The following is a 144,179-nucleotide window of genomic DNA, read 5'->3' as shown; positions in this document are numbered from 1 at the left end:
GCTTGCTCTCCGAATTCTTCTCCACTTTTTTAGAGGATGATCTCTGTCTCAGCGTCGGAGAACTCATGATTGCAGAGAAAAGTTTTTCTACCTTTCTCACTCTCGCTTGCGATCACCTTTGGACCGCTGGACAAACGATCGACGTCAACAATACAACGCTGCAAAATTAGTCAAGGGTGGGTGGCGTGGGGGTGATCAAGTGAAACGACTACTTTTTTGTCGCTCATAAGGGATACATTCGTTTGGATTATTACAGGTAGGTCGCTAAAGTGCTTCTCTAGACTTGACAGCAATAAAGGAAACAATCTAGGACTATATTGGAGAGCTGTGGAGCAGAGGTAAAGTGGCGTTTCGGCCCGGAGGGGGGCACATGCAAAGTGTGTCAATCGAACCTCCGGCACGTGGGTAAAGTCAACCTCGTCCTCTCGTCCCCAGGGTCTTTTCGCTTTCTAATATGGCGGCGGCGGCAAGAGGAAAATCTGACGAGCATTATACCAAACAACGGCTGCTATTTGCAACCGATTTGAAGGTAAGTGTAGAAACAAAGTTAACTTAATCATGTGTCATGTTTTTTGTTGTTGTTGTTGTTGTTGTTGTTGTTGTTGTTGTTGCTTTTTTTTTTTCGCTTCCCCGAGCTGTTTAAAGGGTTATGTAATTTTGCGAGATAATTATTTGAACCGGGCGGCTAGAAGTACTTTTTTTTTTAAATGAGGAGAACAGCCAGTCTGCAGAGTATAGCAAGCGCACACACGAGCCTTGTGTTGTTTAAACGCTTGATGCGCACACCGAAATCAATGGTAGTATTTCACTTGACGGCATTGCCGGTGCTTGACAAGATATTTGCACCTTACATGCATGGAAATAAGCCATGCTAACTTCTCAGTTCTCCCATATCTTTTCCGCAACCCCATACATATATTAAGTCATTTGCCTTCTCATCACTATGGCGAGGTATATGTAACTTTAATGCTTTCTTGTTACTGAACCGAACGCTAAAGCATGACCATACTGTGCATGGGGGCTAGGAGGCAATTGTTCCTTAGGAAGATTTGACATTTAGTTCGTCTGAAATATCTGGAATAATTAGGTGTCTAAGACTATCCTTCTAATACTGCTACACATTTATTACAATTATTTTATGGAGCACAATGAAGTAATGCTGCCTGAAAAACTGCCTCTTGATGCATTGTCACAAATCGATTACGGACACACTAGACATTGTGAAGATTGCTTGTGCCAACAAACAACACAGAGGGCATTTTAGAAAATTTGAGTAGGGGTATGCGTATGGCTGAGTGGAAGATGAGACCCCCCCTCCCCCTCACGCCACGTTTCAAAACGCTCGGCCGCCTCTGGCTCACCAGTAATTCTTCTATAAAGTAAGAAAAAAAAAAATTGGTTCTCAGATTTCAATAACAACAAGGACCACACAAACAGAGGGTGGTCTGCCTGTGCACTGACATTAATTTGCTTTTTTATTTCTTGCTTACCATAAATGTATATTCATATACTATACATATAGCCTCACACGGTTTGTTAACTTTATATATTACATTATTATGTTAATTTCTGTGTAAGTTTCGATACTGCGCAGCTATGTCTACACCAGTTGAATGATTTTATCCCTATTCCAACCTCTCAACCCCCCTCTTGCCTCTTTAATTGGGTTTACAGTCATCCCCTATCACCCTCAAAGGGTGGGGAAATGAAGCCTCTACATTTTTTAAGAATGCAATAATGGAAGTACTTGTTTGAAGACAAACATATTCATCATATTTGTAAGCGACCTTTTTGTAAAAAGTATATGTTGGAAAAAGATGTGTTGCAATGTTGATTATGTGTATGCATCCGGTGTTAATCAAGCATAGACATGTAAATACTTTTTCATTTAGTTACTTGGTAGTCGAATATACTTTGCAAATCATAATTTGAACTTTGAAGCATGGTTGAGCCAAAGTTCAGAAAGGCTCAAAGAAGTGCTGCAAATATCTGCAGAAGTCATAATATATTATCTGAGTTAAGGGGGCAGTCTGGGTGTTATTGTTATTGTTTTTTAGTTTTTTTGTTTTTTTTTTTTTTGAGGAGGGGGGGAGGAAATGTTGATTTGGGAAGGAAATAAATGAGGGTAGAAAAGTTATATACATTTACCAGCTAATCCACTAAGGAGCTCAGGGACTTAGAGGCACCTTGTTGTAGTGGTGGACTATCCGGTATTTGTCTACTAATTATTCACTTCATATTTTAATTTTTAAATCCAACATTGTCCAATTTTCCAAATTTTTAAACAACCCGCCCCGCCTTATTGTTATACATATAACTACATTCGAAAAATCACTCAAAGATTCTCCAAAGTTCATTGAACTAACTACTCGAAAACAGTTGAGTCTTTTTTCGATTGAATGAAATGTTGTCAAGATACTTAAGAAAAAGGGCGGAAATAAACGAAAAACAGTGCTTTTAATCAGACACCCCCCCCCCCCCCCCTCTCTCCCGCCCCATCAAGTTCAAACTACCCGCACGCATGATCTAAGTCAAAGCCCAATGTTAAGCCCGCGAAAGGCTTAAAAATCGAAGGAAAAGCACATAAGTAAGTCCTGCGCAAGAGAAAACTCGTTTCTCCGAACCTGCCCCGGGCCTTTTTACGGTCAAGTGGCCCAAAAGTCATGAGAGATGAGAGATGAGAGATGAGAGATGAGAGATGAACTGATGCAGCTGTGTACTAGAACTGGTTGGCATTCGAGTTGGCATTGATTAAGTTTTTTTCTTTATCCTTTTCAGTCTCCATCTCACTAATTCTGCCGTTTTTCTCAAGTGTCCGTTTAAGAGCGGAATCTTTCTGTCCCCACTTTTTTTTCCATTTATCTAAGGTTCTTCCAACATCAGTGCTTCTTCGTACATTTCTTCCAGAAATTTTTCATTGCTCTTTTTCTGTTTTACAAAGCATTGGTAGTAAATTATGTGTCCACTCAGGTGCATCACAAGTAGAATGATGGCATGAAGAGCAAACGCGATCCCAACAAACTCTACATTAGAAGGAACATTCTTCCATGGATTCGGCCCAAAAAGGACAAATCCGATTTGGAAAAACCAACTGCCTTGTAAGCTTAACAAATAAGCTTTTAAGAAACCGGTAATTTGGAAGAATTGATCAGAAATAGCCGCCAAGAAAAATACAGCACCTGACACGAAAATAAGAATGTAGAGTATTGTGTGCAGGCGAACATTGAGCTCGTCTCGTCCGTGCAGATGGAAGAAAAACAAAAGTCCTTCCATCCAAAAGGCCATCGAGAAGACCAGGTAGTCAAACTTTGGTGGAAGAGGCAGTAATTTGTACACCATTACAAGGTCAACGACGCCAGTCAGACCAAAGAAGGAGTACATAGCGGTGTGCGCATAATTATCCACATGACTGGGTACAAATTCTCCCTTCTCGTCAAATAAGGCTGTTGCTTTGGAAGCTGGAAGCTCGGCTATTACACCAAGGATGGCGAAAACTACTTTTATTACAGGCTCCACGGGGAATTTTGAAAGTTTCCCATGCCCGAGACATGGATACCATAACGGATGGATCAGTTTTGACTGACGTTTCCCAGGTTCAGGTTTTGCTCGAGCAGCGATGCCATTTTCTAAGCGGTCCTGCAAGACTTCACCGATAAACCACCACACGGATAAAATTATGAACATTGATCCGGGAACGACATGACCTTCTAAGGATCCCATTGTCGTTGGAACAAAGTTTTTCCCACAACACTTGCCACGTTGACACACTGCGCTGTCGTGTGTTTACATGTATTTTAATAAGAGGTGTAAACGTGCAATTTGTCATGTTCGCTCTGCGGAGTGTATGTTATCCAAAATGAGGTAGGGGTGGGGTCGCTTTGTTGAATTCTGGTGTATTCGATGATGAATATAAAAATAATAGCACAGCGGTTGTTTCAATTCGCGAATTGCAAAAAGGAAAAAAAAAAAAAAGGACAAAAATGCGTTAGACTTTAAAATTCCCTTTTATATGTTGTGATTTACTTTTATCCTTGGTTTAAATTTGATTTCCCTTTGTTTTTAACTCATTATAATACATTAACATACCCTGAAACAAAGGTAAATAAAGTTTAAGCCAAGGATAAAATTGAAGTACAACATGTACATGAATATTGAAGTTTCGTGTCTTTTTTTCTGGCGACGGTACTCGATCCCTCTGATAGTCCTTTATTGGCGATAAGAACTGCCAACAGTATATCTCATACTAACATCTAATCTTTGCCAGAAGCGCGTCCTGTCTTTGTGGAAAGTTTCCCATGGCTACACATCAAGCTTAAATAAATGAGACGTCCGGCTAAGCAATGGGATTGGATCATTAAACGCAGCATTATATTTGTATAAAAAACGCAACCCGTTGAAGAAAAAATGAAAGAAAAGAATTCGAAAAGCCTACAGAAAAAGAAAAAAAAACACTGTCGGTGAGCTCAGCACAGCTAATATCATTCGCCATTTTGAATGCTACTTTGTATTGAAACAGTGCAGGTGGGAATGAAGCGTTCACAGTAAATAAATATTGACTTGAATTTATAAGTAAAGAAAGCAGAGATAGCACGATGCTCTAGTGATATATTAAAACTGCCGGAAAATATTTTTTGAATTTATTCTGAGGCCTTGTCTAAGAGATATCCTAGCTTAGGAGTATTGAGTTAAAATATTGTGTTTAACCGTCTAGAACAGTGTTAATTACGTGTAAATGTATATGGCATGACTTATTCATTATCTATGCAGTTTATATTGCCAGTTCGTGGTGATTATCGAGTCCTAGGTTAGACTCAAGGTTAGACTGCAAAACAACAGCTCTTTTTTCGAAGGTTAAGCTAACGGGAGTAGTCAAACAAAAGTAGTGGAGCGAGGGAGTAAAAAGAAAGTGCGAGACTAGGGAGAGGAGACGCGAAGGTCTTGCGCATAGAGTCCACCATTCAACGTTACGAAAAGACTGCATTGAAAATCTTGAAAAGACTGTTTCCTTAACGAAAAACAAAGCATAATTATATGGCCGCTCTCGATGACCCAGCAAAGTCCCTTATCCTCCATCCGTCTTTTCTTGATGTTAGTGATCTTATGTAACAGGATGGCAGAAAGAAGAGCGTTAATTTGTGCAACAAACCTATCAGGGCTATTACTTGCGAGTTTTGTCATGATCTTCACTTAGCAATACTGTGTTCTGTTTTAAGTTTATTATTTTGCCTTAAATTATACAAAAAAGAAATGTCTGAATGTTAACAGCTCATAACGAGGAAGTCCAAGGGAAACCACCGGGCTTGTAAGGAATAGGCTCCCTCGATTAATTATTACAAAGAAGTATAAACAGCCGTAAATAACCTAATAAACGCCCACTTGGAAATAAACGCCTCTTATCTAATAAACGTCCCCTCTACGCTGTTAAAATTTTAATAGACGCCCCTCTCTAATAAACGCCCCCTGTCTAATGGCCGCCCGCTATAAGGAGTAGTCCAAAATACTAGAAATTAGCAAACAGGAGCGAAATCATTCTATTCATTCAGTTTCTTGTCCTATTTCATCTTGTTGGATGTCAAGTTTAAAGTAAGGAGAGACTAACGATGGCAACACGATAACAATCAGCGAGGATTGTGACATCAGTGTTGGGATTTCAAAGAGCGATATGGATCTCTGGACGGCCTAGACGTATCAATTGATGGAGTAGATATTCCGCTATTTTTAAACTCTCTTGGTATTTTCAACGAAAGCATATTAGTTTTGTTAAGATTATAGCAGTAATGAGAATAAACGCCTCTCTCTTTTAAACGCCTCCTATCTATTAAACACCCCTGCTTGGACCCCTAAAATTAAATAGATCCCCCAGGCGTTCATTAGCCGGGTCATTCACGGTATGCATGAAGAGTTACAGTAAATATTATAATAAAATTATTAGATAAATGTATTAATCAGAGTTAGGTTAAAAAAAAGGAAAGCGAAAGGGAAAAAATGAAAATGAAAAGTAAAGGTAAAGAAAAAAAATAAACGAATATTTTATGATAAGGGGAATACTTTCATTACAGTAAAAGGAAGCGACACTTGTCGCATTCTCAATTTCAAAACAAAGAGGGTAAACGAATTTAGGCCCTCGGAAACTAATAGAGAACTTTCTTAAAAAAGTCTTTTGCAAAAAGGTCTATTTAAAAGAACGTAAAGTTTGGCGGAAAATTTTCTCCAACAAAATTACTATCACGTCTGTCACACCAGGTTTGCCGTCTTTTTCCCTTTGCCGTCCTTTATTAGTTCCCCGAATGTTGTTTCTTTTCCACATACATGATGTAAATGCAATTTTCACTTACCAAGAAAACAAGAGCAAGATTTACCAGTCCCCTAAATCGATCTAAGGTTTCAGATGGGCTTATAATAGAATCTTGAGCTTTGTGTACCCTGTAATCGCGAAAAAACAAGGAAACAAACAAAAACAAAACAAAATCAGTGAATTTTTCATCAACATCTACGCAGGCCTCCAGTTGTAGATAGATCACCAGGTACAATTTTTTCTTTGCCTGATATACTTACGTATCATTTATACCCAGTTTTTCTCGTTCAAAACGGGGTAATTCCCTCAATGGAGGAATCGTGAGCATGACACAAATAATTTACATATCTCCTCGCGAAAGATCAAGACAAAAATTTCACCGAATTTAATGGTTATAAATTGTGATGTCACAAAACGTTCATTAAGCACGCGCGCGGCGAGTTCGTGCATCTTTTTTTTTTATATTCGACCAGAAGCCGTAATCAGCTCCTGATTCGACAAACTTTTTCTCGTTGGGGAGGAGAGGTTGAAATGTGAAGATTTTGTCGTTTCAGTTTTTAGTTTTTATATTGTCCAAAGACTTGAGTTATAAATGCGGGCCGCAAAAATAATTCAATATTGTAGTAGGTAATTGACAATAGAAAAACACAGAAATCATCGTGTGTGGTTTCTGGGCTCTTACGGACCTTACAAGTTTAATGACGTGATACTAGTGCGTTTGGCAGGTTGCTTGGACGGCTGGCCGGTGAAAAACGTCCAGGGGTTTCTCATAGTGACTTAGTGGCGTCAATGTAATAGAGTACTGAAGTGTGACGTCATAAAAAAACTAAAAATTAAAATTATGAGATTTGTCAAGATATCCTGAAAGACCAACGTCCAAGACGCCTACTTGCCAAAAATTAGCATTTCGGGGCAAATTGTCTCTAAGATATTAACCCCGTTATCCTCTGAAGACTCCATACAAATCCTTCTAAATTTGACTTGGTCCTTGACTTGGGTCTAAACGTGTAGACCCAAGTTAAATTTAGAAGGATTTGTACCAGTTCTTGGACTATAAAGTGCCAACCTCTTTTAAGCCACGTGCAAACGGACGCAACAACTCCCAACATTGTTGCCCAAAGTTTGACCGGTTTCAACTTTGCGCAGCAACTCCCAAGAACACGGAACAACATGTAAGAGGGTGTGCAAATGGACGCAACATGTAACATCCAACAATGTTGCGTCCGTTTGCACGGAACTTAGCTTTAACATGTGTTTTGGCGGATTTTTTATTAGCTGATGCAGGGGCGGATCTAGGGGGAGGGTGCAGGGGGTGCGCACCCCTCCCTGAGATGACCTGCGGTTTTCTAATACAACTAGTATTCTGCAAAAAAAAAAAAACTATGTGGTTTATTGGTTTTGAAGTAGAGCAAGAGACGAGTGCACCCCCTCCTAAAAAAAATCCTGGATCCGCCCCTGAGATGAAAAACTGGTGTTTTTTTTTTTAGCGCTGTAACTGCTGCATCAAGAGTGGTAAATCGTGCAATAAAATGGCCACGATAACTTTAAGTTAAAATCGCACTCAGAAATGGCCGTTTCACCATGATTTAATGATCATGGAAAACGTTATATAAAAACAAAACAAAACGCAAGAGAGGGGTGGTAGGAAACGAAAAAATCACCCTGAAACTACTTACTCTCTTTTTGCAATTACTTACATGTTGAAGAATAAATTTATATCTTCTCTGTTGTTGTTCAAAGCCAACTTTGTTTATCAGTGAGCTCAAGTCATTCAGTTAGCAAGTTCCATGTTTCTTCCCGGTCGTTGACGACCTCATTCCCAGGCCCCTCTCCATGGACGAGTAGGAGGGAACTCTGGGAACAAGGTTGGGTCTTCAGGGTCCAAAACCTCAACGCGCCTACCGAAGCTCACAGCTGTATTTCTCTCCTCCGCAGGGGCCTCTTTGTGTCGCAAGGAGACGGGGGTCCCCTGCGCACTTACGCGCGTTTGCTGTATTTCGATTATTGCTATGTTTTTTTTAGGGGGGGGGTACCCAGTGGGCGCCTCTGCGGAGGAGAGAGATGTCTTTCTCCCCTCGATTTCTCTTCTCGGCAGCGTAGAAGTCTCTTTGTTCCACTAGGAGCTGGGGAGAGGAGGAAAGCCAGCCCTCAGGGGACGACGGGAAGGGGGAAAAGACGATCATTTCGCTTTTCCCACCTTCCCTCCCCGCGCGCTAACTATTTTTCTTTATTGTTTTTTAGAGTACCAGTGGGAACCTTGTCTCTGCTAAAAAGAGCGCATAGGGGATTCATCGTTAGCCTCCCACGCGGACACGTAAGAAAGGAACGTGTGACAAAGCCTTAGGAACCTCTGCGTTGGTGGCTTATTCTTCGTGTTTTCAAAGGGGCAATTTCACGAAAATTCTCTAAGTTTTCGCGTACACTGTGCTAGGTGTATTGGACACAGCTCTCCACTTAGAACCACGGCAGGTAACGCGACTACCTCGCGTCAGTTTTCTTTTTGTTTCTTTGTTTCTTTTTCTCTCTTTTTGTCTTTTTAAAGTTATTTGCTTTTAAAGATGGAAAATGCTATATTTTCCAAAACTATCGCCATGTATATTGACATTTCCATGAAAGTAATTTTAAAACAAAACAAAATGGTTTGCTTTCATTTTTAGAAGTGTGTTAAAATTTGACTTTTTCCGCTTATACTGAACGAAAAGCTTTCAACAAAATAAACTAATCAAAAGTAAAGCAACTCCATTATCACTGCTGAAATCAAACATCTAAGGACGTTAGCACTTGGAAAGTAAACGACTTAGAGTAAACAAACAAACACAGTCAACACACAGAAAATTTCCGCCTTGAGCCTGCGGTAAGGGATGCGCAGAACGTTTTTCCGCCCTGGAGCGTGAAGTAAACCTCGTCGTCTCGTCCCCAGGGTCTTCTCGCTTTCTAATATGGCGGCGGCGGCAAGAGGAAAATTCTGATGGACATTATACGAAAAATAGGCCGCTATTTAAAGGGTTATGTAATTTTGCGAGATAATTATTTGAACCGGGCGGCTAGACATACTTTTTTTTAATGAGGAGAACAGCCAGTCTGCAGAGTATGGCAAGCGCACACACGAGCCTTGTGTTGTTTAAACGCTTGATGCGCACACCGAAATCGTTGGTAGTATTTCACTTGGCGGCATTGCCGGTGCTTGACAAGATATTTGCACCTTACATGTATGGAAATAAGCCATGCTAACTTCTCAGTTCTCCTACATCTTTTCCACAACCCCATACAAATATTAAGTCATTTACCTTCTCATCACTATAGTGAGGCATATGTAACTTTTACGCTTTCTTTTTACTGAGGCGAACGCTAAAGCATGACCATACTGTGCACGGTAGCCTGCGGGGGACGTCTGTACACAGGCTATGCACGGGGGCTAGGGGGCAATTGTTCCTAAGGAAGATTTGACAATAGTTCTATCTGGAAAATTAATGTGTCTAAGACTATCCTTCTAACACTGCTACACGTTTAAACTATTTTATGGAGCTTAATGAAGTAATGCTGCCTGAAGAACTGCCTCTTGATGCATTGTCACAAATTGATTACGGACACACTAGACATTGTGAAGATTGCCTGTGCCAACAAACAACACAGAGTGCATTTTAGAAAATTTGAGTAGGGGTATGATGCGTATGGCTGAGTGGAAGGTAACCCCCACCCCTCACGTACGTTTCAAAACGCTCGGCCGCCTCTGGCTCACCAGTAATTCTTCTATAAAGTAAAAAAAAATTGCTTCTCAGATTTCAATAACAACAAGGACCACACAAACAAAGGGTGGTCTGCCTGTGCACTGACATTAATTTGCAGTTTTATTTCTTGCTTACCATAAATGTATATTCATATACTATACATATACCTTCACATGGTTTGTTAACTTTACATATTACATTATTATGTTAATTTCTGTGTAAGTTTCGATACTGCTCATCTATGTCTACACCAGTTGAATGATTTTATCCCCTATTCCAACCTCTCAACCCCCCTCTTGCCTCTTTTAATTTAGTTTACAGTCATCCCCTACCACCCCCAAAGGGCGGGGAAATGTAGCCTCTGCATTTTTAAGAATGCAACTATGGAAGTACTTGTTTGAAGACAAACATATTCTCGACAGCATATTTGTAAGCCACCTTTTTGTGAAAAGTATATGTTGGAAAAAGATGTGTTGCAATGCTGATTATGTGTATGCATCCGGTGTTAATCAAGCATAGACATATAAACACTTTTTCACTTAGTTACTGGTCATAATATATTATCTGAGTTAAGGGGGCAGCTGTTTTTTTTTGTTTTTGTTTTTGTTTTCTTGTTTTTTTTTAGGGGGGGGGGGAGGAAATGTTGATTTGGGAAGGAAATAAATGAGGGTAGAAAAGGTATATACATTTACCAGCTAATCCACTAAGGGGCTTAGGGACTTAGAGGCACCTTGTAATGTTGTGGTGGTGGACTATCAAGTATTTGTCTACTAATTATTCACTTCATATTACAATTTTTAAATCCAACATTTTCCAATTTTCCAAATTTTTAAACAACCCCCCCCCCCCTCTTATTTTTATACATGAACTACATTCGAAAAATCATGCAAAGATTCTCCAAACTTCATTGAACTAACGACTCCAAAACAATTGAGTCTTTCTTCAATTGAATGAAATGTTGTTACGGTATTTAAGAGAAGAGCGGAAATAAACGAAAAACATCAGACATCCCCCTCCCCCGCCCTATCAAGTTCGAACTACCCGCCCGCATGATCTAGGTTGCGAGTAATGTTTCGTAGTTTTTTTAAAAGTCAAAGCCCAATATTAGGCCCGCGAAAGGCTTAGAAATCGAAGGACGAGCACATAAGTAAGTCCTGCGCAAGAGAAAACTCGTTTCTCCGAACGTGCCCCGGGTCTTTTTACGGTCAAGTCGCCCGAAAGTCATATTTCCCAAAGTTACATCGCCCGAAACCAGACTTATGTCACCTGAGATTTTAAGGTAAGTAGCCCAAAATGCTGAGAGTTATGTCGCCCCAAAATTTAGCATGTTCAACAACATCCCAACATCTTTAGCGCGCTTGTTTCGTTTCATCAACGAGATACACCACATACACTCCTCGCTTAAATTTCGGGCGATCGGGCGACATAACTCAGCAGTTTGGGTGACTTAACTAAAACTTCCGGGCGACTTGACCGGTTACCCCCCGGGACATAAGTTCGCGTCTCGCCGTCCAAGAGCTTCTTGTGACGCCACTAACTCTGAAGAAAAAGAGTCTCAGCTGTTAAAGACACCAATTGGCATACAGTCAATCCCCGTTAATACGGACTCTGAGGGGGCCATAGAAAGTGTCCGTTTTAACAGGTTGTCCTTTTGCGGGTTGAATTTAGAGAAAATATAAGGGCTCTCTTTCCCCAAGGACAAAGCAAACTGTCCGTAATAATGGGGTGTCTGTAAAGCGGGCTTTGACTGTAATTAGCCAGAGCAGAACTGATACAGCTCTGTACTACAACTGGTTGGCATTCGAGTTGGCACTGATTAAGTTTTTTTTTTGTTTGTTTGTTTGTTTTTGTTTTTTATCCTCGTCAGTCTCCATCTACATACATACATACATACATACATAACCTTTATTAAAGTGTCTAATCGTTCTAGTGCCTATTGGCACTAATTGGGGACACCTTTAAAACTAAATTACATCATTAAAAGAAACTAATGTACTACTACATGAGAAATTTCTGCAATTTGTTTGGCTTAGAGCAGTGGTATTTCAGCTTAATTTGAAATACCTACATGTGACAAACCTTTTGCGGGTAGTAGTATAAACAAATAATAGCATGATTTGTACGTGATATTTTGCATAAATACCACTCGTGATCTTTCAAAATCGTCTCAAATTTCACTCACCTAACGGCTCGTGAAATTACGTATAACAATTTCGAAATATCACTCGTGGTATTTATGCCAAATATCACTACAAATCATGCTATCACCTATACAAATACTATAAAACATATAAAAAAGCAGGAAATTAACACTATTCAAGCTAAGTACTCTTTTGCACTTATAACTAAGTTCTAAATTTACTCTTTAACACTTTGAAGCTAAGTTCTAATTTGTATAGGTGATAGCATGATTTGTAGTGATATTTGGCATAAATACCACAAGTGATATTTCAAAATCGTTATCCTTAATTTCACGAGCCGTTAGGCGAGTGAAATTTGAGACAATTTTGAAATATCGCAAGTGGTATTTATGCCAAATATCACATACAAATCATGCTATTATTTGTTTATACTACTACCCACAAAAGGTTTGTAATTTTCACATGTAGGTATTTCAAATTAAGCTGAAATACCACTGCTCTAAGCCAATCAAATTGAAGAAATTTCTCATGTAGTAGTATAAACAATATAAAAACTAAATGCATATATGAGCTCGGACGCTAAAATGAATGAGTAAATATGCGTACGCCCTGTTAATCTAAGCATAAGCGGCATTCACTCCCACATCCTTCAAGGAATGATGTTACATCGTTCTTACGTACCATTGCCCTGAAAGTTACCAAAGTTCCAATATTTCTCTCCTCCTTGCTTAATTTTGACCACAATTGTGGTCCGAGAAATCTGAGAGAATGTTTTCCATAATTAACAGCTTTAAACCGAGGTAAGACAAAATCTGCATTTCTTAGGTTATATCTCTTACTATTAGTATTCTCTGGTTGATATTAAAAATATCCGCAATTTGGTTTATTCATCTCACTGATTCTGCCGTTTTTCTCAAGTGTCCGTTTAAGAGCGGAATCTTTCTGTCCCCACTTTTTTTTCCATTTATCTAAGGTTCTTCCAACATCAGTGCTTCTTCGTACATTTCTTCCAGAAGTATTTCATTGCTCTTTTTCTGTTTTACAAAGCATTGGTAGCAAATTATGTGTCCACTCAGGTGCATCACAAGTAGAATTATGGCATGAAGAGCAAATGCGATCCCAACAAACTCTACATTAGAAGGAACATTCTTCCATGGATTCGGCCCAAAAAGGACAAATCCAATTTGGAAAAACCAACTGCCTTGTAAGCTTAACAAATAAGCTTTTAAGAAACCGGTAATTTGGAAAAATTGATCAGAAATAGCCGCCAAGAAAAATACAGCACCTGACACGAAAATAAGAATGTAGAGTATTGTGTGCAGGCGAACATTGAGCGCGTCTCGTCCGTGTAGATGGAAGAAAAACAAAAGTCCTTCCATCCAAAAGGCCATCGAGAAGACCAGGTAGTCAAACTTTGGTGGAAGAGGCAGTAATTTGTACACCATTACAAGGTCAACGACGCCTGTCAGGCCAAAGAAGGAGTACATAGCGGTGTGTGCATAATTATCCACATGATTGGGTACAAATTCTCCCTTCTCGTCGAATAAGGCTGTTGGTTTGGGGAGTAGAAGCTCGGCTATTACACCAAAGATGGCGAGAACAACTTTTATTACAGGCTCCACGGGAAATTTTGAAAGTTTCCTATGCCCGGGACATGAATACCATAACGGATGGATCAATTTTGACTGACGTTTCCCAGGTTCAGTTTTTGCTCGAGCAGCGATGCCATTTCCTAAGCGGTCCTGCAAGACTTCACCGATAAACCACCACACGGATAAAATTATGAACATTGATCCGGGAAGAAGATGACCTTCTAAGGATCCCATTGTCGTTTAAACAAAGTTTTTCCTACAACACTTGCTACGTTGACACAATGCCCTGCCGTGTGTTAACACGTATTTTAATAAGAGGTGTAAACATGCAATTTGTCGTGTTCGCCCTGCGGGCTGTATGTTATTCAAAATGAGGTAGGCGTGGGGTCGCCGACACACACGAGAGGTTTTGCTCTCGGAGCATGCTCCAGGATCATTTCGCACGTGTCAGTACACACGAGGGAGCGTTATTTGCCCCGGGAGCTTGCTCCCAAGTATTTAACCGGTTAAATATCGTGGAGCATTTTGCGGGGTGGAAATTCTGCTCCCGAGGATGAAGTATACCCATGAAATCGTTGGTACACACGGAGGAGCTTTGCTCCCGGAGCGTTTCCCTGGAGCATGCTCCGGGAGCAAAACCCCTCGTGTGTGTCGGCCTTAAATATAATAGCACAGCGGTTGTTTCTATTCGCGAATTGCAAAAAAAAAAAAAAAAGGAAAAAATTGCGTTAGACTCTAAAATTCCATTTCATATGTTGTGGTTTAATTTTATCCTTGGTCTAAATTTTATTTCTTTTTGTTTTTAAATTATTATAATACATTACAAACCCTGAAACAAAGGTAAATAAAGTTTGAGCCAAGGATAAAATTGAATTACAACATGTACATGAATATTGTGTCTTTTTTTTCTGGCGACGGTACCGGATCCCTCTGATAGTCCTTTATGGGTGATAAAAACTGTCTCCAGTATATCTCATACTAACATCTAATCTTTGTCAGAAGAGCGTCCTGTCTTTGTGGAAACTTTCCCATGGCTACTCATCAAGCTTAAATAAATGAGAAGTCGCTGAGCAATGGGATTGGATCATTAAACGCAGCATTATATTTGCATTAAAAAACGCAACCCGCTGAAGAAAAAAAAAAAGAAAAGAAAAGCCTACAGAAAAACAAAAAAACACTGTCCGTGAGCTCAGCACAGCTAATATCATTCTCCATTTTGAATGCTACTTTGTATTGAAACAGTGCAGCTGGGAATAAAGCGTTCACGGTAAATAAATATTGACTTGAATTTATAAGTAAAGAAAGCAGAGATAGCACGATGCTCTAGTGATATATTACATAAAGCTGCCGGAAAATATTTTTTGAATTTATTCTGAGGCCTTGTCTAAGAGATATGCTAGCTTAGGAGTATTGTGTTAAAATACTGTGTTTAACCGTCCAGTACAGTGTTAATTACGTGTAAATGTATATGGCATGACTTATTCATTATCTATGCAGTTTATATTGCCAGTTCGTGGTGATTATCGAGTCTAATAGGTTAGACTGCAAAACAACCGCTCTTTCTTCGAAGGTTAAGCTAACGGAAGCAGTCAAACAAAAGTCGTGGAGCGAGTGAGTAAAAAGAAAGGGCGAGACTGGGGAGAGGAGACGCGAAGTTCTGCGCATAGAGTCCACCATTCAACGATACGAAAAGACTGCATTGAAAATCTTGAAAAGACTGTTTCCTTAACGAAAAACAAAGGATAGTTATATGGCCGCTTTCGATGCCCCAGCATAGTCCCTTATCCTTCATCCTTCTTTTCTTGATATTAGTGAACTTGTACAACAGGATGGCAGAAAGAAGAAGGTTAATTTGTGCAACAAACCTATCAGGGCTATTACTTGCGAGTTTTGTCGTGATCTTCACTCAGTAATACTGTTTTCTGTTTAAAGTTTATTGTTTTGCCTTAAATTATACAAAAAAGAAATGTCTGAATGTTAACAACTAATGGCGAGGAAGCCCAAGGGAAACCACCGGGCTTGTAAGGAATAGGCTCCCTCGATTATTTATTAAAAAGAAATATAAGTAACTGTAAATAACCTAATAAACGCCCACTCGCAAATAAACGCCTCTTATCTAATAAACGCCCCCCTCTACGCTGTTAAAATTTTAATAGACGCTTCTCTCTAATACACGCCCCCTGTCTAATAGACGACCCCTATAAGAAGTAGTCCAAAATACTAGGAATTAGCAAACAGGAGCGAAATCATTCTATTCATTCAGTTTCTTTCTCGATTAACAAGGCTTGTCGTATTTCATCGTGTTGGATGTCAAGTTTAAAGTAAGGATAGACTAACGATGGCAACACAATAGCAGTCAGCTGGATTCTCACAGCTCGAGGATTCTCACATCAATGTTGGGATTTCAAAGGGCGATATGGATCGCTAGACGGCCTAGACGTATCAGTTGATGGAGTGGATATTCCGCTATTTTTTAACTCTTTTGGTATTTTCACTGAAAGCATGTTAGTTTTATTGAGATTGTTGCAGTAATGAGAATAAACGCCTCTTATCTATTAAACGCCCATATATATACTTGGACCCCCAAAATTAAATAGACCCCCAGGCGTTTATTAGCCGGGTCATTCACGGTATGCATGAAGAGTTACAGTAAATATTATAATAAAATTATTAGATAAATGTATTAATCATAGTTAGGTTAAAAAAAGCAAAGCGAAAGGGAAAAAAAATGAAAATGAAAAGTAGAGGTAAAGGAAAAAAAATAAACGAATATTTTATGATAAGGGGAATACTTTCATTACAGTAAAAGGAAGCGATACTTGTCGCATTCTCAATTTTAAACAAAGAGAGTAAACGAATTTAGGCCCTTGGAAACTAATAGAGAACTTTCTTACAAAGTTTGCAAAAAGGTCCATTTAAAATAAGGTAAAGTTTGGCGGAAAATTTTTTTCAAACAAAGGTATTATCACGTTTGTCACACAAGGTTTGCCGTCTTTTTCCCTTCGCCGTCCTTTATTTATTTCCCGAATGTTGTTTCCTTTCCACACACATGATGCAATTTTCACTTCCCAAAAGAAACAAGAGCAAGATTCACCATTCCCCTAAATCGATCTAAGCTTTTAGATGGGTTTATAAGAGAATCTTGAGCTTTGTGTACCCTGTAATCGCGAAAAAACAAGCAAACAATTGAAAACAAAAAAAAATGTAGATAGATAGATCACCAGATACAAATTTTTTTTTTGCATGAAATACTTACGGATCATTTATACCCGGTGTTTCTCGTTCGATGCGGGGTAAATCCCGCAATGGAGGAATCGTGAGTATGACACAAATAATTGGCATATCTCTTCGCCAAATATCAATACAAAAATTTCACCGAATCTTATGGTTATAAATTGTGATGTCACAAAACGTTCATTAAGCACGCGGGCGCAGCGAGTTCCTGCATCCTTTTTTTAATATTCGACCAGAAGCGGTAATCAGCTCCTGATTCGACAAACTTTTTCTCGCAGGGGAAGAGAGGTTGAAATGTGAAGATTTTGTCCTTTCAGTTTTTAGTTTTTATATTGTCGAAAGACTTGAGTCATAAATGCGGGCCGCAAAAATTATTTCATATTGTAGTAGGTAATTGACAATAGAAAAATCATCGTGTGTGGTTTCTGGGCTGTTACGGACCTTACAAGTTTAATCACATGATACTAGTGCGTTTGGCAGGTTTCTTGGACAGCTGGCCAATGAAAGACGTCCAAGGGTTTCTCATAGTGACTTAGTGGCGTCAATGTAATAGAGTACTAAAGTGTGACGTCATAAAAAAATGTAAAATTATGAGATTTGTCAAGATATCCTGAAAGACCAACGTCCAAGACGCCTACTTGCCAAAAATTAGCATTTCGGGCAAATTGTCTCTGAGATATTAGCCCCGTTATCTTCTGATGAGTCCATACAAATCCTTCTAAATTTGGCTTGGTCCTTGACGTGGGTCTAAACGTTTCGACCCAAATCAAATTTAGAAGGATTTGTACCAGTTCTTGGACCATAAAGTGCCAACCTTTCTTAAGCAACGTGCAAACAGACCCAACAACTCCCAACATTGTTGCCCAAAGTTTGACCGCTTTCAAACTTTGCGCAGCATCTCCCAAGAACACGCAACAACATGCAAGAGGGTGTACAAATGGACGCAACATGTAACATCCAACAATGTTTTCTCCGTTTGCACGGAGTTTAGCTTTAACAAGTTCTTCGGCGGATTTTTTAACTGAGCTGATGAAAAGCTGTTTTTATTTTTTATTTTATTTTTTGTTTAATCGCTGATAAAAAAAACTGAAACCGCTGTAACTGCTGCATCAAGAGTGGTAAATCGTGGAATAAAATGGCCACGATAACTTTAAGTTAAAATCGCACTCAGAAATGGCCGTTTCACCATGATTTAATGATCATGGAAAACGTTATATAAAAACAAAACAAAACGCAAGAGAGGGGTGGTAGGAAACGAAAAAATCACCCTGAAACTACTTACTCTCTTTTTGCAATTACTTACATGTTGAAGAATAAATTTATATCTTCTCTGTTGTTGTTCAAAGCCAACTTTGTTTATCAGTGAGCTCAAGTCGTTCAGTTAGCAAGTTCCATGTTTCTTCCCGGTCGTTGACGACCTCATTCCCAGGCCCCTCTCCATGGACGAGTAGGAGGGAACTCTGGGAACAAGGTTGGGTCTTCAGGGTCCAAAACCTCAACGCGCCTACCGAAGCTCACAGCTGTATTTCTCTCCTCCTCCGCCTCTGGCTCACCAGTAATTCTTCTATAAAGTAAGAAAAAAAAAAATTGGTTCTCAGATTTCAATAACAACAAGGACCACACAAACAAAGGGTGGTCTGCCTGTGCACTGACATTAATTTGCTTTTTTTATCTTGCTTACCATAAATGTATATTCATATACTATACATATACCTTCACATGGTTTGTTAACTTTACATATTACATTATTATGTTAATTTCTGTGTAAGTTTCGATACTGCTCATCTATGTCTACACCAGTTGAATGATTTTATCCCCTATTCCAACCTCTCAACCCCCCTCTTGCCTCTTTTAATTCAGTTTACAGTCATCCCCTACCACCCCCAAAGGGCGGGGAAATGTAGCCTCTGCATTTTTAAGAATTTTTAGGGGGGGGGGAAGGAAATGTTGATTTGGGAAGGAAATAAATGAGGGTAGAAAAGGTATATACATTTACCAGCTAATCCACGAAGGGGCTTAGGGACTTAGAGGCACCTTGTTCAGGGGCGGATCAAGGATTTTTATTAGGAGGGGGTGCACTCGTCTCTTGCTCTACTTCAACACCAATAAACCACATAGTTTTTTTTTTTTGCAGAATGCCAGTTGTATTAGAAAACCGCAGGTCATCTCGGGGGGGGGGGGGTGCGCACCCCCTGCACCCTCCCCCTAGATCCGCCCCTGTTGTTGTGGTGGTGGACTATCAAGTATTTGTCTACTAATTATTCACTTCATATTACAATTTTTAAATCCAACATTTTCCAATTTTCCAAATTTTTAACCACCCCCCCCCCCTCTTATTTTTATACATGAACTACATTCGAATAATCATGCAAAGATTCTCCAAACTTCATTGAACTAACGACTCCAAAACAATTGAGTCTTTCTTCAATTGAAGGAAATGTTGTTACGGTATTTAAGAGAAGAGCGGAAATAAACGAAAAACATCAGACATCCCCCTCCCCCGCCCTATCAAGTTCAAACTACCCGCCCGCATGATCTAGGTTGCGAGTAATGTTTCGTAGTTTTTTTAAAAGTCAAAGCCCAATATTAAGCTCGCGAAAGGCTTAGAAATCGAAGGACGAGCACATAAGTAAGTCCTGCGCAAGAGAAAACTCGTTTCTCCGAACGTGCCCCGGGTCTTTTTACGGTCAAGTCGCCCGAAAGTCATATTTCCCGAAGTTACATCGCCCGAAACCAGACTTATGTCGCCTGAGATTTTAAGGTAAGTAGCCCAAAATGCTGAGAGTTATGTCGCCCCAAAATTTAGCATGTTCAACAACATCCCAACATCTTTAGCGCGCTTGTTTCGTTTCATCAACGAGATACACCACATACACTCCTCGCTTAAATTTCGGGCGATCGGGCGACATAACTCAGCAGTTTGGGTGAGGGTTAGGGTTTCGCGTCTCGCCGTCCAAGAGCTTCTTGTGACGCCACTAACTCTGAAGAAAAAGAGTCTCAGCTGTTAAAGACACCAATTGGCATACAGTCAGTCCCCGTTAATACGGACTCCGAGGGGGCCATAGAAAGTGTCCGTTTTAACGGGGTGTCCTTTTGCGGGTTGAATTTAGAGAAAATATAAGGGCTCTCTTTCTCCAAGGACAAAGCAAACTGTCCGTAATAATGGGGTGTCTGTAAAGCGGGCTTTGACTGTAATTAGCCAAAGCAGAACTGATACAGCTCTGTACTACAACTGGTTGGCATTCGAGTTGGCACTGATCAAGTTTTTGTTTGTTTGTCTGTTTGTTTGTTTTTTTTGTTTTTGTTTTTTATCCTCGTCAGTCTCCATCTACATACATACATACATAACCTTTATTAAAGTGTCTAATCGTTCTAGTGCCTATTGGCACTAATTGGGGACACCTTTAAAACTAAATTACATCATTACAAGAAACTAATGTACTACTACATGAGAAATTTCTGCAATTTGTTTGGCTTAGAGCAGTGGTATTTCAGCTTAATTTGAAATACCTACATGTGACAAACCTTTTGCGGGTAGTAGTATAAACAAATAATAGCATGATTTGTACGTGATATTTTGCATAAATACCACTCGTGATCTTTCAAAATCGTCTCAAATTTCACTCACCTAAAGGCTCGTGAAATTACGTATAACAATTTCGAAATATCACTCGTGGTATTTATGCCAAATATCACTACAAATCATGCTATCACCTATACAAATACTATAAAACATATAAAAAAGCAGGAAATTAACACTATTCAAGCTAAGTACTCTTTAACACTCTGAAGCTAAGTTCTAATTTACAATATAAAAACTAAATGCATATATGAGCTCGGACGCTAAAATGAATGAGTAAATATGCCTACGCCCTGTTAATCTAAGCATAAGCGGCATTCACTCCCACATCCTTCAAGGAATAATGTTACATCATTCTTACGTATCATTGCCCTAAAAGTTGCCAAAGTTCCAATATTTCTCTCCTCCTTGCTTAATTTTGACCACAATTGTGGTCCGAGAAATCTGAGAGAATGTCTTCCATAATTAACAGCTTTAAACCGAGGTAAGACAAAATCTGCGTTTCTTAGGTTATATCTCTTACTATTAGTATTCTCGTTGATATTAAAAATATCCGCAATTTGGTTCATTCATCTCACTGATTCTGCCGTTTTTCTCAAGTGTCCGTTTAAGAGCGGAATCTTTCTGTCCCCACTTTTTTTTTTTCCATTTATCTAAGGTTCTTCCAACATCAGTGCTTCTTCGTACATTTCTTCCAGAAGTATTTCATTGCTCTTTTTCTGTTTTACAAAGCATTGGTAGCAAATTATGTGTCCACTCAGGTGCATCACAAGTAGAATTATGGCATGAAGAGCAAACGCGATCCCAACAAACTCTACATTAGAAGGAAAATTCTTCCATGGATTCGGCCCAAAAAGGACAAATCCAATTTGGAAAAACCAACTGCCTTGTAAGCTTAACAAATAAGCTTTTAAGAAACCGGTAATTTGGAAGAATTGATCAGAAATAGCCGCCAAGAAAAATACAGCACCTGACACGAAAATAAGAATGTAGAGTATTGTGTGCAGGCGAACATTGAGCTCGTCTCGTCCGTGCAGATGGAAGAAAAACAAAAGTCCTTCCATCCAAAAGGCCATCGAGAAGACCAGGTAGTCAAACTTTGGTGGAAGAGGCAGTAATTTGTACACCATTACAAGGTCAACGACGCCAGTCAGACCAAAGAAGGAGTACATAGCGGTGTGCGCATAATTATCCACATGACTGGGTACAAATTCTCCCTTCTCGTCAAATAAGGTTGTTGCTTTGGAGGCTGGAAGCTCGGCTATTACACCAAGGATGGCGAGAACAACTTTTATTACAGGCTCCACGGGAAATTTTGAAAGTTTCCTATGCCCGGGACATGAATACCATAACGGATGGATCAATTTTGACTGACGTTTCCCAGGTTCAGTTTTTGCTCGAGCAGCGATGCCATTTCCTAAGCGGTCCTGCAAGACTTCACCGATAAACCACCACACGGATAAAATTATGAACATTGATCCGGGAACAAGATGACCTTGTAAGGATCCCATTGTCGTTTAAACAAAGTTTTTCCTACAACACTTGCCACGTTGACCTTAATGGAGGTGACTGGTTATGAAGCCCGGCAAACATCAAAGGAGCAAACAAAGATGCCAAGATTTATGTTAGAAGGTCCACGACCCTGCACAATCTTTTGTTTTGCGTTCATACGTTATGCATGAATTACGTAACCAGCACGTTTCTATTGGTTAGTTCCTCAGTACGGAGTAAACAACTATTATGTTTTGTGCAGGGTCAAGGCCAATAAAGAGAACAAAAACATACAACAAAGAACTTTGTCGGGTTTCATAACCATTCCCTCTATTAACTATGCGTTGACACAATGCCCTGCCGTGTGTTAACACGTATTTTAATAAGAGGTGTAAACATGCAATATTGTCATGTTCGCCCTGCGGGCTGTATGTTATTCAAAATGAGGTAGGCGTGGGGTCGCCGACACACACGAGGGGTTTTGCTCCCGGAGCATGCTCCAGGATCATTTCGCACGTGTCAGTACACACGAGGGAGCGTTATTTGCCCCGGGAGCTTGCTCCCAAGTATTTAACCGGTTAAATATCGTGGAGCATTTTGCGGGGTGGAAATTCTGCTCCCGAGGATGAAGTATACCCATGAAATCGTTGGTACACACGGAGGAGCTTTACTCCCGGAGCGTGCCCCTGGAGCATGCTCCGGGAGCAAAACCCCTCGTGTGTGTCGGCCTTAAATATAATAGCACAGCGGTTGTTTCAATTCGCGAATTGCAAAAAAAAAAAAAAAAAGGAAAAAATTGCGTTAGACTCTAAAATTCCATTTCATATGTTGTGGTTTAATTTTATCCTTGGTCTAAATTTTATTTCTTTTTGTTTTTAAATTATTATAATACATTACAAACCCTGAAACAAAGGTAAATAAAGTTTGAGCCAAGGATAAAATTGAATTACAACATGTACATGAATATTGTGTCTTTTTTTCTGGCGACGGTACCGGATCCCTCTGATAGTCCTTTATGGGTGATAAAAACTGCCTCCAGTATATCTCATACTAACATCTAATCTTTGTCAGAAGAGCGTCCTGTCTTTGTGGAAACTTTCCCATGGCTACTCATCAAGCTTAAATAAATGAGAAGTCGCTGAGCAATGGGATTGGATCATTAAACGCAGCATTATATTTGCATTAAAAAACGCAACCCGCTGAAGAAAAAAAAAAAGAAAAGAAAAGCCTACAGAAAAACAAAAAAACACTGTCCGTGAGCTCAGCACAGCTAATATCATTCTCCATTTTGAATGCTACTTTGTATTGAAACAGTGCAGCTGGGAATAAAGCGTTCACGGTAAATAAATATTGACTTGAATTTATAAGTAAAGAAAGCAGAGATAGCACGATGCTCTAGTGATATATTACATAAAGCTGCCGGAAAATATTTTTTGAATTTATTCTGAGGCCTTGTCTAAGAGATATCCTAGCTTAGGAGTATTGTGTTAAAATATTGTGTTTAACCGTCCAGCACAGTGTTAATTACGTGTAAATGTATATGGGATGACTTATTCATTATCTATGCAGTTTATATTGCCAGTTCGTGGTGATTATCGAGTCTAATAGGTTAGACTGCAAAACAACCGCTCTTTCTTCGAAGGTTAAGCTAACGGAAGCAGTCAAACAAAAGTCGTGGAGCGAGTGAGTAAAAAGAAAGGGCGAGACTGGGGAGAGGAGACGCGAAGTTCTGCGCATAGAGTCCACCATTCAACGATACGAAAAGACTGCATTGAAAATCTTGAAAAGACTGTTTCCTTAACGAAAAACAAAGGATAGTTATATGGCCGCTCTCGATGCCCCAGCATAGTCCCTTATCCTTCATCCGTCTTTTCTTGATTTTAGTGAACTTGTACAACAGGATGGCAGAAAGAAGAGCGTTAATTTGTGCAACAAACAGGAACAAACCTGTCAGGGCTATTACTTGCGAGTTTTGTCGTGATCGTCACTCAGCAATACTGTTTTCTGTTTAAAGTTTATTGTTTTGCCTTAAATTATACAAAAAAGAAATGTCTGAATGTTAACAGCTAATGGCGAGGAAGCCCAAGGGAAACCACCGGGCTTGTAAGGAATAGGCTCCCTCGATTATTTATTACAAAGAAATATAAGTAACCGTAAATAACCTAATAAACGCCCACTTCCAAATAAACGCCTCTTATCTAATAAACGCCCCCCTCTACGCTGTTGAAATTTTAATAGACGCTTCTCTCTAATACACGCCCCCTGTCTAATAGACGACCCCTATAAGAAGTAGTCCAAAATACTAGGAATTAGCAAACAGGAGCGAAATCATTCTATTCATTCAGTTTCTTTCTCGATTAACAAGGCTTGTCGTATTTCATCGTGTTGGATGTCAAGTTTAAAGTAAGGGTAGACTAACGATGGCAACACAATAGCAGTCAGCTGGATTCTCACAGCTCGAGGATTCTCACATCAATGTTGGGATTTCAAAGGGCGATATGGATCGCTAGACGGCCTATACTAGACGTATCAGATGCTGGAGTGGATATTCCGCTATTTGTTAACTCTTTTGGTATTTTCACTGAAAGCATGTTAGTTTTGTTGAGATTGTTGCAGTAATGAGAATAAACGCCTCTTATCTATTAAACGCCCATACTTGGACCCACAAAATTAAATAGACCCCCAGGCGTTTATTAGCCGGGTCATTTACGGTATGCAGGTAGAGTTACAATTAATATTATAATAAAATTATTCGATAAATGTATTAATCATAGTTAGGTTAAAAAAAGCAAAGCGAAAGGGAAAAAAAATGAAAATGAAAAGTAGAGGTAAAGGAAAAAAAATAAACGAATATTTTATGATAAGGGGAATACTTTCATTACAGTAAAGGGAAGCGATGCTTGTCGCATTCTCAATTTTAAACAAAGAGAGTAAACGAATTTAGGCGCTTGGAAACTAATAGAGAACTTTTTTACAAAGTCTTTTGCAAAAAGGTCCATTTAAAAGAAGGTAAAGTTTGGCGGAAAATTTTTTCAAACAAAGGTATTATCACGTTTGTCACACAAGGTTTGCCGTCTTTTTCCCTTCGCCGTCCTTTATTTATTTCCCGAATGTTGTTTCCTTTCCACACACATGATGCAATTTTCACTTACCAGAAAAACAAGAGCAAGATTCACCAGTCCCCTAAATCGATCTAAGCTTTGAGATGGGTTTATAAGAGAATCTTGAGCTTTGTGCACCCTGTAATCGCGAAAAAACAAGCAAACAATTAAAAACAAAAAAAAATGTAGATAGATAGATCACCAGATACTAATTTTTTTTGCATGAAATACTTACGGATCATTTATACCCAGTTTTTCTCGTTCGAAGCGGGGTAAATCCCGCAATGGAGGAATCGTGAGTATGACACAAATAATTGGCATATCTCTTCGCCAAATATCAATACAAAAATTTCACCGAATCTAATGGTTATAAATTGTGATGTCACAAAACGTTCATTAAGCACGCGGGCGCAGCGAGTTCCTGCATCCTTTTTTTAATATTCGACCAGAAGCGGTAATCAGCTCCTGATTCGACAAACGTTTTCTCGCAGGGGAAGAGAGGTTGAAATGTGAAGATTTTGTCCTTTCAGTTTTTAGTTTTTATATTGTCGAAAGACTTGAGTCATAAATGCGGGCCGCAAAAATTATTTCATATTGTAGTAGGTAATTGACAATAGAAAAATCATCGTGTGTGGTTTCTGGGCTGTTACGGACCTTACAAGTTTAATCACATGATACTAGTGCGTTTGGCAGGTTTCTTGGACAGCTGGCCAATGAAAAACGTCCAAGGGTTTCTCATAGTGACTTAGTGGCGTCAATGTAATAGAGTACTAAAGTGTGACGTCATAAAAAAATCTAAAATTATGAGATTTGTCAAGATATCCTGAAAGACCAACGTCCAAGACGCCTTCTTGCCAAAAATTAGCATTTCGGGCAAATTGTCTCTGAGATATTAGCCCCGTTATCCTCTGATGATTCCATACAAATCCTTCTAAATTTGGCTTGGTCCTTGACGTGGGTCTAAACGTTTAGACCCAAATCAAATTTAGAAGGATTTGTACCAGTTCTTGGACCATAAAGTGCCAACCTTTCTTAAGCCACGTGCAAACAGACCCAACAACTCCCAACATTGTTGCCCAAAGTTTGACCGGTTTCAACTTTGCGCAGCAACTCCCAAGAACGCTCAACAACATGCAAGAGGGTGTGCAAATGGACGCAACATGTAACATCCAACAATGTTTTCTCCGTTTGCACGGAGTTTAGCTTTAACAAGTTCTTCGGCGGATTTTTTAACTGAGCTGATGAAAAACTGTTTCTATTTTTTATTTTATTTTTTTTTTTAATCGCTGATAAAAAAAACTGAAACCGCTGAAACTGCTGCATCAAGAGTGGTAAATCGTGCAATAAAATGGGACGATAACTTTAAGTTAAAATCACACCCAGAAATCGCCGTTTCACCATGATTTAATGATCATAGAAAACGTTATATAAAAACAAAACAGGACGCAAGAGAGGGGTGGTAGGAAACGGAAAAATCGCCCAAAAACTGCTTTCTCTCTTTTTGCAATTACTTACATGTTGAAGAATGAATTTATATCTTCTCTGTTGTTGTTCAAAGCCAACTTTGTTTATCAGCGAGCTAACTGTCATTCAGTTAGCAAGTTGCATGTTTCTCCCCGGTCTTTGACGACCTCCTTCCCAGGCCCCTCTCCAGGGACGACAAGGAGGGAACTCTGGGTACAGGGTTGGGTATTCAGGGTGCAAAACCTCAACGCTCCTTCCCAAGTTCACTGCTGTATCTCTCTCCTCCGCAGAGGAGTCTTTGTGTCGCAAGGAGACGGTGGTCCCCCGCGCACTTACGGGCGCTTGCTGCATTTCGATTATTGCTATGTTTTTTTAGGGGGGGGGGGATACCCAGCGGAAGCCTCTGCGGAGGAGAGAGATGTTTTATTTATCCGAACAGCCGTGGACATAAACTATTCTCTCCTAGGCAGAGTAGAAGCCTCTTTGTTCCACTAGGAGCTGGTGAGAGGAAGAAAAACACCCCGTAGGGGACCATGGGAAGGGGGAAAAGAAAGTCATTTCGCTCTTCCAATCTTTCCCCTCCCCCTCCCCTCCAATAACTATTTTGCTTAATGTTTTTTTAGAATACCAGTGGGAGCCCAGTCTCTGCTAAAAAGAGCACATAGAGGATTTATCATTTGCTCCCCACGTGGACACGTAAGAAAAAGGAACATGTGACAAAGCCCTAGGAACCTCTGCGTTGGTGGCTTATTCATCGTGTGTTCAAAGGGGCAATATCACGAAAATTCTCTCAAGTTTTCGAGTACACTGGCTAGGTGTATTGGGCAAAGCCCTCCACTTAGAACCACGGCAGGTAACGCAACTACCCCGCGTCAGTTTTTCGTTTGTTTGTTTTTCTCTCTTTTCGTCTTTTTTAAGTTATTTGCTTTTAAAGATGGAAAATGCTATATTTTCCAAAACCATCGCCATGTATATTGACATTTCCATGAAAGTAATTTTAAAACAAAACAAGCAGGTTTGTATTCATTTTTAGAAGTGTGTTAAAATTTGACTTTTTCCGCTTATACTGAACGAAAAGCTTTCAACAAAATAAACAAATCAAAAGTAAAGTAACTCCATTATCACTGCTGAAGTCAAACATCTAAGGACGTTAGCACTTGTAAAGTAAACGACTTTCAATGCATTTCAAAGATGATATTGTGAGGACTGCTCCAAAGGTCAGGAGGATTTTGAAAAGGGTACATCCACAACCTGTCTACAAGTTGGGACGTAAATGTCAGTCCCACTTTAGCGGAGAAACAAATGCTGTGGAAGTGAGGAAAATGCTTTTATTTGAATGGACAAGAACATTGTGCCGCCTTGGATGCAAATCGAGCATTCGCAGCTTTCCTAAGCTATTTCAGCCACTGACAGGCTCTTGGTTAATTCCGGGGGTTTCTCTAATTTAGGTCAATTCTGTTGGGAGTGTGTGGCACACTTCCTTCTCCTTCATGACCCTTTTTTAGTGGAAAATATACATGTGATTTTCTGTATCCTATTACAGACAAAAATATGTAATTTCCCTACCACTGTTTGGACCAAAATATGTATTCCCTCCCCCCCCCTAAATATATGTCAGACCTGAAGCGCTGTTCTCAAGAGACGATAAAAATTCATGTTGTTACAAATAAATGCCAAATTCCAGACCCTAGTTCCAGAAACAGAAAGGACAAAACCTTACCCAATCTCGGACCAAACAAGATAAAAACCCTAGTCTTTGGTTCCCTGCAAACTAATATAGGGGGAGTAGCTCCTCCCTGGTGGGGCGGGGTACTTCCTTATAAGAGCCTAATGGGGATGTGCCGCTGGATGGGGTGGCATTTTCACGACTGGATTGACTATAATGGGGTTGCATTTTCAATAGAGTTACTAGAATGGGGTCACACATTTAAGGATTTTTGGGGGTAAGACGGTTCTTCACATTTACGGTTAGCAAACGTACCAGAATGTTTGTACTGTAGATGAAAAGTAAAGTGTTTTTCATTCAAAAAAAAAAAATGGTTCAATTCATAAAAAAAAGAAAGTGACTAAGTTGGGATCCTGAAAATTACTTATTTGCCCAAAAGTGACCAAGATTGGTGTATAATTGGCTTTAAAATAGACTATAATTGGGTAGGAGCTCTGAGAATATTGCGGCAAATACCAAAGAAATCCCCCCCCCGCCCCCCGCTCCCACCAGACTCACCGCCTCTGAGTCAACTTTCTGCGATATGCCAAGAGGAAACGTAAACTTTTTTATGGCTGTTAAAAGGAAAACTAGTAACTCTTGGTAGTATGTATATGAAAAGGCGGCTGCCACAAAAGTAACCATTTTATAAACTATAAAAGTGTGACCCGTTTGGTTTCTCTTCCTCTCCTTTCCTTACCCTCCAAACTGCATTTAAGGTCATTTGGCCGCGACAAGCTCGCTTTGGACGCTCGCTTATCGTCGTCTAACTGCATTTTTTTAAATGGTACTGCGTACCCAAACGCTCTCTCAATCAGCTTTCTCCGCAGTGGCCAATATAAAAACTTAGAGTGCAACCACTAATTATTTTTCTCATCTTGTTCGATCTTCTTCGAATTCCCATCTGTTCGTTCCCTCTATTTCTTCTCTCTTCTTACTTAGCTTGTGATTGTTCGGAATGTCAGACCCAAAAACCTCGAGATTTGGCGTCAATTTGGTCAAGGGCTAATGAGTTTCAGGATTTTCAGATATTTTCAGTAGCCAGGTTTTGGCAAATTCATTTTGCTTTGCATAATTTTATAAAACATGAACAGATCCTTGCATTCATTGACATGAATCCTACTATCTTCTGCTGCGCCTAACAAAATTTTTTTCCTTCGCCAAGAATAAAGGCTTCGCATGCATTCCAGTATCAGTATCAGTTTCATTTAAATGGGTATTTCCTTGCGTGTTAGAAAATAATGTAGCATTCTAGTGGATCTAAACCACCAGTCAACTGTTAACAAACCTTTTTTTTATTATTAAATCCGTAGAAAAGGAAAAATATCGGACTTTTAATTCTACAAAGGTGGTGATCGAGACGGAAATGACCTGCGAACGGTCAGGTTAGAAAACAATAGGACGTCCGCATTTCCTGTGTCATTATCAGAGAAAAATATAAATTTTAAAATTTTAAAATAAGCAAACAATAGTTGCTCCGCTCTTTAGAAAGCTAAAAAGTGTGCTAGATGTTATTCAAAGCCAACGGGTAATTATAACGAAATGAATATGTGAAGCAGCAGGTGTTATCGGAAAGTCTACATAGGAAATGACTTATTAAAACAAAACACTGTATTTGCCGAGTTCAATTTAACCCATCCCGACAAGACTGCATAAAAGATGCAATCGCTGACAAGGACTTGTCTGACTCCGCAGGCCTTTTTTTAAATTCGTGGTGGTCATCGATTTGTCACCAGCAGTATATAATACCGATTATCAATTTTGGCCTATTGCATTGTTAAGTAGAGTTACCACAGGGATAATGAAGCGACTGAAAACTGACTCTGCCATCGCCAAACTTGGTGAAAGTGCCTATAACGCACTTGTGATGACAAACCAAGTGAGCGGAGTCGAGACACGCATTTTACACTATAGTTATAACCTGTCAGCCGAAGACGGTGCTCAGTGTTCATTCAACGAAGATAGCTATGGTTCTTTGACGAGAACAAGCCAAAGCCTCGGATCACAGCGCATGACAAGGCGAGCTTTTAGCAAAGACGAAAAAGAAACAAATCGTGATTTTGATAAAGAAAAACTACGAAGAAACAGTATTGGGCATTTACCTGGCAGCAAGAATGCGGTGAATGGCTCTGCAAATCAAAAAGAAGGGAAGCCGCTGATCTATTTTGGTGGAGCAATGCAAGCAGGGCTTGTGCACGAGGAATCGACTGCTGACTTAACGAAGGACACGGATGATCGCGTAACGCAAAATAACGGATCGCGCGGAAACCATCCCCGCAAATATGGACTGGGAGAGAGAACTAACGTATCTATCATGAGTCATAAACTAAGGAAAAAAGCTGTTTGCGATTCCACGGACAATTCACATTACCAAAGACAATTCTTAAGGGTTTTGAACAAGCGATTCTAAGAAATCCACTCATTTCTTTTGGGCCTAGTGCATTGCTAATTTTTTTTCTATTTTAACTATTATCTACAGGGTATACGTATTCATTTGCTGTTTTCAAAACTCACTCCTTGATTATCAGCCAGATTGTGTATATATACAAAATATGCATATTTGGTCGACGCAATACATTCGCGGTCAAAATATATATGTTATTATTTTTGTCGTGAACGAATTTGTCTTGGATTTCGAGACTCAGCAATAATTATTATAAACACACCGCACGACATCTATCGAAATGGTTTCAAAAAATTTCCTTGAACTCTGATTCATTAGTAAAATTTGTTAGCCACTTTTTTTTTCTTTTACTGTGAGCTGAAACATTTAGCTGTAAATAGGGAGAATTGAAAATGACTCGGGGCAAAACAGATGCAAATTCTGTTTCAATTTACCTTGATGTCAAGAGGCCCCACGAAGGCTTTATACAGGAAAATGGATGTGAATAATGCGTGTAGAGGCAGGTGGTTTTTTTGAAAATATTTCATAGCCTTTGTATTTTATTCATCTATGCACGAAGATTCTTAAGTTAAAATAATCTTAGTTGTAGGAAGCTTAATGTTTAAAGATGCGCGAAACTCGCTAGAGGAGATAATGAAATTGAAATTTGATCTCGCGCTCTAAGTTATTGTTTTGGGTAAATATTGAAAAGACAGCTTGCCATGCAGTAAATAAACATAATTATTAAGTAAAAATTGTGTCGTGATGAATATCAGGAAAGTGGTAAAATGGTAGTGCTGGAATACAAATAGCAACGTCAACAAAAATAAATATATTAGATATACAAAGATAAACTACTCCCTACTGATAAACAACATACAATAAGAATGCGTTGGAAATTCAGCTATATATGATAGGTAGAATCGCCGTTAATTCTTTTGATAAGCCAGTCCGGATTTCTGTTTTTGTTTTGCTTTTTTTTTTTTTAGTTGTGTTGTTTGTGCATGTCCTTTTTCAGCCTCGTCCTCATTGTCTTTTCCGCCATTTTGACGCCGTCGTGCTCCCGTCCGCGACGTGAAACTCGAGCTGGTCTGTTTGGCGTTGTGGCGATAACGTGAGCATTTAACTTTCATTTCAATCAGGTTTGTTGCGTTTAGCAACCAGAATTTTGCAGATTATCGTTCTTAAATGGTCCTTGTTTTCTTTCAGTCACATTTCAAGCTCGATCTCCAAGCTCTGTTATCTAAACCTACATCTTTATAATGTTTCTATGTGTAAAATTTTCGATGTATTCATATGAGAGGGCGGGCTGGCTCGGTTCCCGAGATCTCGGTTTTTCCAACCGAGATCTCGCTAAGCGGGCTAGAAATTTTGCCATATGAACACTTCATCCCGGTTACCGCGATGAACGGCGGGATGAATTCTGGCGGTCCGGATGGCATCGTCTTGCATTGCCTGCTGTATTTTCCACATCATAATGTATCGGTCAAATCGAAGCTTCAACATGCCCCCCCCGGACATACCCCTGGCATTTGACACCTTTGCCGTCCCGGGGAGGAGGGAATTTGATTATCAGAGTCTTTCAGGGGGTGGGGAATTTGATCCCCATGCTTTAGGGGTGGGGAATTTGAACTGCACCCTCGATTTCATGTAAAATCTTTGGCGTGGCGAGCTATCATGGCGGACGCAGTGTTAGAGGATTTTCGTGGAAAAGGTTGTGCCTTTGTGGCCAATTGGTTACAAGGAAAGGGCTTAAACAAGCTTTGTGCCGTATTTGAAGTATTCAAATTTTAAAAATTTTAATATTGGATTCAGGCTTTGAACGTGTGAAAGTATTTTATTGTTGTGTTTACAATGAAATACAATACCTATACCGGCGATTCAATACAACAACATAAAATAAAATAAAATAAAATAAAAAGCTCAGGTCAACTACTTTGACTACTGTTAATTAATAAGGTGAGCGATGATGCATATCAGTGAAATGGTCATGATGTAGTAATCTCAATAGGTGGGATCTTTTTTTATATAACACGTTGTATGTTGCATGACGAAGAGCATTCAGTGACCTTTTGTACCAGCAATTTCCGCCGCTTTGCACGAGACTTTTGTTCGTAGTAAATACGCTAACAGTGTTTCTCAGTTTTTGTTATATTCATAAAGATTTTGTTCGACAACTGAAGGCGTTTCCGCCGTCCTTCTGTCATTTTTGTGCCTGTGAAATGTCCCCGGAGTGGGGGCATTTGATCACCTGAATGGACCCTAGTGTGGGGCATTTGAACGGCATTTTGCCCCAGGTAGGGGGGAATATGAACAATAATTTTCCTCATTTGTTAAACACAGGCAAATTAAAATGCCCGGGGGGTTGCCCGGGGGGGCATGTTGAAGCTTCGATTTGACCGATACATAAGCATCCCATTTAACTGCAGTGATACAGCTTTAAGACTTACCGATGCTAAGATAGGCCCGAAAGTTAAAATTTTTGTGTTTCGCCATGTTTGCTTTGTTTCCCAAATTTGGCGCCAGAACTCTTACCCAGGATCTTTGACCTTTTCTCATCTCGGAAACCGGGCTGAAATTTCTCATATGAACCCAAGGCAAAATTCATCCCGGTAACCGAGCCAGCCCGGTTAACCGGGCTCATATGAAGAGGCCCCCAATCTGATCCAATATGGCAAACAGCAAACCGTAAGTGAGCTTTACAAGGACAAAATTGTCCCACAAGCCAAATGAAAGTGTCCAGACAAAACGTATGAACTCCGATATTTTACTTGTGTGTTTTTAGCTCACTTTTTTCGTTAGACTATCGTATAAATGAAACGTATGTATTGAAAATTGTTTAGAGTAGAAGGTTAAATATCGCGTACTAACGTGGGAATACTGAAATAAAGTTGTTGTTGTTGCTGTTGTTGTTGTTACATGCAAGCAAATAAGCATTAATTCTCTTAATTCTTTATGCGTAGCCATATTTTCCTCTTCGGTAGTCTTCCAAGGCGCCGTCCTCCTGAGTTCACTGCGATCTTAATGTTCGAATTTTGGAAGGAAGCGACGGCAACCTCTGTTCCAGGCTTGCTCTGCCAGTCCGGTCGCCGTCGCCCCGAAAACGTCTCTATCTTAAGTTCCCTTCTATCTCCACGACTGGAAATATGTCTGCGTTAGCAGGCTAAAGGTTAGGAGAATTTGTTCCAGGGGCGCGTTTCTCGAAAGGCCCGATAACTTTTCGGGCACGAAGGAAATTTTTCAAAGCAACCTCTGTTACATAGTAGCAAAGTTCCTAGCTCACAAATCGGTCAGTTTTGCTCCGGTAACTGATAGTTTCATTGTGTCATTTTCAAAATTACTGAAACTTTCACCCCAGGCTGTTCTCCGTATTCAAAGGGGCGCCGCATCAATTTCGCTTAATCGAAATAACCAAATAAATCTTCTCGGTGGTTTTCACGTTGAAGGCCACGTAGTAATTGTAAGATCAGGTACCAAGGCTTTATCTTTCAACCTGTTTAATTTGAAATTTTTATGGCATTTTATTTGGTCAAAAAGTCCTGTTCTGATCACGTTTTATGGTTTATAATAGGACAATCTCATGACTTTTGGAGGGCATATAGTTTATTTTAGTTTACGATGGAGTCGTGAAAAATTTGCAATGTGGAGATATGTTGGGAGTAGATCTTAGGTCATTTAGGTTAATTATTTGAAATATCTGCATCAAAGCTTGCAAAGAGCAGCCACAAGTATGGTATTCAATTGGTACAGGGAGTGCTCGCCGATTTTCTCTTCAAGTACGAATTCTCCCTCTAAACTAATAATAGGTAATAATAAAAATATATAAATAATTTATAACATCTTTATTATCTTACCGTAAAGTTCCGATACTAACGACCCCCTGAAAGTAGCGACCCCCCGAAATTAACATCAATTTTTGGTGGCCGCTATTGAATCCCGAAAGTAGCGACCCTCCGAAAGTAGCGACCCCCCCGAAAGTAGCGACCTCTCGAAAGTAGCAACCCTTCCCGAAAGTAGTGAGACCAAGTTTATTTAATTGTATACCGTATACTATTAATTTGTCAATCAATAGTCCAAATTTTTATGTACAATGATATGTTCGTGCAGTGTCACAAATTGTTCACGATGAGGCACTTTAATTTACAACAAGGGGAAGCTTTATGCCCCCATTCGTCCTTGACATCAGTTCACTGATGTAGCGATGTAAGAACTACCGTAAAACGGCATAATTTCGTATTAACAACAGGAACGTTTCTTCAAATTGAAGTTGGGTTCGAGGAGGAGGCATCGAGATTCCTTGCGTTTATGAAATTGGCGTCAAGAAAGGACTTAGAAGTCTAAGAAAAGAACTGAGAGACAAACTAATACAACTCGTCCCGACCAATGACAATACAATCTAGGAAGACATCCGGAGCCCACCCATGTCGCAGCTAAAACATGAAACTGGATAGACGAATTTTGTCTCATTTGTTTATTGGTGTTGATATAGATTTATGTTATTTTTTACCCTATTGCTGTATTTATCATTGTTACCTTCTTTTTATAAAATACAATCTATACATATGGAATGCAAATAGAATGTTGTTCTTTTTTAAATTTTATGTCGTTCATTTTTTATTTCGGAAAAAAAGCTCCCGCAAGCTCTATTTGTAAACGATTTTTGTTCCCCGAAAGTAACGACCCCCCGAAAGTAGCGACCTCCAAAGGCTGCTAATTCCGAAAGTAACGACGGTCGCTACTATCGGAACTCTACGGTAGTACTTTAGTATTTAATCATGTTTAAATTCGAGTAATTCACACCTGAGAGCTTTAGAATAGACCTTTTTAGCTTGTATGTTTTGTTTTTCCAATGCAGGCCCTGTGACGTTACCCAGTAGAACTTTTCCTTGCAAATGCCTGCGTGCATATGCGTTCATAACTAATGAAAAGACAAAAGGCAACTTCCCTTCAGAACGTCACGTGGCCTGAAATGGGAAAATAAAACCTACAAGCTAAAAAGGTCAATTGACAGAATATTTTAGCTTTTGAAATAACTTGATATTTTATTTATTTATTTTTTTTTTTATCTCAGCACTTTAGTATTACGAATTTAAGGATATTAGCATAGTATTTTAGTAGTTGTTGTATTTTAGTTTCATAGGGCCATAAGGGAGACTACAATCAGGCTGTCATTATGCACCCTACTGAAATAAAGGGTTCATTCGTTCATTCATAATAATGATAATGATAATGATAATAATAATAATAATAATAATAATAATAATAATAATAATAATAATGTTGATGATAATAATAATAATAATAATAATAATAATGATAATAGTAATAATAATTGTAAAAATAATAAGAAAACACTCGTTTATAAAAAAGCGAGGCACCGGGTGAATTTAATTGTTTTCGTACTCTAAAAGAAGTTTGACCTTTTATTTGCTGCATTGCTTGCAGCTTTTCCTGCATCTGAATGACATGTAACGAGGGTACTTCCTGCATCTGCCTCTTCGCGCCCAGTGAAAACAGAATAGGCGGTCATCTTTGCATACTGTGAAAAACAGAGAGAAATATGAATTTTACTTAAAGAAAAAAAGCCTTGCTTACACCAAAGATGCAAAATTAAACACGTCAAGCAACATAATCTCAATATTTATAAAATAACTAAGATAGTACGCGCGCTCTGATTGGCTGAGAGGAGCGTTTGCGTGAGAGTATGCAAACATGGCTGTGACGTAAGATGTTTTGCTTTTCGCGCTAATCCACGCAAGCACGAATTTGAAAAAGTTTTAGTGATCAAAACTCGACAAGTTTACTTTTATTATTTACCCATTCCTTCGTCGGCTGAAACTTGGAAAATCTTTACAAGCAAGCTGTGTCAACTTTTTTTCGCTTAAGCTGGCATTTTAAGCGAGAAAAATCCGTGTTTTGGAAAGAATCTTTTTGCAAAACAAGAACTGATTACGCGTGCAAGACTTAGTGTACAAGACTTTGCGACTGGTAAGAATTTCTCTTTAAATAAGTGCCATAGCAAAGGGTTTTGCGTTTTTTCTCAGGAAAGTTATTTATAAAAGCAATAGAAAACTTTTTTCCGGTGTTTGCGTAGCCTGATATAAACACTCGAGGGGTTGGGAGAATTCTCGACAGTTATGCAAACCCTCGACTTCGTCTCGGGTTTGCATAACTGTCTCGAATTCTCCCAACCCCTCTCGTGTTTACATCAGGCTATATGTAAACGCAGAAAACGTTTTCTATTGCTTAAATAGGGTTCTATACCGTTATTTAGTCGGCGCAGCTCGACAAATAACCGAAGACCCCAAGGAAAGTGGCCTCTGTCATGGTTCTTGCAAAACAGCCTTGTAATCAACCCGGATAAAACGAAATTGCCCTTAATTTATCTTATCTTTAAGTACTTTCTAAAACTTTCTTCTTTTATCAATAAAGACGTTTGAAAAGAGGAAAAATATCTCGCGTAGAAGTTGACGCGTACTGCTTCGAGTTTAGCAGGCGCTTTGATAATTAAAGTAGATTTAAATTTTCTGGCACCCGTCAAATGCTTCAAAATGTGCTTTCAGATTTTGATTTACATATTACTTTTTCTGGGAAAAGAATTGCGTCCGGTTCCTTCGGCGAAGGACCTTGGAGTGCATGTAGACGCTACATTAGTTTGATGAACACGTAAAAAGTATTTCATCTCCTTGCATGTGGACCGACGATCTTAAGTCAGATCAATAGGGTAAAACATCTTTAGACAAAAACTTTATTAAACGTTGTCAATGCACTGGTTTTTAGCAAACTCTACTATAGTTCCTTGTCTGGTCTAGTACGACAAATTTAGGAATAACAATTTAATAAACTGCAAAAGTTCGAAACTTCACAACTAGAGTCATAAACCGTTCATGTAAATTGATCACTCCTAAGAGAAGTCAAATGGCTATCTGTCGAATCCATGCTTGTTTGCAGGGATGGCGTACTGGTTTTCAGAAGTGCTTAAGGGGATTGATTATAGACTATCTTGCTAAGAAATTTAAAAAGAGGTCTGAATTTCACAACAGAGACACACGAAACAAGAATAATAAGATTGACATCCCAGGGTACAAGCTGCGGCGGGCCAAGGACCTTTCAGGACAGTTTCCTACTGTGGACACCTTACCCCGAAAGACTCTGTCACCGAATAAATTTTAAATAAAGATTTTAAAAAATCATTTCAGTAACGCTCTGAGTATAGTAGTCTACCTAAATGACTCCAGTAAGAGAACATCGTGACTTTTAAGGACCTAGGGGCTGCTTACATTTGTCTTTGTAACGGAGAGAATTGGAGGCTATGTTGATATCTTGTTAAAAAAATATTTGTGAATATAATATATAAATTTAGCCAGGGCTAAAAGCGAAGCTGTCGATAATATTTATAGTTTGCTCAAACAAAATATGAAATCGTCTAATGCTAAGTGGCGAAGGCAACGAGAATGGTGAAAAAACAACAATAGGTAAAATTAGCAAAAAGGTAACTTTGCACGTGCAGCACACTTTTTCTGTACATTTCTTTGCCGTTGTTTTGCACGACTACAACGTTAAACTTCCAGAAACTTCCTAGTTACACGTTTTATGAAAGGAAATGTACTTCTTGCTCACTTTTGTTTACTGTCGCTCAGTGACCTTGGTGGCCGCTAGTATTTCTCACCTTTCTCACCGCCGCTAACGTGGCAAAATTTTTATGTTGTACTTCCAATGCAACAGAAAATGTCTCCTTTGTCCTCTATCTCTCGCTGTAGCTCTCTGTCGCCCTTTTTCTCGTTGAGCTTCGCTGGTCTGTCGCGTACTTTCTCTTTTTCTCCGTCTTTCTCTTTCTCTATATTCCAAATTTGTGGACATGTCAATTAATCTCAGCTTAACACTTTAGGCCACACGAATACAGAAACAATTTCTGCTTTCCTTTTCCGTCTTTATTGACTCTTTAGTTGTCTCTACTTCTCAAGACGCCGTTGACTATGCGATTTCCCGCCGAAATAACCTCGAGTTGCATTTGGGTTGCCATACCTGTTAATTGAGTTATTTTACATTGGTATACCTGTGGTGCGGACGGTTGGTTGGGCGTACGGTCACGTGATTACAAAAATTTCTCGGATGGGCGGTGTAAGAGACAGAAAATGAACCTTATATGGTGTGGTCTTCGGTGACCGCGTACTAAGTTATTGCGGACGCTCTTTCCCACGAAGCACATGTTTGTAATGGAGTTGTACAGTAGTCGTTTCGTAAGGACAAGTTTCCCTTGCCATTAGAAGGCACAATAAGTTGTAACAGAAACCCATAAGGCGGGGTTGAAACGTGTAACTCGCATTCAATGCTCTTGAATATTCGTTTTGACCATATTTGGAAATCTTACTGACGGATATCCAATTTCAACCAAAATGGCTGCTGCGCGATCACCATGCAGATGTTTTAAGACAAGAGTTCTGCATTTCAAAGTTAAAAATACACCGTTAAAAGACAAAAAATGGAAAGAGAAAGTTCAAAAGAATGCTGAGCTTTCTTTTGTGGAGAAAGGGGAGCTTTTCATCAAGAAATCGTCCTTCGAGGAATTCAACCTTGTTTTCTTCACGGCGGAGCCTATGATCTGTTTTGAAATGCAACCAAGTCAGCGAAGTTTTTGCTGAATTTTCAGGTACATTTTGCACTCTATGGCTAAGACAATTACGTTTTTGAAAGAGAATTTATGTATTTTTAAATGTTTCGTAGACGTTTTATAAATTTTTCTCTTCGGCGCTAAAGAAAAATTACAAAATGTGCCCTGATTTGAGATGGATTTTGTGTTGAATTTTGCCATGTGCTTAGCCGATGTCACTTGCGTGAACGGATCCACGATCCGGATAGTGTTTTCCGAATTGCTTTAAACGATTTACTTTTTGGACTTTGAATAAAAATTTTCAAGAAACGGCTTCTCTGTCTATTGTTTTGAGTTTGTTCATTCACAAAATTAACTCAAAACACGATCGTGACTACAACATCTAAGTTTAATTTAAGCTTTTAAAATACTTCTCACATTCATTACAAGTATCACTTTTTGCGAAGATGTCAGGTTCAGGTTTTGGACAATTTCGATACGCAGCTAAAGAATTTTATTCGAAAATGTTTTTCACTGTTTATTCTAGACCTTTAACATAAGAATTTTAAAAGCCTATTTGCAGTATAGGTTTACTGTGCAGAGGGTCAACGAGGCACCGTTTTTTGAAGTGACAACTTCAAGAAGTTGCGAGGCCGTCAGTGGGTTTCATAATGTTACGTTTGGCCCGGGTGGTAAGGCAATAATATCCCGCTCAGTGTTTCGGTAATATTCCTGGTTTCAACCTTTGAAAGCTTTCTCGGCTTTCGGGAGTTTTTCCCCCGTTTGTCGGCCATTTTTTTAAGCGGGCGCGGGAACCTGAAGGAAAATTACGTCACGTTGTTTGCGAAGTTTGATTGGTCAGTTATCTCTTCTTCTCGCCCCAAATATGGTACTTTCGAAAATGAATAATCACGAGCATTGGACAAAGCAAACATATGAGAGTTACACGTTTCAACCCCTTATGAGTTTCTGGTTGTAAGTATACAGCATTTTCGGTTTTATCAGTCAATATTGTCTAATTTTTTAATAGTCACGTTGTTATTAATTCAGCGAATATTTTATTTCACGTGCAATTTGTGAATGGAATGAATGCAAGTTATGTGCAGTTTCGAAGCAAACCAGCAAGTGAACAGCTGATTAAAGTTTACGGTTTCCAGTAGCTATGAGCGGACGCTACAGGTAGATTACCACATTTTCTTAGGTATGGGGCTACTCTCGCGCGTGTGGAGCTGCGCTTTAGTTTTTAACCTCTGCGATTCCGATGCAGCGATGACAAAATAATAAATTTTTAGGTTTTCTTTTCGCAACTACAAAAGTTGCGACTTAAACTGCGAGGATCTTTCTTACATTTATTTCTTCATTCTGCGGTTCAAAATATATAACATTCATATATTCATTATAATTTCGTTTTTATCTTTAACCGGTATAGTACGAACCAATTTATAATGACCAGCCCACAGTTGGCTCGGCCCAAATTGGTTAGAGCGCTGCGCCAGTATCGCGGAGATCAGGGTTCCTGAATCCCGGCAAGCCTGAATTTTTTTAGGCTTTCTTTTCGCAACTGCATTAGGGACCGGTCATTATTTATCACCTGGGGGGGGGGGGGGGGTGGGGGGGTCGGAGGATTTTGGAGGGGATCACTTGATTTTTAGGAGAACAGAGGGGGGGATCAGTCGTAACTGAGAGCCCAAAAGGGGGGGATCACTGAAAATTTTGGAAGGATTCAGAGGGGGGACCACTCAAATTTGCTTGAACAATGCCAGTTTGAAAGCATACAACATAAATGTGCCCATTCTGCTGGGAGATGATAGCATTTGCAATCTCAATTTGTTCTAACACAACTTTATTTAAAAAACGGAAGTCTGTCACACTGGCGAATGTGTGCATTTCAATTTATATCGAGAAAGCTTTGTTTTAACGCTTTTACATTTTTCCTTTTATAACGTGCTCATGACTTAGCTAATATTCATCTTTAAACATGACAGGTGAATTCTAAATTGTGAACTATATAAACTTCTGATAACTGAAACATTGTAAAAAGCGTGTTTGTTTAAACATAAACCATTTATCGCCTCTCCAGGAATGGACGTCCTGTGTCAGCTCTATACTAAATTCGATTCAACTGCTTCATCTGCCTCATCTTGAGCCTCATCATCCCATTCAACAACTTCATTTGCCTCTTGAGCCTCGTCATCCGATTCAACAGCAACATTTAGTCTCCTTTGGCAGGTTGACCCTGGACTTTGTGCCCTTAAAATGGCCGCTACCTGTTCTAGATTTTTTGCTAGGGTCGTGCTAAAAAAACCCTTTTCTAGTAGCCATAGCAAAGGGTCTAGATGCAAACGCCTTGTTAGTTTCTTAGCAAAGTCAGCATTGATGCTATCTACAGGAGTAACTCTATCATTCTCTTCGATTGAACCGAAAATTTGCCCCGCGACCTCGATTGAGGTCAAGTTTCCTAAGAGATGACGTGCCCTCTGCTTGAGTCGCTTGTCCTTTGTTTTTCGGACCTTCCTCTTATTTTCCTTCTTTCTTCTTGACATTGTTGATTTTCTCGCGCACAAAGGAAACTTCTTTGACAGGTTAATATGCGCTGTTGTCAACTTGTTGGATGCGGACTGAAGTTCCTCGTGCAGTGTAGTGATTCGCCTATGTGCTTCTTCTAAATAGGCCAACTGATCGCCTGCAAATGACTTTAGAGTGTGGTCCTCTGAAAATTGTCGCTAAATATGACCTGCTGATAGGGACTTGGCGGACTGCTATTTGGCACTCTAAAAAAAGTAACTTTGCAGTTTCAAGCACTGATTGCAGTTTCAAGCACTTTGCAGTTTTAAGCAAGATTGCTTGTATGTCAACTGAATTCAGATGTCTGGATCCAGACTAGAAAAAGACACGGATCAAGGGACACTTTTAAAAAAAGACTGCGCGATAACGACTTTATTATGCTGTAAGTACATCATAGTTAGAAATACTACCTGTATATGAACGTTTAAAACACTAAATATACACGTCGAAAGGTGAATATGGGTATAAAGGCATGGGGGGGGGGGGGGGGATCACGAAAGTTATATATAGTTATGAGGGGGGATCACTTCAATAAAATAACATTTAAAGGGGGGATCGGCTAAATTTCATCGTGTTTAGCCCAAGATCCTCCGACCCCCCCCCCCCCCCCCCCCCCAGGCGATAAATAATGACCGGTCCCTTAGTATGCGGCGTTAACAACGAGGAACATCGTTACATTTATGTAAAACAATAAATTAATTTCAGTCTTCCTGAATACCACAGTGTAAAAATACAGCCGCTTATCAGTGGCTCGGCAAATATTCTTCCCCCCAGTCCGCGACTACTAACTTCCATTTCAAAGAATAATCCTTAATTATCTACTTAAAGATATTTAAAAGGTGACGTCTTTTCATAAATCTACGAAGAATCGTGCGCGGGGACTGCAAGGTTATTTAACGTGTGAGTACTCACATGTAGAAATAGGAGCCCAAATATTTCCACCCAGGCCCCTTGCCCTTTTGTTCCGAGAGTCAGGAAGCCAGGAATGTTCTGGAATACTCGTAACACCCTCAGTTACTGCAACCACGCCTGCTCGTCCGCGACGCTTGTAAACCGAGCGGCGAATATCCTCACGGTCAGCAAGCAGGAATACCACCAAGTAACAAGCTCTCCGAAGAGCGGCATCTGAGGCATTTTCGGAGCTAATCACCGGTATACCGTATGCGTGAAGGTACTTTTTGTAAAATGGGCTCAGAGGGTATTCAATCCGCACATGTGAAGGTATATCCGTCACATTTTCGCACTCCCACGTGGACATCGGCTCACTCTAAAGTAGAGATGGGCCTAAAAAGTGCCAAAAAAGGAGACCAAAAAATATGGTGTAACACAAAATAAACGAAACAATGACGTTAAGGGTAGTGCTTAAGATTTTGTTTCAAATTGCAAGTCCCCTGTCTAGTTGTTTACTTTGTACAGTTTGGAGCGCGAGGAAGTATTATGTGGGCCTCTTGATCGTCCGCGGGGGGGCCCTTCTCTCTTTTTTCTTAGTTTTTACGATTCCTTCTCCTTCCCTGACACTACTCTTGTTCGAGTCCACGTTTTTTCATATGCCTGTTCTCTACGTCCCTTGGGGGTTGGGGGGGGGGGGGGGGGGGGGGGAGAAATTCCTATATCTAAGCTGTTTTGGTAGGTGCCACGAGATGGCTTACGGGTTTGGAGGTGAAAAATCGTATCCTGTTCGGTATCGAGGTACCTAAAACTGCAGGCTGCACAGATCACTAGCTGCTGTTAAAAACGTGAACTGCTCTGTTAATGTATCAACTGATAAACAACTCGGCTAGGCTGTTTTTATGTAGGGAAACGAATCAATAGCGACTTTCTTCGGTCACACAAATTTTAATTTCCATTTTTATTTTTTTATTTTTTTTTCATGAGGGCCAGGGTTTGAGATTCTTAGCTTATTAGGTATTGTATTATTTGCCTTTTGTGTAGCCTCCCACGCAGACGTTCTTTTGCCTTGTCACGCGATTCTCCGGTGACGAAGCTCTACGAACGTGTAGAGTTCTAAATGTAATAAAACGTCGCTAAATGTAATCAAGTCCTAAATGTAATAACATTTGACCTTAAATGCAATAAAAACTTTCAATTTAGAGTGATAACATTAGGCATTAAATATATTGACGTCATGCCAACGTCATCAATGACCTAAGTAACACGTGATTAGCCCTGTCTTTTGGACTCCCCCCCCCCCCCCCCCCCCCCCCCCCTCCCTCCCCCCTCGCTAAAAAGTTGAATAATTTTTAAATTTAGTGATTTTTCCTTAAAATTATCTGGGAACATTTGAAAGTCTTCGTGACGTATACGTCAAAATTGATGTTTCTATGGCAACCGATAAGAACCCCGAGGTCCTGGCTATCATCGGCCCCAGAGCAAGAGTTATTAAAAGGCAGAAAATATCATTTTTAAGTCCGTAGGTCTTGCTGACTGTTTGTGGTTCAAGGATGGGCTTCTCTGGCCAAAGACAAATTTAACCTCTTTTTAACTAATCACCCCATGTAAGGGGCTCCGGATCCCAGAATCTCGAAAATTTTTCATTGCGGAATCTGGAATCCAGCAAAATTTTGCTTGTGGAATCCGGAATCCTAGCCTTTGAAATTCGGATCACAGCTCAAGGAATCTGGAACCTCTTTAACGATTTGAATCCAGAATCCAAGTTCCACTGACAAAGACTGGAATCCAGTACCTAGAATCCGGAATCCATGGCGTTGAGTCCAGTATTCAAAATTGTTTAAGCTAAGGTGAATAACCAAACGACAAACGGCAACTATCATGTTACTAGAAGACTATTTTCCGGATAAAATGGAAACAAAACTGCTTTTAAAATTACTTAAAGGCGACCAGAACTTACCAGAACATTAGACTAACTAGCAGGTAAATATTAATATATAGATTTAGCCAGGGCTAAAAGCGAAGCTCCTATATATTAACTCGAATTTATAATTTAAATCAAACAATAAACTTGTTTCCACAATTCACTTAACTTTTGAGCTTATTCATGTGACTTTTGAGGGAAAGGTTAAGTGATTTTAGAGAAAAGTAATTTGCAAACAGTACAAGCTAAGAGTGAACTTAATCTTACATCGAGTTGATAGCCTTATATGTACACCCAAAAAATAGCAATCATCTTCGATCACATTTAAGAGCGCGGGCTCTTGACCACAGTAGATTAGGCCTGCAAAACGAATTCTTGGAAAACAAATCAGGCTGAATTTTTTGCGTTCGACAAGTTTACTTTACAAAATCTTGCCAACATGCCTGGGGACGTGTAACCCAACCTTTTATACTTTTTATACATCACATCTGAGATGAAACAGTACCATGAGGAGCTGTTTTTATCATACAGACCTCGGACAGAATGCAGTATTTCACAATTTTGCAATACAAATTGCACTCACTCAATATTCAGGACGATCGAAGCACGTGTAGGCTTTTAGCGAAACCGTTAAAAAAATTTCCAAAATCACCTATACGGCTAGCCGGTTCTCACTTTTTAAGCGCTAAAGTCGACTGTTTAAATTATGATTAACAGAGTTATACGCTTCAATATAATAAAGAATTTATAACGTTTATTTTTTATTTAATGGTTTTATAACGATGTGTAATCGTCAAAGGCGTTTGATACGCGTGTCATTTTGACTACTCCTGCATGCAAGCGATGTTCATGAGCGACTGAAAACAAACGGCAAGGCGATAAAAATTGCAAAGAGACTACTAACAATCAATAAAAGGAAAATTATTCGGTGAAACGTATACAGAGACAACAATTTTCATTCACGAAGACAAGTATTAAAGTGTCTCTGAAAATCCTTGTTTATGTTTTTCATTTTGTAAGCCGGCTTCCCGGTGTTTGCTTTTTCAAAGATGAACTGGAGGCAAGAAAATCGCTCAAAGCTTTCTTTTACAGCCAGATTTATAACTTTATATTCTTTGGAACGTTTACTTTCTTTCTATTTGCGGCGAGAAAATGTCTAAAGGCTTTTTAAAGTTCTATAAGCTTATAATCAAACCTGATACTCGGTCAGATTATTGTCTCAAATCTTACAATTAAAAACGTGCATAGACTAAATAGCGGCATAACCTACGCTCGACTTCATTAAATTAGATATAAAAGACAAACGTCAATTGCAACAATTACTCAGGCTTACCATTCGAGATGCGCTGAAAACTATCAAGTAAGGCCAGAATCGCTTCAGACTTTTCAACCCTCTTACACATCAAGCAAGGTGGAAAACGAAAACGATGCCATCCGAAATCGGATTTCCGACTTTGACAAGCGACGTATTTCTCAACCAAAACCCAGTAAACAAACTAGCCATGAATAACAGAAGACTCTTGATAGCAGCTGAATTTCATTTTGTACATTCAGTGGAAAAAGACAGTTAAAAACATCACAAGTTGACACAAAACTCTGTCTTCAGCAAAGTAAACAAGTTTCAAGATGCTGCATAAGTTTTCCGCATGACCTCACCTGTCAAATTTTGACCAATCAGAGCACAAAAATTGGACGTACAGCGTGACCAACGCGTGACCTTGGTGAGAAAAGTCAAAAGCAACTGGGATGTCTTCCCTGCCTGTAAAAACTGGCTGAATTTTAGCTTCCGAGGTCAGTTTGAAATCAACATTTTAATTGTGCGGCACATACAAAACACAACATATTTCATATGAATTAAAAAAAATAAAATTGAGCCTGCGATCTTTGAAAACTAGTAACTTATCAGCGGATAACTTCAAAAAGATATTCAACCTCGATGGGTCGACACCCGAGCCCGCGATACGGTCAGGTGATACTGGTCAGCGGATACCCTGTTTTGACAGCTGTCAATTGGTCACAACATTAATGTGCAATATATGTGTGCAATATCAGTCTTCCTGTGCTCCCAAACTGGCTAGAAAGTGTGAGGATTAAACACTGGTTTCCCTGTGGAGCGGACGGACGGGCGGGCGGGCGGTGTACGGTCACGTGATTACCAAATTTTCTGGGATGGGTAGATTTACTTACCCATGGTGCTCCGCAGGCGCGCTTCACGCGCCAGAGCTCCGCTAGAAATACCCCAACGCATTTGCTGAATATATTCAAACATCGAATACGAAAAGAAAAAGAGGAACCTGTCCACTTATTCAAAACTTACGACATTTGCCCCCGTTTCCTTTATAAACAGGATCCAAGGAACACCAGGGTGTGTCATGATCGGCCTCAGTGCAAGCGTTGTACCTCACTCCTTTGTAAGTAAAAGGTATACTGCAACACTGGCCAGACAATGTTCTCGGCCCTCCATTACAATCAGGCGATGGCGTGGTGGTAGGCAGAGACACTGTACAAGGGAAAAAAATCGACCATTTAAGTACAATCTACTCTAGCAAATTTTGCCATATTAAGGAAGAAGAATACTTGGTCTCGAGTCAGAAAGGAGGGCAGGTACAGTTGCAGTTTTTTTCTGTTTTTTTCTTTTCTTTTCTTTTTTCTTTTTTTTTTTTTTTTGGCCAAAAAAAAATGTTAACATTTTTTTTTTTCAAATATTAGCAATATCCGCGCGCATTTGCTGAATTCATTCAAACATCGAATAATCACTGTTCATTCAAAATATTTCCCCCATTTTGATTAGCTAAAAGCACACGCAAATTCACCATAACCAGTTACTGATGACCAAATTTGGAAGCATTTTGTGTTTAATGAACGGATGACGTCAAAAGAGCAGCTTTCTTGCAGGTTAATACACCGTTAACCGAGAAGACCTGGGGACGAGGTTGAGTTGTTTTAGTTGTGTAAACAACAATGACGGACATTTAAATCGTTTCAAGAGTAAGAACTAGGTGAAATTATAGCTAAAAACATGGCAAGAACAGCAAGAAGACAACTCGAAGGGCGACATCTGCTATTTGGAGAATATTTGCGAAGATGAACAACCCTAAACGTGCATTATCGAAGATGAACTTAACAGCGATGGAGGTAAGCATCTTTTAGCTAAGTTTTATGTTTTTAAACTAGGAATTATTTTGAATGAATAATAAAACAATTATTGAATTCGGCTTCCGTATCATCAAAGAATTATGGAGCTCTCGGAGGGTGTTATCCGCCTCGGCCTACGGCCTTGACCGATAACACCCTCCGAGATATCCATAATTCTTCATAAGATACTCAGCCTCATTCATTAATTGTTAAGGGATTTAAGTGCAAGGTGAACGACATGTAAGATGAATAAGGAACCACTTAATCAAAACTTACGACAATCGCCCCAGTTTCCTTTATAAATAGGATCCAAGGAACACCAGGGTCTGTTATGGTCGGCCTCAGTGCAAGCGTTCTACCTCGCTCCATTGTAAGTAAAAGGTATACTACAACATTGGCCAGACAATGTTTCCATGCCCTCCATTGCAATCAGTCGATGGCGTGGTGCTAGTCGGAGACACTGTACAAGGGGAAAATCGACCATAGTACATTCCACTCTTCTAGCGCATTTTGCCATATTAAGGAAGAAGAACACTTGATCTCGAGTCAGAACGGGGGGAGATACAATTTCAATTTGTCATGTTTTTTGGCAAAAGAAATGTTGACGAATTTTTATTTTCACGTGTATAGCCCTCGCAAGTACAAGGGGTGGGGGTGGAGAATGCAAGGAGAAAAATACCGCTGGTTAAAAATGACAGGGTGCTTCCCGATTACATCCCAACACTAAGGTTTGTTTTGGCCAGGCAGTTCTCCTTCTTCAATACAGCTTAGAAGTTCTGGGCTCCGTCATTGGGAGCTCTCCCTATAATCTCCTATACGGAGAGCCCCCACCCGAAAGGGGAATACTTTTTTCAGGTCTCAGTTTTATAAAAGGGTAGGGAAATCTGTCATTTCGGTCTGTAAAAAGTCCCAAAAGGGCTAACAGATGTATTTTGTTGGTGTGAAAAAGTAAAGCATACGTTCTGGTTTTGTGATTTATCAAAGACATCTACAGAAAATAAAAGGGCATCTACAGCAAGTAAAAGGGACACAAAGATCTAAACAACGTACGTGAAAGCCCGGGGGGCGAAGGGGGGGGGGGTACTCGGCTATAAAAAAGACGGTGGTGCTCGTCGAAAAATTTCGACAACACCCCTACAGTGTACCAGAATCTTGTTTTTTGGGCATGTGCCAAATTCATTTCCGATCCACCCCTGAGAGGTACCAATTCAACAACAACAACTTCTATAACCGGCAAATTTTAATAGTTAGTAATTAAGATAACCTTTTCAACACTTTCTTCTCAAGGACATACCTGGCAGCAGTCATCTGTTTACGTTTTAGCATTCTAAGCGGTACCAATCCACAAATTTAAACCTTAAACCTTTAAAAAGTACGACGAGCACCTCCGTCACTTTTAGAGAGGAATACCCCCCCCCCCCCCCCAACCTTCTGGGAATGAAAGGGGTACCATTTGTCAATAGAAAGATACGAAAGGGGTACCTTTTCTGTTAAAAATGGTATATAAAAAGGATATTTAAAACGCTAAGGGTTGGACCTTGTGGCGGAGGTTGAGTTTACCCCTCCCCCTCCCTAGGGGGTTATTGGCTCTTGAACGACATAGGTTTTCATTAGATAAGGCCAGTGAGTTTTAGCTATTTGTTCAATCTATACAGGAAAACCAGTCAAGTTTATTCCTACCTGTTCTGTAGCAAAATCCTTGGTAAATGCAGCAAAGCAACAAACGGCAAAGCAAAGGACTCATTGCAGCTTAATCACGTCTACGAGTTCCTTCAAACAAAGGAGTGAAACTGTGAACACTAATGAGCGGTACGAACCAACGCGAGTATCTGGTTAACGGGGAATATAACAAGATAGTTAAGAGCCAATGTCTGTAATTTTCGAGAATCGGTTGACAGTCGTGAATTTTTGAATTTCTTCATATTTTGCTCAAATAATCTCTATAGTACACTAATTTCAAAAATCACGTTAAAACTTGTAATAGCTTTTTATTTTTTCAGGAATCAGGCAAAGTTTGAAAAACTCTAAATCGGCGCTCTTTCGAGTATGAAATTAGCGAAAATTGAGCATTTTCTTCGCGCTCGTACATAAAAACGGAATAATATCTCTACGTGAAATCAAGTCATAACACAGACACACATTTTTACTCTACAATTCAGCAGTTAACTTTAAATAAACCGTTTAAATGTGACTGTACCGGCCGCAAGAAGAATCACGGTTTCGGCACTTTTCAAAAATGGCAAATTTGACCTAACTTCACCATCGTAAAAACCCAGTTGGTACATAGAATTTCAGTATGAAACAAGAACTGTATTGAAGCATATCCTTTGCTGTTGTTTGTGTTAAAATATTTCTGGCGGCATTCCAAATGCACACCGTCGAGAGACCAAAACCTGAAGGGTATTTTGACACCAGGAAAGCGCGTGCAACAAGCAAGTTTCAACGCTTGGAATATTAATCCTTCGCAAACCTAAGTTACTTCGACATTTAAACCCTAGTCAGAGTTGTAACGGTTTCAGATTATATTTCGGCGTTTCTGTTCGGTTTAACATGATTCCTTTCAACTGATTTTTGCGATAAACCATAATGAAGAGACGAATACGCAGTTCAAATCACAGTTAGTAGAGGGGAATATTGTCGAAATCCTCGCTTGCTATAGTTTTAATCGTATTGAAACCTTAATATCAGAAAAGTTATTTACTTACCTGAATTTAAATGCTAGACGGGGTCACAGTACCGCTAACTAAATTCTGCATCACGGCAGAATCGAAGTTAAGTTTGTATATGTTTTCAATCTGTCAACACGAGGGAAGATGACATTCTGGAAGTGCGTGACGCGTAAGGGAAAGTTAATTTAATATGACAAGGGGGGGGGGGGGGGGTGAAGATATTGAGGGGGGGCTCCGAAAATTTTTAGACACCCGAAGGGGGGACTCTGAAAAAATTGTTGCGCTAGGAGGGGGGGCTCCGAAAATTTGTATACTTCAAAACCAACACATGACATCATCATACAGATCGGATGGTTTTCAACTCAACAATTTAATGACCTGTGCAACTCAGCTATATCACGTGGCTTACAGATATAACAAATGTAGTCTCAGTAATTATTACACTCTTGTTCATCCCAAAAATGCTTTAGAAAATTGTATCACAACTGTATCTCAAGTTTGTCATAGTATAAACCATTGAAGACAATAACGGTAAATATATTTAATACAGTCTAGCGATCTTTTTTCAGGGGAGCAAAGGAATTGAAGGAGGAGGGGGGGGGGGCTCTGAAATTTTTTCGACTACCAAGGAGGGGGCCCCTAAAAAATTGAACCGCTAGCGAGGGGGGCTGCTAAAATTTCAAGCTTCGAGTTTCAATATCTTCATCCCCCCCCCCCCCCCCCCTTGTCATATTAAATGAACTTTCCCTAACGCGCCGAAAAAGAAATTCCTGGTATAAGTGTTTTAGGGTGCAAGTTTTTGTTGTATGTTCGTATAGCATCTCGCACATATTCAAACTTGGTTTGTGACGCCTGTGGCCCCAGTAATGCTGAACGTATTGGGATCATAGAAAAGATGTAGTGAGTCACTTGGTATATATGCTCCCGACTTGTTAGTCACGTGAGTATGTAGGGCAATAACCAAACATCGACCCTACCATGCTGATGATAAAAGTAAGGTTTTCTGCATTTACGTTAGGTGATCTTTGTTTGATCCACAAAATTGGCGCATGAAAATTAGAGTTTTCCTCACCACCTCTAAATGTTTGGTTCCGGGTAGCGGTGCAACAAATCACGTGGTACCGTCCTAGATCAACCTACTGGCTGCTCATAGAGGGGTCCATAAAGGCACATTGATTGATGACTGCGTATGGCCTGAACTGAAAATGATATACGCAGACGTTTTCTGAGCGACGAATGTGTAGCTTTTACACTCCTCTTTCGTTTCGAAAATAGACGAGCACGCGAGCGAAGCGAGCGCGCGAGAGAGAGCCCCTTGCTCTACTGGTCAATAAATCCCCCGCGGCTTTTATTTTCATACGTAAAATCGACGATCTCCAAAGAGAAAATAGATCGACGATCTCAAATGAAAAAGTAGAGTGTCTGTGAACAGGATACGAAGGTGCTTGCTGTCATTTTAGTGAACTTTACAAGAGGTCTCAGGTGATTATGTTAACGTCATGAAAAGTCTACTTTAGGAAAGGAGGAGGAGATGGGTGGGTTGGTTGGCATTGGGTTCTCTACACATACAAAACTTCATGTCTTTATCACTACATTTAGAGCTAACAGACTTTGTTTGATGCACAAAATTGGCGCTTAAAATCAAAAGTTTTTCCTCACCACCGCTAAATGTTTGGTTCCGGGTGGCGGAGAACGATGCACGTTGTACCGTTTCAGAACAGCCTACTGGCCATGCTGGCTGCTCATTCAAAAGGGGTCCGTAAAGGCACATTAATTGATGACTCTGTGCGGCCTGAAGAATATTATATACGCAGACGTTTTCTTAGGTGCTGCCTTTACACTTCTTTTTCTTTTCGAAAATGGCCACGGACTTCTCTCCTCGCTCCTCGCCGCTAGGCGGTCGTTTTTGCCTGAGAGATACCACCACGAAGGAGTTTTAGCACACAAGTCACTGCAGGTGCAGACCTAGGAAAAGGGCATTCTCCATCTGAAATTTTAAATCGAAATGAAAGGCTGTTTTCAGCCTTTTATCTCTTTTCTCCGCAACGTATTTGGTTAAAAGATAGTAAGTAAAATGGCTGAGGCGCTTTAAAGCATTTTTTTCATTTTCGCGACGGATTTTGACGTTATGAAAAAGAATTTGTCGGTGAATTGGTTTATTTTCTAGCCTGCGAACAAGTGCCGGATAGAGCCAGGTGACTACACCTTTTTTCAGGCGGGAGCTAGCAGTACGTACATTCTGGTCTACCCCATACTGTGTAGACTGGCCTTTAAGGGCCTCTGTTCGGGGGGCGAGGGATCAGTACAATTCGTCAACAGCAGGTTGAGGTCTCGCCAGAAGATGCCCTTGCTGCAGAGGAGCAAAGCAATACTACTTTCAGTAATTTAAACATGTTAAATACTTGTATTTCGCTCATCAAATGTGTCCATTGTCCATTTTCGATTTGTGGTTTTTCAGGAATGTTCTTTTGCGGAGCATTAGCCAATTTTCTTTAAACAGTTTTACTCGTTTCCATTTCCCTGCTCTACCCTTATGTTGCATATGGCGTACGTGTGTACCTAAATCCCTCAATTCATACTGAGGTGATCGATAAAGAAGTCTATACGCTACGCGGGGTTAAGATTAGTTTATTACAAGCAAAGGCGCAGAAGGCTAAGTGCAAATAAAAAAAACTAGTGTGAAAAGTTTTGCAGACTCGGCTTACTCTATTTGTTTTCTTTCTCTATTTGAGTTTCGGCTGGTGACATCCTAAAATCAAGTTTAGTTCCACATGTTTTGGGAATATAAAATATAAAACTAAAAAAAAAAACAGTGTTAATTGTACACTCGTGCGATGATTTATCCTTGTCTGTGCAGTTGCGTGACCAGACTCAAATTACACACGGGCTTTCATCACGCATCACGGCGTTTAGTCTGAGGCTAAACGACGGAAGATTTCAGTAAACTGCGACCACTTGCGGTTGAAACGACTGTGGTAAGTAATTATTAGAGATCTCGAATCCTATTTAGAGCTAGCACGCCGTTTCTAGCGGCTTTATTTTAGGTGCAGAAACTCGAAGTTAATATTTACACTCCATGAGAACTTAACAGCGTTGTCTTTTTCAGCTACTTGCGTGCAATTAAATGCTTTGTTAATCTACTTAGTCCTTTTTTATAACCATCAAATTGAAAAGCGTTTTTCAAAAGATTTTTAGAGCTTCCCGTAATGTGCCCCTTGTAAAAGAAGCTAAGTTAGCAAAAACATTTTTGTGCCTACATTCGCGGCTAGCTGGTTTTCAGCGTTCCAACGTGCGAAACTACGCTGCACGTTTCGGTGTCTCAGCGACGCACTTTTGTAATGCCGCCAAAATTTTTTTAACACAAGAAACAGAAAAGAATATGCTTTAAAATAGTGTTTGTTTCATGTTGAAATTCCATGTATCAGTTGTTTTTCTCGATGGTGAAGTTAGGTCAAATTTGCCATTTTTGAAAAGAGCCGAAATCGTGTTTCTTCTTGCGGCCAACACAGTCACATTTAAACAGCTTATCTAAAGATAATTGCAGAATTATAAAGTACAAGTCTGTGTTTTCCTTGTGACTTGATTTCATTTAGAGATGTCATCCCGTTTTTATGTACAAGCACGAAGAAAATGCTTAATTTTCGCTAATTTCATACTCGAAAGAGCGCCGATTTGGCGTTTTGCAAACTTTGCCCGATTCAGGAAAAAATAAAAAGCCGTTACAAGTTTTAATGCGATTTTTGAAATAAGTGTACTATAGAGATTATGTGGGCAAAATATGAAGAAATTCAAAAATTCACGACTGTCAACCGATTCTCGAAAATTACAGACATTGGCTCTTAAACAGCAAAGGAACTAACTTTATACGTAATGATTATGGTAAAATCACGTTCCTGAACAGCTAAAAACAGCAATTTACGTACGAATTAATCCTTAACAGGGGCACCCAATGGATCTGTTCATCAAAATATCTGTTCTTCAGGCACATTTTTGCTGGCTGGGAGATGTGGAAAAAATAATAGTCCTTGGAAGGAAAGTGTTGCTGGGAAAAAGATAATTCAGGGTGTTAGAGGGGATTTGAAGTCTAGAATAGCTGCTATGGGTTACTTATACCACTCAAAATCTGAATTGTGCCCGATGAAACTTCCCAGTAAGTCAGGTTGCAGGTTGTAGGTGCACCTTGCTGGCTGGGAACTCTTCCATCAGTCTTGCTGGGAGCGAGGAACAGATAATTTTTTTCCAGCAATCTCCCAAAATGATTAAAATAGTCTCAGAAAACTTTGTTCACGCTTTGTTGTTGTTTTTAGGTCTTTTTCTCAAAATTTCCCGTTGGGTGCCCCTGCCTTAATTCTGGGGCTCAGCGGATTTATCGTTTCTGCGGTTGTCAAAATAACACGCGAACTCTGAAAGTTCAGAAGTCAATCATCTCAGCGAACCTCTCAAAAGGTCATGGTTTATGATTTGCGACTGGCGGATTTCGATCCGCTTGGTGTGTTGCTGTATTTCAAGGTTCGTTATTTGTGACCGTAATTACCATTGACGACAGCAAAAAATGCAATTGTGCAGTGCAGGGTTCGCGTGTTTAATATTGAAAAGCGCAGAAATCCACGAGCCCCAAAATTAAATATTGCGGACGTCATTGCATAGTCTGCCACGTAGGCCTATAGTCATGATATCTACATCATATCCCGCACGTACATTTTACAGTACATGACGTATCAAATACCACTGAAATGGATGGTGTAAACTAGGGGGAACATTTGCAATAGTAGCTAATACTCCAAGAGACTGCGGAGATGACCTTTGCATTTTGATTGAAATTTGTTTTGCAAAGTAGGCCAATTGATCGAAATACTTTAAACGTAGACTGCTCTTTAAATTTTAAGAGATCAAATGAGTACTCGGCCAAGCTCTATAGAAACAAAAGGAAACGAGACAACTGAAATCTGTAAAACTGATCAAAGGGTTAATCCCGAGAGGGGGGCAATCCCTTGTTTTACATAGACGGGTGTGTGGCGCGCCCGGGGGGTACTCCTGGGAATTCTCGGCGGAGTTGTGTCATGCACCAGGTTCTCCAGGTCCTTAACCCAATTCACACCAAAAAATGTCATTTTTCACACCCGTCTTCAGACCTGACCTCCAAAATCCATACCCGTTTTCATACCTGGCCTCTAAGATATTATGTCATCATTACTTACACTGGAACACCAACAGAAAAAGATTTCTTAAAATCTATTTCGAATTCGCACATTTCTGTACGGGGGTTTACGAGCAACTCGCTCTCTGAGCGTAGAGGTATCAGGTATCTGAGTTTACATCTTGGTGTTTTTTAATCTTTACAGCAGCTCATATGTCTTGTTTACAGCATCACTTAATGAATTCTGCTCGTCAACTAACTGAAACTAACCTCAACTACTCACCAACTTGTGCTAAACACTGGCAACTTATATAAGTACAACTTAGCTACGTTCAGGCTTGCTGACCAGAGTTACAAACGCTTTTCCGAATGACTTAAAAGAATTTCCGGTTGATAACCAAAGTGGAATAAACAAACCCATAAGAAAACCAATGAAAGTGTGCCAGCCAAACCCACAAGCTCAACCTTAAACCAAAACAGGAACTCTGATGTAGGTAACAATCAAGGTCAGCGATGGTGCCAAAACGCGCCCTCTTCAAGAATTGACACTCAAATTTAATAAATGACAATCATGTTGAAAAACTATTTAAAAGGTAATAGAATTTGAAAACCTGTCGACACTGACAAATACGGATTAACCTTGATCTATAAACTGATCATAACAAGACTCTAGTCACGAGTGAAACGTCAAGCACAAACACGAAAGAAACTTAAAATAACCTACAGAATACTTCAAAACATTTCTTTTTCTTTTTTGCTCATTTGCAATTGAGACGATAAATGCGTTCATACACTCCCGTAGTTCCCTCGAAAACCACACCCGATTACAGACCAAAATGGGCAAAGTCTATACTCGTTTTAGGACCAAAATGGCACAAAAATCCTGCCGTTTGGGCCGGCACATACCAAAATGGCTTATATAAAGGAGTGCTCTCCCTCCTTACCCCGCAGGCTGCCGTGCCGCTAAACAGAGTATGGCATCTTAAACAAGGTTCACTAACAGACTGTGTTTTTAGACTGGAAGCCTTTAGAAGAGCGCTAAGGTTAGCGATTTAAACGACCTACCGTACATGCGTGCCCAGGCTGGTAGACGACGCTAGTCTAAAAAAATACTTAACTTTGACTGCGAAACAAAATCGCAGGGTCATGGAATAAGGTCTATTTCCTTAAACTGTGTAGGGAAGTAAACAATTTTTGTCACAGGGTCAGGGCTTAAAACCTTGACGGCACTAATCTCCTCCCAAACTCTCCCCCCCCCCCCCTTGCCAAAATTTTTCAACCCCCCAAGATCCGGAAAATCCCAAAATCCCCTCCCCCCCAGGGTCTTGCTGAAATGGGCATCTAAAGTTGCATGGCCTCTCTCTTTCTTTACTCCCTATATTTCAGTCTCTATATAACGGACAATAGTCTAAGACAAACGGTTAGTGCCGGTTCATAAGGTGTCCGTCTTAGAGAGAGATGACTATTTCATTTATACGTCTTAGGAGTCTGCGTACGCTTAATAGGCAGGACGTCAATAGGCGTGTCCGCTTATTTACAGTAAATAGGAGGAACTTTTTAGAACTTTCGTTGTGTACTGACCAGGTTTGTCGTTTGGTCAAACATTCTTTGCATGGCTTACTGTTCCTTTAGAGATTCTCACTGTACTCACTAATTCAAGACGTTTCCCTATATTTATATGAGGCAGCGATAGCCTTCAGCAGTGCTAGTTGCCAATTATGTATCCCTTAATTTAGCAATAGATGGCAGATCCAAAGTGGAGGACTCGGATCAAGAAAGTCGGGAATGACCATATATACTCGTGGCGAAGGTCAAGTACATCATAGCCCACTTGCTACTGGCCTTTCAGTCGCAACTGTAGCCTCGGAAACACATAGAGAAAACGAAGAAGTCTTAATTTTGTGTAACTGTATGTCTTGAAAATATGTATACGCAACGTATAAACGTCAAAATAACATCATGAGATTTTATGGGGTATTTATATCTTGTTTTGGGGTATTTATATCTTGTTTTGAGAATTTCTGGGAACTTTGGGCCAATTTTTCGAAATATCTGTATCTAACTGTTTGCAAAGAGCATTCACAAGTATGATATTGAATTGACATAAGAAATTCACCTACGTTCCCCTCTTATAAGTACCTGAGCGCCGTTTTCTAAACCAAAAAGAAGAAAATTTAGAGACACTCAGCAATTCGATATAAAGGCGAGACAACGTGCATTTTTCTTTTAATTTTGTTCAAATTCTGGAAGGAGTTTGATATTTTCTTAGTTGCATTGCTTGCAGCTTTTCCTGCACTTGAATAACATGTAACCAGGGTTCCTCTGGCATTCTCCTATTCTTGCCCAGTCAGAACAAAATTGGTGGTTATCTAGGCACGTTGTAAAAAAATATAGAGAAAAAGAAAAACTTTTAGTAGAAATTTAAGCATTTATTAAACAAACGATGCAAAAATTAAGGACAAATAAGACGAGTTCTTGTCATTAGATTTGGGGTCGCTGCCTTCTATAGCCACGGCCGTCTTAACGACTTTTAAACGATCGTACTGATACTAGTTAATTGGGTTCGCCTAATAGACTTTAAAATTGGTGCTGATATCCTGTCCCACTTTTTACATTGGTATATCTTTTAGTTGTGAAAGAGTAAAACTCTTCTACAATTATTTAGTTCGCTTCCTTTACTTTAGAAACTTTTCTGGCTGAAAAAGGCTTATCGCAGTTTAAGTGGGTGTAGCTAGTCTAACATAATACGTTCGTCTACTGGTGATGGCGTTGGTTTTATATATGTCAAATTTACCAGTTTACTTCAAGGCTCAATGGTGAATCTATAAGAACACCTATAATTACCTGGCGGGCTAGGGGTGGTACATGGTGTTGGTGAAATACTCAGGGGTGTTGATGTCGGTTGTGTTTTCGCGGGCTGCTTGGTTTGGAAGTCCATCCAGATGCCATTGCCCTCTGGCAAAAGAAGAAGAAAAATTTAGCCCGAGAAAACAGTCGTCTCTCCTCGCTGTTGCCGCTATAGACATTTCTTCCCTCCTGGCAAAACGTCCCTAGCGGCGAGGAGCAAGGAGAGACGCATGTTTTCGCAGGATAGGAAAAATTAGTGTCTAATACTGGAACCACAAATGAATGTTCTTAATAGTTACAAGTGAATGGAATAAAAAGGGCCTACCACTGTCACAGTTCATTTTAAAGTTGTATGGCTTTACACCTGAAGAAAAAAAGATGCAATAAATCAGTTTAAAATATGCATTGTAAAAATGAAGGATTTTTTCCTTGTGTCTGCAAGAAGTCATTGACTTCCTTGCTCACTTTAGTGGCTCACTTAAAGACTTGAAAAAGGGAACACAATTGAAAGGGGGCAAGAGAGAGCCCTCCTTTTAAGCGTTCCTCAGTACTCTAGGCGACAAATGGCGACAAAATGTCGCAGCAAAGAAATGGCTTCATACTGGAGATTTTTTTTTGTGAAAACCTTTGTTTGCACGACAAGCGACACGTTTTTAATTTGTCGTCACCACAAGCCGCACAAACTCAAACTGGTTTGATTTTGTGCGGCACAATTCTACACGCGAAGCTATTTGTTGGTGCGACGTGTCGCCGGGGCCGCGACCTGTTGCAGCAACTTGTCGCTTGACCTGTGCAGGAGGAGTGGTTTTTCCTCTCGACTTGTTGCAAGCGACATGTCGCCCAGTGTGTTCCGACCTTGAAACCTTTTGGTTTGTGAGAATATATAATACAAAGATGAGATGGTGACTTTCTATTCGGTCTTGCATTCACATGATCTTAGCGTTTCGTTCATGGTAAGTGGTCGTTACTTCAGGTTTAATCGTTTCGAGTTCGTTATCTTTTCGGCCCTTATTTTTCATGTTAATCTAGATTATGAAGAGTACAGAGAAGGTGAAAATCGAAAGCGTGACCAGTAGGGATGGGGGAAAGGGAAGAAATGGATGGGAGTGCGAGGGAGAACAAATCAACCCCATGTCTCCCAAGTTGAAACTTGTATATCAAGTGAGCAATTTTGAAAATTGGAAAAAATATTATGGATTATTCTTAGCAGCTATTATAATTCAGCATTTTCCTCTGGTAAATGCCGAGCAATGCACCTCGTCTATCAGGCGCTTATAAACCATACCTGAGGAAATAGAACAACTTCGGCTAAATAGTAGGATATAAAGAAGGAAGGACTGTTACCCGCCCTTGCGTCACATCGTTCAAGAAATTTGTTTTGACAGGGAAATATTTCGTTCAAAAATCCATACAGAACAGAATCGTAACACTTCAATTCGCTTCTGGTATTGACGTAGTTGTGGATTCCATTTGGCGGGTGGCTCTCGGCGTTGCAGTCGAAGAAACTCTGTGTCCCCTCAGCGAGATACTCCCCTTGAGTTGACATGGGGTACGTATTCTTCCATAGGTCACTGCTGTTTTTAAGGTAGTTGTACCGCTTGCTCTGATTCGAGTTTGACTCCTAACACAGCCAATGATCTTGGCTTTTAAGCAATCTGCTATAATAGTTTGCTGAAGGATTAAAGCTCTGATTTGACATGTCTGAAAAGTCGGTAAAGATATAACTTCTGCATTACATGCATTTACAGCTTGATGCTCACTTTGCATCAAGTCACTCATCAATCTAACAGTTTTTTTTTATTTTTTTTAATGAATTCCTTTCCATTTTGAGATCACTTCCTGTGTATATTATTGTACTAAAACAAAGTTTATTTCCAATCTTCGTGAAACATGTGGCGCTTTAGAAATATTTATCTCGCCTCTCCTCGGCTCGGCAAGTATTGTGTCACTTTTCATTTCGATGTCAACGAATACTGAATTTTTGCCACTTTAAAGATATTTAAAAACTGACGTCTTGTCATAAATCTACGAACAGCCCAACGCATGAATACTCACATGTGGAAATAGGAACCCAAATAGTTCCACCCAGGTCCCTTGACCGCCAGTTCCACCAGTCTTCAAGCCAGGAATGTTCTGGAATACTCGTAACGCCCTAAGTTACTGCGATCACTCCTGCTCGTCCTTGACGTTTATAAACCGATTGGCGAATATCCTCGCGGTCTGCGAGCAGGAATACAACCACGTAACAAGCTCTCCGAAGAGCGGCATCAGTGGCGTTTTCGGAACTAATCACAGGGATACCGTATGCGTGTAGGTACTTTTTGTAAAATGGGCTTAGATGGTATTCATTCCGCACATGTGATGGTACATCCGTCACATTTTCGCACTCCCATGTGGACAGCGGCTCACTCTGAAGTAGGCTCCTCCCTGATCGACCTAAAAGGTGCCGAAAAAACGAAAATAATACGTTGGTTTAACACAAAATGAACCAAACAATGAGGCCATCGTACTTACGTTTTTTTTTTCTGAGTCTCCGACTGTGTAGTTGTTTACTTTCTACACTTTAATTTGTTGAGTATCAAAGCCCAAAAATCCGAACTAGATATTCTGACACGTAGAAGATAAAAGCCTTCTTCAAGCAAGCTGATTTTTCATCCCTTCAGGCGGGCGGGCGCTCCCTCTTTTTCCTAACGTTTGCTCGTCCAGTTAATATGCATTTATTCGTCTCCGTATTTCTCGGCCTGTTCTCGACGAGGGGTGTGAATAGGCTAACGAATCGGCGAATTTCGAACTATTTTCCCCCGGATTTCGGATTCAGAGCGAAATTGTAATGGCAGGATTTGTGGATCCTGCAACTGCAGCAGATTGCAGATCCATATATTTTTTTTGCCCCGATTTTGGACTTTGCGTGTTATAAAATATTTTTGCCCTGATTTCGGATTCAGAGTCAAATTTTAACGGCGGATTTGGTAAATAAATCATAATCGATGGGAGGATATACCTAACCCTATTCGCCCCTCTCCTATACGTACTTAGTAAAAGTCCTAAATTTAAATTATGGATTCCGTTCGTACCTCGGGGTACCCTCAAGTAGGATGCACAGATCATTAGCTGCTGTTAAAAAAGTGAATTGCCTGTTAGTTTCAATCACCGATACACTCTTCAACTATGTTGTCATTATTATTATTATTATTGTTATGTTTATTATTATTATTATTATTATTATTATTATTATTATTATTATTACTTTAGAATTCTATATTTTATGATGTCCATTACGTTGCCGAAAAAGAATTAAACGTTACTTTCTTGGTCACACAATTTTACATTTCTAATTTCATTTTATTATTTTTCTTCAATTAACAAGGGTCACCGGGGTTTGAGGTTCTTAGAGTTTCTCAAAGTTAAGTATTTTATAGTTGGCATTAATGTTAAACGTTTTGAATTATTTTATTCTCACAAGGCTCGTGTGAAAACCAGCTTTGTTAAAAGGGCACTGCGAAAAATAAACAGATTTGATAGATAATGTGATTTTATTGATTGCAACACAATACACACACCCAATTTAAAAAATTTGCTGCGAGACTGCCGGATCTGTAAGTTATAACAGAAAGAGTCATGTTTTCTAGTAGGTAGTTTCTCCTTAATAATCTGAAATTTATTCCTTGTTCCACGAAATCGGTATTAATATCATTTTGTTACTCCGCCTGTGACTTAAATAAGTTTGCCAAGTTTCCGAAGTTTCCTGACTATAAGATGGTAATGGAGGCCTACACTAACCAATAACTGCACTAAAGCAAAAGTCGGTAAGCTATGGAACACGTAAGAGAGACCTATCAAAATTTCTTTCGAAAAGAACAAATCGACATCCGCCCTCGTTCCGTTAGCCAGCAATTCGTAAATAATTATGAAAGACTAGAGAATTAAACAAAAAAAACGTCCGCGCCCTATGAGAGTCTAGTAATGAAAATATTCGGATGAAATAACCTTTCACACGAGAAAATCAATTTCCCCCCGTTCCTTGCATTGAAAAGCGTACAGTTCCGGTGAGCCCTGTGAGTTTTCTCAAGATATTCCTTGTACCCTAATATAAAGGTAAATTTCCTTTTCCCTCCTTCCCCCATATTACTGGGAGGCCTTTTTTGGGAAGGTTCGCTTTCCGCGCGCTTTCTCAAACAGGGGCTGGTAATTGACCCTATTCTTTGGTAGGCTCAGTAAAGTTTTACCCATATAGATTAGACTTTTGTACATTATGCTTTTGCTTCCCCACTAAAATGCTCCACCTTAATGCTCCATTTTTCCCACTAAAATGCTCGGTCTCCCCAAAAAAGTCACTAAAATGCTCCGATAATGCTCATTATACAAACGGTTTTTACAAAAACGTGCAAGTGTTGCAAGTAACAACGACAACGTGTACAAGTTCATAAATACGGCCAAAAAAACAACTGTATTAGGGTTTTTTGTGAATTTTGAGTTTTAGTCTTCATTTTCTTTAAAAACGCAGCAGCTCGTGGGGCATGGGCTCCTGAAAAAATTTAATTTCTATTTTATTTTCTCGGAAAAATTAATTTTCCGGGAAAAATGCCACTAAAATGCCCGAATAATGCTCAATGCTTTTACCTCACTAAAATGCTCGAAAAAATGCTAGCATAATGTACAAAAGGCTAATATAGATAAGCTGGCAGTAGAATTTTCGAAATCCCTTAGAGAGATACTCATCCTCCAGGCGTGCGAGCAACTGGAATATTAGGCTTCAATGTTGTCACTCTTATAAGTGCGATTGTTTGCTTATATTCAAGAGAAGTGGCAAGAAGGAAATAGTGAAGTTAGAAAGGATAGGGTTTCTTCGGTTATATCTCAACTCTAAACTTTGTTTTTGACAGCCTTTTTGACCAATACAGCTGAGAAGGACCCTTAAAAACTATAATTTGTCTCCTTAGATAAAGATCGCGAAAAGTAAAAGGTCCTTTTAACTTTACGTGCAAGTTATTATAAGGGAAACCAAAGCAAATTTTTGATTGTTACCTGTTCGGTCGTAAGAACCTTGACAAACGCAGAAAAGTAACAACAAGCCAAGAAATGGACTCATCGCAGCTTTTTCCCTGGGCATTTCCTTAAAAAGTGGTTACTTTAAAAGGCAGTTGCTGAGAGATCCAATTTATTTATTTTTATAAGCTGGTGCCTCCCACACCCTAATAAGACAGGTCAATTTAGAGATGATTGTATTTACTTAAATTGTACTGCCCTGTCATGATTATCAATCCAGTGGATTTGCCGTGTATAAGGTTAACAACGCAGCTGCTCTTACTGTCTTGACACATTTATTCATCACCGTTCGTTTGTCTTTTATTCAAACATTCTTTGTATGGCTAAATGTATATTTAGAGTGTGTCCCTAATTGGAAACGCAAAAGACTTTTTTCATCATTACGGGGATCACATTAATATAAGGTCGCGAATAGCCCTGCCCCGAAAAAATGCTGACCTTTAACATTCAAAATTACTTCTCTTTTAAAATTTAGCACACGGAAGGCCCATAAGAAAGTTCATCTAACCCTAACCCTATCCCTAACGCCCTTCTGCGGTCAAGCCCTCGGCCGAACAGAACCAACATATATGTTTTATCGACAACTTCAATGTCTGTGCTATGTATTATAAAGCAACGTAAAACGAAGGCGCAAAACCACACGAAGCGATCAGAGTTTATTTGAAGTGACTTTTCCGTTTACATAAGAAAGTACATTTTTTATTCTTTCAAAATTGACTGTAAATCTTTCAGTAAATATGAAATACCTTTATAAACTAATTAAAGTAGTTTACAGCACTCTGACGTTGCTTGGCAACTTTTTAAAGTATACTTTTAAATGGCATATTTCAGTATTTGGTCAAACACTACTTACAATTGAGGGCAAGGTCCTTGTAGTTTGAGATCAAACTGCTCTTTCCTTTTTTTCTAATGCCTCAAAAAAATACGGTAGACTTAAACTAGTCATTCGGAAACAGAAAAAAGTATCAGTTCATTTTATCCGTTTATATGATTTAATTGTTCGTATTATTTTGTATTTCGTCAAACTTTAATACATTTGAATATTCGTGTACATTGAGATCAAAAGCAGTGCTCTAACTCTTCGTCAGGAAATAGAAAGAATGTCAGTCCATTTAGTCGGGTCGAGGCTTGGCATGGCAGGACTATGGTAACTAGCTAGCCGAGAGAGTAACTGGAAAGAGGCAGCTTCCTCGCGTGCTTGGCTCGTTCGCTGTCAAGAAACATGCTCGCCTGCGCAACAATCCAGGGACTCATAGCGCAGTTCATTAATGTTCCTTTTGCTCTTCCCTTGCGAACTACTGCAACGTACGCGTAAGGCTAATTTGTCCTCAGGACCATGACAGGGGTCCGGGGGATGCTCTCCTAGTTCGGGAGATGTCTTTAAACGTTGTAACAATCAATTTGTCTTGATCGATTTAGACTTTTTTGTATTTTGGACTTCTTCCCTTGTCATGGATCTTTCTCTCCTGCCCGAGAAAGCTACGTTCTTGACTAATGTCCATTGTCGATTTACAATATTTGTATTCATACACCTGCGCAAATAGGGTGAATGAGGCGCTTCTCTAAAGTACAATGTGTGACTTGATCACGTGGTTTGAAAAGGGTAAATCAGAAAATTCTCCCTCAGCTGAATAGTGTACTCACCTACAAATCAGTCGGCTGATGGGTCCACCTTATATGAAACTGCCACCTGGTTAGTTCAGGTGGGAAAAGAAAGTGCTGTTTTTGTAATGACATCTACAGACGGTTAGACTTTCTAGTCTTCTCGGATAACGAAGAAGGTAACCCATAGGTCCCGTCTCCCCACACTACTAACTGTTCGAAAAGAGTATTGGACGTGACGTAGATGCCGGTGGTGTGGCCAACCTATCCTCGTCTGGGTGGGTTATCTGTAACAAGAGATCTTAATGTGATAACCTCATGATTCTCTTTCAGGTGTCGTAATGGCTAACTGTAAACAATGTATGTATATAAAGTCTACGGCTGTAACTACAAGCAAACAAATAACATTTCTCGGATACTAGGCAGCTACTACTTATGTCGAGAACCGATTGTGACCTTCATGCTTCACCATCGTTTGTAGCTAATCAACAGACTCGTCTTACGCTGCAGGCCTTCTTTCGTCTCGCCCGCTCTCGCAGAGCTCAACCTTGTTGGAGTTTGTGCAGTCCTTGGAAAGTTGAATATGCATTATTTTCCCCAGTTTATGTTCTTTCTTTCTAGAGAGGCAGAGCAGTATTGCCACTTCAAAGTTTTTTCTTTATTCTGCTACTTTATTTTTATTTTGTTACTTTTAGTTCCCTTGACATACGGATCAAACGTAATGGCTATAAAGTGTCTAGCTTCCACATAATTACTGCAACAGTACCCGACAAATGTTGATAATAATGTTAAGAAAACTACTTGAGATTAATCTTCGTGCATAGAAACAACAATGTGCATAGAGCATGAATTAAGTCAAAAGAGGAAAATGTCTCTTCAGAGCTGCAAACATTCTTTTCCTGTCATGTTCCCTGACTTTGTTATCGCTGCTGTTGTTGCCTCAGTTTCCGCCTGAAATAAAAACAAGATTTTTACAATCCGCTTCGCGTCAAAGTGTAATGATATTATCATTTCACACTCGTTACAATTCGACAATGAAAATATGACGTCACCGAAATTGTTTTCGGTTATAAATGCCTAAGGCTAAATATACAGCTATTTCGAGAAAGGTTGTCGGAAAAAATGTGCACGCGACAATCCCGAAGGGCAATATGGGATATAATCAATACACCGTTCCTGACACTGCAGCTGTCGAACTTACGTTTGTTACTTTCCTTTAGCAGCTCGCAAACACATTAGTCCGTGGCTTCTCATCCCATTCTTTCAAATTTCTTCGAAGAATAGTGTATTCAAAGCCACCCACAATACCTTTCGGGATTGTCGCGTGCACTTTTTCCGACAACCTTTCTCGAAATAACTGTATATAAAGGTCTCTTCTTACGTTTGCTAACTTGTTCATGTGACTAGTTTTTTTTGGCATTTGTTTGACCATCAGACTTAAGTCTAGCTACAAAAATCCCGATTTCTGAGAGTTTTAGAGATTTATGGTGAGTATTTTTTTAACGTACAGTATTTTGTTTATTTCTAACAAAAATCAAAATGGCGGACTTGGCACAGTTTGTTGATTTGCCTTACCAAAGCCCTAGAACTTTCAGAACTGTTCCCCCTGTTTGTTAATGTTATAGAAATTTTACGGATATTTTGAAGTGTTTATGGGATTCTCCTGGAAAGATTTTGAAAACACGTTTCGGAATTTGCTTAGCTATGCCTGCCATAAAGGTAAAAGTGGTAAAATGTTGTTTTAGGCCACCCTAAGGCCCGGTTCAGACGCCGAACTTTTCATGAGCCTAACCTAATACACCGAATTAAGTACATGAAAGTTCGTTGTCTGAATCAGTTAGGAACGTGTGTTTCAACTTGGAACGGCTGAGCCTTTCTTTTCGCTTAGCTCGGCCGGGAATTTCGCCTTTGGAGCGACTTTGGAACGGCTTTGATTCAGACGCCGAACTTTTCATGTACCGAGCCTAATGCATAAATTATTATAACGTATTTTGTAAGCAGCCTGACCGAAATTTCGAAATTAGTTCAGCTGCAATTAATATCAGCGTCTGAATCAAATCAGCCGGTCTAAATAATTTGGGTCGGCTTTAATTCGAATTAGGTTCGGCTCATGAAAAGTTCGGCGTCTGAACCGGGTCTAATACTCAACAATTAAAGTGATATATAGGTAAAGTAGGCATTAGGGGAGGTTTACACAACTGTAATGCATTTAATGTTAATTACTTATGTTTGAAAAAAACTTACTAGATATTTTATATGATTACTTACAGAACTTGCAGCTTTTCCTGCAATTCTTTGACATGTAACTATGGTAACTTTCGCAGTATCCTTCCCCCGCCCAGTAAGAACACCATTTGTGGTCGTCTGTGCACTTTACTTTAAACAAAGATAGAAAAGAACAGATCCTCGAGTACTACATATAGATATAGTTAGAAAGTCTCATCTCAATGAATTATAAGTGGCATTTTCGGTTGGCAGTGAGAAGAATGCTGGCTTTCTACCATTAATAGTTTAGTCCTCTCCGTTACAGTTAGCAAATATCTGAAGAAGAAAACTCATTTGTTTCGGAGACGTTCCAAAGTTTCCATCCCCTTCCCGGATGGAAAAGATAGCTGAAGTAAGGCCCAAAGTTGTGACATTGAATATCGACAACTAACTACATGGTAAATTCGTGGCAAGAGAAAACATTTCACGGTTAACTTTTTTCAAGACTAATTGTTAACAATTTTACACCTAACGATTAAAATGTTTATTGTTTTGGGGTTAACCCCGATTGAGACCTGTAGTGTATGACCATACAGTATATGGTATGCCCCCTATTTGGGTGTGGCCATGCGCTCACAATCAGTTTTTGAAGAAGAAGCAATCAGTGATCATCTATTACATAAGAGCGAGACTCTTCAAAACCGTCATTCTTCCGAAATTGTTAAATGAGTCCGTCTCTATACTTAAGGAATCAAAGAAACAAACTCAATATTTTTTCGAGGGTGTTAAACATTTCTTATCAAGACCCTCGCCAAAGCCCAAATTTATTAACATTTATGATAAAAAACGAATTTCCTTGGCTTTAATAAGGGTCTATCTTGGCTTACAAATGTTAAGTTTACTATAGAAAGAAACACACGTTAGCTTACCCGTTGGAGTAGGGGTAGGAGGAGGTGGGCTAGTGGAGGGCGGCAGAGAAGTCAATGGTCGCTTGGTCTGGAAGTCCATCCAGGTGCCGTTGCCATCTGACAATTAAAGGAAAAAATAGGAAACTATACAACATAAGTGAACATATACACACATTTCATAGCGCAACTCTCAGTGGGAAAAAAAACACTCTAAAGAAACGTGTGTATGGGTGTATGTGGTGTGTGTGCAACTTGGTCCGTATCCAGTCATTGGTCAATAAAGGACTGACTTATTGTATCGCCAAGGGAACATTTTTTGCCGGCAAGATAGACCCAATCCCGAGAGGCCAAGACAGGCCTATATTGCCCCCTCGGGTAGCTTCTCAGTACTTAGCCGCTTCTTCTTGCACGCTCGCGGAACCAGCCATATTACAGTTTTATTTATAATAACAGAGGATATTACTTCTGTTTGCGTAACAGCAAATAAATGCCTTCAAACCGAAAAAATGAGAAAAAAATATACTTACTACTGTCACAATTCATTTTGAAATAGTAAGGCTTGACACCTGGACAAAGAGTAAAAAATAAAATGTATGTGTAATACCTACTGGTCAGTTACGTATTTCAAAAGATATTCGCTATAAAAGTAGACGCCTTACTTGCTCATTTGGCTTGAGGCCATTGACGCACCTGGAAAAGCGAACTGGGAATAGAAGTAAAAATTCCTGATTTCGTTAATTCCTGCTCTACCTCAGCGCCTTCGTTGTGTGCGCTTGCGCGGCTATAAACTGAGAGCAAACTGATAACAATTGCTGACCTTTTTAAGTGCCAAGAAGAAAGCATACGCACCCGCTTTCGCGTCACATCGCTGCAGAAGTCTGTTTTGGCAAGGAAATATCTCCTTCAGAAATTCATACAGAACAGGGTCGTAAGACTTAAGTTCAGTCCTGGTATTGACGTGGTTGTAGATGCCATTCGGTGGGTCACTCTGGGCGTTACAGTCGAAGAAACTCTGCGCTCCCTCGGCGAGATACTCCCAGTGAGTAGACAAAGCGTACGTCTTCTGCCATAGTTTACCGCTGGTTTTAACTGAGTTGTACCGCTTGCGCAGCCTGTCATCGAAGTCTGGAATTGCAAAGTGAGCCCCAAGGTTGTGCAGTCCGTGGACAAATTCGTGGAGAAAGATATCTTGATTGGGATACCTGTCTTGACCGTTTGTAAAGCAAAGAATATTCTCTTCCCCACCTAAAATGTAACGTCCAATATCGCTTTACATTTTTTTAAAAAAGCCGTTTTTTTAATCGCCCCATCATGTAATCCTTGAACGCAAACGTTATCGTTTTTGGTTCAACGCTTCCGCTGAGCCGATATGTAAGGTGGACATTGATATCCAGTAAAGACACAATGTTTTACTAGCCACATTTTAGCCCTGTATTTTTGCAATTCAATTGAACTTACTACAATAAAGCAGAGAGTAGTTGTCCAAATGTCTCTCTTTTATGCCTGAGCTAATCTTTGGCTAGCTCTCTTACCACACTTAGACGCCATGTACGATCTGACATGACTGAAAAGACGCGCTTAAAATATAATATTTTGTTAAATTAAATAGACAACTGAAAATTGTTGTACATTGTTTTTTTACTACGACAATAAAACTTTTTATTACAACACCCATTTCAGGTGAATTTGGAAAATTGCACTCGAGTGACAACTAGGAGTAATATACTTTGCGCCATCTTTACGTAATTTCTAGGGTCCATACTCTCATGGATGAACAAAAGTATGACGAGCACTGCTTGGGTTAAAAGGTTATTGAGAAGTAAATACTCACAAGTAGAAATAGGCTGTGAAACGGTCCCTCCAAGGCCCCTCGCCCGCCAGTTCCACCAGTCATCGAGCCAGGAATGTTCTGGAATACTCGTAACACCCTCAGTTGCAGCGATCACGCCTGCTCGTCCGCGGCGCTTGTAAACCGAGCGACGAATATCCTCGCGGTCAGCAAGTAGGAATATCACAACGTAACAAGCTCTCCTAAGAGCGGCATCTGTGGCGTTTTCGGAACTAATCACAGGGATACCGTATGCATGTAGGTACTTTTTGTAAAATGGGCTCAGAGGGTATTCACTTCGCACATGTGATGGTACATCCGTCACTTGTTCGCACTCCCATGTGGTCAGCGGTTCAGTCTGGAGTAGGCTCTTACCTGATCTGCCTTTGAATTGGCCTTTGAATAGATAGCTAATTAATTTTAAATACAAAATATGAAATTACACAATCTAAAGTACACGCTGCAAATACTAATTATAAACCTTATAATCTATACATTAAGTATTCTAAAAGAGAGCGATAAAATCTAGATTAAATTTTATAATACCATAAAAATAAATAAATAAAAAAAGTAATAAGACAAATTCACTATTAATGTTCTAATTAAAGCCTACGGGATTTGATTTTAGCCTTACTGACGCAAGGGTCTCACGATTTCGGATCTTGGCTCCATTGTAACTTAGGCTGTTTTTCAGAGGAAATCTCTTTTGGGTTGAGGAAAGAAAATTTTTATTAGTTGAATTTCTAAGATTATGACTACTATTGATTAGTTAGACTTCTATAAGGATATTTGATTAGAGTTATGGCGATTACAAAAAAAAACAAAGGAAATTTCATCACAGGGCAAAATTTAGCCTGTTCCAGGCGTTCAGATAGTAGACGGCAGGCCACTTAGTATCAATCCCTCTTCATAATGTAAATTCGGAAGAATTATCCTGAGGGCGCGCTTTTGAATTTCTTCCAACGCATCAGACAAATACTTTGAAAGATTCGCGAATACAGCCGAGGCGTATTCAATTACTGATCAGCATTTCCGTGTTTTGTCTTTAAAAAGAGTGTCAATTTTCTTACCAAGTCCAAAGCCAAATGCTTCAGCTTCCAATCTCATAAACTCTGCAAAGTTTGATGGAGCTACTGGATCTGAAATTAAAAAGAATAGTAATATTATTTGGGATGCTATTTAAAGATGCAATCAACTCAAACTGAAATATGTTCCAAATAATAGTTACGAACAGCCCTTATTTTCATGGTTTGAGCGCGATCTGATTGAGCTGAGCGTCAGAGCTTTTGGCGGAGAAAGGATAAGAAACGATTAAAGAACATTTAGATACGAACACTCAAGAACTATCCCTTCTTCAGTCACAGCTTAGAAGTCTTACGTGTGCGAGACTATCATCGTGTGTTTTTATACTAGCGGTAGAACCAATTGCATAGTAGACTGATAATAGCCCTGTATTTTCTCGCTCTCCCAATCTCCGCCCCTATGATTCCCTTGCGCCTCGCGCTCTTCCTTTTCGCTCACTATTTGTCGCGTCTCTTTTAGTGTTTTGTTAAGAATAAATAGGAAATCATTCGAGTCTAGCAACGCCACAGAAAATATTTGGTTTGGGCCGCGTCTCACCATTTCATGCGGTAATTTATGAGCATACAGCTGACCTTCTCGAGAAAGGGGCAAGAAGTCAAACTGGGGCTCAGAAGTGACAGGCTAATGACAACAGTAGGGTTTGCTTTTGGCCGGGAGTTTTTAATACAATAAAAAAGACTCTAAAAGTGGCCGTCAACGGTACACGTGTAAGCTAACAAACCCCGGAGTGATTACTAGGGATTCAGGATTTAATATGATCTTAAGGGACCCGAGTACAGCGATAGCGAATCGTGGTGTTTGGGAAGAGATGTCCATGAAAATGTCTCGTCCACTCCAGTGGTGTAAGTGTGATGATGATGATGATGATGATGATGATGATGATGATGATGATGATGATGAATACAGTCCCGATTCTATTGACTGCTAAAAGCTATAAATGTTTCTCCTTGACTCGGAAGTAGGTCAGAAGCAGTTGTGATCTTTCAGGAATATAAGAATAATCCATTCTTACCTGATCCATGACAAACACAGCAAAGTAGCAGGATTCTAAGGAAAGGATTCATTCCAGTTAATTCTCTCTGCCCTTTCCTTCAAGGCAGTTGGAAATGTTTAATCGCAGTAGCTCTGATTCTCAATCTATTGACACTGCAAAACTAGTGTTTATCCCACGTTCCGTCTTGTTGTTGTAAAAAGGATAACTAGAGGATAATCTTTCTTTGTGACGCCCTGTCATAATTATCAATACATTGGATCTGATAGATCTGATGGATCTGATAGATAGTGTACGGTTGATTATTCAGCTGTTTTTGCTGCCTTGTAAGCCACGCTTTTGTTTGATTTATTTCTTAGCTCGTGGTTTGTTCAAGCAATCTTTGTTTGGCCGGCTGCAATTATGTATCTTTACAGAGTCTCTCTTATTAACCCTTTCACTCCCAGAAGTGGCCAAAGTCAACTTTCCAAATTTTCAGTTTGGAAAAGGCACACACACAAAAAAAAACGTACATGTTGCACGTGAACGTTCTGTCAAAGTGGTTTCATTTAAATGGTCATACCATAGGATGTCATCCACAGATTCAAAAGCTAGTACTACATAATAAATAAATAGTATCATTTGAAACTACTACTAAAAAGGTTTCATTTAAGAGCGGCTTTCCGTAATTATCGACCCACGGTCGGCACAAGTTCAAAATTTGATTTGGCTCATATTTGGCTCATCGATAACCCTTAACGAGTAATGAGACATGCTGTAGTTAGTTTTCCCAAATAACGTGTTCTTTTTTTAAAATTCGAGAAAACGCATTTTGCCCGTTCAGTCAAAATCCACTTCCGGTAAAACGAAATTTTACACAAAATTCCATTGACTCGTAGGTCAAACCACAACGATTTGGCAGCCTTTGAAGAACACGAATAGTTTTTATGACCCTTTCTTTCTTATAAGAAGATAAATTTGTGAAAGCTGTAGTAATTTTGTGGCCAAAAAGGTATTGTTAAAAATAGGCCCTATTGACAATTTCTGCCGTTCAAAATTATAGGGATAAAATAATGCAAATTTTTACAATGCGCTATAACTTAAAATTTCGCAAATTGACTTTCTGCTGCTTAACTAGGCCCCAATCTATCAGAAAATCGAAACAAATCTCTGGGCAAACGATTTTAAGTAGCCCGCAAGACGTTGAGTTCAACCCTAATTTTGCGAAAAAAGGCGACATTCCAGTGGTTAAAAATAGCGTTACACGGCCCGTCACGCCAGTGTTACCGATAGATACGCTTTAAACAATTTACTTAAAGGCAGAGTAAAAGCGAATTCGAAATTAAATCTTTCAGTAAACCTGTTATTCTCATTGATTGCAACATTTTCGTCAGATACAACATATAGGGTCCCAGGGATAGCGTCACACACTTTCAAGTTCAGTTTCAGACTGGCGATTTCCCTCAAAAAATGGTATATAAACAGAACAAAATCTAAAAACTAAAAATGATTACTGAATGAATTTTTGCATTGAGAGATATTTACGAACTAAATCATCGCCAATCAATGCCATTTGGTTTATAAAAACTAATTTCCTTGAAGCAATTAAATATTTTAAACTAAGTATTGGTGCAATAGTTCTTTCGAAGTTTTTACCCTTGCGGGCTCTCAAAACTGAAAAAAAAGTTACGTGGATGCCAAAGAGGAGCCTATATACTTGTATGATAACGTGTATGAATAATGAAGCTACTGCATGACTGTATATTTGACCCATTCAAACAAACTAAAAGGACACTTTGGTGCTTTGCCAGGAGGACCATTAACTCAGTTTCGGGTTGCTTTCGACGCTTCAGTGGAAAATTCCTGAAACAAACGGAGGCATTCGCCTGTTTTCCTGGTTGGAAACGTCCAGGCTGAAATTCGGATTTCATGTCTTCAAACCTTTTTTGAGTGTTAGTTACAGGCTTTCGCGGCCGTTTTTCATTAAACGAAACTGACTTAGGCAAATGGGAAACGCGATTACCGAATGGAATCAAAATTTGTCGGTCCTGAATCAGTTCTCCTCACCATTTGCCCAAACCGACCGTTTTACCCGTGTAAATAGTAGAAAAGCCTTGTGTCCAAAAGCCTGCGATACAGCTTCCTCCCATCGCTATCTGCCGCTAGGGACATTTCGTCAAAGAGCGGTGAGAGGCGGGTGTATCGCAGACTATGCGTCATACTATCTTAAGTACCTTGAGGGGCCTTGTTAAGTGCATAGTAGATCGTAGCAATGGCAGATCGTTGCAATATCTCTAATTACTCATAAAGAGACACCAATAGAAAACTCGCTATTCCTGTACCCCAGACAAATGTTAAGCAAAATAGTTTTTCTGGAGCAGTTCTTTGGAATAGCCTTCCTATATATTGACTAGCAGCAGGCGAAGTCTCTTGGGGTTTTGAGGGCCGGCTGCAAACAATTCTTCTGGAGATCTACAAGGTACCTACGTAAAGCAGACTAAGGCTTTCAGTCTTATTCGGTTTGTGACAAAGACAAAGTAAGGTAAGGTCTTGGAGGCCCGTTTGGGCGTCTAAGCTGCATGGACTAAGGCTACAGAGGATGAGGAAAGTCCTCAAGTCTGTCTTTCCTTTTTAGGTGTTCCATTTTGTTCGTTACAAGATTCTTCTTAGCTTTGGTATTATACTTTATTTATTTCTCTTTTCAAACACTGTTGAAAAGAACTTTCAGTCTTTTAACCTCTCATCTGCAGTTCAGTATTACAGCTAGAGTTTCCATGATACTAAACCATCAATAAGTGCAAAGTCTTTCAGACCACAAAGCAGCCCGTACTTTTTGCTTAAGCCAAGAACGCGGAATATTCGAACAAATGGTCTGGAGCGGAACAAAACGGTCGTTTTCTCTTGTCTGGAGCAGATGGGGGGCAGCGGCGAGGGGGCGAGGGGGGGGGGGGGAGGGTGGGTGAGTGTGTGAGATTGGGGAGAGAATCAAAAAATACGTCTAAAAAATACGATAGAAACAATAAAATACGATAGAAAAAATAGACGGAAAAAAAAAAGAAAGAAAAAAGTAACAGTTTCGCAGTCTAAAAGCAGTTGAAAAGTTAGTACTACCAAATCCGTTTCTGCTGATAAATAACAAAGCGCCAAAAGTGCTCGATGCTCACGTTGAATATATACCATTAAAATTTGTAAATGAAGGACGTAGTTAATCTTTAACAAGCCTTCAGATAGTTGGGAAAACGCAAAGAAAGGTGAGCTAGAAAAAATGGCGAAGGGGCAGGGTCAGGGAGAGAGGGCGAAAGGTCCTCCTACTCTCTCCCTCTTACTCTCTTCCACGTTTGTTTTCCTCCGTTCCCCATTTCGCGCCACTGTCCACTATCCACTATCCACTGTCCACTACGCTGGAACAGGCTAGTTCATAGTGGGCCAGAGAATTTTTTTTCCAATGCCGATGCAAGGGATCTATAGATGCCCATTTAGGAGCATCTGACATCTTTAAAAGCTCACACTCACGCTGCAACTATTCCTGCTTTAGCATTAGTAAAACGCCACTCTTTTTTTTTCTATTTCCCGTTTTGCTGTAGAGGAAAGTTTTTGGCGATTTGTTTTTGATGATGGTGTTTCATCGTCGATCAAAACGAGTTAAAATGTTTTTTACAATGTACCGGCTTTATAAGCGTGATAGTAATACACGGAAACGTACATGTATACTTGTACATAATTACTTGAAAGAGAAAACTCGTAAGAACAAAAAGTGTTCTAATTAGTTAATATTGGTTATCCCCGTCTTAAATTTAACGTATTTTTGCCTTTTGACGGATGCTTCAATCAATAAAACACACCACTGTACTTCTTTAAAGTTTGTTTTCGTTAGGCTCGGTCGTCGACGTCTTGCCGACGTCGCTCAAAAAAGCCGACTTTTGGGTAATTCTACACTATATACTGTATCCAAAAAAAATGACTCTTCTAAATAAGATAAGTGTATTGAAAGATGTAATATAGATTGTATGCTGGAATTTGGCATGTGATCAGCGTTGAATAGAATGTTAAAAGTGTATCTGTCGCTAACACCGCTGGCGTGACGGGCCGTGTCACGCTATTTTTAACCACTGGAATGTCGCGATTTTTCGCAAAATTAGGGTTGAACTCGACGTTTTGCGGGCTACTTAAAATCGTTTGCCCAGAGATTTGTTTCGGTTTTCTGATAGATTGGGGCCTAGTTAAGCCGTAGAAAGTCAATTTGCGTTCAATTTGTAAAAACTTACATTTCAACCTTATAATTTTGAACGGCAGAAATTGTCAAAAGGGCCTATTATTAACAATACCTTTTTGACCACAAATTTATTATAGTTTTCACAAATTTATCTCCTTATAAGAAAGAAAGGGCCATAAAAACTATTCGTGTTCTTCAAAGGCTGCCAAATCGTTGTGGTTTGACGTACGAGTCAATGAAATTTGTGTAAAATTTCGTTTTACCGGAAGAGGATTTTGAGCTCCGGACGGGCAAAATGAGTTGTCTCGAATTTTAACAAAAGCACGCGTTATTTGGGAAAACTAACTACAGCATGTCTCATTAAACATTAAAGGTTATCGATGAGCCAAAAATGAGCGAAGTTCGCATTTTGAACTTGTGCCACAAAAAGTCGATTTTGGTCGATATTTACAGACAGTCGCTCTTAAATGGTCACACCAAAGGAGCTCGTCCACACTTAAAGTTAAAGCTATATACGGAATAAGCAGTTGGAACTTCACTCTAAATAAATAGTACCATGTGAAAGTACTGCAAGAGAGGTTTCATTTGAATGGTAACACCATGGGATTTCATCCACAGATTCAAAAGTTAGAACTACATACTAAATAAATAGTACCATGTGAGAGTACTACAAGAGAGATTTCATTTGAATGGTAACACCATAGGATTTCATGCACAGACTCAAAAGTTACAACTACATACTAAATAAATAGTACTGAAAGTACTGCTGAACAGGTTTCATTTGAATGCTTACACCATAGAACACGGTCCACACGAACTCAAAAGTTAGAACTACTCGCTAAACAAATATATCATACATTGTAATCACTATCTGTCTTCTCATTGGCTAAGAACCTACACTTAGTTTTGGAAATCAGCGCAACCTACAGATTAGTATAGTTAATTATCTGCTAGCAGATTACTAGTTGCTCTGATCTGAAGGTTACGCGCGCAATGAATGATTTCCAAAAGCAATTTCAAATTGTGTTCCATACGATGCTGTGCTTGTCCTTATTTGCTTCAATGCAATGTATAATAAAACAATTATTATATTCGGTTTTTGCGATATCCGTAATAATCAAGGCCTCGGTAAGTGTTATCAGCCTCGGCCTTCGGCTTCGGCTGATAACTCTTACCTCGACCTTGATTCAAAAGAGGTTTCATTTGAATGGTCGCTCCAGAGGATTTCGCCCACAGACTCGAAAGTTAGAGCTACCTTACAAAAATCCTTCATTCACTATGCCGGTGAGTCAATAAAGAGTTAAGACAGAAAGATGCATTTTAGTTTTATGTTGATATCTCACACTACAAACCAGCCCACATAAAATTTCGACCTTTAACATGTTCAACACTATAAACAACCAAAGAAAAAATATATGCAAAGTTGCCGATGACACTAAACTATCACGTTTGGAAAAGGGTGCATCGTATCATTCCCGTCTATCTTCATTGGTAAGAAGTAAGTCAAAGTTTTAAGTCCTTTAAAATACAGTTTATTCTTCCGTATAAACAATTAAAAATTATATTCGTTATTACAAATTACAAACACTTTGAGGTTACGGCGAGTTTCACTGATCGGCATCTGCTCAACCCGCCGAATAATTAGTAAACAATTGGAAAGAAAATGACATTTCGTATTTTGTTCATCATGATCACATCTCCATTATGAATAAAGCACACACGCCCCTTGTAAGGGAATACGGATTCCAGAATCCGAAAACTTTTTGCTCGTCGAATCTGGAATCCCAAAACCTGGGTTTTGAAATCGGCAATACACCTTAAGGAATCCGAAATCCCACTAACGATTGAAATACGGAAACCAAGTTCAACTGACAAAAAAAAATACAGAGTCCAGTCCCTGGAATCCTGTCTTAAATTGGATTCCCTTACGTAGGGCGAATGGTAAGTCTACTTTTTCCTCAGCACACTCTACAGCTCTTTTTGCAGTAAACTGTCATGTATCCCGGATTTCTTCTGCATTCACCTCTCCCTGCCCACGTTGCACACATGACATGGCGATTTTTGCAGCTGCTGCCACCTACAAATGCAAACATGATTCTTGTTACGTTTCAGCAAGAGCAGCTCGAAAGCTGGAACCCCCATTATTTCGCCCTCACTCTAACTTTCGCACCATGCAATAACTCGAGCGGAAACGCCTGCTACGCAGGCTAAAAGAGCATTGACAATCTGACAAAATATTTAATGGGTACGGTCAAGCAATCACAAAAATAGGGTCATATATATGAGGCAAAAATAAGACGCGCCTTACAAAAGACCGCGTCCTTATAAGATTAAAACTATCCCCTATATATTTTGACTGAAATAGTACGCGACCTAGGCCCCTTCTACACGAATCCGAATATTTTTGAAACTGCACAGTTTTTTTTACACGAGTAGCCCGCGGATGAATGAGCGTATTCACTTGTTATTCACTTGACGGAAGGCCAATTTATGCACAAAGTATGCGGTTTCAAAAATATTCCTGGAAGGGAAGAAGTCAAGATGCGTGCGGAATCAGAAAGACAGACTTCCCTGGTAAGGGGATAAAGGATGTGAAATGGGGGAGGCTAAGATACACACCCATTTGTTTGCAGGAAGCTTACATTGCAAAAAACTGCACAAAGACGTAGAGATGTCCTAATATGCAAGTATGCATTTGGTGGAGCGTCATTCTTTTGCTGGTTTGCACGTGACAACACGGCGGCCACAGTGGTGGTTAAGAACAAAAGCATTTCTCTTCCCTTCGAAGTAAACTCTATTTTCACGTAAATTCTTCGAGAAAAAAATTATATTGCATTTATCCCGAACATGGCCGCCTTGTCACGTGCTTGCAATCCAATAATGGAGCGGTAAGATTGGTTTAAGAACAAATTATTAAGCTTTGATCACATCCCTAACACAATTAGATTTGTCTTCGACATTTCTGTTGCTAGCAGCGAGTTCTATCTAGGCTGTGACTTTTCAGTTGGAGACTAACACAATTAGCTTGGGAAAATAAATCACTGTCCGGCAAATACTGGCAATTCATGAGAATTTTGTTTAACTGAAGAGGCTGACGTATCATAGGAATTTTCCTAAACAGTATGCTAGAATGATGAATTCAAAATCCACGACTGCCTGTTGCACCACTGAGCTACAACCAAGTGGCCGCCAACAAGCAACAGAAAGATGAAGAATTAGTCACTCACGTATCATTTTCTTTCAGTTTTCACCACTTACAGTTGTTGCAGCTTTTCTTGCAATTGAGTAACATATAGCCAGAGTTCCTCTGGCATTCTCCTATTCGTGCCCAGTAAGAACATGATCGGTGGTTATCTCTGCAGTTAACTAACAGTAGCAAAGGAAAAAGATCAAGATTAGGTACGATTTATATGCGACCTTACTTCTTTACTGCTGAGATAGCAAATACCTTAATCGTACTTTTTTTATTCTCGGTTTCTTCACTTCACCATTAAATTCCTAAGCTTTTGGTGTTGAGGGTGAGAAAATTCCATCGATTCCTATTAACGTTTGCAGTGGTAGGTATGTCTCTGACCAGCACAAGCAACTTAACACAGTGAACATCTTACACACAAAAGGGAAGAGTGACAGCATTTATCTCTTCTCTCAGTTAACATAAAACGTTTTCGAGTGAATTTAAAGATAATATAAATACTCGACTATCGTAAAAGAGGACACAGATCAACGAGTTTTGCTTCTCCAGGTTACGTATAACTCAATCAAGAAGTTTATTATTCGATTTATACTTAATTAATTCGTGCTTTGCAAACAAATATAGCGGCAACTCGAAACAATTTTAACATATACACCAGCTGTTTGACTGCACTGCTCACCTTTATGACCCTTTTTGAATACATCGTTTAATATTTTCTAAACAAAAAATCCTAATGATCCGGATTTTTAATCTGATATTAGATTTAAGTAAAGAAACACCCCCAAAGTGTCTGGTTTTTAAATTTCCTGCACGGAGCTATATATCGTGGATCTGTAGAACTGAGCATGTACCATTAACGCGGATTAATAAGCCTCTTCCTACATCATCCATTTAATTAGCTCGATTGATTAAACCTTCTAAGCTCACCGGGTGGTCTTTGGGTTTGAGGCTTTGGCGTCCGAGGAGTACTTGGATGGGGCGTGGTATTAGGAGGAGGAGGGGTGTTTGGAGGGGGTGGGGTATTGGGAGGTGGAGGGGTATTGGGAGGTGGAGGGGTATTCGGAGGTGGAGGGGTATTCGGAGGTGGTGGGGTGTTTGGAGGGGGCGTGGTATTGGGGGGTGGAGGGGTATTTGGAGGGGGTGGGGTATTGGGAGGTGTTGGCTTTGTTCCCACTGGACGCTTGGTTTTGAAATCCATTAAGATTCCATTACCATCTGTCAACAGAAAGGAAAAAATAACAAATTATTTTATATACGTTTGTCGACATATTCATATTCAGAGAACAAGATCAAGCTGAAACGTGAAAAATCGAAACTTTCGACGAATCGTCTAACATAAAAATAACATACTGAGAGCATCCTTGCTATTTATAAATCGATGAGACTCCATAGAATCAAGCGCGCAGTCTTATAATGGATCAAATATTGTTTGTTGAACTAGAGAGGAAAATTCTTCTGAGGTCCTTTTACAGCGAAATCCATTGTATCGCGCTACGCGTTTTTTTCTAACTTCGAAGGGACTTTGGGTTTTTCTGTTCCGTCAATCATTTTGGTGAAGGCGGGATTAATGCAAATCACTAGACTGCTCAAAAATAGCGAAGGAAATCGCGATGGCGGGTGGATTTTTTGTCGAAGGAAGGAGGCGGACGTTGCTTTATTCTCGCAAGTGACAAGAATGAGAAAGATCAGAAAAATCTGCGAAGCAAACTTAACTAGTCGATTATTATTGCCCGAAACAGGACGATCACAAAGCAACAAACCTTGAAACAGGAAACAAACAAAACGGATCGAAACCCACCAATCTCGAATCACAAACCATGAGCTTTTCAACTCCGCTAAGATGATTGACGGAACAGAAAAACCCGAAATTTGCAAAACAGATAGCGCGATACAACGAATTTCGCTGTCAGTAATAGCAAGTTTAAAAAAGAGACGAGATATACTTACTACTGTCACAGTTCATTTTAAAGTTGTGAGGCTTTAAACCTGAAGACATAGAACAATATGAAGGAGTTATATGTGCAGGGCTCAAAATAACGGCCGGACAACTGGCAATGTCCGGCCTGATCCTGGACTTGACCGGTCAAACTCTCGTCTTGCCGGTCATTTTTGGATAGTAACATTTTATATTATTCTCCATATAGTGATGTGACCATCTAAAAAAAAAAAAGAAACGGAAAGCGAGTACCTAGCCTACGTCGCAGAAGAAATCTTATCCCGGTTAGTAACGTCTGCGAAACAGCGCTGCACTCTTTGTTTTGGTCCCCAACGAACCCAACGAATTACCGGAGGTGCGTTTCCATTTTAACCTTATTGGCCAATCGAACAATGACTTGTTTAAGAGGCTAATCCTGGATCGCCCTCAAATTCTGGCCCACAGCTGGGGACCCAGAACAGACACATGTAGGCTAGCCTCGTATTAAGTCAGAGAGAGAGAGAGAGAGAAAGAGAAAAAAAAAAAATAAAGAAAAGCAAGCAAACAAAAAGATTTAAAAAAAGACTGACGTACCGGCCCTCGCGTCACATCGCTTCAGAAATTTGTTTTGGCAGGGGAATATTTCCTTTAAGAATCCATACAGAACAGGATCGTATGACTTCAATTCTGATCTAGTATTGACGTGGTTGTGAATGCCATTCGGCGGGTTCTGTTCGTCGTTGCAGTTGAAGTAACTCTGAGCTCCTTCAGCAAGATACTCTCGGTCAGTTGACATGGCGTATGTATTCCTCCATCGATAGCCAGTTCTTTTAAGGTAGTTGTATCGCTGGCGCAACCTCCCATCGAAGTTTGGAATTGCGTAGACGACACCAAGGTTGTGGAGTCCGTGGACAAATTCGTGAAGAAAGATGTCTTCCCTTGGGTACCGATCTTGACCATTTTTGTAGCAAAGGATATTTTCTTCTCCACCTGAAATTAAGAGAAACGTGGTGTACTTTTAATTCCTCGGAGAAGCCGCTGAGCCACAGCAGTGTATGTCGAAATTACCAGAAAATTTTCGGCCGGAAGCCAAATGATAAGATCAAAATGTAAAAGAATAGGGTAGTGCGTTATTTTAGCCCTCTCATCAGTCTATTTGGTTTTGTTAACTTAGACTTTCTCTGGACCTTAAAACTACAATCTTAACGCCACATGCCCAAAACAGCTCGGGTATTTGCTCAAGGAAATTAAAAAGACAATACTTGCGCCATCCTAATTTACCTTATCCTAAAATGCAATTGGTTGTATTATTTTGTTCAATGGATTATGATTCTTTCCATTCAATAGCACAACATTTTGCGCTTTCAATCCTCGAGCGAATGATGGAGACTTGAAAGGTGATGAAATCTAGGGGGTGCGACCATTCGCACTATTTGTTTTTCAGGATTCTAGGGCATGAAATTTAGAATTTTTGTTGACTTTTGATTTTAGTCACCATTAAAAATGAAAGGGTTGATAAGAAAGGCATAGCCTTTACTCACATGTAGAGATAGGATGTGTAACAGTAGCTCCTAGACCCCTCGCTCTCTGGTTCCACCAGCTTTGGAGCCAGGAATGTTCTGGAATACTCGTAACACCCTCGGTGACTGCGATCACGCCTGCTCGTCCACGACGTTGATAAAACGAGCGGCGAATATCCCGGCGATCTGCGAACAGGAACACTACCACGTAACAAGCTCTACGGAGAGCGGCATCTGTGGCTCTTTGGGAACTAATCACAGGGATACCGTATGCGTGAAGATACTTCCTGTAAAATCCGCTCAGGCGGTATCCATTCCTTATATGTGATGGTACATTCGTCACTTTTTCACACTCCCATGTGGTCAGTGGTTCACTTTGAAGAACGTTCTGTGATTGACCTGAAAATAGCGATTTACCGACTCTTGAAAACGCAATAAATAATGAATTATTAAGAAATCCATAAGTGCTGGGACAGCCAGTGGATTTGACCCTCGCAAAATCTCAGGTGTTCCGAGAGAATTAGTGCTGGCTGGGAACCTCTATTTTTAACTGCTTTTGGAAAGAAAATTTCTTATGGGACGAACTGTACAAAAATATTGATCGCGCATCCCCCAGCCATTGCTGAGACAAGATCGAATCTAAAGATCCAAGGGAAATCTAAGTTAAAAGATTGATTATTTTCAAGTTTTCGTTGTTTTTTTTTTGTTTTTTGTTTTCTCTCTCTTATTTATTTATTATCTTTTAGCTGGCAAACTGTAGGCTGTTTTTTTTTTTTGGATGATGCTGGGAGTGAGGAAAAAACCATTTTTCCGGCTTCCCATAAAACCAACTTAAAGTGGCTTTCAGGAACATAGTTTATGCTTTATTATGGTTATTAAACCTTTTTTATCTTCAAATATCCTCGTTGGGTGTCTCTGACACTCAACTCACTCGAGTGTGAATCTTTGTCCACCATTTTGAATTTTCTGACGCAGCAGCCCGGCCCCTTTTATCTTGCGCCCATGATCTGCCCCAGGGGGAAGGTTTTACTCTTTTTTTTTACAGGAAATTCATAACTTGCCTACTAAAACATTGTGAAATATGGAAGAAAGGCCAATTTAAGCACTAAAAGCTGCTCCAATATCTCAGAATTAATTCAGAATAATTCAGAATGCAAAAAGTTGCCCGAAACGAAAAACTTTGCTCGAATTACAAGACGTTGCCAAAAAGTTACCGAGCAACTTTTGGAAAGCCCTAGGAGAGGTTGTGTACAGCCATTGGAGCAGGGAAAGGACAGATTCAACTTGTAAATGATTCGGGGCTCTAAAAATCAACATTCCCTTAAATATCAAAGAAGGTAAAAGGCCAACCTCGTTTCCAAGTTCTGTCCTACTCGTCCCTACTTGTTAGAAAGGCCAGTGCCAACAAACTGACTATGGCTACTAACCATCTTTGTATGCCACCCCAACTCCCTCCCCGCCTCCCAATGACCCCTGCAGTACCATATCACAAGTTAAACAATTTAGTCCTTTTTGGTTAGTTAGTTTTCCAATTTGTCGCTATGAAAACGTGTACTTCTTCGAAGAATTCAATGTTCATCCCCCCGCCCGCCCCTGTCACCGCTCTCACCACTCTAGTCTCGGGGGTGCTCCCATATGAAAAAGGCGGGAATGCTTGTCGGAAAGTTTGCCTTAAACCACTAAAGGAGACCAATCTGGGCGTGGCCCAACCCTTTTTTAACCCCTAAAAGAGACTATTTTTAACTTTCATTTCATGAATCGAGTAAATTAATAAAACGAACTGAAAAAATCTATATATTTAATATTTCTTCGCGCGCAACCCTAAAAGAGACTTTCACTGCTAAATACGTATAATGGCGTTTTGCTCAGAACATCCTAAGTGACACCAAAATCCGAAATTTACACCCCTAAGGGAGACGACTAGCATCCCTGCTCCTTTCATATGGGAGTTCCCCGGGGCTCTAGTGCGCTTGCAGGAAAACACGCTCCCTGCGGTTTTATTTTTCCGCGCTCGCTTAGCCTGTGTCAGGCTCTCAGATAGTCTAGTAGGGACGTATTAAAACGAGCGAAGCGAACATAAGACGTGCGCGACATGGGGAAGGGGGTGATGGTAGCGAGAGCTCCCTCACGTTTTTTCACGTTTCTTTTAATTGAACGACTTTTCACCACTACCCTGGAGCCTGGAACGGGCTAGAGCTCGCTTGACGAGGATGAAGAACTCTCGAGGTGGAAAAATTGATAGAAGGTCTGGAAAGACAGTGTTACTTTATTTGTTTTATGAAACAGCTAGGATAAGAATAGTTTTCTATTCCATTGTCGCTTTTGGGACGAAGCGCAGAATACAGTGGAACCTCGATATAACGAACCTCTATACAACGAAGTCCTCGGGTATAACGAACGATTTTCTTCACCTCGTTATAGCGAGGAAAATTTGCCAGTCCCTTGGGCCTGCTTTATATCGAGGTTCCACTGTATAAGCTAAAACCTAAACATCTAGGCTGTCTAGGGGAAAAAAGTAGCTGATTTTATCCAAACACAAATTCACTAAACTGATTTCTTATATACTTCTTGTTAAAGCATTTTCCCTTAGTTAAACTCGCATAACCTTTTCTATCGAAAATGTATTGCCGAGTGACACACTGAATGTTAATTTTTGTTAGTCACCCTTGCGTCATTTTAAAAAGAATACCTACCGGGTTCAAAAGCAAATTTTTCAGCTTCTAATATGGTATATTGCTCAAAGTTTGCTGGAGTAGCAGGATCTGCAATTTAAACAAATAATATCAGGAGATTTATTACCCGAGTGTCGGCAGTCGGTAAATATTTATCACCGTTGTATTCTTACGGCTCCGGGGCTGACTTATTCGACGCTTTACCCTTTTTTCCTTAAAAAAAAACAAACTACTACTCTGCGAGCTAGGAAGATCGAAGGACCTCTGCTCGCAGGGTAACAATCTACAATTAGCTCCGCAAAAACTAGCCCGAGCCACAGGCGAAAAATAGACTAAACTTCAGGTTAGGGGGTTAGGCTTAGTACAACATGGTGCCTTCTTGTGACAAAATTACAGCCTCATGCGGTTGAAACTGCTACATGGATTTATATAGGAAAGCAGCCCTGTTCTACATCCGCTGTACAGGTACCGAGCTGGCTCCAGGTAACGCTCTGGAAAATAATTATATTTATATTTAACTGCTATTTCATTTTCAGCCATAAACTCCACGTTCCAAGTCTAAGGAAAGCGAGCACGAAATAGTAATATGAACGTGCTATCTGGGCTGTCTGGACAGCCAAACCAAATTCGTTCTTACCTGTACCATGGGAGCCTTGCCAAACACAGCACAGCAACAAAATCCCAAGAAAAGAACTCATTACTGTTACGGCAACTTATTCTTTAGCCCTTTCAATGCAACTGGATGGCAATTTCAATTCAAGGCAGCAGTAGCACTCAATTTATTTTCTTCGCAAGGCTGTGGCTTCCCACGCTCTGACGCGTTAAGTTGTCATTTAACACGACTTGAAAAAGCACAGTGAGAGCATAGCCAGACATTTGACGGAAATGCGAACAATGGCCAAAATTACGTATTTTGTTACGCCTGTCTTGATGATCGATACAACAAACGCTACATACGTATACAACTGATAACTCAGCCATTTTGCTGCCTTGTATGTCACCCTATATTTACTTCCGTTCGTAGTTTTTCCAACTCTTTTACCTTGTATGGGGAGTTTAGGAGTTACACAGACAAAAACGTGGGAAGATGATTTTGGTTCGTGGTTAGGTAAGGTTGAATTGCGAAAGTAATTTGATGAAGAATGACCCTGCCCTCCAGCATGACTACGCGCCAGTCATTGATCTTCATTCTCTACCAGTCTAGCTCCATTTATTATATTGCTTGACATCACAATTCAACAATTAATATATTATAGCAAACCTGATAGTATCAATAAATACAATTAACAAGGATTTTTATTCAAGAGAAGATAGAATTATTCATTAACGCTACTATATGACGTTACAAATTTCTGGTCCCTGCCGTGACTCAGACATTAAACCTGGCCAGTGTAAGAGTTTAGTATGGGAAAGTCACGTTCGGCAACAAATTTTCGTTGTCTTTGACGATGTTTATCGTTAAAGGAAACAAAATCCAGCTTGGTTTCGATAATAAATATCCTGAAAATAATCAACGCGCACCAAGAAAGTGTTAAACGTAGAAAAAACCGTACAGATGAGTGGTTTTATTTCTTATGCTGCGTCATAATGCTGTAGGTAAAATTATGTTAAAATGTGTGGAGAGCAGGGCTTCATAGCTGTACGTGAAACGGTGCATTTGGTTAAATTTATAGACAAAGGTTGCTTATGTTACGTTTCGAGTGCTTATGTTACACTACTTAATACTACAGGATATAAACTACTAAGTATTCGTCCCGGATTCATATGGTCTACCTGGAAGCACAACAACAGAACAAACTTATACAGTTTCCGGTTTGTGCTAATATTGGTGTGGTTTTCACCTTAGATATTCTGCCACAGGCTTGCGAGAAGCACATCCAAACTCGATTTTCTCTTTAGCAATTTCGGTTTTGGACTATTACACAGCCAATAATGTTATGTCATGTTTCAGTCCATAGCGGTGCTTTCTGCCTAAGACACAGAGCTAGGGATCCGATTTCAGTAGCCTTCTTTGATCGAGTCGCTTTATTTTCTGATTTTAACCATTTGTTTGAGTTACTGGACTAGGTGTTGCTCCCAATAGCAGTAGTGCCTTTTATATTTTGAAATTATGCTCAAAAAACATTTTAAAAACGGTCACTGCGAATTTAATGAACAATTTTCATGTCGGAAACGTATGTTTCCCATACAAAGCCTTGGAGTAAAATGCAAAGTTTGTCTGAGTCACGCGGGGGGGTCTAAGTTGACAAAACCTATTTTTAGTAATAGTAGAAAGCGCTAAGTAGATCTTGAGCAACCCGTCCCCCGTCGTCTCTACTTGGGTCGCACGTGGAAAACGTAACTCAGAAAGAAGCGTGACCTAGGGGAGAGCGAGGAATGATGGGAAGGAGGAAACCCAGCCCATAGCTTCAAAACGAGACTGAGAGTGTATTTCAATCCATTTTTTCACGACCTTCACAATAAGCTCCGATCGATAAGGCGAATTATTTTCGAAAGGAGACTGTTACCCTAGCTATGAGCCCTATAAATCGATTAGTTTGCAATATTGCCAGTTGTGTTTAATTTTAATAAGCTCCGCATTTACATGTATGGAAGTGAATTTGGGAGGCCGGTGGGGAAGCGCGACAACTTTCGCAGGTTAAAAAAAAAGCCTGTAAGCATGAAAGTTCTTGCGAGACAGCTGATATTGGGCCAGCAGGTTTCTTCTGGTCTTACCACCTCCAATTATCGTATCAGTATCTAACTGCCCCGATCGACTCCCGTAAGAAAATAAGTCAAAAAAGAAGAAGAAGAAGAAGAAGAAGAAGAAGAAGAAGAAGAAGAAGAAGAAGAAGAAGAAGAAGAAGAAGAAGAAGAAGAAGAAGAACAGTACCCATTCTTTTAGTGAACACCAGCGCACCAGGAAATTTACCCGTAGGTTTTCTTTACCGAGGGCAGTGCAAAATTTACTTTCTCAGCTTTTCGCAAACATTTCGTGCCCGACACGGAAGGTGGCTCGTTCTTTATCTGTTGGCCAATCTTCTATCTGTCGGCCAATGAATTGACGAGTTTGGGGGTTAAAAAGGGAGTGTAAGGGTGTACCTGCCTCTTAAAAAACACAGTTTTGTTCTTGATCACGAAAATGGCTAAGAGATCGTGGATCTACGAGTGTTTGCCATCACCGGCAATGATAACTCCAGAGCAGCATCTCCAGTTTAGTGCAGCCCCCATTCTTGGTAAGAATGCCATTCTATTTAGTACAAACATTAACCACAAAGGACTGCAAAGGACCGCAAACGAATATACCGGAGAACGTAGACTCTGCAAGACACCAACACGACACCGAAAGAACTCAAAACAGAGCGGGATTGTAGCCATAGACAGCTGTTTCGCCCTCTTTGGGGCTCGTCAGTATGGTGTAACAACCAGAAAAAGCTCTAGTGAAAAATATCCGCGCACTCTGATTTAAGCTCTGACCCAGAACTCTCAACACCCACAGAATCACGCAATACCACGTGTCTTCTGGGGGGCAAGAGTCCAAGTGTCAAGTTGATGTCTCGAAGAGAAAATAAAGAATTGGCCAAAACCAACCTATAAATGCTATAACACATGGACAAAACCATGCAAAAATTACGGCATATCGGATCTATAAAAGATCTATGGCCCCAGAATACATAAAGTACATTCTATTTAGCCAGCGTGGCCACACGTGCATGAATTTTCTCTCAACGACCAAAAAAAATAACGGCTGCTCGTAGTTTACTGCGCAGGCTACATTCTATTTTATTCAATGCATTGGATCATTGAATCAAGCAATCAATCATTGGGCATAACTGTGTCTCCCGGAATTAGGAACAGCAAGTGGTAACGTTTGCGCATGCGTCAGGCTTGCTGGGAAGTACTTGTTGACGAGAAATCGTAATGGTGGAGCGGTCAGTGTAAAACGCAGAGTGCGGAATGGGGACTGTAGCTGCGGACAAGGGGTAAAATGAAGACTGGGTGTAAAATGCAGACTGCAGACTAAAGGTAAAACGCTGGCTGGGGGTAAAATGCAGAAAGAATCACAATAGGGGGAAAATAAGAGAAATGTCAAGCAGAATATAGTGTGGAAGTCGGTTTTTCCCCGGAACCCAGAGACTTCGTTACCCACGTTACCCTTGTCCAGCGAAACGGGGAACGAGACTGACTATATAAACAGACTAGCATTTAGAATTTTTTTCACCGCGTTTTATTCAAATCTCAAGCGTCTGATGTTTTGTGCTCGGTCAGATTTTACGTGATGAAGAGATTTCTTCCCAGAGTATCCAGTATTTTAGTAGAGGCGTTTTGCAGCTGTTACACCGAATGATCTACGACTTGTTAGCCTTGAGACCAATCTCGCATATTACACGAAGACTTTGTCTTTTCTGCACCCTACAAAGATAGAACAAATAGCTAAGACGATGTTAATTTTTAAAACAGGCGCCACTTTTCTTTGCTGCGTTCGCTGCGATCTAATACCACCACAAACTTCTGTCCAGCGGCTCGCGCATACTCGCAACGTTACCAGTTGCTGTTGGAATGAGGTATATGATAAATGCTAACTATTACTTGTAGACGAGAATGAAACAGAGGAAGCCTCCATTCTTGGTAAGAATGCCATTCTATTTAGCTTGCATGGCCGCGCGCGTCCTCGAATTTTCTGTCGCGCACTTTGTTGTCTTTGTCGAGAGAGAATTTCAAAATGGGTATGTATTTTATTAACCTGAGTCGAAAATATTTCCATTCAACCTTTTTTCGGGTTAAGAGTGTACAGTACAAGTTAACAACACCCCCCCCCCCCCCCCCCCAAAAAAAGATACTTATATATAATATATAAAAAAATAACATTCAAGGCAACAGCTTTCCAAAAAAAAGACGACCCCCTATATCATTCCTCACATATTTTTCAAACATATGCTTCATATTTGAATATTTCGAAATGGTACCGCGACGCCTCCACGAAAAGTTGGGCTCGCTAAATACCGCGTCACGTAAAAGCCTGAAAATACAAGAAAATCAAATTTTCCCCCTGGAATCCACACTTGAACAGTTGCTTTCGGGATTAATTCTTCTACTTCGCAATTCTCGTGTTGCTTTGTTTTCGTTGTTCGTTACATTACCCCTTTCACTAAAACTCTGCATTTCTTTTTTCACCGTTACAGAACGCTGTTTCAACTGCCAAAGCATTGTTTGACTGTCGCCGGTTACCGACGTGTACCCCCTGTTCTTCTTGACCCCGTGTTAGTTTCAAGTGCCAGCTACGCAGGCTAGTGTCACCTTACCTCGTCTTTTTTCGTCTACGAAATTTTGACGCGTCGCTTAGCACTTTTTATCAGTATAAAAAAAGAATAGCGATCTGATCCCCATAGTGTAGCCTGACACAGACGTATTTCAAGTCGTCGCTTCTCTCCAGACACAACGATCGGAAATACGTCTGTGTCCGCAGGCTACCCATGGTGTTGCCCAATATATAATACATCATTTTCTCGATTTCACCGGTTCACATCCGTCACTTATCAGATTACTGTAGTTCAAGGCAACGAAACGTTAACAGGACACTGAGTTGCACAATTTTTAGCATCATAGTGCAGTTGTAAGTCAATGCAAGTCCTCCACTGCTTACTAAAGTATTCCTTTAGCCGGTGCTTTAGCTGGTTCTCAGTTCGCTTACTATGTTCTTTATTTTGTTGCTAACAGGAAGAAAACCATCTTTAGATGGAGCTCAGCCAATTTTCGAGCTTAGCTGGTTGGGTGGAAGGGTGCGATAAGTGCTAATCAGAGAATAGTATACACACTGTATACATGTAATTGGAGTTGTGATCCATAATTCACAGACTGAATTCAGTTCTTATTCTACAAACGATTATTTCGATTCTCGGAGTACAGTCGTCCTGGAGTCGTAGAATTGTAAATTTGAAAAAATCGGATGAATGTTCCAATCGGAAACTTATTACTACAACCATTTGGGTAAAATCGGACAATAGCACACTACAGTTGTAGAATGGGAAAAATCGGGAGAATCGTACAATCCGAGAATAATTACTACTAACAGCTATTCGGGTAAAATCGGACAACAGCAGACTACAATTGTAGAATAGTGGAATCGAAAAAATCGTAAATGAGATAATTGTCTTTAATACAAATTTTCGCAGAATCGTAAAATTGGAGGAAATCTGTCACGGTGTTGCAAAATCGGAGAATGGTAAATCAGAAAATAGTATAACCAACTTAAGGGTAGCACTTGTCGCACAGCTTTCTTTATTGAACCCATTTCGTGTAAAATTTAGAGTACTTATCGCATAATACAAAGAATAGTCTATGAGTTAGCCTCCAACCAAGCTCTCTTATTTGGGCGAACGAAGAAGCCGCGCGAGAACGCGCGAGCGAGCGGTGAAGCCGCGAGAGGCTCTTGAGCGTCTTCTTTTCACGATATCCCCCAAATGGAGAGCTTGCTCGCAGGCTATCTGTCAGTCTGAAAAGCGTGCAAATTGTCAACTGAACATCAGTCTTTGAATGACCAAATGCTTGCGAATGAAGGAGAATATTATGCATTTTTTTTCAAACAGGTAATTGATATAATTCTGACTTATTTTCTTTCTTACGGCACGGTCTACAAAAACAACGAAAATTTAACACGTCCTAATTTTGCAAAAAAAAAAAAAGTAATTGCATGTCTTTGAATAATCCTGTTTATATAAACCCACTATGAATGAATATGCAAATCGTCTGTGAATATGACATTGAAAATTAAGATCTTTAGCACCTATTACCTCAAAACGCCAGTCTTCACTAATCCTTGTCGTTGTCGGATATCTTAAATAACTAACCTCTTAGTATCGAGCTGTTATCGACCTGACAGTTTTAAGTGTATGATTATATGCAAATGAGTTGAGTCTCTTGGGCTAGAAGGACCTTAACCGCTTTCTATCAACGGATATAAAATATTTCATTATGAAGATCGAGGGCGCTGTAGCCTTAGTAACCGGTGGAGCGTCTGGTATCGGAAAAGCGGTCTGTGAAAAACTTTTGAACGGAAGAGCAAAGGTTAGTTATGTTATCCGTTTTTTTTTTTAGGGACAAAACCTAGCTTGCAATCACGAATTTAGCTCAGAATGATATCTTAAAAAAATATTGTATTAAATCTTAACGTTTAGGGACTTCAGACGATGTGGAGTTGTTATTTTCATTTAAGCAGAATTCATACTGACTTGGTCGCTTTCAATATACGATTGACTAAATATAAATCATGATCGTTCGTAAAGCTCGAATTGTAAATCTCTTTGAAAACTTGATGGGCGCTCTATTTATTCACCATCAAAAGCTTACTAGACTGATTCGACAAAAGTAAAAACAGCAAAGGCGTATTAAGCTTTTTTTTATTAGGCTGTGATGGTTGTGATAATATTCATGTAAAGGTACTTAAAGACACGAAAATCGCTTTTGAAGGTTTGGAAATTTGGTAAGGAAACACCAAAGCTAACGCTGGTCGTACGTTATCATCTGTCTCTTTGGTTACACTTTATTGTATAAATTTACAGAACAATGTACTAATTGAAAACTCACTCAACGAAATACTGAGTTTTTCCCTGAAGAAAACACGATTTAATTATTATATGACTGAGACGGTATAACGACAGAAAAGATTGCAACAAAAATAGAAACTCAATGGAACACAGGCTTATTTTCTGAGTTTAAAAATTCGTTAGTTACAAAAGAATTTGTCTTCACCTTGTTACGATCCATTGGGTTTTAATAGCTTGCATACAACAGATATACGCAAAACAAACATATCTTTTTTGTTTGGCCCCCCCAGTTATTCAGGTTGAAAAAAGGACCAAAATAGTCATTTTCTGCTATATTGCAGATAATATATTTTGTCCCTGTATGATTTTGATGAGAGGGACGCTGCAAACATTTATTTTCAATGGAAAGAAAGACACTCAGAGGACAGTGCAACCATGAATTTATACTGACTCCCTTCTTTCGCTCCTGGCTAAACATCGCTTTATTTCAAATTTCGAGTTTTGTGATTAGCTAGAGGACAATTAGCAAGCCCTTAATTAAAATGAATTCACGGCACCTAATTTCAAGAAGATTACTGTAACTGCTTGATGCTTATTGGCTGATGAACTGACCTTCTTCTCAAATGTTTGTTCAAAACATAGCTTATAACATCTTTTGTGTCAGCTATAGACACAGAACTGACAAAGTCTTATTTCATTTACTGATTATTTTTGTCAGTTATTATTCTTATTTTTCCAGAGCTTGTTGGCTCAATTTGATTTCCAATGAAATCCTTTAATCAAGGCACCTGAAAATTTCTCGGGGGACTTAAAGGGGAGGGCTGTTGGGGCAGCGGGAGAATGATTTGGAAAAATTGTTCTTCTGCAACTTCAGCGTCTATGTCGTGGCTCAATTTGAAAGAAAGGAAAAATAGAAGCCAAGCATAAAATTGAACTACGGCATGCATTACACTAAAGTTCTCGCCGCGGTACTTCCCCTTCTCAAAAGGAGTGTGAGGATTAACATGATGAAGAAAAAGATCTGTTTCAGACCATAGTGAAGTAACTTAATAATAATAATAATAATAATAATAATAATAATAATAATAATAATAACAATAACAATAACAATAACAATAACAATAACAATAACAATAACAATAACAATAACAATAACAATAACAATAACAATAACAATAACAATAACAATAATAATAATAAGAAGAAGAAGAAGAAGGAGAAGAAGAAGAAGAAGAATACAATTTATTTAAAGAGGGTAGCACGGAATAGTTACAGAATCTAGTAAACTTGTGGCCCTCTATAACCTACCTAAATAGTAAGGGTGATATTAGCAAGTCTTTTATAGAGCTTGTATATGTCTCTGTGAAGATTATTTTTGTATTTCTGTAAGTAGGTTAGTCTGCTATATCCAAATTGTGATTACTGGTTGATCCAGCGCGAAATTACTTCGTTTTGACTTGATTTTTTTAAAGGTTTATTTTCTTGACAAAAACAAGGCGACTGGAGAAGAAACACAGAGAAGTTTTAACAATCAACACGGAGAAGGACAAGCTAAGTTTATATGCTGTGATGTAACATCAAAGGATCAACTAGAAGGTTATTTTAATTTATACATATATTTGGTTGTGAATAAGAGCTTGGTTGAGTACATTGATTAAATTCATACCGGGGATCTAAAGAATAATTATGACTAAATGACCGAGTAACTGACTTACTGACTTAATAACTAACTGACTGATTCGTTGTCTTGCGTACTGGTTTGGTAGTTAGTTTGCACTGAACTGATTGGCTGAATAACAAACTGAGTCGCTGTCAGGCTGGCTAGCTGAGGCGGTGAAAGACTAACTGAATGGCTTGCTAGCTGGCTAACTAGAGCTAACTAGTTAACAGGGAGAATCCATGGCTGACTATTGACTGATTGAACGGTTGATTGGCTGTTAAGAATAGGCTAAGAATTCTCTAAAGTGAGTGAATGTGACCGTTGATAATGAACACAACCTTTCACTATTTGGTGAAAATAAACTCAATGTTCCATTACCGCGCACAAACTATTACAAAAACAGCTTCAGCTATAGTGGCGCCATTCTCTGGAACAGTCTTCCTTGTAACTTAAGGGAAGCAGAGTCCCTTGGGCAATTTAAACGATTACTCAAAGAACTGTAAGGCACGGCATTCGTGGAAAGCAGCTTTTTTATTTAAATATTTTTATTATATTAGTATTAGGCATTTTTAAAGCTGACGAATTTTGTACCGTGGATAAATAAAGATTATCTATCTATCTATCTATCTATCTATCTATCTATCTATCTATCTATCTATCTATCTATCTATCTATCTATCTATCTATCTATCTATCTATCTACCATTTTTAGTTGCGTTTAAAGCCACGGTCAAAGAATATGGGCGACTAGACATTGTAGTAAACAATGCAGCGATAATGGACGAGAAAGACTGGGAGAAGACTCTCAACGTTAACCTGGTAAGTTAACCAATCTGGGGCCCGTTTCTCGAAAGGCCTGGTAACTTTTCGGGTCCGAAGGCAAATTTTGAAATCAAAACCTGTTGAATAGTAGGGCTTTTCCTAGCTCACAAACCGGTCATTCTTACTTCTGAATTTCATTGGTCATTCTTACTTCGTGGACTTTTGAATTTCACTGTATCATTTTCAAATTATTGAAACTTTGTGCAAACACGCAAACATAAAGCAGCTTTTCAGGCCCGAAACGTTATCGGGACCTTCGAGAAACGGGCGCCAGAACTCGAAATAAATACTTACTGGAACGAACTATTAATAGGCCATTTGTACGATGACGTCAAATTGCTACTAAGACCAAAATCCTTCAGGTTTTTGCTTCCTTGTGCAAATTAAGGCTTTTGTTATTTAATCCTCTCTGGAACTACCAAATTGCAATATGAGAGGAAAACTGACGAAAAGGGTTCTGGTCAGAGTTTTTTTAGTAAAATGACGCCATCTCGCAATTGGTCCATTGAGCAAGATACCATGTTTTAAATGGGGATGTGACAACATAATTATTATATATTATTTTTTCTCTTAGAATGCGGTGATACGAGGTACATTTCTTGGTATAGAGCTCATGAAGAATGGGGTAATCATTAACCTTTCTTCTACAGGAGGTAAGCTTATGAAATAAATAAAAATAGATGAAATTAATTATAAAAGATAGATAAATATATAGAAGATATAGGGGATTAAGTAAAACAGGGAGTTCAGTGAGCATTCGGGGTATTTCATTCTAGGGAATGTTAGGGAAAGATCATCACCTGTTACTGTCGTTTATTTGACGAAAACGTTACTGAGATTCATCTTTAACTGTCATGTAATTACTCACCAAATCAACAAGACTTTCAAGCAGCTGGGCCTATAAATGACAGTCTATAGCAAAATTAAGCCGGTATCAAAAAATGGTTAGCAATGAGACACTTTTGCACCGTTCTTTTATTTTATTGTTATTATAAATAGTTTAGTCAACGTTGAACAACAGTTTGGCTAAAAAACCTGTTGGTTTCAAACTGTTCCAGTCCAGGAGTGCTTCCTTTCTTAACTTGTAAACGACTCAATAATTTCAACTACCTCTTTTCTTACCACGGACTTGTTTTACCGATTAAATTGAATTTCTCTGCCTCTGGGAGCTTTTCAGCCACCTTTGCCGTTCACCGACCTTTCTTTTTATTCAACGCAAACTAAAAAAAGGCTAAAAGTGAGACGGTTGGGGCGGAGTCCCACGTAGAGAGTCTGCTAATAGGGACTTAAAGATCCAACGACGCGACGGCAACGAGAACGTCTCTTAAAAAGTGAATTTGCGTTCCTTCAGTCTTTATAGCGATTATTCCTACCCACTTACTTTGTCAAATGTAGGCTACTCTCGTAATAATAATAATTATATAATTACAATAATAATAATAATAATAATAAGAGGAAGAAGAAGAAGAAGAAGAAGAAGAAAAAAGAAGAAAAAGAGGAAATATAATACTAGGGGAATTTGAAAGTGTTGGGTTTTGAGAGGGGATGCAAAGTGCCTAAAGAACAATCTCCGCCAACAAAGGGCGAGAACCAAAGGTTTAAACAAAAGAATTATTACCAGCTTAACAATCGCATACGTCCTCTAATTCTCTCCCTTACTATTTCCCCATTATTTGTCTCTCAATCCAGAGTTCTAGTCTGTAATCAGGTTCTTTTATTTATTCTATTGATTTATAGAGCTTTTAGGAAGGCATGATCACAGGCTACGGACTCTGGTGTTTATCCTCACTAAAGGACTGCTTAACGCATAGAATTTCTGTCTGAAATGTAGTCATAAATAAAAATGCTATATCACAAATCGAGATGATAGCGCTCCTCTCTATGGTACCACACCTACTGATGATTTTTTTCTTGTTGTCGTTTTACAGGGATTCACCCGGTCTCTTTTTGCCCAGTTTACTGTGCTTCAAAGTTTGGTGTGATAGGTTTTACAAGGAGTATTGCTCCAGTAAGTATTCTCTTCTTCCAGAGCAGCAATTTTTTTTCACGAATACATTGATTGTGTGAGCTCGTTCGAGTTAGATAATTACAAGATGCAATTTTCGGTTGCCTTATAATTTTCGGAGTGTCTCAGTGGGGTTAACCGTCAGCCTTCAAACGGCGTATAATCAGACCAGAACGCAATTTTTTCCTGTAAGCGAGTGTTCAGTGATAAATTTTCTCCCGAACGAGGCTAAAATATTGATTATCACAGACGTCAAACTTTACTTGAACTTAACTCACTACGTTCGGTTCGTCTCATGAAACGTTCGACGTTTGGCCTAGGCATAACTTAAACAAGGGAGTATTATAGGGATAAACATTAAGCTGGTGACTGATCTATGAAAACAGGCCGCATTTGTTCAATGAACAATATGGTCCTGGCCTCGAGGTTCTGCACGTCTCACCGTTTGGATATACATCAAGTTCTTTGTTTCGTCCATTTTCCTAAGTTCTTAAGCTTGTCCTGGCATTTGGTATGTTCCTGGAGTTCATGATCGTCCGGGTGAGCGTAGTCACGGTCCTGAATACGACTGTGGTTGACAGTGACTGACATTTCGACAACCTGTGCGGTAGTAGAATTGTCGGTTGTCCACTCATTCAGGACTAGGCTCGAACGATCATGCGGCTCCACCTAGTTATGAAACGACTCCTGGGTTCAAACTTTTCCCAATCATAACTTTTCTGCCTACAGTCAGCGTTCAAGAAGAAAGGAATAAGAGTAAACTGTGTGTGTCCGGGAAGCACGGACACTGATATCTACAAGGCCATGGAGAAATTGGAGCTGACAAAGGAACAACAAGAACTCGCAACCAACACGCCTAAACAAAGGTTAGGCGGCTTCTGCGCTTGCACTGGCCATTTTTCATTAGTACGCTACTATCACAAATAATATGACTCTGATAATCAACGCAGGGTTCTGTGGAGGGTAAAAACCAAAACCGAAACTAACTTTTTTTATATAGAGTATCACTTAACAGATTCAAGAGAATGCGAACGCACCCATACCACAGGTCCTGTCTAAAGAGCGACTTCACATGCATGTGATGCTTACTGAGTCAGTTGGATGCGGTAAAACATGGTACTGAGAACTATCAAAAGGCTCTTGTCAAAAGTTAATACAAAACGTCTAACTTTGAAAATTCTCGCTATCATGCGAAAGCCGAATTGAATACAGTCATGATCAAATCCTGTTAAAAAGGACACTGAGGGGGCCATAGAAAGTGTCCGTATTACGCGGGTTGCATTTAGTGAAAACGTAGGGGCTTTCTTTCCCAAGGGACGAAGAAAACTGTCAGTAATAATGAGGTGTCCATATTAAGCAGGTTTCCATAAAGCGGGGATTGACTGTAATTGTTTTATTGTGCATGCATGACACACGGGACCTTACGTTAACCACGAATCAAACAGGAAACTAACACTTATATTGGGACATCAAATTGCTCACGGTATTTTAAAACATTCAAGCTTCCGATAACTTTTCGGCACGCTTAAAGAGTTTCCAGACCAATCTTACAGACATTTGCTTTCAGAAACCTAGACGTGAAAGCACTATACGTCAAGTACGTCTTGAAAGGTGTTTTAAGTAGCGAATTGTTTTTTTCTTCACCTGTTGGCATCTTGTTTAGTGGCATCGTACATGTACAAAAAACTGTTATTAGTGAAATGACGTCACTTTCAATGTACAAAACTATCGTTCATAACAACTAGGGTATCTAAAAGATAGTAATGGTGCGGCACATTCTGTTAATACTGGCATTAGTTAGGCAGTGAGACTTAAAAGAATCGAAAATGACATTGAATGTCCTATTTACATGTTGGAAAGTAATAATTACCATCAGTCTATAGAAAGAACTCGTGGGAACGTTGTTTAGAAAATGATCATTACGACAAGTGGTTATCGACCCTGGTTTTCCCACAGTAAATTGTAGGAAATGATAGAAATTCAGATTGTTTATCCATATATTTAATATACGGTGTACTATCTTTTCACTGGAAACACGATACTTTTCTTGCTGTTTATTACACTTTATTAAATAACAGTTATTTAGGTATATATTTATAGAAAATAACAACAGAAAAAAAAAACGGGAAAAAAAAGAAAGAAGGAAAAAAAGAGTTGCGTAGGACTCGAACCAGGCACCGACTACACCTAACCGCTACACCACTGAGGCTGGTTACGTAATCATGGGGAAAAGTCTTTGCTTTAACGCCTTTTGGATGCACCTTCCACCGGCACGATGATCCAGCTGCATTAACTGCGCTATTAGCAGCAAAGAAAACAATGCAAACGCATATTCCATGGCAATGAATGAATGGAAGAACATAATTATGCTTTACAAACTTTACAAAACGACGATACACGTTCTCGTCTGCAAAGTAGGACGCAAAGCATATATATGTTTTGTTATCTCGATTTCCGCTGCAGTGTTATTTTGAAGCTAATGGTCAAAATCACATCCATTTTTGGCTCATGCAGGTTCTTAAGAATAGTATGGCTTGACATTTTCTCACTGCGTGTCTTAAATTTGTTAAGACCTCTAACCGTGCTGTAGAAAATTTGCCACAAAGAAAACTCTGAGTCAGGGCAGCGAACGGTGTACGCTCTTCGTCGTGTTTTCATTTGAGTTGTCCCTGTCGCAATGCATTCTGATAAAAAGTAGCGCAGTGCACTCTGGTTAAATGCAATGCTTTCTGGTAAAAAAATGTGGTTAAATGCGATGCATTGTGGTAAAAAGTGATGAATTCGAGAATTCGTCGCCCCTTATATATATATATTTCCCTTAAATCCTGATTATGTTGCTGCTCGCTCCCTACGGTCGCTCCGCTGCAATGACGTCACTTCTACATTTATCAGAAGTATGTCTGTACACTTGACGTAACTACGTGCCATTGAGAATTAGTAGTGATTCTGTAACCAGTCGCAATTGAGATAGCGAGAGATTTGTATAATAATATTTTTTGAACTATACTGATATGTCGGTCTAGAAACGCGTCATACATATATTAAGGTTTTGTTACTCGTTGTGAGCCCACTCGCTTGTTTGCTTTAGACCAGAGGCCGTAGCTCAGTGCATCGTGGATTTAATCAAAGACGAAACGGACGTGGGACAGGTGGTTAGAGTGACGTATGACGAAGGTGTTGAATTCCTCAACTACAATGACGTGAGTGTTAACTTTATTCTTACAACTCCATTTCTTAATCCCATAAAGAGAAAAATAAGTTTGGATACGTTAGAAGACCGCGGCCATGACGAACTTAGACTATTTTTGATGAAAGCTGTTCACGCCTTACAAACAACTAAGTTTGTCAATACCTTGAAGATAGTTTCGAAGCCCGTTTCAATTTTAAAGCTTTTATTACCCAATTCAGACTAGGCTTATTGTTTTGCTTCCTGCCACCGCGGTGGGAGGCGGGGGTGGGGGAAGGGTAGGGGCTCCGACTTCCTGCTCTGTAACTTTAAAACCCCTCATCCTACGGCCAGCAAAATTATGCACAATAAGGTACTCACCATTTCCTCCAACTTCTGGAGATAACTTGGTTGACACAATATAATGACGTGACGCAACTTGGCGTCATTTTGAACTTATTGGCAGAATTCAAATTTCCCTCAAAGTAGACATAAAGGGAAAAATACTTAAATAGCAAGGTCTCTGATAAAATCAAGGAAGTTGGCTAATTAACACATAGATGATATTATGATGATGTCATGACGTCATTTATTACTAAAAAAACTGGAAGCATCCACCATATTGGATCTGCCATTTTGAATTATTTAAATCTATTCCATTTTACTTAAAACTCGTATAAATTGAGGTATTTTTAACAGAATACTTAATCTGAGTATAAAAGAATGCTTAGAAAGCAAAAAATCAGCAAAATATGAAATTCCGAGAGAAATGAACACTGTTGAAATCAAACTCAGTATCTGCCATTTGGTCATAATAAACTCATGTTTTTTTTTTTCTCTCTCAAACTAGTCATTAAAAAGCCTGGATTCCATTACTACATATATTACAATAACTTTGATAAAATAATGTTAAATTAAGTGTAATATAATAATTCAATCAGTAAAAATAGAAATTAAGCGTCACGACGACTTTAAAATGTTCCCAAATAAATGTTAGGAAAAGTCACCAAGTTTGGTGGCCCTAGCTTGAAAGGTTTTGAAGTTATTCAACTCTTCAGCCGGGGGGGGGGGGAGGGGGGCAAAAGCCCCCCGGTCTGAATAGGGTTAAAGTTAATACTGATGCATATCCGGTGGTATCCGGAATAATCAAGGTAGAGGTAAGCGTGCCTGATAATACTTAACACATAACAAGAAAGACCTTGATTTTTCCGGATATCACAAAAACCAAATGTAATAATTGTTTATTAAACAGCGATTTGAAGAAAATCGCACGGAACACAGTCGGACGTTGTTCTTGGACATCATACATTACGCGCGCAACATACAGATAAGTCATTTGTCAGGTAGCGGATAACTAACTAATCTCTAGGCTGCACGGATTTCCAAAATTAACTGTAAACTCTCAGTTAATAAGAAGACTGATAGTGGGTACAATGTATAATAATTGGCTTTACTTGTTTCTTTTAGATTGTTATATGATGAGTGGGACTCATTCCCAAGACATGTTATCGACTCCGAAACTATCACATCATTTTTATCGGAGGAGTCACAGGAGAGGATCGTCAACGTAAACGATTTACTGAAACCCAATGAATTGAGAACTCGGATATCATATGTAATTTCGACCCTAAAACCTGATGGATAATATTCCATGACATTGGTGGCTAACTCCCAGAGTTGTAGTTAACGTTAGACTTTTTCATATCTAAGTGAACGAGGAATTTGTCAAAAAAAAAATCAAAGTCCTAGTGAGACGCGTACGTTAGGCAGCCTTCAGCCGTAAAAATATACCATTAGTTGTAAGCTTAATTTTTATTTTTTTAGTTAGACAATGTACATGCATTTGCGAAGGATGACACGATCTGCAAGGACTTTTATGCCGGGTTGTCATAAGGTAAAACAATGTTTACACGCCAAGACCAGGATTGTTTACCTTGAAACTGACTTAGCTCGAGTTCTGCTTCCTTGAACCCGGCATATTGTCCAGTTTCATCAGGAAACTCGTGTCGAATGGCTTTCACAACCCACCATGTAAACTGGCGATAAGCTGCTAAGCGCCAAGTTCTAGGAAAATTGAAAAAGAACAAGAAGCTTAAATAGAAAATACTTCATACAGTACAGAGTATATGCTTGCTGGTACGATCCTTCGGGCCAAAAACAACAACAACAACAACAAAAAAACGAAAGTAACAACTCACCTGTTCTCAATGAGATCCAGCAAGGGATTACAGCGTATGTTGTGAACTGCCACCAGAGCAGTATTTAACACGTCAGTATCAAGGCAAACAATCCTGAATTGGCGTGCTCCGTAATACATTCAACTCCTAACAGACAAAAACAAATAATAATCCTTTTGACCGCGATGTCCTTCTCAGTATTCTTAGTGTATACATCGATGGAAAAGAAGCAACCTAAAAGAAAAACAAACCTGATTCACCGAACTTTTGATTCAGTTCCGCCAGTTCTTGGCAACAAAAATACTCTTCATCCGTTGCCATTGCCTCGCACTCTTCACAAGAGCACCATTCGGTGCTGCCGATTCTTCCTCTCGCATCTCGTTGATTTGTATCACCTGACCCACTTTCTTCCTCCAGATCGATTGGTTTTGGCCAGGAGGATACGTGGGTTCAAACTGAAATGGTTGAACTCCGCTCGTTACGCTAAATCGATATTTTTTACTCAAACAGATGCTGCGAGGAGATCTGAAGGTTGATGCTATAAGTACGTGCTACTGTGCGATTGCGAGCCTTCCCCATACCTTACGTCATAACATGCCGCTGACAGTTAAGATGAGCCCACGATGATCGGGCCCAAAAGGCGCGAAAACCAAGACTTCAAACCGATTTTTTGAGCAAAAAATAATAAACCGACCAGAAGAAAGAGCAAAACTCAATTTTTTACACCTACAGCCACCTAAAAAAAAAAAATACAAAAATGGAAGGATTTTTTACTTCAGTTCTCCTTTAACCAAAGATTTTTATGGCCACAGTTTGTCCTTTAGAGCATTTAGAGCAGGGGCAGTTCCATGATTTTTCTTAGGAGGAGGTGCACGATTAAGGAATGGCGTAACTGACTGGTGACGTAAACAAATTTTAAAAGCAAACACAAAGAAGAAGGCTTTGGCGGGCTTTTGACTAGGCAATAACATAATGTAAACTGCTGAGAATACACATCATACATATCTCCACATTTTGCAGAATACCAGTTGTATTAGAAAGCCGCAGGTCATCTCAGGGGGGTCGGGGATGCGCACCCCCTGCACCCTCCCCCTAGATCCGCCCCTGTAGAGAGTGTCTAGATCGCTAGTAAGGTCTTTGTACGTGTTTTGGATCAATTGAGGGTTCTGGGTAGTTGACCACCTACCCCTCCCCCAAGTCACCGTGTCTTGTCTCGTGGATAGCAGTGATGGACCCATGGTGTTTCAGCCTTAATTTCTAATTTTTTCATCCCAGACTGGTCTTTTACAGGCTTACATACGGACGAAAAATATTAACATACAGTTAAGCCTTCCAATAAAGCATAGAGGCTTCTGAGGAAGACAACTCTTGGTTCAGTATAATAGCACTGGTGACATGTGCAAGGCCAAGCTAAAAAAATACAACAAAATCATAAAATGCTTAATTAAGGAGGCATTCCATCTTGTGGTGGTGGACTATCTGTAAGATCCAAGTGTAGCATTTTTTCTATTATTCGTTTTTGCGTAATTTGTTTTTCCTTTGCATACGCTAATTAGTTTATACTTCTTTTCGTCCTTTTGTTTAGTTTATTTGCGTAAATTTAGGTGTTTATTCCTTTCTGTCAGTTTTCGCCCCTCGTTAGCGTTTCTTTACTGTTTTATCTTCATTAGAGCCTTTCTAAGTTTCTATAGTTTTATTTTCCGGATGTTCTAGCGTATTTTTCATATCGTAGTTTTTCAGTACAGTTTGTGCAGTTCACTTTGGTCCGCGCTAAGCGCAATTCTGTTTAGTTTCTTGCAAGTCTCTTAGCATTATTCGCAGTCCGCTTCACAGCTGCGCCAGTTTTCCCTGGCCGAAACAATTTTCAACCCGTGCCGTTTGTATCCACAGTCTTTGTACCACGCATTTTATTTCAAGTATGAAGCACATCGGTTACAATAAATCTTCATTCGAATTTGGTTTGTGGTGTTGTTATTAAAGGCCAAGAGACTAATTTTACGCTTATTGCAGTTTCACTATCTGGTAGTTGTCTTCTAATTAGTCACTTCATATTTTGAGTTTTAATGACCCCAAATCCAATATTTTTTAATTTTCCAAAATTTTAAACATCCCATTTTTTCATTGAATGAAATCTTGGCCAGATATTCAAGAAAAAGGGAGGAAATAAACGAAAAACAAGGCTTTTAACCAGACTGCCCCCTTGAGACCTCGGAAACAATCTTAGCCCTCTTAGCGCCTATTTACCGACCGAAGTGACAGATTTCCCTACCCTTTCATATTTTTCAACAAGTGAAATCTCTAACCTTTCATACGCCTGAAGCTTTAAAAAGGTACCCTTTTCGGGCGACACCTCCCCGTCTAGTCCATCTAGTCCATTACACCCGGCGAAAGCCTTAAGATACAGAGCGATAATGGTGACTGCAGTGATAACTGATAACCACTTGGCTGCTCTCTGGCCCACGCTGTATTTAACAAGCCCACTGCAGTGCCGGATCCGGGGGAGGGGGGAGGGGCGGGGATGCCGGTGATCCATCCATCCATCCATCCATCCATCCATCCATCCATCCATCCATACATACATACACACATACATACATACATGTTTTATTTATTTAGAGTCTTATACAATGGTCATCTGGGCATCCATACCCTTAGAAAGGGTAGGGGGTGGTCTCCAAAAAACTTTATTCGGCCCTTCGGGCCTCAGTTTGGTCTAAAAATAGGGGGGATCCAGGCCCCCCGGGCCCCTCCCCTGGATCCGCCACTGCACTGAGAGCATATCCCCGTTACGTTACACGCACCGTTGCGGCAATGTTTGCTAAGTTATCAACCCTGATAAATCCAATCGTTTCCTTCTTCTGGTCCCTGGGGATACCCCCTGTAAAGGTATAAACGGGGAGGCTCCACCCGAAAGGGGTGCCCGGTTTTCGGGCTTCAAGTATATGAAAGGGTACTCTGGGCTTTCAAAAGTTGAAGTATATGAAAGGGTAGGGAAATTTGTCCGAGTTTCAGCCTGTGAAATGGACCAAAGGGGTTAACAGGTGCATTTTGTAGCTGCAAAAAAGTCGAGAAAACGTTGTGTTTTTGTGGTTTATTCATATTTTAAAAACAGTATAGCTCAACAGTAATTAAAAGGGATGCAATTTTTTAACTAGGTATGTGAAATGGGTACCTATTCTGTCAAAAATTGGCATATAAAAGGGTAAAGGGTTGGACCTCGGGGCGGAGCCTCCCCTTATATCTTTGTTCAGTATCCCCCGGCCTAAAGCTGTGGATTTGGTCTACTTGGTGTAATGTAAGGTAAAATTGCCAGAGATCCCATGATGCTTCTGCGGTGTCACACAATAGTCAATACATTGTGTTCCACAAAGATTAGGGAATAGATGTTGTGGTTCAATTGTACCCTTAGTTTAAATTTCATTTCCTTTTGTTTTTGGGTGATGGTAATGTATGATAGACATAATAATGAGTTTAAAACAAAGGGAAGTGAAATTAAGGTTAAAATTGAACCACAACATATACACTATTGGCTCTTTCGGTAAAGCTAGTTTAGCCTACCGCTGAAAATGTTTTCTTTGGATGTTCTGTTTAATATTCCAGCTGGCAAAGTGGCTTATCTTGAGCTTCCGTCAGTTTTGAGTTGTGTCGAGCCGTTGCTACGGTAACAGTATTAAAATTAAGAGGCCAATTATTAACCGTAGAAACAACTCAAAAGCTTACCTCTACGTACGTATAACAGAACATTCTAAAATCCTATTTAGCATTGAGAGAGACAGTGGACATAATTAACTATAACTTCGATATAACAAGGGCCAAGAGACTGGCAAAACATGTTTGCTGTAAGGCCTCTCCTCAGTAACAATAGAATTCAGTTTCTTCATCAGCTTCCCCTAGGTACCAGAGGTTTTTTTCTTGCGGGCGACGAGGAGCTTCGTTGGCCTTCGGCCGCAGACACGAGCAGACACTTTTTAAGAATGCAAAATTAAGGTAAAAAAAACCACTGCAAAAACCGTGTAGGATCAATCTTGGTCAACATCGGATCCAAAAGGATCGTGATCAGTCAAAATAAATCAAATTGAAAACGTTACAGTCAAGAAGACTTTATTCTGCAGGCACTGATCAAACAACGTGAAATAGAGTTTAGTTGCGATATTTGGACTGGCCAATACCAGTTCTCATCAGGTTTATTGAGATATCACTAATTCACAGAAATATATATCAAGTAAAATAATGACCGAAAATTACATATAATATGACGTGGTATGGTGTGACTTTTAAGACTCGACCGAAACCGGAAACCGCACTTGAGAAGCCTCTGCTTTGTTTTGAATAAAAACAGGTTAAAATTTGAAAGGACGTAGTCAATATCCAAGTCCTCAGGGATTACATCTATTTATTTATTTATTTAATTTTTTTTTTTTCGACTAGAAAGATGTAGAGCTGCAAGTTGAATGAGCGTTGTCTTTCGAAAGTTTGGTCATACAGTAAGTTATATGGACCACAAATTCAGGAATCGAGGGGCGAAAACAAAGAATTAGCCATAAGATAACATCGGTTATGAGACGGGTATGAAAAAAAAAAAAAAGCCCTCTCCACATACTACACATGCCAGAGAGGGCGAGACGAGTGATTATGTCAACCCAAGCGCGAGGAGTCATGGGAAGGAAAGTTTTGTGATTCGACAAATTTACATATATTGAGAGACTTCTGGTTATACAACACTGAACGGCTACATTTTGAGGGCATCTACTTGGCTTGGAAGGCGTGCTCACTGTGTAGGAAACGTAAGTAAACGGTGCACACTGTTGGTTGCAGGCTCTATTTTATTTGATTCTGCCTTTCTGCACATTAATCTTAGTTCTTGGTATGGGTAATGCTGAGAAAAGAACGTAGGTTGGTGTCTCGCTTTAATAAGCAGACGTGTCAGAACCAACATGAACAAAGCAGAAAATAAGCTGTCTCGCAAGCGGACAATTTATCAATCTCATGAGCGCAAACTATTATCAAGAGTAGGTTTTAGTACCTCCTTATCTAAGGCACATATTTAAGGCTTTTGCAGTTCCCGGCGCAACAGAAATCCAATTTCGTGCTACCTTATTTGAAAGTTTTGCATAATTAATCTTTAAGCTGTGAAAATGGTATGTTGGGTTTTCAATACGTGTGGTCGTAACTTGTTACAAACATTTACATCCCTTGCTTTCCTTGCTTCCTTTCCCTAAATCCCTAAACCTTAAGTTCGCTGTGTAAATAGGCCTTGAAACTTAAGACCCCGAGCTTATTTTAGTGTGGTTTGGTGTGATTTAACAATGTCACCTCGGAGTAACAAATTTCATGCATTTAAGCTGGAAATTTTATCTTTCCAAGAATTTTCCTTGTAGAAAGTTGCCAGACCTACATGCAAGGGACTTTTCACAGACTTTTTTCTGATCTACTAAAAATAATTCTTAGATCTAGCCGTTACATGAGATCTTTATTTGATTTAATTGCCATTAGCAAGGCTAATCTTGCATCCATTGTTCCAACAAAGATGTTCGTGCTGTTGAAACAACCTTAATATCGATCTTGAGAATGCCACTTCATGGTTTATTCACAATGGCGTGAAACCAAACCCAGACAAATATCAGGCTATAGTACTTGACGAAACGGAAGACAAACTGAACGTTAAATTAGCTGATATTAACATTTAAACCTCCAGACACTTTGTGTCTTCTTGTGTTGACCGAATCCGCTACCCAGCTGTTTTTATTGTCGTCACGCAACGCTCTTTGACCCCACAAACGTCTGCTGAGAATCGAACCACAGCCCTTTCCCGCGGTTAGCCAATGAGAATTCAGCTCCCATTTTCTGACTCCTCCAATCACAGCTTTGCTTTTATCGGTGCCCCATGCGTAAATGACTGAACAATTAAAATCGTCGCTTGAAAACAAGCAATCAGCTAGAGTAGTGTTGTCGTGGTCGAATCCTATTCAAAATTTATGAGATAAGCAGCAGCGGCAAGCAAGTCGAGCAAATGTGATGCATAACATGCAATTCTGGCACCACTGTGGAGAAAGAAACTGCTAAAATCGAGAACGTCAACGAAAGCGCTTTGAGGTTCGAATTCAATCTTCAAAGCTAGAGTGCATCTTATCAAGATCTCTTGGAAAAAATAAGACTCCCATCCATGGAAACTCAAAGAATCCAATACATGCTATTGACAATAAACAATAGCATATCCGGACAAAGCTCCACCCGCAATTTGAAATCTTATCACCTTACGCCCATCCAAGTATAATCTTGGACATGATTACCGTAAAATTCCGAAAATAAGCCCTGGGGCTTACATTTTTCAAAGGCCCTTTTTGAGTAGTCTCCCTCGCTGCGGCGTTTTTTGGATGACACGCAACGCTCCCCCTAGTCATAGCATTTACCTCATTTTCAATTTACGTCCTTTTTACCATTAGCTGTGTTACTGTTATTTTGGATAATGTCATAGGGCCTGTTTACATGGAGTGGGGGACCCCGGTCTAGTGGGGTTGGTTTCTTTTGTTTTCACGCTCTGGGGGACACAAAACAAAAGAAACTTACCCCACAAGACCGGGGTCCCCCACTCCATGTAAACAGGGTCTTATTTACCTTTGTTGAGGTTAAATGATCTGCATGACAGATTTTTTTCTTTTATGAAACACGTCGTCTAATGCTTGATATTGTTGTTGTCACTAGCGTTTCTTAAGTGGCCTTGAATTGGAAACGTGCCACCTTTCACGCGATCGACTATATAATGCATGCATATCAGAATTACAGATCGACAACTAAGGATCGGGGCTACAATTGTAGGCACTCCCGATAATTCGAACCGTCGCTAACTCGAACCTCGCGCTAACTCGAACCAAAATCGATTTCTCCTGGATTTCTGTCATGCATTTACTGTAATTTTACTCTCGGTAACTCGAACCTCCCGCTAACTGTAAGTAGGTTTTGTTTCCCCTCAGATCCAATTTTACCCTCGTTAAAGGAACAGTATCCCGTTACTGCGCATGCACCAAACTTTGATTTTTGGACAGGATGTCGCGAAATCAAAAGATGCGAGGAGAGTAAGAGAATCTTGAAAAATCCGTTTGCATCGCGCTTGGCCGGGTTCAATACGACACTAAAACTTCTCAGGATTATAGATCAATGATATATTGTTCCTGTTAAGTTTCGATTTGGGCAAAATCTGGATTTTTTGGCGTTACTTTTATTGCCGTTGGCCGGAGGACCAAAAGATTGGAAGCACTTTGATGCCGATTGAAGGCTTATTTCTTCTGCTAGCTTCCATACAAGCTCAGATAATTGTGAAAGGAATACGCAGAAATGAAACAGCAACAATAAAGACTGTAAGAAAGAAACCGTTGAGACATTGATGTGACTGAGGAGATCTTGTGGAGGGGAGCTTCGTGAAGCAGAATGTTTTGCAACGACGCGTTAGTAAACTTTTAAATGAATCTCCCTACGGCCGACAAAATCAAACAAACAGGCGCTACATGTTTCACAGGCGACCCAGACGCAGTATGTGCCACTGAATGAATATATTAATATTCACATGGACAAATTAATGCGATAAGTCGTCGAAACTCCAATGAACTAAAATAGTCCAAAAGTCAAAATATAACAAAACAAAGCTAAGATACCTTCAACTGAACGTATCCTTGTCTTTCCTGGCCGGTTAAAGTGGCATTTTGTTGAGTTTTGCAATTGTAGGTACCATCTACTAAAGAAGAATTAAAGGCTGGCTACAAAACAAACAGACCATCTCCACGCGCCTTCACACGAAGCGCTATAAATTCGAGAATAATCGACGAATCCGCTCCAAATAACCATCGGCTAATCTGCAGGTAACGTGTGCTCCTGCCTCTGGCTCGCTTGCTCCACAAAACCCATCGCAACTGCACAATAATTGCTCGCTCATCAGCAACCACTGTTGACCTTTACGCTTCGATATGACCGCAAACGACCAGGTTTAATACGCGACGTGAATGTTCAAGCTTAGCGACCGCGTTCGCGCAACAATGCAGCACTTGCTATGGGAGGGATGGTACTATTGCTTCTAGGTCAATCAATCGGGAAAATAATATAGAAGCCCTGCCCTGCACATTTTCTCCATAAAAAGTGAAAACCAGGAAGTTTTCTGGACGTTTCACGTTGCAGTCATGCAAATCAATGACAAGGAAATGTACAAGAAAGTGTGCTGCAATTAGACCTACTGTTGTTTTTCACAGTTCTGGTCAAGGGCATCCAACTTTTAATTTTTCACATTTCACTCACCGGGTTAGGCTATTTTTCGTAGAGAGTAAAATAGAATCCTAAAATTTTCGGATTCAAAAATGTGATGAAAGAAGGTATCTGAAAAATTACCCCCTTCGTAATACGTTAAATTGCATCTAAAATTTTCGGGAAAATAATTCTGAATTCCTCGTAATTTCGAAAGACTCAAGTTCCTCTAGAATGGCCGAACACTGAGATGCAAATTTTATAGCGCCACTTAGAATGCATTTCTGTAGAGCTAAAAGTACTTTATGAATAGCTACAAAAGTGTTTTCAAAGTATTTGAGGAAACAGTCGTTGGGTGGCCCTGTCTCGTTGCCTTCTTCGCTTAGCATTACACGATATATTTTATATTTAGTATGAGCAAACTGTAAATCATTAGCTTCGCTTTTAGCCCTCCTGACTAAATTTATGTAAGAGCTGTTTAGAATGCATTTTTAGATCAAAGGTACTCTGGACAGCCTTAAATGTGTTTTCAATGCATTTAGGGGGAAATCATCGTTGGGTGCCCCTGAGTTTTGAGAATAACAATAATAATAATAAAAGATATCGCGCACATAAATTTTACTTTACGATATCTTCAGCTGTATCTTCTATTCAGCTGCATAGCCGGGGCCAGATTTTGCCTTTTTCCTGGGCGGAAAATTCTCGTCCTCCTTCACCAGTTTGGACAACATATTATGGAGTAAGACGTTGTTAATCTAAGCAAATAAGTCTGGTAGAGTCAAGAACCTATGCAAGCGGCTGGACGAACAATGTGACAGCAGCTGAGACAGCGAACGTTAGAAGAATTCGAACTTGAAAACCAGGGCTGCCCTGGCCTGCCCGATTGATTGACCTAGAAGCAATAGTACCATCCCTCCCATAGCAAGTGCTGCGTTGTTGCGCGAACGCGGTCGCTAAGCTTGAATATTCACGTCGCGTATTAAACCTGGTCGTTTGCGGTCATATCGAAGCGTAAAGGTCAACAGTGGTTGTTGATGAGCGAGCAATTATTGTGCAGTTGCGATGGGTTTTGTGGAGCAAGCGAGCCAGAGGCAGGAGCACACGTTACCTGCAGATTAACCGATGGTTATTTGGAGCGGATTCGTCGATTATTCTCGAATTTATAGCGCTTCGTATGAAGGCGCGTGGAGATGGTCTGTTTGTTTTGTAGCCAGCCTTTAATTCTTCTTTAGTGGATAGTACCTACAATTGCAAAACTCAACAAAATGCCACTTAAACCGGCCAGGAAAGACAAGGATACGTTCAGTTGAAGGTATCTTAGCTTTGTTTTGTTATATTTTGACTTTTGGACTATTTTTGTCCATGGGAGTTTCGACGACTCATCGCATTAATTTGTCCATGTGAATATTAATATATTCATTCAGTGACACATACCGGTCAGTATTGTAAATAAAAGAGAAGACATACAAAATCCAACGTTAGCAGCCAAGGCAGGTCAAGCTTACCCCAAAAAGATTCTATTACAGAATTGATTATTTGAAAAAATGAATCCGTTAGTCGTTCCCGTAACTGGTGTCAAATTTAAATCGGCATTCCTGTATGCCGAATGAGCATTGAATATTTTGAGAGAACTTCTCTGCATTTGGTCAGATTGAAAATCTTTGAATGGATTAAATGTCTTAGAAGACATTTACATCAAATTCAGGGAAACTGAGTTGGTAGAGATTTCGTAACTGAATCGCGTGTGAATTCACGGCTCATTATGCATGCAATCCCCACAGAGATTAATCTGAAATCTACAACTACCAACGGTTCAACTTTCGAATAATAAATAGGATCTTAGGAGGTACGCTTGACCTGGCTTCACTGTAATCAGAGATCTTATATCTGGATTTTTGGGTGGACATTGCGTAAAGATGTTCGGCTAGCCTGTGCACAGACGCCAGAGCTATTTTTCGACCCACATGTGCCTTTTCAACTGTCAGCGAAAGAACAAAAAAATAATTTATGCAAATGTATACCGGAACACGATTAACGACGGCGATTCACAGACGTCTCCTCTCCCGATTTTTCCTGAGGGAGAGGGGACGTCTATACACAGGCTATTTACAGGTGGAGCACTAGTCTTTTTCTTTCTCTCTTACCTGCTTCTTTTTCTTTTCTTGGTCCCTTCCTCTTTTCTTTTTTCTTTTTCTTTTTTTTTTTTTTTTTTTTCAAAAAAAGCTTCATTTAATTTCAGTCATTTAAAGTTTTCGTGGAAGTTCGAGGATCCTAAAATAATATGAGAGGCTAGTGGTACCAGATTTTCGTTAGATTTTCTGGTCAAATGTCTTTTTTTGTATTTTTCTCTTTGTCTTCTCTTAGTCTGTTTGACTGATTCTCCTATGGGTGTGGTTTGAAAACTCTCACCCCCTGCACAAGTCAGCTAAAACCAATGACAGCACAAGTGGTGCAAAGAGATCGAAGTGATGTGATTCCACTATTGGTGGATAAAGGTGGTTAAGGAGTGAATTTTTTAGGATATCATTTGGCCAGTATAGAGATCTTTAGAAAGAATAATTTAGTCCCTCATAGCTAGCATTCTTAGGAGATTAACTTAACGGCAATTTATGATGCCGAGTCTTAACACTAGAACTTGGTTTAGCATGAGATGAGATTGTTAGAAGATGACAACCTTAACCCGTTCATCCGCGAGACCGCAACGCCGAACACGTATCAAGGTTTGTTTCACCCGTAGCTTAATCAGTATTAATTCTCTGATAGACCTCTCTCAACTCGGGCATTATACTTTGATATTCCAGCGGCCAGAAGGGGCTTCATTTACTAAATACTGTACTAGCTAATACGAGACTTATCACCCGTCACTTTGTTTGATATCCCCCAGCCGTAGAAAACGAAACATTAAAGAACGATGGCCGCGTATCGATACGTACCACCCGATGAATTCACTCCTGAGACGCGTGTGAACTGGATCAGTCTTGGCAAGGTAACAAAATGGACGCAGGAAGAGGAAGGAATCGTGGACAAGTTTACTCTCTTTCTGGATGGCAACCTCAAAATCTACATCTACCTGTTATCTCATTCAACCTTTCGGGTACGCTTCAATCCTGATCCCCAAGCTCCGTACGTAAAAAGTCGTTCCCCGGCGACTGTGGTGGAGCGGATCGAGGCGCATGAGATCAAAGTAAAGGAGGAGGGAGGGTATCTAAAGATAGGTACTGATTTCATTGAGGTGAGTATCAATTAGAAATGACCAATCAGTATAGTTTTCTAGAAAACTGCTCACTATAATACTTTACACTCCCCAGATAAGGATGTTTTATTCACTGCCACTCCTGTTTTGCTATGTCGCAGTACCCATACTCCTTTCAGACACTCAGGGCATTTAAGAGTGGTTGTCAGAGAAAACCGGGCAAAATGTTAAAAATGTCAACGGAAGGGGGTCAACAGAATAAGTTCATACTAACATCATAGATAGGTTAGGTGGATTAATGGACAAATATAATAAACATAGGTTCTTCAGTGCTCTTGTATTAGAGATACGAGCATCACTTTATTCGACCCCCTGGGACGCCATTTTTATAAGCAAATTTTCACCATTTTCTGAAACTCACAGAACCCTCAAAATTTAACGGGCGAAGTTTATTTTTTGTATGCCATACAACACATCATAGAACTACTTTCTAAAACCATAAGAATTGTTAAGCAGCAACGGACAAGACTAAAATTTTCCTATTTCATCTGACCTAAACTCAGTGTCTGCAAACGAGCAAAAAATCGGGCATTTTTGAATTGATCTACAGCGCACAACTAAAACGACAGAACAACTCTGACAGCCAAATTGCAGTCTACTATCATCCATGTAACCAAAACACTAATAATCATTTTGGGCCATTGAAACAGGAAGAAATTAGAAAACTCACATTTGTTATAGTTTCCAAGCTTTTTCTGGCAAACAGGCCGATCCCTTCGTGTTTGTTTTAAGTCCTCTTCGTGAATTTTCTTTCATATTTCGCTGTAAAGTATGTTCAGCAGCTGCAGAAAATATCAAAAAGCTCGAAATACTGCCTAGGTTACATTTTGAAAGGGTAAAAAGTGCTGAACGATGGGACGAAACAAGAAAATAACAAAGCGACGCCATCTTGAAAATTCAGCACTCAGGGGGGACTGGCACTAGTAGCTGCGTTCGATATCTAAACATACGGACAAAAATTGCAAATTTTCCACGAGCACATAGAAAACCAAACCTAACATAGAAATGTAACCAGAAAGCCTCGGATTCATGTTAGAATTTTTCTTTATCGAACGTGGGCTATTACGAACTCTTAGCAGGAGCCTATGGGCTCCTGATTACCAATACGATAAAAAACAAAAAACAAACAAACCAGCTTATCAGCGACCTACTCCAGTCTTATTTCTTCTTCAATTACTTCTTTTAGTTGGATTTAGCTTGTTTTTCTTTCAAAGGAAAAAACAAGAAGAACGCCTGATCGCAGCTTAATTGGTGATTAACTGGCATTGCTTCATTCCCTCCTCATTCCGAGGTGTCCCGTGAATGTAGATAATATTAAAGATCTATTTTGTCTCTTTATGAATCACTTAATTAACTTCGCTCTCATGCGAGCTAGCTAGACTTGCTATATATCAACCTCGCGAGTTTCGAAGCGTGCGGGCTAACTGCGGGCAGTGGATATTGCTTGCTGTAAAATTTGCAATTATTTTTATTACCAACTGTTTATTAAAATATAGTACATGCAGTTGAATCAGTGTGCGGAGAGGGCATTTTAGGCCGCAAAGTGGCCAGGAGAGCCAGCGGACGAAGTACTTTTTTGAAAGTAAGCCTTCTAACTGATGATCTCATCGCTGTCTCTTCGTATTTCCATAAGGTAATAGACCTTCGAATGTTGACAAGAGATGTCAAAATAAGCCATTCGTAGCGTTTACAAGAATCTGGTATACCGGAAGGATCCGGAAGGAGCTTTTGTTAAAAAGTACCATTGAAGGAGTTCTTACGACTCTCACTCCGTACCCGTTCCACTCATTGTTTTTTGTGCCGTCACTTCTTTTTCAGAATGCTCTTTGCACGGTCCACACAAGATAAACGCCACGTTTAGAGGGAACGCGCAAATTCTCTTACAGATTGCAGTACTGTTTGCAGCTCAAAAACTTTACGGTTCTGCGGGTCGCGTGTAAAGAAAAGGCGGATCCGTGCAAGTTTTTGGCCGTTCAAAAATTTGTAAAAGGGGTCCGAGTGTTAACTCGAGTTGGTACCTTTTCCATCATATTGATCATTGATAGAAGTCGTACACCTGGAAGTTTACAGCCACTAGGTTCCTTTTTTTTACTGGTGTAGCTGTCAAAGAATTGACATCTCCTACATCTCTTCGTTGCTGGATTTGTCAAAAACACTCTAACTACGGTGTTTAACAAAAGCAGTCCTCACATTTAGAGAAATTGTCAAGGTCTTGCCTTAAATTCAGAGGAGGCAATAATGACAGAAATGAATTTTATTCATCTCCTAAGGAGGTAATTTCCAGCGCCATTTCGTTTGTTAATCTTTTCCACGGCGCTGTTGCAAAAAATGCGCGCGCGAGTCACACGAGATGGCACAAAATGTGCTAAAAATAGCACATTTAATGGCTATGATATATATTTCAGGGGCACCCAACGACAATTTTCGGAAAGTATCTGTTCGGAAGACGATTTGGATCTAGAATTTTCGGAACATTTGTTGTAAAATTTCTTACTTGCCTGCCTCTCCTAGGATTTTCGAACATCTAAAAAATGGTACGTATAATTGCCCATTTTTAAAGGATTTTTACCCTTAAAAGGTCACCTCGAATTTTTCGTGAGCCTTCGTTCTGGCTGAAATTTTCGAAAAGGTAACTTTTGATCCCTATAATATACTAAAATACGTTTAACAATGCTATGTTTAAGTGGTTTTGAACTATCTTCTCGTTGGGTGCCCCTGATATTTCGATGAAGTCAACCCCATCCCTGGAAAAGGTATCCAGTTACGGTCTACTACCCCGATTTAGATTTATATGAAAAAGTATGATATATATGAAAGAGTATGAACACGTAATTTTGTGCAATTTCGCAGCGTCATTAGCGTTGCCATCAGGAGCCGGTAAACCACAATTAAAACCAAAAATGTATGAGTAAAGACTACACATCAATATTCATATTAATCTTGTAAAAATTCTAGTATGAGCCATTAAAATTGTTGAATGACCTTCTTCACCTCAGACACTCGTGTCAGTCAAGTGTGAATCGAAGTCCCCCATTTTGCCTTTTTGTTCAAAAAAACCTCTGACCTAGCAGCCCGGCTGCATCTTGCGCCCATCACTTGCCCCAAGGGGTGAGGATCTGGCTCCTTTTTCATACGAAATTCATAAATTGTCTACTAAAACACTGTGCAATATGGAAGCAAGGCCAATTTAAGCACTAAGAGCTGCTCAGATATCTCAGAATTGGAAAAAAAACCTAGTGAGAGAACTTGCTCAGAAATCATACAAAAAGTTGATTGAAACGAAAAAAGTCGCGCGAAATACTAGAAGTTGCCAAAAGTTGCCGAGCAACTTGTGGAAAGCCCTAGGGAGAAGGGGAGGGGGGCGGGAGGCTACTCAATAAAGCTTTGCTCGGAGAGGCTTTGCCCCGAGGTCCAGTCCCTTACCCTTATATATACTATTTTTGACAAAAGGTACCACTTTCGTGTATCTTCCATTGAAAAGTTGTACCCTTTTCATATATCTGCTACGTAAGAATAAATCGGTAAGAAAGGAGGTCTTCGGGCCATTTTCGTGTAACCTTTAACTGAATTAACATGTAAATGATATTGCCATAAGGCGCGTTTCTTCGAAGCATTTTAATAAAAGGCCCTTTAAAATACTTAATGAAAGATTTTCCTCTCCTTTCACATACACCTGATGCTTGAAAGAGGTACCCTTCGGGCGAAGCCTCCCGGACTATGAAAAGTGCATCATGAAATCAGGAACAGGAGATGATTGGACCTTCGGACATGGACGGTGATTGAAGACTCACGCAAAAATAGATGATACAATAAAGGCCGTGCCTCGCATGGGACGTTAGTCCCGTTGCACCTACCCCTTTTGGGTTTTTGCTTCTAAATTCCTTTCTTTTCTTTTCTTTTTTTTTGGGGGGGGGGGGGGGGGTGTTGTATTATAAATTTATATTGTGTATTACAAGAGGAGTACCCAATAAAGCTGTGGAAAAAAAAAAAAAAGAATTCCAAAGAAAGCCTTATACGGGATAACTCAAAATGAAGTGAATGAAGAGTAAATGAAAACTGAATAAAGTAATGGCAATTGGTCACCTGTTCACCACACCCTATCACTCCGCAAAAAAAAAAACGACAACACAAAACAAGCTAAATGTAACTAATAGTAGTGATTGAAGAAGAAATAGGACTGTAGTAGGTAACTGATAAGTCGGTTTGTTTGTTTGTTTGTGTTTTTTGTCTATTTGGTAATTCATCGAATTCATCACCTTGTGGACAAGGCAGCTACTAGTGCCAGTCCCTCCGGCCCTGAGTGCTGAATTTTCAAGATGGCGTCGCTTTGTTATTTTCTAGTTTCATCCTATTGTTCAGTACTTTTTGCCCTTTGAGCATGTAACCAAGGCAGTATTTCGAGCTTTTTTGACATGTTCTCCAGCTGCTGAACATACTTTACAGCGAAATATGAAAGAAAATTCACGAAGAGGACTTAAAACAAACACGAAGGGATCGGCCTGTTTGCCAGAAAAAGCTTGGAAACTATAACAAATGTGGGGAGAGTTGAAAAAACTGACCCCCACTCCGCGGACTACCCACTGACCCCACTCCGCGGACTACTCTACGGACTACTCTACGGACTACTCCGCCGACTACTCTACGGACTAGTCCGCGGACTACCATGCGGACTACCCTAACTAATCAACCAAATTTACTTTCACGGAGAAAAGAGTTAGAAGAAGCGTACCTGCCTACAAGATCACACTTGATAAACAGCCGCCATCTTGATTTTCGCCATTTTACTCGACCCAGCTCTCCTTTAGCCTCGCCCCAGTCTTCATCGGCCACAAGTCAGAGCACGCCGTTCAGCCAATCGATGACCACTATTGGCGCTGGTAATAGTTTTTGTTATATTCAGCTTAAAAATGTTTTTAAGAACTTACTTATAGCCGTGCTTGGAAGTCACCATATTTTTGGATTCACCTGGCCCACAAGGCCCTTGGAGACGTATTCTCCTACGTAGGGCACGCAGTCGTTATTTGGATCGTCACGCGAGGTTTGGAGAGAAGCGTTGCGTGACGATCCAAGAACGGAAGCTGCAATGGACGTAGCAATGAAGAAGAAGGGCTGGGTCGAGTAAAATGGCGAAAATCAAGATGGCGGCTGTTTATCAAGTGTGATCTTGTAGGCAGGTACGCTTCTTCTAACTCTTTTCTCCGTGAAAGTAAATTTGGTTGATTAGTTAGGGTAGTCCGCATGGTAGTCCGCGGACTAGTCCGTAGAGTAGTCCGCGGAGTAGTCCGTAGAGTAGTCCGCGGAGTGGGGTCAGTGGGTAGTCCGCGGAGTGGGGGTCAGTTTTTTCAACTCTCCCAACAAATGTGAGTTTTCTAATTTCTTCCTGTTTCAATGGCCCAAAATGATTATTAGTGTTTTGGTTACATGGATGATAGTAGACTGCAATTTGGCTGTCAGAGTTGTTCTGTCGTTTTAGTTGTGCGCTGTAGATCAATTCAAAAATGCCCGATTTTTTGCTTGTTTGCAGACACTGAGTTTAGGTCAGATGAAATAAGAAAATTTTAGTCTTGTCCGTGGCTCCTTAACAATTCTTATGGTTTTAGAAAGTAGTTCTATGATGTGTTGTATGGCATACAAAAAATAAACTTCGCTCGTTAAATTTTGAGGGTTCTGTGAGTTTCAGAAAATGGTGAAAATTTGCTAATAAAAATGGCGTCCAAGGGGGTCGAATAAAGTGATGCTCGTATCTCTAATACAAGAGCACTGAAGAAGCTATGTTTATTATATTTGTCCATTAATCCACCTAACCTATCTATGATGTTAGTATGAACTTATTCTGTTGACCCCCTTCCGTTGACATTTTTAACATTTTGCCCGGTTTTCTCTGACAACCACTCTTAAGCCATGACTATTTCATTAAATATGCATATTTTGTTAAATGATATTTAGAACGGTTTGCTTCCGTCAGTGATCCTGAAAAGTGAACTACATATGTGGCTGAACGAAAAAACACGTGAAACATGATTTCAAATAACACGTGACATTGCTTCGTCAATGACGTCACAAAACACGTTTTCTTAAAAAGGGAAGGGTTGCAAACCTTAATCTTAGGAATTTTCACCACCAAAATGTTACATAAACAGTGTAAATCGAAAATTCGCCTTGTATGATTGGAAATATTATTTATCCTATTAGCTATTTAACTAATTAATAAGTCACGTGACCCTTTCCCTTTATTTACCAATTCCTATGTAACGTAAAAACACATACAAGGCGAATTTTTAAAAACCTTTTTAGTAGCCTCTGAAATGTGCCTAAAAGAACTTGTTATTCTTTCATTATCCTTTTCCCATTTTACAGTAACTATTTTGACCGTTAATTCTAAATTATCAGTCACGTGACGAAAATTTGAGCTTCTAAAATGCACTCATATTGCTGAGGCCATTAAACTACATTTGTAGTTCAATTTTCAGTATCACAGATAGAAACAAACCGTTTTAAATAGCATTTTATCAAAATATGCATATTTGATTAGATAGTCAGGCCTGAGCAGTTACTATTTTCCGTCATGATTGCCCATTTCAAACTTGCGGGCATTTAGGGCTGAAACGTAATCATTGGCCAACAATTCCCTGCAGCCTCTCTTAAAGCAAATCAAGACTTTTTTTCTGGTACACTAACTGCATATTTTAACTGGTAGTATATTCCTTTATAGTGTATATTCACGCGACCTAAAATGCTGCCTCCTCTGAGGCGAAATCCCTGCGGGGGCAATTTAAGGTGCCGGGCAGAGTTTAACTGGGTTCTAGAAAACCTCAGAGCTCGCATGTCATGTGACCCCATTAAACAATTTTGACTCACCAGCTTAAGAAAAACTTTTCCTAATCCGATTTCCCCAATAGATATGTGTGAATTTGAAAAAGTACGCTTTGTCGGTGTATCGCTCTGGACAGCTGATCCACGCCGACCCCTCTGATTACAATCTTGTCTATGTTGACCGCAAAGATGGAGGTGAAGCCGTAGCCCAGTTCAAGATGGCGCCAACTAACGCTCAGTATTACGGTTTCGGAGAAAAGGCTGGTGCTACGGTTGATAAGCGCCGTGTACCTAAACAGCACTTTTTTGGTCAACTTGCTGGTGGAAGTCACAAGATCGGTGCTGCCATGACGTTCTTTAACTTTGATAACTTTGGCTACACGGCTCCTGATCTAACACCAGAGGGGGAGGTACAAGGCCCTTTAAATCCAAATTCTCCATTGTACCAGTCCTCGCCGTTCCTTATTGAGTGGAACCCAAGCCCCGATGGCGCGTTCGCCGGACCTTGTTACGCTTACGGCATTTTGATTGACAACACTTCGCAGACCTTCGTAAACTTCCGGCAGGGCGACCAGTACTACTTCGGCGCGCTTCACGGTGAACTTGATTACTACTTCTTTGCTGCTAACCACGTTGCAGAGGTGCTGAACGAGTTTACTCAGTTGACCGGACGCACCCAACTGAAGCCAAAGTACATTTTTGGATACCATCAGGGAGGATATGGTGCCAGCTACAATACCAAATGGAAGCTAATGGAGGTCGCGCTTAAGTACCGTCAGTGGATGATTCCTATCGATGGCCTGCATGTTGATGTCGACTTTCAGGTAAGAACCATGCATGTATCGGTGTTGGAACTCAGGGTTAAAAGATAAAAGGAAAGTGTAGTTTTCGTTTGACGCTTATTAGGTTTCTCTAGTTATACAATATCCGAAAAATAAAATAATTTATAATTACTACACTTGTATACTTCAGCACGGTATTTACCCATCAGCAGCTAGTGTAAAATACCACAGTGGGGGTGGAAATTGAGTAATTTTAATTTTCAGTGGACAAAAGCCTTGTACCAGAATAATTTAAACAATATCGCATTCTTCTTTAAATTTTTCAAGAGCTATAGATATAATTAGTAATCTGTAATAACACCAAAGTACAATTTCTCATGGGGCCCGCGAAAATAAATGTCAATTTTCGCAAGAATTGTGAAAACACAGGTAAAATTCTAAAAATTTCATGTGTAATATAAGATGTCATTTTGTTAAATTGGACATTTATTTTCATGCACTTGCATAAGAAATTTCCTTTGGTGTTATTACAGACAACTAATTACACCCATAGCCCTTGAAAAATGTAAAAGAGATGGCGTTATTGTTTAAATTACTCCGAAAATTAAAATTACTTAATTTGCTGATGGATTCCTTCTTAACACATTTGACTTCGGATTTGTCTCTCCGGGCTCAAGCTTTGCCATCGCGTTCTTTCCTTAGACAAGAAATTTTTCCTTAATTTGTCTCTCTCCATAGAATGGGTACTAACACGTTTTGCTTACTAGAGCTTAAACCCCGTGGTAGTCTAGCATCTCGCCCAGAGTGGAGTAAAAATAATTCTAGGTGCTTTATGTGGCTGAGACCGTGATAAGCTCTGCGTATTGGCATGCCCACAAATCTCCCCTTCACCTTTTGCATTATGACGTACTCTTCCCTACTTTCAGGACAATTATCGCACATTTACACATAGCAAAACCAAGTTCCCAAACCCCAAAGAAATGTTCAACGCCTTGCATGATTGGGGTTTCAAATGCAGTACCAACATCACACCAATCATCAGCTGTAACAAGGATGAAAATGGAGAGTACAGCCCATACAAAGCTCTAGACACTGGCAAAGCAAACGACATCTTTGTAATGAACATCCGCGAGGACGGTAGCGGTAGCGCAGAGCACTTTATCGGTAATGTGAATTATGGGCGTGGAATGTTGACTTGGGGCCACTATCCCGATCTGGGACGGGCGGACGCACAGAAGTGGTGGGGAGAGCAGTACCGCGATCTTTTGGATTGGGGTTTGGATTTTGTGTGGCAAGACATGACAACTCCAGCCATGAAAGCCAGTATTCATCAGCCTGACTGTCCACTTTTGTCTTTTCCCATGGATATAATGATTAGTGATAACGAGGAGACCAGGTACATTCTACGACGTTTAAATGTAAATCAAATGAGAATTGTTATATTCCTAGACTTTCACTCAACTAAACAGGGATTACCATTGTTGATTCTTGGTCACGTGGCCTTGACTAAAATCAGTGTCAGTGTTCTCCTTATAAGGCAGTAACCGTTAAAATTTACCGTCTGAAGCAACACTTCTTACCGCCTGCAACCGCTTGAAGGTTTACTAAAATTAAATAAATTGTTTTAAAAAATACGCAAGTTATGATCTGATCCGATTTTTTTTTTTTTTTTTTGCCTTACCGGCCATGAATGGTCCCTAACCTACTGAGCTAAAATTTAGGGAGAACACTGAATGTATCCCGATCATGATACATTAAGCAATGTACCCCGCTCGGGATACATTACAGCACGTGGTCAAAGCATGGTGGAAAGTGGCGTGACAGAAGGCGGGAAAAACACTGCCAGTTTTCTTTTTCGTGAACACAACAACACAAACACGAAGCCTCAAGCTAAAAAGCAACGATTTTTAAAGTTATCCCAGAAGAGAAACAGCAGCTAGTGGAGGAAAAAGATGCCGATAATATAAGGAAAGTACTTTGTAAATCATTCATTCAGTGGTTTTAAGAATTAGATGTGTGTTGTTATAAGTACCGAGTCGACTGCTTTGGTTCACTCCGGTTATTCTTTTATTGCTGTTGAAGTGAAAGGCTAGATATATAATAAAACACTTAATGTCAGGTCCCTCCGGGAACCAGTTAGTTTTGTTTTCCCTCGAGTCCTGATGTTTCCCGAGACGAAGTCGAGGGAAACATCAGAACTCTCGAGAAAACAAAACTAACTGTTTCCCTCGGGATCTGACATTAAGTGCATAGTATTAAACATTGAAAATCTTGTGACTATAGATAGGTGTGAAAAAATATAGGTTGAATGGTACACTATTCGAGTATTTTCGCTTCAGTCTATACCAGTAACGAAATAAGGAAGTTGACGACCCAGAAAATAAACTTTGTAAACTTGCGGAAATTGACCATTGTGCAGCCCCCGGCAACTTTGGTAAACAGATTGAGTACAAAACTTTCTAGTAAAATAAAAAGGGAGAAACGGGGAAAGAAGATTTTTCCAAACCACGGAACCACTTTTTCATAGCAAATTCACCATCTACGTACAGAGGGCCGAGCTATAGTATTTTAGACAAATCCAGCTAGTGGTCTATTATCAATGCTGCGTTCTGATTGGTTGAGCTACTACTAGGCTATATGTTATAACCCACTAGTAGCGAAAAGCGCCGGCTTTGGAAACCAAAATAATGGCGGCTGAATCGCGTTTTGCTAGCTAAAGTTGTTTTGTCTCGGATATTTTTGACCAACTAGTTGGATTTTACTAAAACAATTATTCCTCTCGCCCTCATGGCCTCTGAGTCAATACTCAGAGCCCATTCGAGCTTGAGGAATAATTGTTAAATATACCATAACACTGAAGTGCTATTTATTGCAATCCCATCGTCCATTTAGGTACGCGAAGCAAAGCACGCATCATGACAAGAAGCCGTTCGCTAAGATTCGCTGTCTCTATAACTACAACCTCTGTAAAGCGACGTATCAAGGACTGCAACGTATCCAGCCAAACAAACGGCATTATATCATCGCACGAGGGGGATTTGTTGGTGTTCACCGCTATGCAGGACTTTGGACAGGTTCAGTTATCCTTCAATTCCTTTTTACTCGCTAAGAGGAAGTTATGAGGGTAGTATTACACAGTTATTACTCGAATTCTTTGTTCAATGCAAACTTCGCTTGAGATCATAGGAATCATCATCATTATCATCATTATCATGATCAACATAACTTCTTCTTCTTCTTCCTTTTCTTATTACATAATTTAACAGATTAATGGTGTACCCTTCTTACATTTCTTATATATACTTTCAGGTGACAGTACTTCTAACTGGCAGTTCGTCCAGATGAACATTCCTCTCATCCTTGGTATCGGACTTTCTGCTCAGCCAGTCTCTGGGTGCGACATTGGTGGCTTTTGCGCAGCTTGGCAGGTAAGTGCTTAGCCAGACCCAGAGGCAACTGATAAGGATGAATTGACCAGCTAGTATATTTTCTTTTAATTAGCTAAATCGCTTTTTCTTGGGCAAAGCCACAAGTAAAGTTTTGGCAATCGCCTGATTCGTGTCTTCAAAGTAGAAATACTGGTTTTCATGCAAACTGCAATAGCTAGGTATATAGCAGTGAGCTAGGGCTCTATATCAGATGTCGAAAGCCAAATTTTGAACAGCTTGTTTGCACAAGTGTAGGCTCCCACAGCGTCTTATTTTTCTTATTAGGGTCAGATTGTTGATCCCGAAATGCTAGCGCGTTGGACTATCATGGGTGCATTCCTGCCATGGTTCCGCAATCATTATGATAACTACTACAAGCCGTACCAGGAGCCGTACATGTACGCGGAGCCCGTCCCTAGCATTTGCCGCAAGTACATTGAGATGCGTTACCAGTTAATTCAGTATATCTACGACGCTATGTACGAGAATACGCAGACTGGCAAGCCGATTTGTCGTCCTCTCTTCATGGACGAGATCAAGCCAGGTAAGGCCTCCCTCAGCAATTGAAAGATTCGGATCCCTTTCTAAGTGATTTGGTAAGAAACTTGCGTTTCGCTCGTCTCTGAGCCATCTGAACACCCTCTTCTAGTCCCCCTTTACCAACAATTAGAACAGTGTGAACAGACCTATTTTTCTCTTAAGAGATTTTGGAGCGCACCTTATAAAAATGATATTGCGTTTACGACATGACGAAAACGTCCTCATCAAGCCATGTATACTTGTACCTAGAACACCTTCTTGATTTTTTATATGGGACGAAGGGAATTCGCCATCATGATGTCGTTAGAAGTCTGAGGAGCAGTTGATTACATTATTTGTTAGGTAACCTACATCTTTCGTTTATTATGACGACTTAAATTATTCTTGTACCTTGGCAAGATCCCATAATATTTTCCTAAAGTGCTCTTTTCGTCACACTGTTCTCAACAACGCGCGTCCTGCATTTCTGCCAAACTGTTACTTCTTCCATACTATACTTACATTTTACTTTGGTTTACGAAACGTGCAGGAGAGTTCAACAATGATCCTTATGCTGATGATGACCATCTATGGGGATTCGGTGGTTACACCTCAAATCGCTTGGACGATCAGTTTTTTCTTGGCAAGGACATGTTAGTGGCACCAATAGTCAATCCAGGTATCATTCTGGACTCTTTAACCAATTTTTGATAGGTATATGGTGTAGTTTCCAAAACAAAATGAGTTAAAGGGAACCTTAATTTATTATTCGCTTATTAAACTCTTGGTAAATTTATCCAAAATGTCAAAGCCATATTTCCTTAACCTAGGATCTAGGCTAAATTTAAACGTCAATAGCACCTCATAGACAACAGAAACGCTTTCGTTCGTATCGAGACGGGGCGCCAAACAACAAAATCTCTAGTTAAAAACCGTACGAACAGCGGAAGAAACGTACTAATTAAAAAGTTGTTAGTTTAGAAGTTTTATTTCCCCTGATAACTTGATCAGTTTTATGTATGCGCCATATGAGAAATCTACAGGAATGTCAGGAGCTTTAATGTCCCCAAGGACGATTTCAGCTGCTAAGGGTTTGGGGCCTTACATCGTGCTCACTGATTTTTCCTTTTTTCAGGTCAAACAAATCGAGCCGTGTACCTCCCCGCTGGGAGCCAGTGGTACCGTTTCACAAACGACAAGTCGCCACTTGAAGCCCCCGTGGATGGAGGGGTAGAGTTAGACTTCTATGCCCCTTGGAATGACAAAAGCAGAGACAACTGCGCTATATACATCCGTGAAGGCGCCATTATTCCCAAGAGGGAACTGGAACAATACATCGGGGAGCTACACTCTCAGGGAAAGATGAACCCCATTACATTTAGCATCTATCCAGGCAGGAACAACAGCTACAAACTCTATCTTGATGACGATGGTGTCAGTAACAAAGCAGAGACATCTGGCGAATACCGTTTGACTCAGATTACACATGAAGGTTAGATGAAGTGTATTTTGCAGTTTAGTTGAATTCTCGGTTCAAATTTTATTCCCCTTTGTTTAAATTAATAATCATCAGTAATGGTTCTTACTATAAATTGATTATCTGCCGCTGCCTTTTTGATGCTCTAACGTTTTTTGTAGAAACAAATTTGACATTTTTGAAAGGAATTTTTCTAATTTAGCTTTGAGGTTGCGAAGTAATATGATAAAGTCACTGTAAATTCTCGAAGGGCGGGACAAAGAAAACGCATGCTTACAAAAACGCACCCATAATACCTTCCGGCCCTGATGAAAAATTATCAGATACGACTAAACGCGCCTAGTTTGATCAAATCGAGATGGTTTCGACTTACTTTACCAACAAATTTTGGCTTCATTTTTTCGTTAATTCTAAAAATGATATACTCGCTGAGACTGGTAACTATTGTGCATCTTCGATTTTCTGATCTCAGGAAATGAAAAGGAAAATAAAATTTGAACCAAGGATAGAATTGAACCACAACATGTAAACCTCATTTTTTTTTTCTTAGACTCCTAAATAATTCAAATTTCTAAATCAATGGTAAAATATCAAAGTAGTTGCGACATTATATATAGCTGGTATCGTGCGAAGAGGTTTAATAACTTGTAAATTAAAATAATTAAACTCTAGCTTACCAAAAATGTATTAATAATGTAATGGCCCTTAAACATGTTTGTGTCTGACTAGCAAATTTCACCATGCCTCGTTTTGAAATTGTAAAGTTGCAAAGTTTTCCATAAATGAATTCCCAAAGGCAGTAGAGTTGAAAAGAATACCCACCCATAAAAAGTGCAAGAGTGCAGTATTGCCAACGAACAAGGCTTGGTGGTAAAATTTTTCTTGTCTGAAGTAATCATGCAGAAGGGCCATTGTAAACTAAAGGGAGTTTTTACTCACTTGGCCGGTATCTATGCATATTTATTGGAACCAGGAGCCCATGAACCCCTGATTAGAACAAAAGGAAGCGTGTACATAAGAAAAGAGTTCACATCGCACAGCATGGCTTGGTGAATACACCAATTTACATATATAGCCGCCTTTTCATTGTTTTGGAATACCAATATGGCCATGACTGTTATTGATTTTCTTGAACTCCTTCCGTGAGTAAATGGTATCATGAGATTGGAGAAACTCCAGGAAATTATATCGTTAGTTTTTAGCTTTTTTTTTTTTTTTTTTTTTTTTTCTTTCATTTTAGATTGATCATTAATTACTTTTGTGCATGTCCAATTATTATTCTGTTTGTTATGTGCATAGAAAGTGAATATGTATAAATTTTCTGAGGTTATTTGATCCACACCAGGGATTTCTGACGGTCAACGGATCCGCATCAAGCGTCTGTACAACAAATTCACACCACCTGAGACGTTCTACTACTTGAGCATGCCGGGAACTCTCAGCCCAAAACTCGTCAAAGCTGCTGGTACCTCACTGAAGCAGAAGACTGGGGCAACAGACAGCGAGGCTGCAAATGTTCTCCAAAATTCCCAGGATACACCAGGAGCGTATTACTACAATAATTCCCTGAAGACAACCTTCGTCAAGATCTTCGATACTTCCAAAGATATCACTGTCGAAGTTACCTTTTAAGATGAAGACAAGAAAAGAAAATGGAAATGATTCAAAAGCTTAGCAAACGAGAATTCCTAAAAATCTTAACATTTAACAAGGAGTATATGACTAGTTTTAACTTATAGTATATAACTAGATTGTACTTAAATATGAGAACCTCAATATGCCAAAAGGGCAGGGTTAAGAAGCAATGGCCATAGTAGATATAAAATTGGGTTTGTTTAACACTACTGATATTTTAGGGGTTTTCTCTCGTGATCTGCAAAAGTATACACTCTGTGAAAGATACCGAGAGCAAATAAAACCACTTTGTAATGAGCTAAGAAAAGACTACAAAAGCGCTGCCTATTACGGAGGCCAGGGTAAGGAGACGAAAATTAAAACAATGAACGTAACTGGAGACATAAAGAAAAAAAAAACTTAGAATACCACATAGTTCAGCAAGTAACACCAGTTATTTAGCTTAAATTTTTAATTTTTAAAAACCTTCCAAAGCAGTATAGTGACTCGATTACGCTACTTGACTTTGGTAGACGTTAAGGTTCATCAACATGATAGAGGGCATTTTATAGTTACTGAAAATGTAACGCTTTCTGACCTTTTAGTTCAAAATAAATCATCTGTTTGGTAGTAGCATCTGCGTATTTTTGCTGGGGTGCACTTTATAATTGCTTAAAATTCAACAGATATACAAATGGCAGGGTCATGGGCTCTTGATTGGGTACAACTATGGCATCTTAGGACCCCTTCCCCTCGATCCCCCTTTCCTCCCCCACGTTCCCCTCCAGGTAATTTGTTTTGTTCTCAGGTCCCATTCGCGAATTGACGGGCGCATAATTCAAGTGAAAGTCACAACAGAGGGGAAAACGCGCTTTCTCTTCTGAACTTTAGTGCGCATTTTAAAGATTATACTGTGATGAAAATATCTGGTTGTGTGGCGTTAGTGACAGGTGGAGCTTCAGGGATAGGACGTGGACTTTGCGAAGTACTGCTGCAGCGTAACGCCAAGGTATTTATTGCGACTTTGGATAGCAGCAAGCGAATGCGGAAAATTTCGAAAATTTCATGAGTTTGTTGAAAGGCTAAATTGACCGTTGCAGGCTGTCGTATTGTGGCTTAAATGTGGCTAAAATTCAGTAGTGACTGATACTGTGAAACGGCGAAATTACCTAAAATAACTATTCCTTTTGTTAAAAAGCTTAGACTTTCAGTCTCGTTGAAATCTGACCATGCAAGTTCCTGAAGTTCTAGTTTCCGCCCCTCCCCTCGAGGGGGAACTGCTTGAAGTTTTTCATCAGAATGGGTCAATCGAAAAGCTCCCCTCCCCGGCAAAGGGGTAGCAGGGTTCTCAATTGAAGTAAACAGCCTCAGCCAGGGGCATACACTGATGTACTCAGCCTTTTTGCACTTTGAGGACGAGGTGGGGGATGGGGGAGGGGAGAGGGAAAAGTGAAATTAAATTTGTCTATTAAAACTCAGGATGTTACAAGTCGATTTTTTCAGTGCTTGTTTAAAATGATGGTAACTACAGCGTGCAAAGAAAGTCTTGTCCAATAGCCTGGGGCTACTGGATTTTGCTATCTGGCTAGTGATTTCTGTTCTTAACTTGCCCGATGGCCAAGTGCTGTTTTTTGGGGAAATTCAAATTACAGAAGGATTGTAATCAATCCTGCTAATCAAAAAGGGTTTTGGGGGCTAGTTGAAATGATTTGTGGGCTAGTACATGCTAGCTATAGCTTGCCCGAATGGCACGCTGTAAACTGACTTTCTTTGCACCCTAAACTAATTGAGTGATGTTCAAAGTCAATTGAAATCTATATGTTGACTTCTTGAGATCTGATTTTAGTAATCAAGTGGTCCATTTTATAAATTCATGTCACAAACTTTAAAAAATAGGTAAATATTAATTGGTTGATTTGCTCTAATGAAACTAGTGTCCACTCTTTGGGTACTGTCAAACGGCATCAGAACAATATTCGACTTGCTGATAAGTTTGACTGGACACTTCATTCACACAGGACTGTTCAACTGGAATTCTGGCCTTATCCTTCCAAACATTGGAACTCTGACCTTATCCTTCCTAACACTGGAATTCTGCCCTTATTCTTCCTAAGTGAGCTAGCTGTAACTTGAAACAGTTTTAAATTATGTACATCACTCATTTGACTATATATATAATTATGTTACTGAAGGTCAAAATTAAATTCAAACTTGTTATTTTTTTTTTCTATCTTTTCTTTGTACCCTATCCCTAATTGTCATGAATTAGGGCTAGGAGACATAGGGAATTGGAAACATCAACCAAGGTTAAAAAATTAAATTACACCTGAATATAATTTTGACCTGTAACTGACATTAATATCTGCTCACATTACAGCCATTTTCAAACCTCAAAACTCAGTAATCAATATTTAATAATTCATTTTTTCAACAGGGGTAAAACTGATATACAATTAACAAAACAATTCCCTAACCCCCTCCCCTCCAAAAAAATGTTGATTAAATCTCATCATCCTTGTCAATGGTATGCAGTTTAAAATTTGTGATGCGAGGAGGGAGGCACTTGTTTGATATGGCTTAGGGGGTGAGTACTTATTTAGAGTGTTGGCACTTTAATATGGGAGGAAATACAGTAATAAAAGTAATAATACTTTCTATTTGATTTAGGTTGCTATTGTTGACCTCAATGAAGAAAGAGGCATGGAGGTAGAGAGAATATTCAGTGAAACTTATGGGACAGGGTGTGCAAAGTTCATTAGATGTGATGTTTCCATTGAGAAGGAACTGAAAGGTTTTATATTAAGTTCTTACTATTTAGTAATAAAATCAGTATAGCACATGTTTTAGATGCTTCCTGAAGACAATATAAGCATGTGCAAATTCTATCCAGGGGCCAATTTAATAAAACTTTTAGAAGTGTAATTTACAAGTTTGGCCACTGTTGTTTTCACACTCTAAATCAATAGCTACACTTGTAAAATTTAAAATTACATTTGTAAAAGTTTTATTGATTCGACTCCTGATTATAATACATAATACAGTATATACTTTAAAGGTAATAAGTTGGTGGTATTAAACACTGCATATAATTGACCTCGAGATTGGTTAAAAATTAGAGTGGTTTTCGTTTGAGTGTCGTAAAACCAAAACCAAAGTAATTACTCTGGCCAATCACATAGGACACAGACAATACATTGAACCAATCAAAACTCAAAGTAATTACATGTGGCTGACGCAAAGCGCGGGAAAATGCATGCGAGCGCGTCACAATTGGCTTTGGTTTTACTTCTGATTGGATGAAAAGGTAAGGCGAATCTTTTAAGCCAATCGCATCGTGTAGAAAGTGCAAAACCAATTACTTTTCGATACTTAAATGAAAACCGCTCTATCCAGGTCTTTGAACAAGTTTTCCGGACCGTTTCAGTTTCTTGAAACATCTATTTCTCTAAAGTTATTGCTACCTTCCCTTCCCCTAAATGGGATGCTAGTCCATTACCCTGTACAGTTGAGCCCGCAGTCAGATTAAGCAGTGCGTGTCTTACAATTAATGCATGTGCAGAGAGAACAGATAAGATAAACAAAGGTGAATGGAACTGTAACTTGACAGACTTATCTAATAATAATAATAATAATAATAATAATAATAATAATAATAACAATAAATTAATAGTAATAATAATTAAAGAATAATAAGTTACTATAAATAATTATATGACTGTGCCATGTAATAATAACCTTGCATTCCATAGTGTGCATGCTGAACTTAATTTTTATTATTATTATTATTATTATTATTATTATTATTATTATTATTGTTATTGTTATAGTTAATTATTATTATTATCATTATTATTTTTATTATTAAAGAGGCCTTCTCAAGAATTATTTCTTTTTGGGGAAGACTTGACATTGTTTGCAACAATGCAGCTGTTCTTGATGAAGATGATTGGAATAAAACTCTCAATACAAACTTGGTAAGTTTTAACTGCTTCTTTCTGTAGCTGCTTTTCCATTGCATAGCACAATAAACAGCTACCCATCAGCCAATATGTCCTGTACTATCGCCCTTTTCAGTCAGTCAAATAACTGCATGGTCATCAACTTATTAAAACTAAGTCTGCCACGGCCGGTTTTGAGACACTTTTAAAAGTAATCATACAGCAAAATTGTCACTGTAAGCCAGTGACAACCTGTAGGAAGAGACTGGGGGCCGAATTGTTTATGAACTATTTAAATTCTATAAGGTTTCAGGATACCAGTCTACACTTTTTTTACCACTTTTCTTTTTACTCATGAATCCTAACTGAGATCCTACAATACTCATTTAAAAAAAGGGCATTAACTGATTGCTAGTCAGTACTAATAAGTGCTTGCCTTATTCAGAAATTCTGGCACTATTCAGAAAATAACAGTGCACACCAGGCACGCTAGGACTGTATATCACGTAAGAAAGGAAGGGAGAAACTCCTTGAAATGCCTGCTTTGACAGTTACAGGTAGACTTACAAGGTCTGGCGCATTATTTGGTGATCCTGTTGATACGAAACGTATCAACTTATTGTTGCACAGATGCTTAATACAAAATAAAGCAAAGTTGATGTGGGTCCAAACAGGTGCCATGCTCATGGCTAAAATTCTTTCCCTGGTCGCTTGAAGTTCACTAAAATAAGAGTTTTAGGGGCCCCCACATTAAAAATTACCCCGGGGATATCCCTAGACTCCTCCAGTGGAAAGGGGGTGACCCCTTCTTGCATATCTACCCCTACATGTGCATGAATGCCTTTCAATCTTATTAGATGGGCCCCTGATCGTATCTATCTCCTGACTCCTGGTGTGGGCTTACAAGTTGCGTACTGAACATCAGTTTAAGTGTCACCAACAGTCTTTTGCTGTTCATGTTGTTTACGTTAATTAACTGGGACCAGTTGCAACGAGCCTGAGGTATACCTGCCAACTTTTCCCGTGTAAAATGCGACTGATTTTAGTATCCATGTTTTAACTGAATTTCTGAAAAAGCCTGACAGCTTTGGAACAGTTCCGAAGACATTCCAACGTCTTCGGTTCCGAACATTACCGAAGATGTTCCGATGATTTTCGAAGGTCACCGTTTGCAGCGCTTAGAAGCGTCAAATCTCGGCACCATCTCGCCGAGATCACGTATATCTTAATACCGAGAGGAGGTATCGTGAGACGTTAACTTATTGCTTAGGGCTCAAACGTGACATGTAGCGCCGTTCACTGGGCTATTTTGGGTGGTGATTGAATTCATTTTTTGACGTTTAAGGTCACTGAACAAGTAGTCCACAAATATGAGTCTGCTTAAGTTTGGAGTTAAAATAAGTGGTTTGACTGACCTGAATGTTACGTTTTCTGCAACTCCAAGTTGGATTCGTATTTTACTGATGTCTACCTCTTTTTGTTGGTAAAAATATTTAGGGTGGTGCCATTCATGGAACTCTTCTTGGTCTAGAACACATGAAGAGTGGATCAGTAATGATAAACACATCATCAACTGCAGGTACAGATCAGTGTAGAGCGAACTTCATTGAACTGAACTGAACTTAAAAGAAGGGAAGCTTTTAAAAGAAAGTTTTATATATATACTGTTACAGTGGAACCGGTATAAGCTCGGTATAAAGTTCCCCCCTTTAAATTAAGGGAGCAGTTTTCACGTTTCCACGTTGGTCTTTCTTTGTTGAAATTTTTCCTGCGTTCGTCTTTGTTACTTTTGCCGCGCGTTGGCCGGAGAAGTACAAATTCAAGTCTTAGAAATACAGTGAATGTACTCTACTTTTTTAATTTAGTAAACTAGACTACAATAATTTATGCTACCTGTACTATTTCATAATGTCACCTTTATTCCACCGTTACAGTTTCAAGCCAGCAACTTTGTTGAAAATATAGTTATATTAACATTCACTTCACTGATAAGCGATTGGTGGGCATGCTCGTCGAGCCCCCGGCCTCATGATATTGTCAAGTCGTAATATGTGCAAGTTTACAGCTTTAAGTGCCGTTTCCCTTTTCGCATTCAAGTCAGGATTTAAAAACGTTTGTAAGAAATGCAATAAGAACCACCAGCTTACCAAACAATTCAAATTGTAAGGCGTGGGGCTTGTAATTGAGTTAACAAGTCGGTAGAGAAACGATCCCCTGGATCATTTTTTAGTCAATGGATACTGGCCAGGAATAATTACAATAAAGAAAAACACTAACGAATAGCGAAATTATCAGTACATTTAACTATTATGTCATATCTTGATCTTTAGTTCATGACTTTATTGCTTTGATAGGCCTTTCTGCGTGGAAACTTGCCCCCATGTACTGTGCCACAAAGCACGGGATTGTAGCCTTTACTAGAAGTATTTCAAATGTGAGTATTTCTCTGAAATATTGTAACAGAACATTCTTTTTCTTTCAGAGTAACTGTCAGTGTGTTGAGAAAAAGGCAGTCCCCATCTGATTTGCTTTCGAATAGCTCCCGCTTGGTGATTGGTTGAACTAAAACGTGCATCTTTATGAACCAATCAAATGAAACCACTACATCAGTTACATTTAAAAGCACAGTTTTGTCTACTTTATTCTTACGTTCAGGCCTACCGCGTAAATTGTCCACCGAGAACGGACTCTTTTCAAAGTGGATGAATATGACTTCAGTTTAAAATACCTGCATTGCGTTTTAGACCCTGTTTACATGGAGTGTGGGACCCCGGTCTAGTGGGGTAAGTTTCTTTTGTTTTGTGTCCCCCAGAGAGTGAAAACAAAAGAAACTTACCCCACTAGACCGGGTTACCCCACTCCATGTAAACAGGCCCTTAGTCTGAATGGAAAACGTTTTGCAGAACGTAACTTTTTGAAAACCCTGTTGTCTCCGGCAACGTTGCGTTTCCAGATTTATAGACATTTCTTTGCACTTCTACAGCAAATGTGTGGACGAAAAACATTTTATGCGTCAGTGTGCACGGGGCCTAAGTTAAAACAAACAAAAAATGCTCACTCTGGGCTGAAATTTGACAAGAACTGTACCTCTTAAATCCCGTTTACACCGGTGCGGACAAATTGGCTCAATTTAGGTTTCCGGGAAACTGCCCGCCAACCCCTCCCCTAAGCCATCACTTTGTCCTAAGTGAGAAGTGAGTGTTAATGTTACCTTAGGGGAGGGCTAGGTGGGCAGTTTCCCAGCTACCTAAATTGATCCGACAAATTCTTGAAGGGACGAAAATCTCCTCTGTACAACAGGTTTGTGAGCACGGAACCGGGCAAATTTTGTCACAGATTGCTGTACTGTTTGCCGTTCAAAAACTTGCACAGATCCGCGGATCCCGTGTAAGCGAAAGGCGGGTTTTTCCTTTTAAAACTTTGTCCGCACCTATGTATACGGGTCTTAAGAAAGGGTGTTAATTACATTTGTAAGGATTAGTTCAGTCGGTAGAGCACTTGACTACAGAGCGGGAGGTCGCGGGTTCGATTCCCGAGACCGGAGCAATACTCAGGGTCTTAAAATAACTGAGAAATGAAGGTACTCCCTTTGCACTGCAACTGTGGCTGGACCTTCTCGTGGCTCGGATGACCACGTAAAATGGCGGTCCCGTCTAAAATAGTGTCCCCAATTAGTACTTTCGTGCTAAATACATTGACACTCAAATAAAGCGCTTTTTTATATAGCCGTCACTTTTACTCGTTGAAATTGTTAATTGTTTTTTGCCTTCAAGACAATTGCGACGGCTATACGCGTGTACTGCAAGCGAATACACCCTAAGAGTTAACTATAACATTATTGCCACTAAAGAACCTTTTCTCTTTTTTTTGTTAATGAAGGCAGCTATGAGAGATCAAGGAATCCGTGTGAACTGTATCTGCCCTGGAAGAACGGACACTGAAATGGACTTTCCTAGACACAAACTAAGAAAGGAGGAAATTGAAGCACAAGATAGCCTCCCCAAACAACCGTAAGTTTGTCAGAATTAGTTTAATTCAGTTTTTTTTTTAGCTGTTCCTTGGGTAACTTTTTGTTTTGTTTTTCCTATGCTGGAAATAACTATATTTTGAAACATTTAAAATTGATTAAATACTACCATTAACCAGTTGTGGAGGTATATAAGCCAACCCCTAACAGTAAAAGCCGCCACCTCATCATGCCACTCGTATGCGCATGCATAGAGAGTTCTTCGGGTCTATGCTTCAGTACCACAGAGAACAGAACACAGAAGCCTCTACTGAAAAAGGTCATAAAACGACTCTAAAGTAAAAAGTTTCACACAATGTGAAAATGTTTAACTCTAGGATTGGGAGCGTTAGTAGAGTTGGTGTAATCCTAACTTTGTTTTTTGTTCTGCTTTGTTTTGTTTTTAATAGGATTTCTGCTGTTACCAAGGGCATCATCGAACTGATTGAGGACGACACTAAAATAGGAGAGGTTTTAGTTGTGTGTGAGACGGATGGAACCAAGTACAAGCTGTTTTAGATACACAGGATTCAATAAGGTACGTTTCCTTCTGCGTTGAAGGCAAATTGGCTTAGTTTGAGCGACTTCTTTTGCTTTGCACGTAACAGTGTTTTATCATTCTGGCACTGGCCAGTACTTTCAATTGAAAATTAATATTGCAAATGGTATGGAGTTGAGTGGAGACTGTACTTAAAGAAAGTAATACTTGAAAGTTATAATGGGCACTGATAAACTTGTGGTCCTCAAATAAATACTGGAAATCCTCTATTCAGATCCCCCTCTCAAATAATCCCTCTCCCCTCTTCAGCAGAAGCAGCTTATTACGCCCCCTCTCTTTAAGCCCCTCTTCCCCTCCCCCCATATTATTAAATGATAGACTGTATTAATTAATCACGAATGTAACACTTCATGTTGGACAGATCGCGTATAGTTCTGATGCAAGTGCTGGAAGTTTGTGATCTTCGAATTAACTCCAATTTTATGTTCCTGAACTTTTCCATTTTTTTTTCTCGTTCTTTTTGACAATTGATACCATCATCTTTGCCAAATTTAATAGACTCCCTTCTCTCAAATGAGACCCCCGTCTCTACTCCCCCCCCCCCCACCCCTCAAACCTGACCCCGAGGGTCTAGAGCTTTTACTGCCCTGGTATTTTCAACTCCCTTCTTGGTTTATGAGTAAATATCCTGTCTTATGTTTCGGTATACAATTTAACCCACTTTACGAACACCCGCTTAATACGGAAACCTCATTGTTACGGACATTTTGCTTTGTCCCTGGGGAAAAAAGCCTTTGTATTTTGTTTATTTAACTTTAGAAAGCTCAACCAACGCGCTTAAGAGGACACCCCGTTAGTACGGACACTTTCTATGGCCCACTCAGTGTCTGTATTAACGGGGTTTGACTGTATTACATGGAAACACTGTCTCACAAGCTTGTAAGGATAGAGAGCTTAGAGCTGTGACTTCGATAGTCCGGACATCAACCGGAAGTTGTTTTCGTAATATTACCACATACGTTTTGTGACGTCAGCGCTTTATGCAAGGAATATGAAAAAAAAAACATGCCTGGCTTCTCTTGGAAGAGGTGAAAGTGTACCCTGAAACAAAGCTTGCCAGGAACTTCTGGTTGCTGTTCGTACCTCTGGTAAGTCAAAGTTCTTGGTGTTAAGAGCATTGCGCTCAGTGATTGTTATTAGTACATAGTCAGATTTTTTCTTGTTACACTAAGCAGGCCCTTTGTAGTCAGCCTGCTGAGTGGTCTGGGCAAGTGAGGATGGACAGGTTTGACCACGAGATCGGAAAAAGCAAACTGACAAGCAAACAAATGACCTTCAGCTTTTAATAGCCCTTTTCACTCTCATGATCAGCACCTACGTTGGTTTGAAGAAACAAAAAAATAAAGTGGTGCATAAAGAAAGAATTCAACTCTTTCATGTTTGGTACGGTACACCAATATGGCCACCACTTCATTGCGCGTAAAAATGACGCGACAGTAGAAATCTACCTTAACTGACTGACTTGCTGACTGAGTAATGGTAGATCTCATGATCTTAATCTTTTTACCGATAGCCCTTCTCTCTCCGGGTGACCACCCGCCGACCAACAAGCTTAAGACATTAGACTACACCGGAGATGGCCAACGTCTTGATCAATAAAGCGTTTTCACTCACGTGACCAGCATCTATGCAAATTTATTGAAACAAAAGAAGCGTTTACATAAGAAAAGAGTTCAACTCCCTCAGGATTTGTTCAGTACACCAACATGGCCGCCGTTTTATTGTTTTGGAACACCAATATGGCCGCCGTGACGTCATGTGAAAACGCTCTATAGGTTCTACCATTATACATGTACAATCGTACTTTCTTTTTTTTTTTCTTGCAGAAGTTGACCATTTTGCACCAGATGCTCATGCTACGGTCGGTTATTAGGCATGACAGCGGGTACAACTACAAGTTATGCGACCCCTACCTCTGGATCACATGGTAACGTAGTATAACAACCTTAAGAGTGATTGTTGTGTAGTCATCATTTCAGTTTTCATGTTGGCGTTGCGAGAAAATATATCCCATTATTGGCGCAGTTGCAGCTCTGTCCAATAACACGGATCTTACTTTTTCCCCCTAACCTATATTTAAGGAAGAATTGTGTTTATAGAATCTGACAGTCAGCATTAGAATGAACCCAAAGACAACAGCTCCGGCCCTTTTAATGGAACGAGGACAACGTTATTGATTCGCCTTTCCTCCCTTACTGAAAAAAAGCATAAAATCCAACAAACAATTAAGGAAATGAAATTTTTTAACGCTTATGTAGACAGAGGTTAACGTGGAAGCAAATTTAAAGAGGTAATTGTTCCTACACTAGTTTTGCTTTAGCCTTTCTATCCGTACTTATTTTCTGCGCTAATCTGAGTTTTACGCTTCCACAGCTGTCAATCCAACAACATGTAACTTTTGCCTAGGTTCGGGTAATGTTGAGCTGTGTGAAGGCGAAAATTTGCAGACTCAGATGCCTTGTTCTTATGACACATTCCCCAACATTGGCACAACTCACTGTTATACAGCAGCAGGAACATTCAAGTATTCCAACGTGCCTGAGGTTAATTACACAGGCTTTGCAAGAGGATGCATCAACTGCACAGGTTTCAATTCCCCCCTCCTCCCCTTCCTCGTTTTCATTAGCACTTGGTTCGTACAGACTCTTGAATTCGTAAAAAAGTCTGCAATATAGAGATAAGTTCTGGAAAATTGTTTATTTTTGCAGCGCACCATGAAAGCTCATGAAAAAAAGCTTTTTTCCTGCGTTTTTTTAAGGTCTCTATAGATCACATATTTGAGAACCTTGAGTCTGGAAAAAGAAGTCATTGTTTTGGAAAAAAAAGGCTGCGAAAAGTCTTGAATTTTAGATCCAAAAGCCTGTACGAACCCTGTAGTGTGACCTCTATTCATAGAACTCTCTCAACTCACACCAAAGGCCGACCTAAGTAGTACAGAGTGCACCATTTAGACTCATGCTTTGGTTAGGGATCTCATTGGGGGGGGGGGGGGGGGGGGGCAGGAATATATTAACTGCGATGATGTCGATTACCGCCGCCTGGTTAGCTCAGTTGGGAGAGCGCCGGTCTGCCGAGCGGAAGGTTGCGGGTTCAAACCCCGGCCGAATCGATACTCAGGGTCTTTAAATAACTGAGAAGAAAGTGCTGTCTTTGTATTGACATCTGCAAATGGTTAGACTTTCTAGTCTTCTCGGATAAGGACGAAAAGCCGTAGGTTCCGTCTCACAGCACTTTCACCGATTTGTTCTTGTGGGACGTGAAAGAACCCATATCACCATTTGAAAAGAGCAGGGGTCGTAGACCCTGGTGGTGTGGCCAACCTTTACGGGTTGTGGGATTGGTTAGGGATGGCATCTCGCATGGGACCTGAGTCCCGTTCGTGCACATTCCCTCTGGGCAAGCCTGTATCTGGAAAAGCTGGTAAATAAATAGATGTCATAACCTTATTTAATATCTCATGAGTGACGTGCGGGGAAATCTCATTAAGATAAGTTCATGTGCTATGTTTTAAACCGTTGGATAGGATTTCTAGTTATTTCCAGGTCTATACATATCTCGTTTTTTATTGGTTAACTAAAAACTACGAAATTTATTCATTGGTTTATTCCTGTTGTCAAAGGAATAAGCGCTGACTCGCGCGTGACTTAAAAACACTGAGTCGTAACGTAATTATGCAAATTCTATTTCGCGCCACTTTGATTGTCCCATAAATTGTTCCAGTTTGATATTTTGGCATGATTTAAGCATTTTTGTGCTGGTTTTGGCCTGTCTGGCCTTCGATAGAACCTGTATATTCGGTGATGGTGGGAAAACAATAGAAACGTTGGGGTGGTGGCGGAGGGAATAAATGGAAATGACGTGGTTGGATTGGTGTTGTGGCGGTGGAGGGACAGCAACAGAAATTTAGTGGTGGTGGTGGAGTGGAAACAATAATGACATGGTGGTAGTGGAGGGAAAACAACAGAAATGTAATGGTGGTGGTAGTGATTAAGATAAAACAATAGAAATGTGGTGGTGGAGGTGGAGGAAGGAAAACAATAGACATCTGGGCCGGGTTGTTCGAAAGACAGGATGAATTAACCTCGAGTTAGGCCTAACCCGAAATTAATTTTCTTAACTGCAGGTCTGTTAACTTGGGGTCAAAATTGAGTTGTTTGAAGCGCGGTTAGAGGACCAGTTAGTTAACCTCGGGTTATCGGGACCAACTCGCGGTTAGCATACCAATGATAAGGGAATAGATAGGTTTTGGTTCAATAAAGTAACCTTGGTTTAAATTTCATTTCCCTTTGTTTTCGGGTATTGAATGATAGACATGATAATGAGTTTAAAACAAAGGGAAGTGAAATTTAAACCAAGGATAAGACCACAACATATACACTACTGGCTCTTTTGGTTAAGCTACAATCATTGACAAAAGTATGTAGCTGGGACGGTTGAACAACTTAACAGCATTATTGATCCATTTCATGCGCCTTATATCTAATTTCAAAAAGATTATTTGTCCTTTTCATGACGACGCCCCCCCCCCCCCCCCCCCCCCTTCTTCTCCGCTATTCAATGTGGGAAATGTAAGAAGAATTACTCACACAAACAATTTATTTTTGTCCAACATTGATCCAAGGGGCCAACGTTTTTGATGATGATTGTAGTTTTACCTACCGCCGAAAATGTTTTCTTTGGTTGTTTTGTTTAATATTCCATCTGAAAGTGGCTTATCTGGAGCCTCCGGCAGTTTTGAGTTGTATCGAGCCGTTGCTGCGGTAACAGTATTAAAATTAAGACGCCAATTACAACAAAGTTTACCTCTATGTACTTATAACGAAGTGAAGAACATTTTAACATTGGAGAAAGACAGTGGAAATAACTATAACTTTGATATAACAAGGTCCAAGGGACTGGCAAGAAATGTTTGCTGTAAGGTCCTTTAATGAGGTTCCGTTTCATCGAGGTCCTTTTCCTCATATTTCATTATTAATGGAGCAAATATTATAATCGTTACCAAGGATATACCAAGGATGTTGTAAAAACGTGGAATGGGAAGCGTGCAACAAACACAGGGAATGGGGAAACAATGGGAAAATGAAAAATGAGAAGAAAACAGAGAATTGGAAATGAACTTACTGATAGGGTCTGGGTTCCAGTTAGATTTTCTTCCCATCAAGATCCACATAAATCGACATCACGACAGACTTCTTACCTGACGTACGAAGTCGAATGGTTCATTGCCTGGTAACTTGGCTCCAAGAGTTCTAATCTCTTTATTAGCTTACGAAAACAACAGCACATTACAAAGGCTTTCATTTCAAAGTGAAATCAAATTGCAAATTCACCACGTTGACAAAGTTAACCCTCGGACGTACAAAGGGGGGGAGGGGGTGGGTGCCATTCCCTCAAAGGTTTTTCTGAGCTTTTTCCTAAAGGATAAAAGACGTATCGGACGCGGGGTCGCTTACATGTTTTTTTCGGTTCATCTTTGAAAAATAGTGGAAATGGCAAAGAAGCTTCTCATCATAAGAGGGTCGTACAGGGGTATTCCCGTGATGCGTGATTGGCTGATTTTATTTTCCGTGAAACGTGAATTTAATAAATTATTCTTCGTGATCCGTGATGTGAAGGTTTTGCATGACTCGTGAAGAACTTGAATTATTAACCGATATTCGTGAATTCACCACTATTTGGCGTGATTTTGAGATGCGAGTGCTCCGGAAGACTTATTTTAAGACTGAAAACATCAAATGTGACAAGTAACAGACTTCGCTTTAATTAAAGTAATCCATTGTGCAAATTCACGTGCTTCACATGCCCATCATGGATCAGAGGTCTATTCCTATGCCTATGGTCTCCTATGTCACTGGAGGTCAAAGGACAGTGATCCAAAACATCGAAACATCCGAGACATGGAGGGGACGAGTACGTATAGTACGATGAGGGTCGAATGTATTGTATTTTACGTTGATCCAAAGTCTGTCGACTCGCTTAATTTTCTTGGAAAGGAACGAGTTCGCTTTCCAATTACAGATGAACATTCATATTTGGCAGTGTTTACTAAAAAGTTCGCGGAATTTGCGGATCAAAGGTAGAGGCTGAGAAACGTGGCCTCGGCTCCTGTGTTGAACTTAAATTTTGTCGTCTTGAAAAGGGAAAAGATGGCAGTAAGGCCTTTGCGATAAATACACAAGAGCAATGGGACGAGGAGAGGCCGCTACTATCAGGAAATACATCTTCATTACAAGGTAGGAATTTATTTAAACGACATCAAGGACCGTTCTGAAAGATACGGGCCGACTTTTCTATAGGTTAATAAGTAATCAAGGTTAAAAGAAGAACAAGAGAATACGGCGACTATGTCAGGATGACGATGGTAGTACAAAGTTAACTTAGAAATATTTCAAGACAAGTAAATTTTAAATACTTTAGGTAAAATACAGCTTCAAACACGGGCGATGCTATTTTACTTCAAGCACAGGAAAGGAGGGCAATTCGAATGGAAAGGGAGACCAAGCAACATTTGCGCAGCCTATGGGCATATGTGTGGAGCACGATAAGAACATATTCATCACCGATGCTCAAACAGGCTCTGTGAA

General features: G+C 39.7%; 10 protein-coding genes across 11 annotated transcripts in view; 4 read left to right on the top strand and 6 right to left on the bottom strand.

Moving 5' to 3' along the window:
- LOC140927758 (diacylglycerol O-acyltransferase 1-like) overlaps positions 1–114 on the bottom strand; it is a 14,475-nt gene extending 14,361 nt beyond the window's left edge. For both annotated transcript variants that reach the window (XM_073377439.1, XM_073377440.1), the window contains exon 1: positions 1–114. This exon is cut by the window's left edge and continues 34 nt beyond it. In XM_073377439.1, coding sequence (XP_073233540.1) covers positions 1–67 — 67 coding nt within the window. In that variant the 5' untranslated portion in view covers positions 68–114.
- A 2,627-nt stretch (positions 115–2,741) lies between these two features.
- LOC140926636 (transmembrane protein 45B-like) lies at positions 2,742–3,790 on the bottom strand. Its single transcript, XM_073376356.1, has one exon. The coding sequence runs from the start codon at positions 3,718–3,720 to the stop codon at positions 2,863–2,865; it is 858 nt and encodes a 285-aa protein (XP_073232457.1). The 5' UTR covers positions 3,721–3,790; the 3' UTR covers positions 2,742–2,862.
- Positions 3,791–13,064: 9,274 nt separating this feature from the next.
- Positions 13,065–13,990, bottom strand: LOC140926635 (transmembrane protein 45B-like). The gene has a single exon (XM_073376355.1). It carries the CDS (start codon positions 13,988–13,990, stop codon positions 13,133–13,135), a length of 858 nt encoding a protein of 285 aa, XP_073232456.1. The 3' UTR covers positions 13,065–13,132.
- Positions 13,991–21,214: 7,224 nt separating this feature from the next.
- LOC140926634 (transmembrane protein 45B-like) lies at positions 21,215–22,096 on the bottom strand. The gene has a single exon (XM_073376354.1). It carries the CDS (start codon positions 22,079–22,081, stop codon positions 21,224–21,226), a length of 858 nt encoding a protein of 285 aa, XP_073232455.1. The 5' UTR covers positions 22,082–22,096; the 3' UTR covers positions 21,215–21,223.
- A 7,612-nt stretch (positions 22,097–29,708) lies between these two features.
- Positions 29,709–31,560, top strand: LOC140926633 (uncharacterized). The gene has a single exon (XM_073376353.1). The coding sequence runs from the start codon at positions 30,133–30,135 to the stop codon at positions 30,739–30,741; it is 609 nt and encodes a 202-aa protein (XP_073232454.1). The 5' UTR covers positions 29,709–30,132; the 3' UTR covers positions 30,742–31,560.
- A 34,261-nt stretch (positions 31,561–65,821) lies between these two features.
- On the bottom strand, positions 65,822–72,205 carry LOC140925645 (uncharacterized). Its single transcript, XM_073375558.1, has 8 exons — positions 72,154–72,205; positions 71,129–71,197; positions 70,062–70,454; positions 69,080–69,475; positions 68,758–68,796; positions 68,252–68,347; positions 67,386–67,493; positions 65,822–66,068 (listed from the first exon to the last, which is right to left on the bottom strand). Exons 1-8 carry the CDS (start codon positions 72,203–72,205, stop codon positions 66,058–66,060), a joined length of 1,164 nt encoding a protein of 387 aa, XP_073231659.1. The 3' UTR covers positions 65,822–66,057.
- Positions 72,206–78,245: 6,040 nt separating this feature from the next.
- On the bottom strand, positions 78,246–83,908 carry LOC140925644 (uncharacterized). Its single transcript, XM_073375557.1, has 7 exons — positions 83,884–83,908; positions 82,974–83,351; positions 82,027–82,422; positions 81,465–81,503; positions 80,445–80,732; positions 79,583–79,690; positions 78,246–78,401 (listed from the first exon to the last, which is right to left on the bottom strand). The coding sequence occupies exons 1-7, from the start codon at positions 83,906–83,908 to the stop codon at positions 78,283–78,285; spliced, it is 1,353 nt and encodes a 450-aa protein (XP_073231658.1). The 3' UTR covers positions 78,246–78,282.
- An 8,633-nt stretch (positions 83,909–92,541) lies between these two features.
- On the top strand, positions 92,542–102,321 carry LOC140927755 (15-hydroxyprostaglandin dehydrogenase [NAD(+)]-like). Its single transcript, XM_073377437.1, has 8 exons — positions 92,542–92,668; positions 94,620–94,743; positions 95,520–95,626; positions 96,204–96,282; positions 97,558–97,637; positions 98,364–98,500; positions 100,723–100,834; positions 102,268–102,321. Exons 1-8 carry the CDS (start codon positions 92,576–92,578, stop codon positions 102,277–102,279), a joined length of 744 nt encoding a protein of 247 aa, XP_073233538.1. The 5' UTR covers positions 92,542–92,575; the 3' UTR covers positions 102,280–102,321.
- Positions 102,322–107,677: 5,356 nt separating this feature from the next.
- LOC140927754 (alpha-glucosidase 2-like) lies at positions 107,678–129,725 on the top strand. Its single transcript, XM_073377436.1, has 10 exons — positions 107,678–107,761; positions 114,091–114,438; positions 121,359–122,096; positions 122,981–123,450; positions 124,947–125,128; positions 125,364–125,482; positions 125,768–126,026; positions 126,552–126,680; positions 127,137–127,493; positions 128,824–129,725. The coding sequence occupies exons 2-10, from the start codon at positions 114,118–114,120 to the stop codon at positions 129,108–129,110; spliced, it is 2,862 nt and encodes a 953-aa protein (XP_073233537.1). The 5' UTR covers positions 107,678–107,761; positions 114,091–114,117; the 3' UTR covers positions 129,111–129,725.
- Positions 129,726–130,008: 283 nt separating this feature from the next.
- Positions 130,009–139,524, top strand: LOC140927756 (15-hydroxyprostaglandin dehydrogenase [NAD(+)]-like). The gene is made up of 6 exons (XM_073377438.1): positions 130,009–130,101; positions 131,760–131,883; positions 132,960–133,066; positions 136,910–137,040; positions 137,447–137,574; positions 139,422–139,524. The coding sequence occupies exons 1-5, from the start codon at positions 130,009–130,011 to the stop codon at positions 137,553–137,555; spliced, it is 564 nt and encodes a 187-aa protein (XP_073233539.1). The 3' UTR covers positions 137,556–137,574; positions 139,422–139,524.
- Positions 139,525–144,179: the final 4,655 nt, after the last annotated feature.

Source organism: Porites lutea, chromosome 2 (assembly GCF_958299795.1).
Source record: "Porites lutea chromosome 2, jaPorLute2.1, whole genome shotgun sequence".
Taxonomy (NCBI): domain Eukaryota; kingdom Metazoa; phylum Cnidaria; class Anthozoa; order Scleractinia; family Poritidae; genus Porites; species Porites lutea.
Note: the sequence above shows the minus strand (reverse complement) of the source record. Positions and strands in the feature narration are given on the sequence as shown.

Bases quoted from the DNA above. Each gene is read 5' to 3' on its own strand.
- LOC140926636 (XM_073376356.1), bottom strand. From the start codon at position 3,720: ATGGGATCCTTAGAAGGTCATGTCGTTCCCGGATCAATGTTCATAATT.
- LOC140926635 (XM_073376355.1), bottom strand. From the start codon at position 13,990: ATGGGATCCTTAGAAGGTCATCTTCTTCCCGGATCAATGTTCATAATT.
- LOC140926634 (XM_073376354.1), bottom strand. From the start codon at position 22,081: ATGGGATCCTTACAAGGTCATCTTGTTCCCGGATCAATGTTCATAATT.
- LOC140926633 (XM_073376353.1), top strand. From the start codon at position 30,133: ATGAAGCGACTGAAAACTGACTCTGCCATCGCCAAACTTGGTGAAAGT.
- LOC140925645 (XM_073375558.1), bottom strand. From the start codon at position 72,205: ATGAATCCTTTCCTTAGAATCCTGCTACTTTGCTGTGTTTGTCATGGA. The intron at 70,455-71,128 runs GTAAGAAAATTG...ATCTATTCAAAG, and splicing joins AGCATTTGGCTTTGGACTTG to GCCAATTCAAAGGCAGATCA. The intron at 69,476-70,061 runs GTGAGTATTTAC...GTTACATTTTAG, and splicing joins TTCACAGCCTATTTCTACTT to GTGGGGAAGAGAATATTCTT.
- LOC140925644 (XM_073375557.1), bottom strand. From the start codon at position 83,908: ATGGTGGACAAAGATTCACACTCGA. The intron at 81,504-82,026 runs GTACGTCAGTCT...CTATGTCTTCAG, and splicing joins GCGATGTGACGCGAGGGCCG to GTTTAAAGCCTCACAACTTT. The intron at 80,733-81,464 runs GTAAGTATATCT...TTCTGTTGACAG, and splicing joins TAAAATGAACTGTGACAGTA to ATGGTAATGGAATCTTAATG.
- LOC140927755 (XM_073377437.1), top strand. From the start codon at position 92,576: ATGAAGATCGAGGGCGCTGTAGCCTTAGTAACCGGTGGAGCGTCTGGT. The intron at 92,669-94,619 runs GTTAGTTATGTT...ATTTTTTTAAAG, and splicing joins TTTTGAACGGAAGAGCAAAG to GTTTATTTTCTTGACAAAAA. The intron at 98,501-100,722 runs GTTAGGCGGCTT...TGTTTGCTTTAG, and splicing joins ACCAACACGCCTAAACAAAG to ACCAGAGGCCGTAGCTCAGT.
- LOC140927754 (XM_073377436.1), top strand. From the start codon at position 114,118: ATGGCCGCGTATCGATACGTACCACCCGATGAATTCACTCCTGAGACG. The intron at 123,451-124,946 runs GTACATTCTACG...TCGTCCATTTAG, and splicing joins AGTGATAACGAGGAGACCAG to GTACGCGAAGCAAAGCACGC. The intron at 126,681-127,136 runs GTATCATTCTGG...TCCTTTTTTCAG, and splicing joins GGCACCAATAGTCAATCCAG to GTCAAACAAATCGAGCCGTG.
- LOC140927756 (XM_073377438.1), top strand. From the start codon at position 130,009: ATGAAAATATCTGGTTGTGTGGCGTTAGTGACAGGTGGAGCTTCAGGG. The intron at 130,102-131,759 runs GTATTTATTGCG...TATTTGATTTAG, and splicing joins TGCTGCAGCGTAACGCCAAG to GTTGCTATTGTTGACCTCAA. The intron at 137,041-137,446 runs GTAAGTTTGTCA...TGTTTTTAATAG, and splicing joins GATAGCCTCCCCAAACAACC to GATTTCTGCTGTTACCAAGG.